The sequence below is a fragment of the Homo sapiens genome, chromosome 2 (genome assembly GCF_000001405.40).
Source record: "Homo sapiens chromosome 2, GRCh38.p14 Primary Assembly".
Lineage (NCBI taxonomy): Eukaryota > Metazoa > Chordata > Mammalia > Primates > Hominidae > Homo > Homo sapiens.
The window spans coordinates 45,158,743-45,302,921 of NC_000002.12; the positions used below are offsets into that span (position 1 = coordinate 45,158,743).

The following is a 144,179-nucleotide window of genomic DNA, read 5'->3' on the forward strand; positions in this document are numbered from 1 at the left end:
CGAGTTTGAGACCAGCCTGGCCAACGTGGCGAAACACTGTCTCTACAAAAAAATAGAAAAGTTAGCTGGCCATGGTGGCACATGCCTGTAATCCCAGCTATTTGGGAGGCTGAGTCAGGAGAATTGCTTGAATCCAGGAGGCAGAGGTTGCAGTGAGCCGAGATTGCACCACTGCACTCCAGCCTGGGCAACAGAACAAGACACTGTCACACACACACACACACACACACACACAAATTATATATATATATATATATATATATATATATAGTTACCATCCCATCAATTCTTCCTGGCATGCTTTTCCTCCCATCAAGATCTCTATTTGATCTGGGCTGGCCTTGTGACTTGATTTAACTATAGAATGCCGTGGAAATGACATTCTGGAACTCCCAAACACAGTTTCTTTCTTTTTTCTTATTCTTTTTTCTTCTTTCTCTTCTTTTTTTTTTTTTTTTTTTTTTTTTTTTGACAAAGTCTTCCTATATTGCCCAGGCTGGAGTGCAATAGCATGATCTCAGCTCACTGCAACCTCTGCCTTCTGGGTTCAAGAGATTCTCCCTCCTCAGCCTCCTAAGCAGCTGGGATTATAAGTGCACACCACCATAACCAGCTAATTTTTGTATTTTCAGTAGAGACAGGGGTTTCACCATGTTGGCCAGGCTGGTCTTGAACTCCTGACCTCAGGTGGTCTACCCGCCTCAGCCTCCCAAAGTGCTGGGATTACAAGCGTGAGCCGCCGCACTTGGCCACAGTTCTTTCTTAAGACAACTTTTGCTTCCTCTCTCTTGGACGTCAGCAGCCGAGTAAGAAGTCTGACCACCCTAATAGAGCCACCACGTGGGGAGAAAGCCCGACAGAAGGAAGGGCCACATGAAGAAGCACCAAGGCACCAGACATTGAAAGAAGCCTGCCTTGGCCTTCCAGCCCAGCCCATCTAGCAGCTGACTGTAGTCAAGGAGTGACCCCACTTATATTTAATACTAAGTGGAGCAGAACCACCTGACTGAACCCTGACACACCACTGCAGAATCATGAGAGATAACGAATCGTTGTCTTAAGCCCTTGTGTGTTGGGGGGCATTGCTTATGCCACAACAGAAAACTGCAACAGGAGGACAGGGGCTGGGTATGAAGAGGGAAAGGTGGCAGAGCCGTGGCACTCATAAAGCTCAGGGTCTGGTAGATAGCAGCCTTCCCCTCCAACTTCTGGCACAGAGAACATAGACTCAACACCCTTTTACGAAGGTATGTCTGGATTTAAAATTATATCTTTAAAGAAAATCTTATAAGCAATTGTCAAGTTGGAAGAATGTTAGGTAACAGATAATAGAGCTGCCAGGATAGACATGTCCAAGTTCAACTTCACTAAATGATCATACCCATCCTAGTGGTAATTGTACCCACTATGGTTCCTCTTGAATATTTTTACTTTGCAGGCCACTTTCATGGGGCCAACTAATTCCTGCTGCCAGGCCTTTGCTCCTGTTTCCCCCACTCTCTAGACTGTCTTTTCTTTTTTTCTCTTTCAATCTAATTCTACCCTTCTTCAAGATTCTGCTTGGCCCATGGTCTCCATCGCAGGGCTTTTCTAACTCCAGCTTGCACTGGTTACACCAACCCCTGAAGGTCCACATCCTCAGCATATGTGGTATGTGGCATACAATTTGCCACTGAGAATTCAAGCATCAGTGTCACAGATGGTTAGATGTGACCGGACTTCAGAGATGGTGTCTAAGACAGGAAACTGGAGCTTAGGGAAAGTGACTTGTCTAGGCAAGTCACTAACTACTTGACAACTAACTACTTGTCTTGTAGTTAGTTAGTGGAATACAGAACATCAACACCGCAACTCTATAGTTTTGGTAATCCAAATTTACCAAGTACCTGAATCAAAAATAGAATCAGGACAGGGCCCATTGGGAACCAGCAATTGCAAAATGGGCTTATACCTGCTGTAAAACAAAGAGAAGACACTCAGAGGGGGCAGTTACAAAGTTGACTTCTATCAGACTATATGTTTGGCAAGGGAAGATACTCAAAACAAGCATTATCTGGGGGAAAAGATTAAGATCAAAACCATAACAACATATCTGTTGGCCAGGTGCGGTAGCTCACACCTGTAATCCCAGCACTTTGGGAGGCCAAGGAGGGAGGATCACAGGAGTTCGAGACCGGCCTGGCCAACACAGTGAAAACCCATCTCTACTAAAAATACAAAAATTAGCCAGGCATGGTGGAGCATGCTAGTAATCCCAGCTACTTGGGAGGCTGAGGCAGGAAAATTGCTTGAACTCAGGAGGTGGAGGTTGCAGTGAGCCAAGATCGTGCCACTGAACTCCAACCTGGGCAACAGAGCAAGACTGCATCTCAAAATAAATAAATAAATACATCTGTTTGGCCAGAGCCTATGTTTTGAATAGTTCTGCTGCAATGAACAAAGTCTCTGCATCACAAGGTGCCCAGCCTGTGTGACACTGCCCTTGAGCCGCAGCATTTTGGAGAGTATACTCCACTCCCTTATCCCCTGTCCTGAATTAAGACCATCCACCTGTATTTGCAACATTAGCTCAGCTGAAAAGGTAATTATGGCTCATCAGGATAGTTGAGTAGAAATCATACGCAACTCGACAAAAAAAGACCTGAATAAAAACAAAGAAAAAGAATCACATTTAAGTGTGTGGTGTTAGCCCTTTTGTAACAGACTGTGTAAGTAAACTGATGAGTTTTGCAATCATCAAATTACTGTCGATTTATTTGTTAAGGCATTTAAAACAATTAGGGGAATTTGATATATTAGAATTGTGAAGACTTGAATTGCTTATGTGTGCACGAAATGTTTACTTGTTAGGGAGAATGTAGTTAAGTTGATGTTTTTGAGTAATTAATTACTCAGTAGTGTGTGAATATTTTCAAAATCTTGATTGCTTAAAGATTAGGAAATTGCACATCAAAGTAGGTAGGAGTTGTTGTGAACACTTCTTTCCATCTCCCAAAGTTGCTGGGACATAACAAGCTTTGGCTTCTCCCAGGGGAGTTCCCCACTTCAGGGCTGGTCACCCTAACACCTCCCTTGATCACATTCATTTTCCATTGTGGGAGCAGAGATTCAGCATCCTCTCTTTTTTATCCTTCACTTCTAAGAGCAAACCCAAGTTATCTTTACATTTTAAATTAATTGCATTTAACATAATTGAATGAGACTTTTAATCCAATGATAGCAAGAGGCCAGGTTCTATAAAGAACTGAATTAAGTGCAGCTCTTGTCAAGAAACATCCTTGAGGACATGACACAAAAGGGAAGGTGTTTCCATTGCCAGAGAAGGGAGAGTCTCAACACACTCACCTGGAAAGTACTGTGCTTTTGGATGGTGCTGGTGGGCAGGTGTCCCAGGAGAGATTCTGAGGGAGGTGGTTACCACAGGCTCCAGAACTGTTTTAATAGATCATTATAAGGAGGAAGTCAGGACGAACCAAGGGACGCCAGGAGTCATGGCTCCAGCCTATCCTTCCTCACTCCCTGAAGCCCCCCACCCCTTCACTCAGGACCAGACAAGTATACCTTTCCTCAGGTATGAAGAAAGCCTGAGAAGGGAGACAGAGCAAGGCCAAGGGTACAGTGAGCTTGGTTGGAGGAGAAAGCCTGAGGGAGAAACTTGGGAAAGGCTGGTTTTGAAAGAAGAGCTCCCAGGATGGCCAAGGCTTACAACCCTAAAGGTGACAACTAGGATTTTATTCGGAAGCCAGTTGGTTACAGAGGCTGGTGATGCAGGAAGGTGCATATCGCCAAGAGAGAAGGAAAGAGGAGTAGCTTGGACCATGGGGAGAAAGCTGCTGAGTCGGGGTGAGGGGGATGCACATTATCTTGAAGAGCAAAAGGCAGCCCCAGAAGACGTGGGGAAGAAAAGAGCCCCAGGAGAAGGCCGCATCCAAGGGGTAAGAAGGGAGAATCCTGGAGAAAAGTCATGGGGTCCTTTGGCCATCAGGCAGTTCAGAAGCAGGGATGACTAAGAGACTGTGGGACTAGATTGAGGTGAAAATCTGATGTGAGAAAAAGCATTTGAGTTGCATAAATAAGGCCAGTGAAAACTGCAAGAAATCACGTTTTCCAGAATAGTGACATTTGGGACCAAATGTCAGCCTTGGTGCCAAGAAGGGTTTCTACATCCATTGCAAGACCTTTGAAAGTTAATCCTATTGTGGTGGGGAAAGCTGTCCCTTTATTTGTACAGTCTGTTATTTTGCCCTTTGGGGAAAACACAGTGATGTGAATCACACTGTGACTTCCATCTCTGGTGAAGAAGGTTGTGTTTGGGGGAGCTGGTAGACATGAAAGCCATGAACATTCAAAAAACAGCTTATGGAAGCATTTCAGAACAAATTCATTTTCATCCAAATAAAATCAGCAGATATTGACCACAGCAGGACTGGCTGATGTGGGACGGATGGGCAACGGCAGAAATATGAACACTGATCATCACTGACTGCACCGAGCACCACGTACACGCTCGGTGTTGCTTTAAGCACTCTGCATACACTGTGTCACTTAATCCTCCTGACAGTCTGTTTTGTGAGACAGTTCTATCACTCACGAGTGAGGGACCTAGGGTGCAGAGTGGTGTGGTAACTTGCCCTACAGCCCAGCACTGTTGGGGGTGTAATGCAGGTTGGTCTGAACCCCAATACGCAGCTGAGGATGGGGTGATGGGGAAGCAATAGTGACAGGCAGCACTGAGATCTGAGAGGGGACCACATACAGAGACGGCTTAAACCAAGAGCCAGTGTTGTCTTAAACTGAAAACAAGTTTTGATGTGTTTCACATGGGGAAGGATGGACAATCTGCATGTTTGTAGCTGTACCACTTATTGGCTGCCTGAGACTTCTTGCTTTCCTGTCTGTATATTTTCAGGTATTCATGTTTTGTTCCCTCAACTAGACCAACAGCTCCTGAAGGCCGGGTCTGTGCTGTGGGTCTCTTGCCTCCTGCTCGGTACCTATGACTAAGCTCAAAAAACCCTTCAGTGGAAATGGAGCTGATTAATTTTTTCAGTCTCTTGTTCTACCCTCTTTGTAAATAAAGGACGGTCAAACCCCAAACGTTAAAAAAATGTGGCAAGCAAATTTTGTAAACAATGCGATTGGGGATTTTCTAAATGCTCTACCAATCGAATGAATTTAATGATGCCCCAAATTTTAATGAAACTTTTTTCATGCTGTCATAGGGCTGATGTTTAATTTAAAAGGTTACACTAGACTTTTTTTGTATTTGTCATTCTCTTTTGTATTTGTCATTCTACTGAAGTGTTTAAAAATTTATATTCTGCCTATAAAAATACAATCCTGGGGCTATCTGACTATCCTAAGAGTTATTTTTTGCTTTAAAGACAAAAAGGTTCTAGAGTTATCCTTTAGAATTTCTGTTGGAATAACATGTTGACCATAAAATGCTGAAAATATGGTCAAAAAAGAGAGAGAGAAAAGAACACACATACAGGATAATGCTAATCCCTCCCTGATGTGCACCTGGGAGCAGAGAACTGCCCCTACCAGGTCTGGAATGGTTGAAACACTGACAACATGTTGACAACTTTCTGATCAGATTCCATTTGGTACTCTTTCCCAGTCCCGAAATGGATCAAGGACAGCAAGTCGTCCTAGCTTTAGCAATAACTAGACAGAATATCTTTCTGGTTAATGGAAATTCTTCCCCCAGTGTGATGCCAGCTTGGGAGACGCAGAGCTGCAAATGCCCCTCCGCTCATTAGAGCAGGAGTTAGTCTCGGCATTGTACAGTCTCTGAGGGGGATTAAAAAAAAAAAAAAGGGTTTCCTGAGGGAGGCCTGGGCAGTAGTGGTCAATCAACTATTGTCGTAGCTGACTTCAGGGAAGTCCAGTATCAAGAAGGCCTCCGTTTTGTGCAAACTGATCAAATGCAGATGTTTCCAGGGAGTTGACCTTATTGACCGAGACTTCACTGGAGATTGAATGGCGGACAGCCGGTCAAGAGTGGGGTGAAGGCATGTTTTGGTGGGAGAGTGTAAATGTATACATACAGTAGACAGGATGTGGATGATGCTGGGCAAACATCTGTTTTATTGATAAATACATGCTTTACTTCCAAAAGTTTGATACCAGAGAGATGTAGTGAAAAATAAATTTAGTTTCAGGCTTTGTTAGGTGTCTCATGTGCACGTCAAACGCTGAAAGAGATGAAGGGCAAACAAATATTAAAAATGGGTTCAACCTTCCATCTCCCTGAAATATCAGATTTCATATAAAACTCATCAGCTGAACTAAGTATTAGGCTTGATCAATGGCAGGAAACTAGGGGATCAAATGCTAATAAATCAGAAACAGATATCCCCTCTCAAGAAGAAAATATATCACAAAACTGAAAATGAGAAAATCATCTGATGATTTTTTAATGCACATGCATGGAGAAAATAAGCTTTTTTTGTTTTTGATTTTTAGGATCAGGGAGTGCTGCATCTTAAACACAGACAAAGAATAAGATTCTTAAACACCTTAATCAGACTTTGACTTTAACACATGCAAAAGAAACAAGAAAGATCCCTATATTTGGTGAGGAATGAATACTGAGTAGTATTCTGTTTGTGGGTGGGTAGATATTAAAGTGGCAAAGTGAACACATTCAAACCTTGCTAATAATATTTTGCCAGATGTTTTCATGCGTTTCTTTTTCTCTTTAGGAATTATATCCTCAGCCCTCAGCTCCAACCTCTCTGCCTTTTAAAAATATATTGGCTCACAATTCCATGCCTTTACTTCTTAGTATTTTTTCCCTTATTCATTTTCATTTTGTAAAGTACGCGTTTTATTCAAATAAAACATATATACAGAAAAAATGCATGTCTTAAGTTCACAAATGTGTAAGCTCAATGAGTTTTCATAAGGCAAACACACCTATGTAACAGAACATTATCAGTGCCCCAGAAACTTGTCACTGACTACTCCTCTGAGGGTAACCACTACCCTCACTATAGTGGGGCTAGCGTAACACTAGGGATTAGTGCCTGTTTTTGAGCTTTATATAAATGGAAGCATAAAGTACATATTCTTGCGTGTGGCTTCTTTTGCTCAGTATTATGTGTATGCGATTCATCCATGGTGGTTAGTTCTGTATTTATTGATATTTAAATGGTATTCTTTTTAATAATACAGATATATTCATTTCTTTAATGCAGTCTTGTAGGTATAGAAACATGTCGATTTATTTCAGCATATTCACCAGTCTCGGCACTCAGAAGAGAGTTCAACAAAGTAAGCAACCACCAGCAGAAATCACAAAGAAACCACTGAGCTGTGACAAAATTCTCAAACTGACACGTCTGTAATCAAAGGCGCGTTATCAAGAACACCTTTGAAACCTTCATATTTGGTTTCCAAGACTTTTTCTCAAAAACACACATGCAAATAACTTTTTTTTTCTTTGACTCACCTTAAACAAGAACCCAGAGTGTGGTCCTGCTCTCTGAATGGAGACTGTTTGCTTCTGTGAAAACAGAGAGCTAAATTAAATTAGAAAATCCTGGTATTCAGTAGGACTGAATTTCCCTTCCTTCCTACTTTCCCATTCCACAATCTATCACCTAGAGTAATTAAGAACAGGGAGGTATCATCTTCACTGGATTAACCTTAACTAAATTGTGCTCATTCAACATGTGCCCTTTTGATTAGTCCGAGCAGGGCCTGCTGTCTCGGATACACCCACCTTGTAATTCTACACACTTAATTAATTTCAGATGAATAGAGAGGGGGGATAAGCTAAATTCTCCAATTAATAAACTATAAGTCCTTATAAGTGTCAGAGTAGCTCAAGATTTTCATTCTTCCTTTATTTCTTTACTCTGCAAAGGCTAAATGGAGATTGAAATGGAAAAAAAAAAAAACACAACACATACACACAGCTGCAATTGTTTGAGGCTGGTGAGGGGGTGCCTGGGCAGTTTCATCATCGTAAAGGGCAGACCTTAAGAACTGTTGGTAAAATAGATTATTTTTCTGCCAAGCATAATTTTTAATGTCCTTCTCCACCTGGACCTCGATATTTACTTTTTATTTGCACATATTTCCTGTTCTATGCACAGATTCTTGGTTATGAAAATTCAATATTAATGCCACTAATTTTATATTTTTAAATGCATTTCTCAGAAGTAAAATATTATTAATAGTCTGAGAACTTTTCTGAGAAGTGGTTTGGAGTTATTTGTTTAATCATCAAATTTAACAGCTCTCAATAATATAATAAAAATTTGCCCTCATGGGCATCCCTGACAGCAAAGAAAATAATTTCCTTATAATAAAACTGATCCCAAGGATGTTTATATGCTATAATTTATCTCATACTAAAAGATGGCTAGAAAATTATATAAGATAGATTTACAGTCGCTCCTTCAACTCAGAAAATTTATATGTCTAGTTTTTAGTGACTTAAAAACTTCTACTTATCTGCATAATTATATATAAAGAGATTCCCCAGTAGCTTTTATGTCCTATGATTCAACATAATGAGATCAATTATATTCAGGGAATTTAAATTACTGGTACTTAGGGAATAAAACCAACATCACTTTTAGTTTCTTATGATGGTATACAAGAAATTCTACTTACCTAAGACAAAATAACCATCTTAATGCAGCCCATTTTATGTGTTTTAGCAGAGATTTTAAAAGGCCACTAAGAGTTTTTGTCATTTAAGAAACCGTATACTCAGTTCCTTAATGTCTTCAGATGTTAATTTAAGTCTGTTCTGATCTTGTTTCCTACAGTTAGTCTTTTGTTCCAAAATGATTTTTTTAAAAAATGCTTGAGTAATTTTGTTAGTATTTGCCACTAGTCTAGAAAAATTAACTGAAATTCTTGCACTCCATTTTTAACCACTCCAATTCCCTATTAAATACACCTACAAATTAAATAAGGATACTGCTGCTCGATAATTTACCATTAAATGAGTGTAGAATATTTGACTGATTATTTTACTAATTTCTTATATGTGAAAATTCTTAAAATGGTGGAATCATTTGACTAATTGAATGCAAATATTAAATAATTTTTTTATTGATGACATGCATGCTGATAGGCACATCATTTGATGCATCAGCTAATGCCTTGTCAGGTTTGTATTCTCTTTTTTATCTGAGGCTGGGCACATGGGCATTTTAACTCAGGAAGTCTTACTTTCTCTGCCTTCCCTAAAATCAGTGCCTACATTTGACCCTGTGGAAAAACACAAAAGCGAGTAATTTAAATCAGCCCACACCTGCACCATCAGCCAGGCTATCCTTACAGAAACGCTTCGAACATCTTATTCCGGAGCACCTCAAGCGGCTGAAAAGAACAATTTATTCCCCGCTAAAGAACAAAATACTGACATTGAGTTTGTCTTCTTTGGGGTTGGAGGAAAGTTGAGATACTACTCATGAAAAGGCAGCTATGTTTGGCCCTGTGGTGATTTAGATTTACTATACAAACCAACAACTATTTTTGAATGATGGAATTAAGTATTTACACAAGGAGACTTAGCTCTTTAGCTTGGTTATGTCCTGCTGTTTATGTTACATGATCAGAAATCTTGTGAGTGCTGTTTTAGGTGATACATCACCAAGAATTCTTACATTAGGAAAGTAACCATATTATCTGAGATCGTTTGCTGTAGGGAAACCTGCAGCAAATTTTGCACTAGCTAAATTTGTTTAGCTAAATTTTGCACTTTACAAAATAATAGAAAAATTCATTCGACTCTCCCCTCAATGTATAGCATGGTCGTCTCATCACCTTGCAGTTTGTCTCATATGCTTGTGTTGAGCTCTTTTAACAGGACTTCCACCAATAAATTCAAGTTTTTATTCTTGTTTATAACCGGCATTTCCAGGTCCGGCCAGGTCCAAAAAAAAAAAAAAGGAATTGAGGGTTTGCATCGTTTTTCAATATAACTGGAAGCTGTTTTATCACTTTGTATTTTGAGAACCGCTCCCTTTCCCGCACACGCATTGCTGCCTCCTCTCGGGCTTGGTTAATGAGTCTGTGCGCCAAGCCAGGTCGCTCCGGGCAGTTCGCGCTTCCGCGCCTCGGCACTCGGATGACCGTGTCCTATTCGTCTCTCTCGTGAATGTCGCTGAAAAAAAATAAAAGTTTGTTCTAAGCCCGTGGCATTTCCGCGCGCAGATGGAAAGGCAAGTGGGAGAGGAGGGTGCAGGTGCGGGGCGGGCGCGGCGGCCCCTTCAGGCGCCGGGGGCTGGGCTGCCCCCGGCCGGGAGCAGCTCCGCTCCGCGCACGTGGCTGTGGGCGCTGCGGACGGGGGACGGCAGGCGGGGGACGGCAGGCGGGGAGTGGAGGGTGCAGTGCCCGCAGGTGCCGACGGCTTCCTCCCAGAGCCCTTCGCGCCGCGCCTTGCCTGGCTGGTGGCGCGGGGAAACCATGGCAGCATTGCGGCTCCGGCGGGCGGGCTCTGCGCGGGGCCCCACCGAGCTTTCCGGGAGCCTCTCCCGCAGCCGATGGGCATCTAGGGGCGCAGAACGAAGAGTGGGCGCCGAAACGGGTGTAGGCGCTGGAGGCCGACGGGGAGGCCCGGGGCGGTCAGGCTTCTCGGTAGAGAGGGCCGTGCACCTCGCGGCCTGCGGGCTAAGGCGGGGAGCCGCTCCTGCGGCGGCCGGGCGCGCGGACTGGAGGGAGGGAAGCGCCACGGACTGGGGAACCGGGGTGACGGGGAGACGGGGGGGCTGGTGGGGTGAGGTCGGCGGGCAGCAGCCAAGTGTTCTGCAGCTCCGAACCCCGCCACCCTCTGGGCGAACGGAATGGCACCCGCGGAGACGGGCGGGGACGGGCGAAAGCGGGTTTGCTCCGACCCGAAGCTGAGCCCGGGTTGGAGGGCGAGACCGTAGGCGAGAATGGCCGCGCGGGCTGGGAGACCCGGGCCGGTATGGAGTGAGTGGAGCCGCCCGAGGTAGGGTAGTTGGGGATGGTAGTTGTGAAGACAGTCGGAGTCTAGCTCCGGGCAGACGAAACACCGGGGCGCGCCAGGGTCCGTTTCCTCCTTCTCTCTGCTTTCCCACCAGCCCTGTAGATACGGAGCCAGCAGTCGGGCTAGAGCGGAGGCTGAGGGTCGCGGTTCCAAGGGCGGTCTCTCGCCCCGGGTCAGGCCCCACCCCGCGGTGGCGGTCGCGTGGCGCTGTCCTGGAGTTGAGCTGTCCCCGCGCCGCGGCCCGCACGCCCAGGACCGCACACCGCCGCCCGCAGGCAGAGACGCCTGCAACCTCGCCCTCTCGCCCGGCTCCCAGCTCGGGGCTGGGAACCGGAAAGGTGCATTTCCGTGTGGGGTGGGGGCGATTCCCGGCTGTCGGCGGTGGGGCTAGGCCTTGCGGCGGATGAGCCAGACCTTCCCGGCTTTCCAGCCAGCCGGGTTCGGGATTTCCCGACGGTCGGACGGGTGGAGGCGAGGATGGGCCGCTATCCCCCAGCCTCTTCAGGAAGAAGCCGTAGGGCCAAGGAAGGGATGGGTGACGGGGCTCACACCATTCCAGCGCTGCCCTCGAACTCGCGGGCCTCCGTTCCCTTTGCAGTCACTTGGTGTGCGCCCCAGTCCCGGGCAACATTACTGCCCGCGGGCGCCTTGTGTGCATGGCTGCTGCCTGCGGCGCACCGGCCTGAGCCTGGAGGGAGGTGCGGGGCGGGAGAGGCGGCCCTCCCTGGGTCTCCCCTGCCTGTCACATCTGCACTTATTTAAAGCTCGGCTGGTGGTCCGCGCTCTCTGGAATGCCAGTTGCGGGCCTGGCCTCCTACGGCATTTGCACTGATTAGCTAGCGGGTCATGGGGGAGATGAGGGGCTTAGGGGGGCAGACCGGAGGTTCACAGTATTCCGCCTGCCTCTGTCCCGCGTGCTAATCGGAGCCCAGTGATTCCCGCTGCACCAATGGCTGAGTGTGTTAGGGAGCAGAAAACCGAACTTGAAGGATGTTGGATGCGTCTGGGAACCGGCCATTGCCACTTAGTAGTATGTTGTGGGCCGGCGCGCACACATGACCCTAAATCTCTGCAGGCTCTAGCGCTGAAGCGGGCGGAGAAGGGGAACAAGTGCTGTGACCCCAAGTCCTAAAAGTTTGTACGCAGTGTCTGGGATATGCAGTATCCTTGATGCGAAACTCTTAAATGTTTGCTGGTGCAAGTCCATACAAAACGAGGTTGGCCTGCCTCGCTTAAAATACCGTACACAAAGCGTAAAAAAGGCACGGGCAATCCGCATCGAGGACGCCACCCCAAGCGCAAGAGGCCCGGTGCAAATTCATCGCTGAAAAACAAGCTGGGTTCTAATTTACTGTGACTCCCACGGGCGCAGGGGTTGGGAGGAGAAGCAAAGGGGGACATTTTTTTATTTTTGAAGCCTCAAAAAGTTCGATCTGATTTTGCATTTGCCTTTGGACTTGGTATAATTAAGGGTGAAAATAAGGCCCCTCTGTATTTCTATTCCCCTTTGCTTTTCTGCGGAGCTTTTACCTCAGAGGAAAGTTGTTTTAGTAATCTGGGAAAGAGAAACCATGTGCTGAGTCAGCAAAAACGCGGCACCAGGCCAGTTCAGCTCAATTATACTGCTGTGTGTAATGTACACACTCTATATGCCTTTGTGGAAATAATGAAAAATATATTAGAATTCTCATGGCATAGCAATGCCCACGAAGCCTGTTGGCAGTTGAGAGCCAGATTTCCGTGTCTTCTAATACAAGGAAACAGGTTCTGAACATGTCTTCTAACAAGCCTTAGATCCAAGGCCACTTAATGTGAGAGGACAAGAAAAATGCAGTTCTCAAAACAACACAAAATATTTTACTTTTTTTTCAAATGGTCGTGTTACAGAATGCTTAAATACTCCTTTCTGCTTGTGTTCTTCTGACAAGTGTTCAAGGTGGCTCCAACAGATGGAATCTTAATTTTTATTTTGCATCATTAAATGCATTTCTCAAAACTGATTCTTGAAAAGGTCTGAAAAGTCTCCTTGCAAGTCCCGTTAGAACCTTGACCATGCATTCTCATTTGTGTGGAAGGAATAAATGTTTTCAGAGTCACTTGGAATGAAACTCTCTTAAACTACTAAGCAATTATTTTTCGGAATAATTGCTTTTAACTGTCCAAGTGTTACCTGAATTTGCAGTATGTGAACATTTCAGCTGTTAAGCAACAGTCTAAATTGTGCTTTTTAATGACACACATTCAGTATTTCTGGGGATATTTCTTCATAGTTATTTTAATTCTAAGAGTTTAGTTGCAGAAAGTGACTTTTGAAAAACAAAAATAGCATATTACATAAAGAACTAACCAGAAGTTTGCCTCAGTTTCATTTGTCTTTTCTACCTCAAAATGTGAAATTAGTACATCTTTTATGCTTTTACTATTTAAAGTCTTAAAAATATATAGTTGTGTTTCAGTATAATGCAGAAATATCTGGATGTGAAAAATTCAGTCTGTCACCCAACTTCCAGATGTTTGGTACTACGCAGACAAAACATCAGAATGAATGACCAAATTTTTTTCTCTACAATCCAGATGGCTTAGTGCCTCTTGCTTCTATAAGGAAGCATATTTTCCTTTCTCTAAACATCACATCCTACTGTAGCCCACATAAGGCATGATTTACACTCCTTCAGCTACAAAATGTTAGGCCATTTGGAGTGCAGCAAAGCAATCAGTTAATGAAACTATATGTTTTGGTGAATGTAGTCCAAGTCCAAGTGTTAGTGTGTACTTAGGAGGGAGTGGTGGTGGTGGAGTCAGAAATGGGAAGGTAGGAGAGTGAGCGCCTTGTTCAATGGGAGAATAACTTGGCTAAAAGGACACAGCCTTCCAAAAATCCATCTGTGCCATCCATAATCGTAATAGGTGAAGTGGAACATTTAGCAGCTTCAACAGGGCTGCCTTTTGCCTGAGATGCAGCTGGACTGTGAAATGTCCATCGTGTACTGTGAAGCTTTCTTTCCCTACTGTTCCTTCTTGGAGCATTATAAAATGGAACAGATGAATGTAATGTAACATTATAACATTAGGACTCATGAACATTATACAGGTGGAAAAATTCTCTGTTTTAAAAGTAAAAAGGCAAGTAAGTGATTTAAATATTCATATTGTTATATGGTGAATATTTAAGTCACTCAAAAATGTAGTGATGATGAATGGATTTCTCTTCCTATGACATGTCACCGCATTTTACAGTTGTTGAACTTGGGGCTGAAGACAGCAACATTTTTTCCTTCCCCAAAGTCAAAGAGATTTAAGATCATGAACAGAGAGCCAGAGTTTCTCTGCTTAAACATGTTGAGAAAGAAGGAATAGATATAAAGAGACTTCCACTAGAATCAGCAGATGAAATCAAACCCAGAATGAATTCCATTCTATTTATTAACCTCACACTCCCTGGATTATAGAACAGTGTTTAGATAATGAATGGCAATGAATGTTAAAACATCATAAAACCTGACCACTTAACAATCGCTGCAAGAAAAACATACCATTTTAAATAGACCTTCTTACAACTCAGAATCTGGGCCTTGGATAATAAGACAGGATTTTATACTGGCCCAAGGTCAATTTTAAAGAATAGTTTATGGGAATCTAGTAGAACCTTGGGGTACATATACTGAGTAAAGAGACTCAAAAGTCAAGTGGGAATCTTTAACACCATATAAAACAGAATCACAGTTACTTTTCTTGATTGGATGTTTTCACGACTTTTTTGGTAATTCATTTATTAGAATAATAAACTGACAGAGCTGGAATGGACTTAGAGCTCATCCAGGTCTCTGTCTTTATAGATGAGGAAATGGAACCAAAATGAAAGGACCTATCTAAGGCCACACAGTCATTACAAGAAGGGTCAGAACTAGAATCACAGAGTTCTAATTGTGAGTCACAGAGTCCAGCCCTGTCTCCAGGACAGCTTGCCTTTGAATCACTATGACGTGGCTCAGCGTTACAGATTTCCTAGTGGTGTCCAAGAAACTGACACCCATCACTGCAGGCTGGAAATGGCTCAACATCATTCATTTGTATTACACATCTAAGAGCTATAAAACAAACCCAGTGTGAAGGCAAAGTTTCCCCATTTGTCTCCAGAATAAGACAGACTATTGCAAAAACAGAGCTAATAAAACTCTGTCAACTTCAACAACTTGGTTAGAGGTCCTGATAACAAGTGACAGCCTTAGCTTTTTACAGACAACTTATAGTGCCTTGGAAGCATGTCATGTGCAGAATCCGCTACAGTGTCTTTGAAAATAGCACAGTCAAACATTCAAAATTTAAGTGACGTTAATGGGGAAGAGAGGAGGAGGTGGTGGTTATAGCCATGTCTACACTACTCTTTACAGAAGACATAGATGTCAGTGGTCCTTCACTCGTCTCAGAAAACAACTCACGACTACAGCAGCTTGCATGATGAAATGGAAGGTTAGGATGCAAGGGGAAGGTGGAGGGTGGAAGATGGGGTTGGTGGGTCATATTAGATAGCAATATGAAGCATACTGTTCCCCAGTTTTGAGGAACTGGGGATCTCACTAGTTCTCATGGTGTGAGCCAAGGAAATAGACTCTTATGTGATGTTATCAAAGCTTTTCTGTTTAATGTTTTATTCAACATCAAATGAGAACATAGAAGCATTGCTTCTAGGAAGGGAAGACAACCCCTGACTCCTACACGAGTATTCTGCTCCAGGAATTGCAAGGAAGTTTAAGGATTAGGAGAGATGGGGGTAGAAGGAATGGGTGAAGTCAGGACTCAGTATGGTTGGCCCTCTATATCTGTGGGTTCCGTATCTGTGGATTCAACCAACCTCGGATGGAAACTATTCAGAAAAAAAAAAAAAGGATGGTTTCATCTGTACTGAACGCATCATAGGCTTTTCTTTCTTGTCATTATTCTCTAAGAAATACAGTATAACAACTATTTACAAAGCATTTACATTGTATTAGGTATTATAAGTAATCTAGAGATGACAAAGTACACTACATAAGAGGATATGCATAGGTTATATGCAAATACCATATAATTTTATATAAGGGACTTGAACATCTGTGGATTTTGGTATTCTTGGGAGGTTCTGGAACCCATCCCCAGTGGATACCAAGGGACTGTGTATTTGGAGTTATGAGAAAAGAATGGTCATGTTTTGATTATCTTGTAGAGAAAGGAGTTCTTGGTAAGGCCTTCCCTCCAAGCTAATTCAAAGTTAGTGCTCCCTGAGAAGCAGGATCTGGCCAGAATTTGAGAGAGCGGGATGCTGGGAGAAGAGGTCTATATTTTTAAAAAATGCTTAGGGGAGCAACTAAACCAGCAAAAGTTAAACCAAATAAAACCATCATGCCCACTTACCTCTTTAATTTACTCTCCCAAACAGATCATCATTTGAGCTATTCCACTGAAGTCAAGCATGAAATCTATTTAGCTGGATAGCTACCCATTTCCTGTGACCTGCAAAAGAGATGCCCTATTCTTTCAGGATCCTTGGAATGCCACATGCCCAGGCCCACTGGAAAACTGGGAAGGAAAACTGGAGCCACATGCCTGGGCCCACTGAGATTCATCACCCTTCCCCTACAACCCTGTGTCAAGGAAACACAAAGATAGAGTGGATTTCAGCACCACCCAATGCAGACGCATGGCTGCTAGTTTATCAGCATAGGTCAATGAATGGTTTTAAGTTGCTATGGGTTTAAGAGGATCTCTTAGTTGATGGGAATTTTTGAATCTTTTTTTTGCGTGGGACCCTTTGGCAGTTTTGTAAAATGTACAGACTATTTCTCAGAATGTTTCTAAACGTGTAAGTTATATTGAAATTGGCCAGGCACGGTGGTTCATGCCTGTAATCCCAGCATTTTGGGAGACCGAGGTGGGCGGATCACTTGAGGTCAGGAGTTTGAGACCAACCTGGCCAACATGGTGAAACCCCGTCTCTACTAAAAAAAATACAAAAGTTAGCCAGGCGTGGTGGTGTGTGCCTGTAATCCCAGCTACTTGGGAGGCTGAGGCAAGGAGAATCGCATAAACCTGGGATGTGGAGGTTGCAGTGAGCCAAGATTGTGCCATTGCACTCCAGCCTGGGTGACAAAGCGAGACTCTGTCTCAGAAAAAAAAACAAAAACAAAAATATATATATATAGAAATAAAATTATCAAGATTTTTTTAAGAAATAAGTTTGTGATATATTTCTTTGTTAGCACATCAAATGCAAGATCTAGTGGTGAGTCTAATAATTTCTGTGATATTGAAACAATGATAAGCGTTAATGATAAATTCAAAATATCCTCAACAACTATAATGTGATATGAAGGTATCTGTGATTTCTATTGGTGAGAAAGTCACAGGTATTGCTAATGCATCTGTAGCTTGTTGTCTACATTCATAATGAAAAGAAATGCTAATTTTTAAATAATGATTGGTAGAAATGAAAATGTAAGTTTTTCATCCAAGTTTATGGACTTCTGCTTTTCCTTGATTGCATTTGCAAATCTCCTTACTTCCTCTTGAAGAACCCCTTAGAGGGAGGAAGAGGGGGCAGTTCTAATAGTACCTTAGAGATATGAAATGAGATGGTCACAGCCATATGAGTAGATTTTGATTGGATTACACTGGGCCCAAGTTTGGAGTGTCAACATTAAACCTGTGATATAAGATCTTGTTCCTAAGATGAAAAGTAACTTTATATTGTAATCCTGTAGAGTTGAGATCTTGAGAAGCATTCCCTTGATAAGAGGACACTGGAGGAAGTGTCAAAATCACCTTCAAAGTAGGAGAGTGGTAACCAGAGCCAGGAAGGACTTGATAAGGATGAGTGAATCACCTCTGCTTGGTGAATGAGCCCAGGGTGGAGCTCAGCCTCCATCCAGGGAGCTTCAGTCTCCATCCAGGGAGTCTTTGTCAAGCAAACAGAGCAAATCCCCAGAGAGGAGGGGATCTGCAGTAAGGGTGGGAGAGGCACATGCAGATCAGGCAGAACAGCCTGTAGCCTGGCAGCAGAGAGCAGAGAGAGAGCCCAAGCAGGAGTGTCTTCCTGAAGAGTAGACAACGATTGATCATTTAAACTTCATTCAAATTAAGAACTTTCACTTATCAATAGACATTACTGAAGAAAATGGAAAGGCAAACCACATACTGGGAGGAAAATATTCAAGACATATATCTGACAGAAGATTCATATCCACCATATCCACAATATATAAAGAGCTCTTACAAGTCAAAAACAAATACAACCCAAAGATCATAAATGTACAAAAGACTCCACAGACACTTCACAAAGAGGATATCCAAATGGCCAGTAAGCATTTGAAAAGGTGCTCAATATCATTAGTCATCAGGACATGCAAATTAAGCCTTCACTCAAATACACAAATTGCAGAAGGACTGAAAAAGTAGAAATTCATGATGTCAAGTGTTGGAGAGGATATGGAGCAACTGAAACTCACACACTGTGGGTGGGAACGTACACTAGTATACCCACTTTGGAAAGCTTTTAGTATCTACTAAAACAAAGCACAAATTGATGCCCAAGACCCAGTAACTCCATTCTTAGTTATAGGCCCAAGATTGGATTTGTCTACCAAAAGACAGGTACAAGAATATAGCTTTATGTATTTTATATATTTATAAATATAAATATTCATTTATATAAATATTTATCAACTTTATTCACTATAGCATCAACCTGGAAAGAACCCAAATTGCAGTATATTTACACATAGGAATATCACGTAGCAATGAAAAAGAACAAACTATCACTATACACAAAGTGGGTGAACCGTATAGTCATAATGTAGAGCAAAAGGAGCCAGATGTAAAAGAGTATACACAGTATGATTCCATTTATGTGAAAGATGAGAACAGGCAAAACAAATCTATGGTGATAAAGGTCAGGATAGAATTTACTTTTGCAGGATGGGGAATTGATTGGGAGAGGACACAAGGGCACCTTCTGTGGTGCTGAGTTATAAATATTATTGACTTTCTGAAAAGTGATTTGGAAATGCAGTCAAGTAAAAGCAGACTGCCATACTGTAGATTCACTCCCTCTGACTCTGGTTTTATATTACAAAAGGATTTCACTTGGGCCATAGGAGCATGAAGAGAGTACAAGGGCAAGCTACAAACTGGCAAACGATTCTTGCAATAGACGTATCTGATGAATGGCGTGCATCCAGTTAAAAAATGTGCAAAAGATTCAAACTTTATAAAAGAAGATAACCAAATGGCTAATAAGTGTAGGGAAAGTTGCTCAATATCTTTATTCGTCAGGGAAATGCAGATTAAAACCACAATCCCACAAAATAATACACGCCCACGAAATGACTGAAATACCAAAGGTGGGCAAGCATTGAGCAATGGAACTCTCCCACACTGCTGATGGGAATGAAAAATGGCATAGTCATAGTGGAAACCAGCTGTATCTACGAACGCTAAGCATGTGCCTATAAGGCAAGAGCCCTTCGTGACTGGTCCAGGAGCCCAGTTAAATAAGAACAGGGAGAAGGACCAGAAATCTTGTCTAATGAAGTCTGCCAGGCTTAGGAAACTCTATTTTAAATGTTTGGGGTTTTTTTCCTTAGATTTCTAGCAAAGTTCTTTTTTTTTTTTTTTTTTTTTTTTTTTTTGCAAAATCCCAGCATTATCTTGGTTTAATTAAAGGAGAAGGGGAATTGTCTGCTTCGTTCAGAATAGTAAGGGAAATGAGAAGTCCAGTCTGCTGGTGGACATGGCTGGGTCAGCAAGAATACCTGGGAACACTGTGGAGCCCTGGAGTGAGTTGGCAAGTCAGGATAGTTCAAGGTTTCTCTTGTGGGGCCCCAGGGGAAAACACTGAGAAAGCTACTCACCTCCTTCTACCACTGTCCAGGAAATGGTCTATCCCTTCTTAGAGCTCTAGCTGCCCATGGGTGGCACAAACAACATGTGTGCCTTGCACAGAGGTGTTTCTGCAGCCCTCACTTCTGTACTGGTAAGCCAGTGCTGCAGGAACTGGCATGGGAGCCTGGCAACAGAATTGAGAATCCAGCTCGGGAGGGGAGGATGAAGGTGATGGGGACGAGGACTTGGGGTAAGGGGAGCAAAGTGGCCGAAGAATTAAGATGACCAGAGCCAACAGAAGGCCCCCCTTCCAGCTCTCCTCTTGTGAGCCCATCCATCAGCATGGCCTTCTGGCCCCACATTGATGCTTCCCATGAAAATTGGTGCCGGGATGGACAAGCTCCAGGGTGACTCAACAAACAGCAAACAGCACAAGGATGGCTGGGGATTTGACATCTGTTCCATGTCCCATAATGAAAACTTATTTCTCCTAAACACTGAGGATGGCAGCTACAAATACCAACCTTTGTGGCTCACTGTCAACATATTTTTTCCTAGTTTGAGAATTTTCTCAGGAGATGCAACCGATGATGCACCCCAGACTCCCCAAGTCACATGTCAAAGTTCCAACTTATGGCAACTCAGTCCTTGAACAAAATGTGAAGTATAAGATACTAGCCCTCTTGTGATAGAAAGGGGTTTTTTTGTTCATTTGTGTTTTTTTTTAGGTTTCTATTAAACTTAGACCCCTTTCACATGTGTTGTTCTGTTCATGTGTTGTTTGGAAGACTGACTTTTCAACCTCATATTCATTGTTGTCATCATCCACCTACATGTATTAGGCACTTACTGTACGTAGAATGCTGTGTTTATCACAGAAGCGTTGTATATAAACTCATACAAGGTATCCATAGGATGACCAAGGTCTTGTTATTAAATCCCAAGATACCATTCATTCATTCATGCACTCAGAGAATCATTTTGTCAGCCTCTACCATGTGCCCAGCACCATGTGGCTGTTGGTGACACAACAGAAAGCAGCAGAACAGAAGAAGTCTCTGCCCCAACAGTGCTAATGGTCCAGTAAGGGAGGAAGATTTTAACTTTTTTTAAAAAATTTTATTTATTATTTTTTTGAGATGGAGTCTCGCTCTATTGCCCAGACTGGAGTGAGTGCAGTGGTGTAATCTCGGCTCACTGCAACCTCCACCTTCCAGGTTCAAGCAATTCTCATGCCTCAGCCTCCCAGGTAGCTGGGACTACAGGCGTACACCACCATGCCCAGCTACTTTTTGTATTTTTAGTAGAGACGGGGTTTTGCCATGTTGGACAGGCTGGTCTTGAACTCCTGACCTCAAGTGATCCACCCGCCTCGGCCTCCCGAAGTGCTGGGATTACAGGTGTGAGTCACCATGCCCAGCCAGTATTTTGACTTTTAGAAATCACTCCTGTCTGCACATTTCACATTCCCCAACCCTAAACTACCAAAAGAAGGTAGTTGTTAAGTTTAGAATCATCAGGGGTACACAGTGGGATAGAAACTCACTGCACTTTGAGAGGGTGAGATTTATACAGACTGGCAGGGAGAAATAACCAAACAGGCTGAGGAGGCTGTGACTGGTAGTTGCATCATACATTGTAGGGGGTTTGGGGCTATTTGAAGGAAGGCAGCTGTGGCATCCTGCAAACTAAGAGACGCGGCCGTGGAGGAAGAACGGCAGGGCTGTTCTCATTTGGTTGTGTGAGGTCTGTTGCCCACCATGTGGTTGAGACTCCCTAAAGCTGATTTCAGAGAGTAGGTGGAATCTGGGGTGAGGGGGTAGGAGGTGGGGTTCAGGGCAGGTGGAGACCCAGACTGAAGGGAAGGAGAATGTTGTTGTAGGCATCCCTCTGACTGGGTCTCCACAGACAAAGAAGAATGAAGGAAGAGAATTCAACAATATTACTACCCACTCATAGGAAGGGAGAGGATGATGTATTTGCAGCTGCTGTTCACTTTACAAACACCTTCACACATATGGTCGCACTTGTTTCTCTAAATAGCTTTTGAAGTAGGCAAGGCGGGCCATTTCACAGAGGAGAGAACCAAGGCATCTTTCTAATTGAGATTAAGGGATTTGCTCAATACCACACCACTTATTAAGTGGCAGAGGGGGCACTTGAACCTGCTTCCTCTGTTAGTCCTGTCTTCTTTCCATAGGCATGAATATTATTATTTAAATTTGCAGAGACCCCCATCCAGGAGCCCAGAACCTCCCAAGATGAAGGTTTGCTCCTGAACTTGGCAAATAACATTGACAATTCTGCCAGGAAGGAATCTTGCATTTGTCAGAACACTTCCCAGAAGGGCTGCCTCTGTGTGCTGAAGAGAAAACAGATGTCAGGGACTAGTTCTCAGCCTGCAACATTCAGTCCACTTTATTTTCTTCCACAGGCAGATTGAGACAGAGGGATTCCTCCCTGCCTGACAAGGCCAGTATTATGCACATGGAATATAAATAGCTGTCTCTACCATATGATTCTAGGACTGGTGTCAGTAAACTTTCTATAAAGGTCCAGATAGTAAATGTTTTAGGGTTTTTAGGCCACATGCAATTTCTGTTACAACTACTTAACTCCGCCATTGAGGCGTGAAAGCCACCATAGACAATGTATAAATGATGGGGATGGCTGTGTTCCAGTAAAACTTTATGGACACTGAAATGTGCATTTCATATAATTTTCACATGTCACAAAATGGTATTCTTCCATTGACTTTTTTTCAACTATTTAAAAATACAAACACCATTCTTAGCTTGTGGATTATACAAAACAGGTGTTGGGCAAGGTTTGGCCCATAGGTTTAGAAGACCAAAGAGCTCTCTCTGTCCCAAATATTGTCCCCATAGAGACCTGGATTTCCAACTTCCACCATCAGCTTCACCATCAGTACTCCATTCCTCTTTCTTTCTCTCTTTTTTCTTTCCTTCTCTTTCTTTTTTTTTTTTTTTTTTTTTTTTTTTTTTTTTTAGACAGGTCTTGCTCTGTTGCCCTCTGTTGCCCTCTGTTGCCCTGGCTGGAGTGCAGTGGCACAATCATAGCTCACCATAGCCTTGAACACCTTGGCTCAAGTGATTCTCCTGCCTCAGCCTCCTGAGTAGCTGGGACTACAGGCACACTCCACCACACCTGGCTGGTACTCATCCCTTTTGGGTTTCACTGTACTTTTTCAGACTCTTCTTTTTAAGAAGCAGGCATCCAGGGAGGAGGATGATTAGAAAGAAGCCTCAGTTCTCGGCTGGGCATAGTGGCTCATGCCTGTAATCCCAGCACTTTGGGAGGCCGAGGTGGTGGATCACAAGGTCAGGAGTTCGAGACCAGCCTGGTCAACATGGTGAAACCCCATCTCTACTAAGAAAAATACCAAAAACAATTAGCCAGGCATGGTGGCATGCGCTTGTAATCCCAGCTACTCGGGAGGCTGAGGGGGAGCATTGCTTGAACCCAGGAGGTAGAAGCTGCAGTGAGCTGAGATCGCGCCACTGCACTCCAGCCTGGGTGACAGAGCAAGACTTCATCTCAAAAAAAAATAAATAAATAAAACCAAAAAAGAAAGAAAGAAAGAAAGAAGCCTCAGTTCTCTCCTCCGTGAAATGCCGTGCCTACTTCAAAGGCTATTAAGAGAAACAAGTGCAATCATACGTGTGAAGGTGAAAAATGAACACTAGCTGCAAATACATCACCCTAACTTCATTTTAGAGCTTTATTAGACGTGTTAGAATGTAAGTGCCGTGAGGGCAGGGCCTTTGTCTGTTTGGTTCACTGTTAAGTTCACTATTAAGTGCCTAAGACAAGGAACTGAGTTGCATAAATACTCTGTATAAATATTAGTTGAGTGGATGAATGACTTTCCCTTCTAATTTGAAGGATTGGAGCCACCAGAAGAGATGGTTGGGGCAGTGAAGGCAAGGGGTGGTGGGTGAGTGGGCAGAGGTGACAAAGATAAAGCAATCACTTAACTGATGTTCCTGCAAGCCCTGGCCTGGGAGGTGCTGAAGTCTGCTGATGCTCTCGGAAATCAGTGGGCTTGGAAGAGGCAGGGCACAGGGTATGCCAGTGCCCATGAAGCCTGGGAAGGGAGTCAGGAAAGACCCAGCAGTTGCACATGGCACCCGGAGAAGCGGCACCAGGGCCTGATGGACTCACCCGATCCATTTCCGTGGAGTGGTGCAGTCTCTGCCAAGAAAAACTTTAGGACTTGACAAGATTTGGCAAGTCCCTGAAACATGAATTTGTGCAGTGTAAAGTTACAAGGGCCTTTTGGCAGATGGGGCAAATCCAAAAGACGGTGGAAAAATGTGCATGGGATGTCAAAACTCACTATTTCTGCAGGAAAGTGCCAAGGAAAGGGAAGGCTAAAAGAGGGCAGAGAATGAAGACACACCGTCCCCATCCCCCTAAACTGGCCACACATTTTTCTGGGTCAGACACATCATAAAATGCTATAGGACTGAATGAATGCAATGAATGTGGCATATGTTATTAAAAATAACCAGGGTTCCTCACTGCAACCACAGTGAAAAATACCAACCAGGATGCTTACTGAATGGAAAAGTTCTTGCAAATAAACTGTCCCAGTAAAGGACTCCAGCCTTGATTTCTCACCCTGAGTGTTCCTTATGTCCTTATGCAGAACAAGAATCACAACCAGCCATCCCCCAGCTGCCCACAAATCTGATCCTCATCTCTTCATTTATTTATTTATATTTGAGATAAAGTCTGCCCAGGCTAGGGTGCAGTGGCATGATATCAGCTTACTGCAACCTCCACCTCCTGGACTCAAGCGATCCTCCCACCTGGACTCAAGCGATCCTCCTGGACTCAAGCGATCCTCCCAACGTGTTGGGATTATAGGCATGAGCTACCACACCTGGCCGCTTATTGATGTTGAAATCTGACTGGGTAATTTCCCAAATTTATACAAGGATAGACCAGACCAGCCACTCTTTTTCTGGTAGATAAGTCAAGCGGGGGCCCAGCAAGACCTTCCAGATGTTGCTAGGGGGGTGAGGTTTCCACACACCTGGTCCAGGATCCCCTGCATGGGGAGGAACCACTAGGGCAAACTGAGCTCTCCATATGACCTAGAGTCTGGACCTGCAACAGAAGAGGTCAACATTTGGGGCCAACATAAAAATAACAAAACTTTAGGGAATGCCTGTGACGCATTGTGGAGACATACGCTTCAGGTCTCTTCCTTGATATACCCACAGCAGCATGGCAGAGAAGCTAAGAGTCCATTAGACTCAGGATCATATCCTGGACCTTGATCTTACTAGCTGTTTGACTTGGGGACATTACATTGCCTCACCGTGGCTTGACTTCATCAGCTGTAGGGTGGGAGTAATATTTACCTCATTGACTTATGAGAGTTGATTGAAATAAAATGTGTAATGCAACTAGTACAGTACCTGGCATATAGGAGGTATGTGACAAATAGTATTTGCTGTTATTTTTAACTGCAATTTAATAAAACAATTTCCTTTTGCTCTCAATTAGCAAGGCTTCAACTCCCCATTGCCCAGCCTCCAGGAAGAGAAAGAGGCCCTCCTATGCCTCCTGACATCGCATTCCCTACTCCCCAAACTCATCTGCTAAAGTTCTCTCATGGAGAGGATAGCAAGCAGGTGCCCAGTTGAGTATGGCTCAAAGTGGCCCTCCAGTCTCATGAAATTGTTTTGAAGTCTCAGCTTTAATTTAAATACGCTTGTCAACTTTGCATTTTACTCCATAAAATCTTTTGATATATTAAATCTTATCAGTTTGTTCTCCCAGAATTTTTGAGTAACTTCAAGATTCTGTGAAGACAAATGTTCCCCTTAAACACATATCCCTGTTGGAGAATCTCACACTAACATCACCTCTGCCAGTGGAAGGTCAGCAGGTTCGAGGAGGGAGGCTTCAAGTTAGACCAGCAAGGATGACTTCATGGAAATGGTGAGGCCTGGGCTGGCCTAGTAGGATATGGACTCATGGGAAGAAGGAATAAATGTCTTGAGCAGAGGTCTGGAGGTGGAGAACACAAATGGAACTCCCAAAGAACCATGAAGAAACACGGTTCTGGAAACCAAGAACGAGGATTCCTTCTCAGCTGAAAGTCACTAATCTTTGTGTCTCATTCCAGTAAAACCCAATCCCACAGGAGTCAGAGTTGCATTCCAAGGCCATCAGTCACCTTCAGCAGCCACACACTCCCATCTCTCTCCTTACTCACTCCGTACATGTTTTTCACCTGGACAGGAGCCCCTGCACAAGCGTGGCTGGTGCCAGGCATTGCTCTCCAGCCTCCCTCAGGACTTATGGTCATTAAGACATTTCTCATAATGAACACATAAGCCCCAACACACCCAGCCCTCCCCGCCCATCTCAGCAGCCAGCCTTCAAGTTTTGCCCTCTGCCATCCCAGGCCAGGCACTCTGTCACTGTGGGAATTGTCCTTGCTTTCCTCCCTCTCCCCTTCCTTCCTCTGTGAAGCTTCCTTCCTGGAAGTTTTAAGGAGAGGCCAGAGCCACAGAGCCACATGGGAGGCTGGATTCTGATGCTCCATAAATTGAAGCTGAGTTCTCCTACATAAGACTGCCTCAGCACGCTCAGCAAACTTGCTTCTCTTCACCAGACCACTTCCGTTTTGCTCTTCCCATTTTAGCTGTCTTCCTCCAGGATCCAGTGGAGCCATACAGGAAGCACAGCAAGGGGCAGTCAGTTGGAGGACCTAACAGTGCCTTCTGCCCCTGGCACATTCACCAGAGAAGAAGACTACTCTGGGACTCACCAGTATGGGATGGTGCTATGGCAACAGTCTCCTTGGAGCTCACTGGATCCTTAGAATTATTTTGTGATGCTTGTTCTGCATCTTGAAATGACAACCTGTGCCTCTGGGACTCAGCTGCAAGGAAGACAAGTGGAAGGCAAGTGGACATGTTTTTCTGTGTATCCCAAAACAGGTAGCAGTGTCCTTGCAGGTGAGAGCCCTCTTTCCACTTGCTCCCTACAGTGCTGAGAACATTATAGGTCTTAATAATACTTGATGAAAGATATAGTGGTTTCCAGCCAACATGTTTAGATATCTATCCCTCTTCTCCACATACACCGACATGGAGTATCGATTCTTTAATTTGGAAAGACAGAAGTTGCAATAGGGCAACATATAATGGTATTACAGGCTAGGCAATCAGATGAAACATGGAGAACCAACTTAGGTGGTCCAGATATTACAGCGTAACTCTCCATCTGTAAAATGGAGATGAAACTACCTAAATAATAGGCATGTGGTGAAACAATTTAGCAAAAGTGAACATTTAGCAAAGGGTTTAGAACATCATAGATTCCTAGTAGTAGTCATTTACTTCTTTCTCTCTTTGGTTGGTCATCAAATTCGAGTTGGTAAAAGTAAAATGGCTCCGTTGGAAGCTAGGAGAGAAAGATATATCCACTTAAGACAGTAGGAGGTCAATTTATGAAATTAACTCTTCCTAGATGTGGCCCTGATGGAAAAATATGAAGAGCTCACAGGAGTATTTGGCTATACCGTGATAGCTGTTTCTCTGAATGTTCAGTCCATGCTCTGCCTTCTGGGGTTGTGGAGATGGCTCCTCACAGTCCCATCCCCAAGCCACACCTGAGTGTCTCAGCAGTCATGAATTCTAGGCTGGACAGACCCCGGGGCTGCTGACGCCACGGAGGCCTTTCTTGGGCTCTGGCCTTCTTTGCCCCACTCTGGCTGGCTAACAGCCAGCACCCAAGCCTTAAGTTAATAGGAGACAAAGAGTGGCTTCAAAAGTCTCCTTAGGGCTTTGGGGAGGAACTTGGAGATGCTTGAAAGGGGTACAGGAAGAACAGATCCCATGCATCACTGCTTCTCGTCAGTAAGGTGGGTCATGGTGGATGGCACCCATGGTACAGTCCTTTCTCCACTCTGGCAGAGGCTAAGATGCTGCCTCTTGATCAGAGAATAAGCACTTAAGGCAATCATAACCAATGCCAGCATTCTCCATCCGCGTGGAGTGTGCAGAACTGACCACGGCTGACAGCATTTAATTTCCCAAACTAAACTGGGTAGAATTTGTTTAATATCTGTTTAGCTTCAACAACCCCATTGAACATCAAGAACAAGTCAAAAGACCAGTGAGGTTTCGACTAAACTGGATTTGTTTGTTTTTGTTTTGTTTCACTGCTGTAAGGAGAGGGCAAACACTACAGAATTCTGTAGAATGAAACCACTTGCTTAGTGAAATTGCCTTAATTTAAACAGCGATTTCTTTCCAGAAAGTTAGTAAATCAGCAGAATGTGGCCCAGAGGCAGGCAGATAGGAGGAATAGGTAAAAAGTTTAAGTCATCTGCTTGGATCACACAGCACAGGAAAGCCAAAGGAAAGAAGAAAAACAACTTCTTCTACAACAGGAATTTGTTCTCATTCCTGGTTCACAATTCTTTCTGGGAGAGGTGTATATGTATATATACGTATGTATATATATTATATAATATGTATATACACATATATATTATATATTTATTTTAATTTTAATTTTTATTTTATTTTATTTTATTTTTGAGATGGAGTCTCGCTTTGTCACCCAGGCTGGAGTGCAGTGGCGCAATCTTGGCTCACTGCAAGCTCCGCCTCCCAGGTTCACACCATTCTCCTGCCTCAGCTTCCTGAGTAGCTGGGACTACAGGCACCTGCCACCACACCTAGCTAATTTTTTGTATTTTTAGTAGAGATGGGGTTTCACCGTATTAGTCAGGATGGTCTCGATCTCCTGAGCTCGTGATCTGCCTGCCTCAGCCTCCCAAAGTGCTGGGATTACAGGTGTGAGCCACCGTGCCTGGCCGGTATATATTTTTTATGTAAAACTTTTTCACATTTGGTCTCCAAATTTAACCCAAGACAAGGCTGTACCGGTCTTGGAGGTGAAGGTCACCCATATCAACAAAAAGGCTTCCTGCTGTAAAATTCTCTCCGATCATCCGCTAAGGTCCTGTGTCTCTGGCTGTCCACTGTGGCTGCAGTGCTGGCCATAGCTGGAGGATTCCCGCCACTGGGTTCTTTGCTTCTGCTTCTGCTTCCAGACTGCCCAGAAAGGCTGGAGCAAATGTCATGACTGTGCAGACGAGGATGTTGCAGAGCCGGGCTTCCATCTTCAGCTTCTCAATGCCCTATTATTCATTCCTGCCTGACTTTCTGTTCCGTGTCCTCCCTGCCTCAAATTTCCAAGCCACTTCTCTCTTCCCATCACCTTCATCCCCAGCCCTCACTCTCAGCATAGGATCTCATTGTTTCCTTCCCCGGCAGGCTGCCTGCACCCTCGCTCCCCCTTGTCTTTACCTTAACTGTTCTCTGGTCTATCGCACCTTCTTCCTGCTGCTTTGCAAGCCCACCTGCTCCACCCCTTCCTGCCCCTCCCATGATCCTGCTCCATCAGAGTCCCCTCTTGGGTGCCTTTCAATCTCTCCCTCCTTATTATTTATCCTTGAATATTGCTCAAGGGCCCATCACCCAAAAAAAACTTTCCATGCAGTCATCATGGTGAAACTTCTTTAAAGCCAGGTGCAAAATCTTTCTGCCTCTACTTCCCACACCCTGCTCAACTTCTTTATTGCCCAACCCAACTGCCTCACCATCTCCCCTTCTTGGGTCTCCTTGAAGCATCAGAAATACCTTCCAGCCTTTCTTCTTGGAACTTCCCTCCCTTTTCCTCATGGCCCGTCTCCTACTAACCCTGCCGTTCCATGTTGTCTGTTGCACTGGCTCCCCTAGATGTGGGCATTCCTCAGAGTTCTGCCTTCCTCCTGTTTTGTTCCATCTATCTGTTTACTCTTCCCTGGGTACTCCTTCATGACAGTCACCACCAACAACTCCAACTCCATGTATCCAATTGTAACTAGTGTTTTCTTTTCTCTTTCCCCAAATCCATTTCTCTCTCAGAGTTGCCAGTCTCTGTCCTGCCCATGGTCACCTTCTCAGGCACCCCGAAGAGAGCACTTCCCTTCCTCCCACCACACCTGACTGGCTGCCCCTGACCTCTGCAGGGTCCCCAGCATCTATCCCCTCCCTCCAGGAACACTGCCTCTGCCTTGCCAGTCCTCCTCCTCTCTGACCTGGGCTACTGAAGTAGCCTCTGGTCCTCCTGCCTCTAATATCATCCCTTCTCAGCTTGTCCTTTTTATGGCTTACAGGGTCAATTATGAATATATAGGTTGGGTTGCATCACCACTCACTCCATCCACAAGTCTCCAACACCTTTAAGGGTTATCTGCGGTTTGCAAAACAAAGCATCTCAAAACTCCTAATTCCACTTTCCACTCCCACCAACACACTCACACAAACACATACACACCCCACACACACCCCACAGGTGCTTAACTTTCTCCTCCATTCATTTGGGACCACTCATCATTCCCCAGATACAATTTTTACTTTTATTCCTCAGTGTTTTGCTGGTTCCTTGCCTCGGAACATTATCCTCCCCTTTTGAAATCCTACGTGGCTTGTAAGGCTCACCTCTTCCATGAAGCTTTCTCCTGTTCCCCCTGGCACAGCACACTTCTTCCTCCTGTGAAGTCAGGTAGAATTTTGCTTGTCTCTCCATCACAGGACTTATTTCATCCTTGTCTTTGTTACGCCTGTATCCTGAAAGAGCCCAGCAACATGGATCTTACTATTATTTGATAGTGGCAACTTATTATTTGCTGACTGACTGAATGAATGAATGTGAGAAGTGAAATTATTTGCTGAATGAATGAATGAATGTGAGAAGCGAGATTATTATTTTGCTGAATGAATGAATGAAGTACTCCACTGTTTCATGGGTGTAGTAACTATGACAACTTTCGTGGTATGCTGAGTGGTAGATCATAGCGCTTTCACATATTAATAGCTCAGTTTTATCAGGAGCACAGTCAAGACCCTGCCAAGGCCCACAGAGCAGCCCCCCGGCTTCCCTTCCCCACTGCTGTCCATGCTTCCTCCTGGGGCATAGACCTCTCTGCCCCTTTACTCTGGATAAGATTAAGTCTCGACTTTCATTAATCTGCAGCCGTTTAAAAGAGGAACTTTGCACCCTTCACAGGGCTGCTGTGAAGTTGTCTGTTACCCCTAACACTTGTTCCCCTACTTCTTCGCCCTCTGCCCTGGCCAAGATTTCCCCTCCTATCGTTCAGATACTAGCTGAAATGGTTTGGATCTGTGTCCCCACCAAATCTCATGTTGAATTGTAGTCCCTAGTGTTGGAGGTGGTGCCTGGCGGGAGGTGATGGATCATGGGGGTGGCTTCCTCACGATGGTTTAGCACCGTCCTCTTGATGCTGTTCTCAAGATAGTGAGTGAGTTCTCACAAGAGCTGGCTGTTTAAAAGTGTGCAGCACTTCCCCACTCACTCTCTCTTGCTCCTGCTTTCACCATGTAGAAGCCTCACTCCCCCTTCACCTTTTGCCATGATTGGAAGCTTCCTGAGGCCTCCCCAGAGGCAGAAGCTGCTCTGCTTCCTGTACAGCCTGTGGAACCATGAGTCAATTAAACCTCTTTTCTCTGTAAATTACCCAGTCTCAGGTTTTTCTTTATAGCAGTGCAAGAACAGCTAACCCAAGTTCTTTTTCTTTCTCCCTTTCATGATGGGCTTTGCCTTGCCCTTCACGTACACCTAAGTGGAGACCTCAGTCCCTATGTCTGCTTCCCAAGGACTTCTGCATCCAAGCTTCTTTTTGAATGATAAAATGAAAGGCGTCGTCCCCTAGGAAAGGCAACTCAGGACTTAGGAAATGGGCAGGGGAGTTCTGAGGGGCTGAGATCCTTCCTCCTGCTCCTTGAATGCCATAAGCAACTGTCTCTCTCCTCTATCTTGCCCTGCAATAAATTCAGGGTGGCCAGGACCACACAGAAGCCCTTCCCCCAAATACCATCCTAAAAGCAGCAAGAGGGAGCCATGCGGAGGGGAGGACAGCCTGTGATTCTGGCCTGTCCCAAGGGTGAGTCAGCACTCATGTGGTCAGCCCTCTGGCTCTTCTCCCCCAGCCTAGGGAGAAAATGCTGAGTCGCACACCTTGTGGGCAGCCACGGAACCAGGGGCTCCCCTGTTGCTCTCCATCTCCCCATGCCCCAGTCAGCTCCAGACCTCATACCCGCTTCTTGGCCTTTGATGAAGGGGCCTCGCAGGCTCCAGACAGCCGCCACCCTGGGAAGCCATCCCTCTAGCGGTCAGATGAAACGGAGGCTTCCAGGGAAGGGGCAGAGAAAGAGCCAAGAGTCTTGTGTCCCTCATCTGTACCTGTGCAGGCCTGAGCAGGAGACACAGGGCCCCCCTCCTGGGCTGCAGGCAGAAGTGGAGCGGCCAAGACCACAACCCATCCATCCAGGTTTCCATTCATGAACCTTCTACAGGCTCAAGGCTGGAAGGCCGCCTCCTTTGCTGTGGCTTGAAGTGGTTTGCGCAGACCGAGTCCAGATATGTAATAGCTGTTCGCTATTTTCTATGAGAAGATTTATTCAAAAATAAATTTAGCTAAGGGGGGAGGAAAGTTAAAAAAAAAAAAAAAAAAAAGGGAAAACAGAAGGACAGATTTTCTTACTGACTCACTGCCAGGGATTGAAACATGGAGGCAGGCCTTCCTTTTGGAGAAGAGAGACAGCTGCAACATTTCACGGTGTAAAGTCAGCGAATTTCCACAGGCCTGCCAGCCAGGGACCACAAAATGGTTTCAAACAACGGCTCGCTTCATGCTATTTGTGTGTGTGCGCGCGCATGTGTGCGTGAGTGTGTGTGTTTAGAAAAAGGCAAGGGTGGGGGGTGGGCAAAGGGGAAGCTAAAAAGTGTCCTTGCCCGGCCAGAGTGGGCAGGGGCGGAGTGAGCAGATTAATGAAAACGTTTCGCTGGCATGAGGGGTTTGATTGCCCCACTGCAAAATTGCTTGCAGATTCAAAAACAGCATGTTTCATTTCAAACTCATTCTCTTGCCATACATTAGCACTTGTCAATGTAACCATTAAGCACAGGCAGTGCAGAAATTTAATTACAAAACCATTTATTTTATTGAAAGAAAAATAAACCCAAGCTACCTCAAATGCATTAGGTAGGTTCAAAACATGTTCAGCTGATAACACCCAAGGGTAGGGAGGCTGCTGCAGGAATAAATGCGTCTTTCATGTGCGGTGGGGACTCGATATTAGAAACAGCTGCCTCTAGGTCCTCTTTATTTAAGTTCAATTAGGAATTAAAAAACAACCGAATTAATGAAGGGACTTTTTATATCTGCAGTCACTCGGCTGTATTCATTCTTCTCTTCCCAATTCGCCTCCCCTTTTAAGTATTTGGATTAAAAATGCTAATTACTCAAAGTGAACTTTTTATGGAATGGATCCCCCTCTCCACCCATTCTCCATCCCATCTCAGGCTTGTCTTTTGTTCTCCTAATGGGAGATTATGCAAGGCCTATCGTATTAAAGGAAATCACAAAAATGTGCTAAACACATCAAAAAGTCTCCAGTCTGTATCTTATTTATGCCTTCTTCCCTCTCCCCCACTTACGTCTTCCACACAGTTGGAAAGCCAGCAGCGTTAGGCTCTCTGGTGAAATACTAGATTTGGGTCGAGCCGCCGGCTGATGTCATGCTGGAGACCGCCTCTCCTGAGCACTAATGGGCTGCCAATAACAAGTCTGTTTTACTGTTCTTCTGGAAAGGAAAAAAAAAAAAGTTATAACCTTCGTGGTTTGGACTGATTTGTCAATTTAAAGTGCACTTTTTTTTTTTCTGTCTGAGGTATCTACCCACAATTTCTTACAGACATCTCCTCATGCAGTCCACTCGCAGGAGGAATCTGGAAAGGGAAGATTGGTTATTTTTTCTAATTTTCCTAGCAATAATACAAACCTCTAAAATTTCAGAGAGGCGTCTGTATTAGTTCGTTCTTATGCTGCTGATAAAGACTACCCAAGGCTGGGCAATTTAAGAGGTTTAATGAACTTACAGTTCCATGTGGCTGGGGCAGGTCTCACAATCATGGCAGAAGGTGAAAGAAAGTCATGCCTCACATGGTGGCAGACAAGAGAAGAGAGCTTGTGTAGGGAAACTTCCTTTTTAAAACCATCAGATCTTGTGAGACTTATTCACTATCACGAGAACAGCACAGGAAAGACCCGCCCCCATGATTCATTTATCTCCCATTGGGTCCCTCCCACAACACATGGGAATTATGGGAGCGACAAGATGGGATTTGAGAGGGGACACAGAGCCAAACCATATCAGCATCATTGGATCATTTGCCTGGTGGGAGGTGGGGAGTGGGAGGCAGATAGGCATGGAGGGGGCTCTTCTCCTGCAAGTTCATTTGTAGGTCTTGTAACTACACTGATGTGCAGTAGCAGACCTTTGTGACATTTATTCAGTGATGGTTCTGCCTCTGTCACTACTGTCCAGTGTGAGACCTAGGGAGGGCTTCCTGGCCTGTTTCAGAAGGGCCTCCAGAGCTCTGTTGCCCCTTGCAAGACCACGGCCAATGCTTTCTGGAGCTACCCACATTGTCATCTAAACTGCTCTGAGACCCACCAGGCACAAAGCCAGGCAGCTTGGAAATTGGCTGGACGGGCACAGCTGCCTCTGACCCAGCTGCCTTGATCTGCCCTTGACACGTACTCTTCATGCCAAAGACCCAGGGAACCCGAGGCAGGGAGAACACATTCAGAAAGAGAAATTCACCATTCCAGGGAGTAACCCTTTACCAATAGATTGTAGATAAGCACTTGCTTGGAGAAGAGAAAGGAAGGCAGAAGGAAGCAGGAGGGAGGAGTGGGTCATATTTTAATATTCTAAGAGACTTGGCATCTAACTTGAGCCCTGCAAACCAAGGAGGCACCAGGGTAGAGTGGGCCTCCGTGGTGTTACCATAAGTGCATCCAGCAGAGAAAATAGCAAAATACTGCAAACATTCCCTGAGGGGTTCAAAAAAGTGATACCCTACCCTGACCCAGCCCTGGAGAGATGCTCTTCTAAAACCATGTATATGAAAGAGCAAAGGGTCTGGGGGCGGGGGATGGGAGGGAGGTGGTAGGGTGGGGGTGTGTGGGAAGAGAGGGCTGGATTGTTTAATGCACTGTTACTGAAGGAATTTCCACTTGGGTACGTATGTGCTGTAGACTTTCTGAACATCACATCTCACTCAATAAAAGTGCACGCCAACACCACGTGCTCTGTTTATATCTCTCCCTATCCAGTGCACTGGATGGATGGATGAAGGCACTCTCCCAGGCTTCCAACTCTTGGTAAGTGTGCATTTTCTAATTACATTTCTCAGCCTGGGCTTCAGACAGGAGAGCTCAAAAAAATGTATTCCAGTTTTACAAATAACAATGGTTTTTTAAAGAAAGCAACTCAATGATTCAAGAATGACTTCCTTTCTCTTATTCTTGTCTTCAAGAGTAAGAAGTAAACTCCCAGGAAACAGAATTGGTTTCCTCTCCTAGGAGTTGGGTTGTAGATGGAGCATGCAAGTTCTTCAAAATGATCCCATGGCTTAGAAGCAAGAAGAGGGGAAGGGAGAATGAGCTTGCATCCAAGGGGCCTTCTAGAGAGTGTGGAATCCTGAATTGTGCATAACAGAGTGTGCCTGGGAAACAGGAGAGCTGGATGTCATACCCAAAGCATCATTTTCACAGGCAAAGCTACTCCTTCTCCCTAAGGAGCTACAAAACCCATAGCAAGATCATGTGGCAACTAGGGCCACCTGCTTCGAATAGGGTTTTCTCTCCCTGTTTTGATCCTTTACCCCCACTCATTTCCCTGCTCTGTGACACACAGAGTAGATAACACCACCTTAGCATTGAGTTTTAACCATTTATTCACATGTATTGTTGAGTACTATATTCTGGGCATTATACTAGGCATTGGGGATTTAATGAAGAACAAGACAGACAAAGTTCTTGCCATTGTCATTTAAATCCCAGTAAGGGAGGTAGACATGAATCAGGTAAACAAATAAATGAAAGGGCCACAAACTGTTAATGCTTTGAATGGAATAAATTGAGCATTAGAGTGGGCTTTAATGGGAAGGTTTGTCTGAGGAGGAGAGTTATGCTAGATCTAAAGGCAGAGAAGGAGCCAGCCCCATGGAGAGCTGGGAGGAAAGTGCCAACAGTGACAGATGAAACAGGCAACACAAAGCTCTAACGCCCATGAGAGTGTGGCCTGACTGGGATCAGCCAGAAAGCTGTTGTGACTAAGCGTGATGAGTGAGGTTGGGCAGTAGCGTGGACACAGAACATTCTACATGTAGTGAGAAGCCACTGAATGGATTTTTAACAATGGATGAGCATATTCTGATTTTTGTCTTAAGAAGGTGATTTTCTGCAAATATGGAAATGAACTGGAAGTGGGCAAAGGTAATAACAGGGAGACCCTTCGGAGGGTATTGCAGCTGAAGTGAGAGATGGTGGCCAGAATTGGAATGGTGGTGAGTGTTCTGCCTCGTTTTGTTTCATGTAGGTTGATTTGTTTTTTTAGGCAGTTTGAGAGTTCTTTGAGAGCAAAGAGCTTATTTTATTCTTCACAGGATAAAGGAGGAGCCCCACTCCTCACCACCAGTATGTTCATATGATGCAACAAGAACATACTCCTTCTCTGCTTGGTCTTCAGTGCAGGGCAGCCTGACACACGCTATTCTTCTGACCTCCTATGCCATCACTGCCCTTTTGGGGGGACATGATGCTCATGTCCCCCAAATACTTCCCTTTTTCCCCTCTTCCCAAACTATGACAGGACTTTCCCAGAGCCCTTCTACTTAGAATGTTCTTCTTTCTTTTTGGCAAAGCCTGGCTTTTCTTGCTATCTAAATTTTCTAATAAAATACCAACTCTCTGAAGGCTTTTCCTGATTCCTGGGGTAGTGGCAGCAATGTGCACCTCTGTGCTCCCATGGTGCTTTGTTCACGTCTGGAGTTTTGCACCTGCTCACACCATGTTGTACACTCTCTGCTTGAGTGTCTGTCTCCTAACCAGATCCCTAGCTCCTAGTTACAAACTCACTGCCAAATCTCAGCCTTTCCTTTAAAGAGAAGTCAAGGTGAGGATAGATTTTGAATCATGTTATATTTGAAATCATGGTATTACATGGTTAATAATAATAAATCTTATCATTATAAACTTCCATTGTATTTTACACTTCTATTAAACTCTTAAATAGTTTTAAAAGTTTAACTTCTATTAAACTCTTAGTTTTAAAAGTTTAACTTCTATTAAACTCTTAACTTGAAACTTTTAACTTCTATTAAACTCTTAAATCTTATCATGATAAACTCCTATTGTTTTTTAACACCTAAGCTGTGGCCTCAAATTTAAACAGAAAACAGGCCTGGTAGAATGTAAATCCACGCTCCTAATGAATGGCTGAGTGTGTGAGCTAGAAGATTGATCAATAGAAATTATCTAATCTAAAGACAAGAGGAAAAAAAAGGTTGAAAAAATGAACAAGCTTCAGGGACATGTGGGACAATATCCAAATGTTCCATATGCAGTTAATTACAGTCCCAGATGCAGACAACAAAGATAATGGGGCAGAAAATATATCTGAGAACATACTGGCTGAAAAACTTTGGAATTTGTTGAAAGACATAAATTATAGATCCAAAAGCACGGGGAACTCCAAACAGGATAATTTTGAATAAAATCCTATCTAGGCACATCATAATTAAATTCCTAAAAACCAAAGATAAGGAGAAAATCTTGCAAGTACCCAGAGAAAAATGACCGATCACTTACAGGGCCATGACTCAAATGACTATGGACTATCAGTGGTGGTGAGGGAGTGGAATATGGACTTACACTGTTTCAAGGTTTCTACATTTTATGTGAAGAAATGCAATATTAACTAAATATACTGTGAAAATAGAAGGATGTTTGTGTGATAATCAGATCAGCCATTTAAAAATGAATCCAATGTGATGTATCTAAAAATCTAACAAATAAAAAAGTTAAAACAAAATTATAAAATGTATTCAATTGAAAAAGGTAGGAAGGGAGAACAGAGGAACTAAAAACAAAGTGGACAACTAAAAAGAAATACAGTCTTAATACAATCATATTAATAACTACGTTAAATGGTAGTGGACAAAATATTCCAATTAAAAGGCAGAGATTACCAGAATAGACTGTTCTTTAAAAAGCAAGATCCAACTATATGCTGACTAGAGGAGATGAGCTTTAAAAACAAAGAGTCAATTAATAAGGAAGACATAATCATAAATGTATATGTGCCTAAGAATAGATCCTCAAGATACATAAAGCAAAACTTGACAGAATAAAAGAAGAAATAGAACATTTTACAATTATTGTGGGATATTTGAATACTCTCCCTGCAATTGGTAGGCTGCAGGACAAAAATTCAGTAAAGTCATAGAGAATCTGAGCAGCCATATCAACACCCTAGCCTAACTGATGTTTACAGAACACAATACCCAGCAACTGGAGAATAAACATTTTTTCCAGCTGTACATACTCACCAACAAGGACCATATCCCAGGCTATAAGACAAATCCTAAAATAAATTATAGGATTGAAATAATAGTAGGATAGATCCTCTGATCACAATGTAATTAAATTAGGAATCAATTAAAATAAGTTATCCAGAACAAATCCAAATAATCAATTAAAACAAGTTATCTAGGACAAATCCAAATAAATATATTGCACTTCTAAATAATCCATAGATGAAAGAAGAAACCACAGAGAAATGATAAAATATTTAAAACTTAATGATAGGGAAACTACAACATAAACTAAAACAGTGATTAGAGGGAGTTTTATGGCTTTGAATTCTTACATTAGAAAAGAAGAAAGGTTTAAATTCAGTGATTTAAAATTCCTCCTCAAATCCAAAGTAAACCAAAGTAAGTAAAACAAAGAAAATAATAAAGAGCAGAAGTCAGTGTAATAAGAAACAGATAAGTAATTTAAAAAACGAGTAAACCCTAAAGTTAGTTCTTTGTAAAGAATACGAAAACTGGTAAATTTTGTCAGACTTTGTAAGAAAAATGGAGAACAAAAATTACTAATATCAGGAATGAAAGAGGACTTATCACCACAGAAATCACAGACATTAAAATGTTAAAAAGAGAATATAAGAACAGTATAAGGAACTTTATACCAATAATTTCTGCAAAATAGTTGAAATGGACAAATTTATATAAATATAAATCATCAAAATTTACACAAGATGAAATAGAGAATCTGAATTATAGGCCCGGGTAATTTCACTGGTAAATTTTATGAAACATTTAAAGAAGAGATAACTTCAAACTTACACAAACTCTTAAAAATTAGAGGAGGACAGGGTACACGTCCCAATTTGGTTTATGGTACCAGCAAAACTCTAATACCAAAGCACGACAAAGACATTGCAAAAGGGAACACTGCAGGCCAACATCCCTCATGAACATAGATGCTAAAATTTATAACAAAATATCAGCAGATTAAATCCAACAATATATAAAAAGGAATAAAACATCATGACCAAGGGAGATTTATCCTGGGAATACAAGGTTGGTTTAATATTCAAAAAATTAATCAATATAATATACCACATTAAGAGAATAAAGTAGAAAAGCCATACAATCATTTCAATGGATGCAGAAAAAGTATTTGACCACATTTAATATATGTTCATAATAAAAACTCTCAGCAATCTAGCACAGAAAAGAACTTCTTCAACCTGATAAAGGGCATCTTTAATGATGAAATATGGAACAGTTTCCCAGCAAGTTTGGAAACAAGGCAAGGATGCCCACTCTTATGACTTCTATGCAACATTGTACCATCAGTCCTAGCCATTACACTAAGGCAAGAAAAAGAAATAAAGCTTTTAAAGATCAGAAAGATAGAAGTAAAATTGTGTCTATTTGCAGGTGATAATTTTTTGTATAAACAGTTCTAAAGAATCTACACAACTACAATTAGAACTAACAAATGAATTTAGCAAGGTCACATGTTACACGGTGAATATATAAAAATTGATTTTATATTTTATTAATTTGCAGCAAAAAATTAGAAAAAGAAATTGAAAACCATTAATTTACAAGAATGACAAAAATATTTAGGAATAAATTTAACAAAAGATGTGCAAGACCTATACACTAAAAAATGACAAAATATTGCTGAAATAAATCGAAGAAGACATAAATATATGGAGAAATATACTGTGTTCATGGATTACAAGACTCCATGTTGTCAAGATGTCAGTTCTCCCCAAATTTGTCTATAGATTCAATGCGAAATTTTAGTAGGCTCTCTTTGTACCAATTAAAAGTCCATTATAAAATGTATATGAAAGTACAAATGACCTAGGATTACCAATATATTTTTTATAAGGAAAGACAAAGTTGATAGTCTTCTTGACCGAAGAACAGATGTGTAGATCAGTAGAACAGAATAGAGGGTCCTAAAATAGATCCATAAATATACTATTGATGGGCTTTCCACAAAGGTGCAGGGACAATTCAATGAAGAAAGAATGTTCTTTTCAATAAATGGTACTGGAACAATTACATGTTCATATACTCAAAAAAAGAAAGAAAGAAAGATGAAAGGAAGGAAAAAGGCAAAAAGAGAGACGGAACCTCTCTCTACCCTCCTTACCTTGTAGCATATTCAAAACTAAAAATAGATCATAGACCTAAATATAAATCTTAGACTATACAATATCTAGAAGGAAATATAGGATAAATTGTTTGTGACCTTGTGTTATGGTTTTAATGTGTATTCTCTTCAAAACTCAGATTGAAATTTTATTGCCAATGTAATGGTATTGGGATGTGGGCCTTTAAGAGGTGATTGGGCCATGAGGGCTCCACCCTCATAGATGGGTTTAATGTCTCTGGAAAAGGGCCTTTGTGGGTAGGTTCTCTCCCTTTGCTTTTCCACTCTTCTGCCATGTGAGGAAAAATGTTCCTTTCTCTGGAGGATGCAGTGTTCAAGGCACCATCTTGGAAGTGGAAACCAGGCCTTCACCAGACACCAAACCTGTTGTTGCCTTGATCTTGGACTTAAGAACTATAAGAAGTAAATTTCTCTTCTTTATAAATTACTAAATCTCATGTATTCTGTTATAGCAACACAAATTGGACTAAGACATCTTGGGCCATATTTCTTGGGTACAAAACCAAAAACATAATTTACAAAAGAGAATAAGATAAATTGGACTTTATCCAAGTTAAGCAGGGAGCAAAGTATTACTTTATTAATAGCTTAAAAACAGGCTTGCCCAGATCCCATAGCCAGCAAATGGCAGAGTCTAGAAATGAACTCAGGGCAGTCTGACTCCAGCATCTACAGTTTTATGCACAGTATTCTCATACAACTCTACTTGTAAGTTACAGTGTAGGGAGCATAGACTTCAACAGCACAGCTGTGCCTCTGAGCTAATTAGCCAAGAACTGCCTGCTGCTCCCCACCCTAATCCTCCGCTTGGACCTGAGGGATGCCTGAGCGCTTAAGCGTTAGCAACACTGAATGAGCTTTCAACAAACCCAGTGATGCTTCATCACCAAAGAAAAATGTTATGACAGAAGTTAGGACCAGGCTGTCTTCCCTGAAGATTTGCTAGCTCAATCTTGATAACTCGTTCTTGCTGAAAACAAGGGTTGTCCATGTGACTGGTATCACTCCAGGGGCTATGCTACAGTGAATGCAGTTAGGCAAGAGCTTACACCTCAGTGAGAGCTTGCACAGGGAGGGATGAGCAGGGTGTAGGGCTGAAATCCACAGTGTGGGCCCTTTCCTGCCATTCCTGCCTCTGCTTTTTTCCTTCCTACAGTGCTTCCCTTGGGACTAGGCACATAGTGGGTTTCAATAAAGACTCATTGCAGGCCCTGAGGCCAGTATATGGAGCTGCCTGGAATCCATGCAGTGGCATTGCTCCAGAGAGGGATCTTCTGTTGGGTGAGTTCATATACCCCTAAGACCAAAGAGCTGCAGCACAACAACATTTTGAGAGCCCAGCCCCCATCAGACTGCATCCTGTCCTGGGGTCCAACAGCTCCTGTGTCTTCACATCCCTAGAGCCTCACTGACATCCTCCTTCATCCACCCAGAGGACTGCAGTGGCATGATTCCAGCTGGACCCAGCAATATGACAGGAGCACCAACACTCTAGCACACCCAGTGTCCTGCACGTTGCAGCACACTGGGGAGGCTACCCCAGGACAAAGGGAGCTGAATGTCATGCTCTCCAGCACATGACAGTCACCTGCCTGGGGGCACTGCCTCTGATAGCAACCCCAACCCCCAGCAGCAGGGCTGCAGCACACTTACACATACCCTGAGGACAGGCTCTCTCTACCCACTGCCACCATTGCTGCCACCATCCAGGCACTTTACCTGGGGATGGGGCATTTCCCCACCCTGCCCATCACAGCCTGCACCCATGCAGGCCTAGGGACAGGCCCATCCCACTTGGCACCACCCCTCTCAGTGCCCAAGCATGCTTCCTGGGGATCTGGGAATCACCTCGCCCCATCCACCACTGCAGGGATCTGTGCATTCCTCCTAGGGCCTGAGGATGGGCCCACCCAGCCTGCCACCACAGCTGGCACCAACTCACACATGCTACCTGGGGCCCTAGAGACTGGCCGACCCAGTCCATCACTGCCACTACTAACACCAGCACCTTCTACCTGGGAATGTCAGGATTGTTCCACCACTGTTATTGCCATCGCACGGTGCCCAGGGGACGGAGGACCTTCCCATCTGCCTGGCTCACCACTGCCACTAATGGCAACTGAATATGCTGTCTGAAAGCCCAAGAATCAGCCCACTTGGGCCCACTAACAGTGGTGTCCATGTATACCACCTGGGAGCTCAAGGACAGACACATTTGGCCCACTACTGTCACTACTGGGGCCTGAGAGCTGGCCTACCTGGCACCTCAGTCTCTGGCAAAGCCTCACCACGGCCTCTGCTAACAACCACAGCCGAAGCCACTGAGGAAATCACAGACATCACTGACACTGCTTACAGCCAAAGAAATCATACAGAGAATACACACCTGCATGCACCCAGAACCAAAGCTAATGTACTCTACCCAACCAACACCAGAGATACATCTATAAGAAAGAGTCTTCCCCATGAGAGCCAATTCAAAAAATTGGAAGAAATTATTATTACACCAGATGCACAGATATCAATGTAATGGCACAGGAAACAGAAACAGCAAGGAAATATGACACTTCCAAAGGAACACAATAATTCTCCAGCAACAGATTCCAGTGAAAAAGAAATATATAAAATGCCTAGAAAAGAATTCAAAATAATGATATTAGAGAAGCTCAGTGAGATACAAGAAACACAAATAGTACCAAGAAAGCAGAAAAACAACTCAAGATATGAATAAGAAATTCACCAAAGATATAGATATAAAAAAGAACCAAATAGAAATCCTAGAATTCAATGAATGAAATAAAAAATACGATCAAGAGCTTCAAAAATAGACTAGATCGAGTAGAAGAAAGAATTTCTGATCTTGAAGACAGGGCTTTTGAAATAATCCAATCAGACCCCTCCCCTGCCAAATAAAAAAGTCGGGGAAGAATAAAAGAGAATGAAGAAAGAGTATTGATATATGAAGCAACACTATAAAGTGACCAAATATTCATGTTTGGGGATTTTCTCAGGGAGAAGAGATGGACAAAGGCTCAGAAAACCTATTTAACAAAACAATACCTGAAAACTTTCTAAGTCTATCAAGAAATTTAGACATCCAGATACAGGAAGCTCATGGAATCCCAAATAGATACAACCCCAAAAGGTCTTCTCCAAAGCACATATAGTCAATTGTCAAAAGTCAAAGACAAAGGAAGAATTCTAAAAACAGCAAAAGAAGAGCATCTAGTCACATATAAGAGTGTATTGCTCAGTAAAAGCCTAGGAGAGAATGGGATGATATATTCAAAGTGCTGAAGGAAAACCATTAGTAGCTAAGAATACTATACTCAGCAAAGTTTCCCTTCAAAAATAAAGGAGAAATAACATATTTTCCAGATAAGCAAAACTGAGGGAAATCATAGACCAGCCCTACAAGAAATATTCAAGGGAGCCCATCACCTGGAAGCAGAAGAACAATACCTACCGTCATGAAAGCACACAGAAGTATAAAACTCACTGGTAGAGCAAACATACAAATGAGGAAGAGAAAGAATTCAAATGTTACCACTACAAAAAATACACCAAACCATATTGATAAACAATGAGGGAAAGGAACAATGTTTATACAAAACAGCCAGAAAACAACAAAATGACAGAAATCAGTCCTCAAATGTCAACCATAACCTTGAATGTAAAAGCATAAAACATTCTACCAAAAAGATACAGACTGGCCGAATGGATTAAAATTTTAAAAGGCATGACCCAACTATATGCTACAAGGAACTCACTTCACCTGTAAAGACACATATAGTCTGAAAGTGAAAGGAGAGAAAATGATATTTCATGCAAATAGAAACCAAAACCAGGCAGGTATAGCTATACCTACATCAGATAAAACAGACTTTAAGTCAAAAATAGTAAAAAGAAATAAAGAAGGTCATTTATATAATGATAAATAGATTAATTCAGCAAGAGGATTGAATAATCCTAAATATATATGCACCCAATACCAGAGCACCCAGATACAGAAAGCAAATCTTATCAGATCAAAAGGGGGAGATAGATTCTAATACAATAACAGTTGGGAACTTCAACACCCCACGCTCAGCATTAGACAGATGATCTCAACAGAAAATCAACCAAGAAACATTGGATTTAAACTGTACTTTAAACCAAATGGACCTAACAGACATCTACAGAACAATTTATTCAACAGTTGCAGAATACACATTCTTCTCATCAGCACATGGAACAGTCTCCAGGATAGACCATATGTTATGCCAGAAAATAAGTCTCAAAAATTCTCCTAAACATCAAAGTCATATCTAGTGTTTTTTCAGATGATAGTAGAACAAAACTAGAAATCAATAACAAAGTGGAACTTTGGAACCTGTACAAATACATGGAAATTAAACAACATGCTCCTGAACAACCAATGGGTCAAGGAAGAAATTATAAAGAAAATTTAAAAAATTCTTTAAATAAATGAAAATGGAAACATAACATATCAAAACCTGTGAGATACAGCAAGCAGTGCTAAGAAGGAGGTTTATAGCAATAAATACCTACATAAAAAAATAGAAAGATGTCAAATAAATAACCCAATGATGCATGTCAAAGAACTAGAAGAGCAAGAACAAACCAAACCCTAAATTTGTATGAAGAAAGAAATAATAAAGATTAGAGCAGAACTAAATGAAATAGAGACTAAAAAAAGGACCACCAAAACAAAAGTTGTTTTTTGAAAAGATGAACAAAATTAATAAACTGAACTATACTAACCAAGAAAAAAGAAGACTCAAAAAAATAAAATAAACCAGAAATGAATAAGGTGACATTACAACTGATACTGCAGAATACAAAAAAAAAAACCCTCAAAGACTATTATGAACAACTACAAGATAACAAACTGGAAAATCTAGAGCAAATGGAAAAATTCCTGGACACATGCAACTTACCAAGATGGAATCTGGAAGTAACAGAAAACCTGAATAAACCAATAGGAGTAATGAAAAAATCTCCCAACAAAGAAAAGTCCAGGACTGGATAGCTTCGTTGCTTTATTCTACCAAACTTATAAAGAGGAACTAACACCAATTCTCCTCAAACTATTCCAAAAAAATTGAAGAGGAATGAATTCTCCCTAATTCATTCTACAAGGCTAGCATTATCCTCATACCAAAACCAGACACAGACACAACAACAAAAAAAGAAAACTGCAGGCCAATATCCTGATGAACACAGATGCACAAGTTCTCAACAAAACACTTGCAAACCAAATCCAACAGCACATCAAAAAGATAATACATAATGATTAAGTGGAATTTATCCCAGGGATGCCAGGCTCATTCAACATTTACAAATCAATAAATGTGATACATCACATCCACAGAATTAAGGACAAAAACCACCATCTCAGTAGATGCAGAAAAATGATTTTCATAAAATTCAACATCCCTTCATGATAAAAACTAACAACAAATTAGGCATAGGAGGAACATACCTCAACATAATAAAGGCCATGTGTGACAAACACACAGCTAACATCATACTGAATGGGGAAAAGCCAAAAGCCTTTCCTCTAAGAACTAGAACAAGACAATGATGCCCACTTTCACCGCTCCTATTCGACATAACCATACACCAAATATGCTCATGCATTGATCTTGAACTTCCCAGCCTCCAGAACTGTAAGAAATAAATTTCTTCTGTTTATAAACTACCCAGTTTATGGTATTTTGTTATAGCAGCTAAAACAGACTAAAGACAATTCTCTTCAAACAAATCTGGGCACATGCATTTAAAGGTCATGCTGAGCTTTGCCTGGTGAAGGGAAAGAGTAGCTAAGTCTTCATTCTGTCTTCTTGACCAGTTTGGCTCTGGGCGAAACTTGCCAACCCCTCGGGAAAAAATGTGTTGCAACTATCTATCGGGAGTCCTTGAGCATCTCTCGCAGCCACACTTTGCTTCTCATGAGATAGATCAGAGTTTAATGCTTCCCCTTCACAGTCTCCGGGAAGAATCCAGTAAATATGTTTTCCATCGTGTGTGTGTGTGTGTGTGTGTGTGTGTGTGTGTGTGTGTGTATTAGATCAACATCCTGGGGAAAGGCCTTGGCTGACCCATCTTTTAATCAGTATAATTATATCTTATGCACCTACACTACATACTAGCCCAATGCTGACAAAACATGCTCTTTGCCTTCAGCAAGCTTTCCATCTTCATAAGGAAAGGAGTCTCACTGGTAAGCATCGAGAACGTTCAGCCAAGTCCTGGGTCATACTGTACATGGTCTGTCTCTTGTAGGAGCAGAGACAAGCCACTGTGGCCTGGAGGAGCTTGTGGAAGCCTTCACGGAAAGGGCTGGGAAGGTCTTGAGGGACAAGAACATAATGTGAAACCAGAAAGCATGAACTAAAGCCAGGGAGGAAAAATTGCTGTCTGGACAGATGCACACATGACCAAGCCCGCTGGTGGTTGGTAGCCAGTTCCTCTGGGTTTTTGGGGCCTCTCTAGCCACATGCTCCTCTTAGCAGGGCCAGGCCAAAATTTCCACAAACATTTCCATCCTGAATTCAGCCAGGTTGGGATATTTCATTCTACCAAAAAGAGGAGCCAGAAGCTTTGACCTGAATGCATAAAACTAAGGTAGAAAAACAATGTTTGAAATTTTTCTTCAGAAAAAGAAAGCCCCACCAATAATCCGGAAATTCTTCATAGGGCAGAAATTCAAACCAGCAGCTTAAACTCCTTGACAGAGGGGAAAAACTCTGTGAAGCGCCTTCCCGAACTTCGATCATGATCCTGTTGTTCCTGGGAGAAAGAGAGCCTGAGACATGGCCTTGCTGCCTTGGGTCTTTACGAATTTGGGTCTGCCTCCAGTATCTGATGCTACAGCCAAGCCCTGGCCCTTCTCTTCCAATGCACCCGCAGTAACACTGATCCCAGTGCATTCCTCCCATTCTTCTGCCTCACAGCAAGCTTCAGGTCAGAGCGGTTGTAAGATCAGATTTGTTTGTGGAATAAAATGCTTTAATAGTTCAGCAGAGGGTGGAGGGAAAGATGAAACCAAGATGGCTGAAGCACTTATACCCGATGGAATGCTGTTTGCAAGATCACGGAAGAATGGTTGGGCAGTAGGATAGAGGGAGGCCTAGGGCCCTTAGGGTCAGCCCTCAACTCTAGGCAGCTGCCCAAAACCTATAGTTGATAAGGTCCCCTTGGAAGGGCAACTGAGCAATAAGGAAGTCCCTAAGTTTACAGTAACTGCAGTGTCAGAGCCACAGTATAGGCGAGCTGCCTGTCGGGTGGCCAAGGATCCCAGACCCCTTCTGCTTGGAGCTCTGTCTGCTCCAGAGATCTTTGAGCACCTTGGCTGCCTGGGTGTTCAGATTAGCAGAAGGAGAGACAATGGCAGGGACAACATTGCAGTACCCTCCCATAGATTCCCATGGCTTATGGGACATATTACAAGCCCGTAATAATCAGGAAATCAAGGCCTTTAAATTTGGCCCTAATCCATCTGCCCAACCTAGGTGCACCCTTGCACATTCCCTGTGCTTCAGCGAAGCCAATGTTCTCAGTTCCTCCCTGTTCCTCCCTCTGAGCATAACCTTTCCTCATTTCTCCCCTTTCTTAATCCCACTGTCTTGGAGGTCCACGAAGCATTCTGACTTGATGGGTCCAGAGAAAGCTCTTCTTTCTTCAGGGCTGGATTACACTAACTGAAGATCACCCTAGAGTTTACACCAGCAAAGCATGAGCAACTACAAGTATTGTTTGGCAAGAATTTGTTCTCAGAAATTTTCCTTTAAAAGTACTGAAATAATCATAATGGGAAAGACATGAACTTTCTTGGACTTCTTTACTATAATTTTGTTGTTTATAGTATCACTTATTTTTAATGACGTGGAAGGGTGCCCTATAATTTTTTTCAGAGTTTCTAAGTCCCCTAGATCTGAACCCAGACTGTCTCTCTCTGACCACTTTGCCAAGTGGCAGCCTGTCTTGCACATAGGGGCGCTTAATCACACGTGCCTTGCATATGGTTATGTAACTGTTTCCGATCTCACTTCCCAATTAGATAAGAATCTCCTTCAAGGCCAGCAAGAAGTATTCTGCATAGTAAAGAGGTGTGCTGTGTGGATGGCTGCTAGTACAGTCCCTGGCACAGTCAAACCTCAACACATTAGATGTTTCTGTTATTATTATTTTACTTCTTTGTATCACCCCAGAGATTTTTATTTTCTTCAAAGATTGAACATGGCAACTGACAGGAGCTTAATGGATACTCGTTACATTTTATTGCAGTGATATTGTACCTACTAAATTAAATGGTGGACCAGAGAGCCAGTGTGGCATGATGAAAAGCAGAGTCTCCGGAGATGTGATACTTGGGTCCACATGCTGGCACCACCACTTGAGGCAGATGACCTGGCCTCGGGGGTCTCTGTTTCCTTGTCTGTAATGCCTACTTCATAGTTTTGTTATGAGAATGAAGTGGATTAATACTTCCGTGGTGCTTCACACTGTGCCTGGAACATAGTAAGCCTGACGTAGGTATCTTAAATAGAGATATCACCAAATAGAGTTGGGGAGAAGTTTACCTAGGGAAAAAGTTTTCAAAGTCGTACCAAGAAGACTGGTGCTATTTTACTGATTTGAGAGACCAGGTCCCCCTTTTTGGTAATACCATTTGCATATAAGCATCTAGTATGCTAATTCCATCGACTCTCATCTCTTTTTCAAAACAGACGCAGCAGGATCTCTGGCAGGATTTGACTAATGACTGACCTTAAAGTACATACCTTTAAGTAAAATACAAATATTTTTAATTCAAACCCTCCGCTCCTTTAGGGCTGTGGATGCTGTGATATAACACCCTGACCTCTCTTCAGGACTTTTGGGAGTCCTGCCACCTGTCAGCGCTCTCTGAAATCTGCCCTCAGCTGGAGAGAGCTCTTGGGGCAACCAAATCCAATGACTGGTTGACATGGAGAATGGAGGCCCATCTGCCTCACCCCAACTTGGGGCAGCTCTGCAGGTCATCCGGGCCCAGAGTTCCCCATGGGGTCAGCTAAGGCCTTTGATGAGACTGCAGGACATTCCAGCATCTCCTTTTGTCCAATCCTGTTTTTCTCCCTTCTCTTCCACAGATGTTGATCCTGGGTACACTCTCTAGTTAGTATCCTGCACACTCATCTCTATCTCAGAGTCCACTCCAGGGAGCTCTGCCTGCACCGCCAGTTGCAGCAACACCAGCAAATTCACTCGTTTTTACTAATTCTGATTTGACCTCTAATTTACAATTACCTGGATTGCATCCATAACTAAGATGACCATACAGACTGGTTTGCCTGGGACAATCCTCTTGTGACTTTCATTACCAAGAGATTTAATTATTATTAATAGCAATGCTTTTTACTTTTAAAATATCCACAGTTTGAACAATAAATTATATAGCCACCCTACCTATATAAACAGCCCTAATGTTCCCAGGCCTCACTGCCAGCATGAAAAAATAGTACATTGATGTAGTGTAAATTTCCTGAGCTTAGAGCTCCCACTAAATATAACTCCAGAACCTCAGCCCCCTTGCAAGAGCTCTCCACACTGACCCTACCCTGCTTTCTCCCCAGAACACCTGAGCGACCATCTGGAGCCCACACATCCTCAACAGATCACACTGCTGCTTGGCCACTGCTCTCCACCCTCTTCTGAGGCTGCTGCTTATACCACAGTGTTGATGGCCTCCTCTCTGCTCCCCAGAGCAGATGCTCCCACCAACACTGCTGCTCTTGGGCATCAGATAGGTTCTGCGAGCTTCACCATTGTCAGAAGGCCCAGATGGCTCCGGGAGGTCCCATGGATGCTCAGCCCAAACCAGGTTTTGAGTCTTTATTTCGGTTGTAGCTTGATATATCTATACACCCCACCTCCGTACAGTAAATGAAAAAATCATCCCTTTGCATAGACATTCTTCTCTCTGGATCCCACAGCAGAGTGGTGGGCTCTATATGGGTGCAGTTGGGCTCATTTTATCTACAAAGCTCTTTTCCACTGAGGGCCACACATAGGCCATCAAGGTGGCTGGATCAGGTTAGGGTTTAATAGCCTCCAAACTATACCTGGAATCCCTATTCCTGCCTAACCCTATGGTTCAAATTATTTTTTCCAGGAGTTTTCTCACACTCCATGCAAGTGAGTTGGCGCAGATAGACGTGCGGAAATTGGAATCTAACTCCACATAAACCAGTTATGTATACGGGAAGTCCTTATTTTGCATAGTAATGCAAGACCATAAAAATGACTGTGTAAGCTGAAACCCTGCAAAGCAATCTTAATCGAAGGGAATAATTACAGTTGTTCTGTGACCTTTAAACATTTTTGTCAAAACATTAAACATTCTCTTACTGTTGTTTATAAATGCATGGGGAAATGAAAAATTAACAAAACTAATATTTATTTATTACACTGTAATTTAAAACATTAGAAACATTGAGAATTAAGGTGTTTTATTTCTTTGTAAAGAACATATCAAAAGTAGTTTGCACAGTTCTTGCCTTTCTCCCCTTACTGTATAGCTTATGATACAGCTGGAGCAACTTTTCTATGCCTTGGTGAATTGTCGTACTTTGTTGTAAGTGTAGTCTAGTTCTAAGTCAGGTCCTAATGTTTTATCCTTTGCTCTTGCAATGTTACAAAATATCTATAAGAATTCCTTGAAGGTGAAGTTTTTTGCCAGTGCCACTTCCACTGGCACATCTTCATTTTCTTGGAATCTGGATGCAGATTTCCCAGCTGCATGCTTACATGTGCTAGCAGCTTCATCACTAGCTTGACATCAATCAATTCATGCTAAATTCTGGAATGAGGAAACAAGCCTTTACTGGCAGTAAAATATTCTTCTTCAGTATCCTTGTAATTACCATTTTCTTTCAATGTGGCAACTAAGATCAATGCTTTGGCCAGGATGCAAGCCAAACTACTTCGGATTTTGAAATATTACAGTCTTCAATCCAAAGTAGAAAACTCTCCAAGCATAAGCAGCTTTCTGGTCCTATTGCAATTTAAACTAAGAGATGAAGCAACGTTACCTTGCTTTTAATACACATTGGATTTTTCCAGTGCAGTTTGTTCCATAGCTCCATGCAGGCCATGGTGCATCCAGTCTTTGCTCTGCTCTTGCCAATTTCACATCTTCAATCTAATCACATCCAGTTTACTGCCGGCATTATCACTTTTTGTTTCTTTGTTGCATTTTTATTTTTGTTAGCTTACCCTCTATCCAGTGATCCATTTTTTGTAAAATTTTCATCACATGGATTTATCACTGGAAGACAAGGAGGCAACACAACTTCACATTTTGCTGTCTGGGCATGAACTGAGTAACAGATATGCAATGACTAATCAAGGACAGGCTTTGAAAGAAGTGATGTGATTGGTTCATCATGATGTGCATCTGTTGTTTATATCATGATTTGCGGACTGGCAAGCAGGCAGTGAAGTTTGTACTTTATGCAATTATAGTTAATATATACTGTGGTGACTGAAATTTGAACTAGTTTTTGGGAACGGGTATTATTTCGCTAAACTGAAACTTGTGCACATCAGTGCCATAAAAAGCAAGGACTGCTTATTAATGTGTACCAACCAAATACTTTTGGGCACATTCACAGCACAGCACTTCCTCCTCCTTGTGGTTGGACGGTTCCACGTGACCAGTCTAGCCAATGGATTGTGAGCAGAAGTTACATGTGTCAGTTCCGTGCCAAACCATTTGATGGACAGTCAGTCGTGTCCTAGCCCCTGAGGATATCGGAGGAGGTGGCTGCTCTGTTAGCCTAAGTCTCTGAGCAACAAAGGTGAGCAGAGGCCCCCTGCTGAGATATGATGGACATGTAGCATAAGCAAGAAGTAAACCTTTGTTTTAAGCCACTGAGATCTTGGGGTTATTTGTTTCTGTAGCATAGCAACTCGTTATGATTGATATAAAATATCATCAGGAGGTAATCTAGGAAAAGGAGGATAGGGAGCTGGGCAGAATTTAGAACTCAGAAATTGGCAGCTGATAGTAAAAGGGCTCCAAATTTGTAGGGGTAGGAGGAGAGGAAGAATCAGGGGCATGTACTTAAAAAATCTTTATATGATAAAAAAAAAATTAGCACAGACACAGAAAATAAATGTATAGCTTAATAAATTATTAAAAAATGAAGGTTATCCATTTATGGATTAATAGATTAATGGACTATCATGGGAGTGGGACTCGTGGTTTATAAGAAGAGGAAGAGAGACCTGAGCTAGCACTCAGCCCCCTTGCCATGCAATGCTCTGTACCAGTTTAGGACTCTGCAGAAAGTGCCTACCATCAAGAATGTCTCTCGCCAGACGTGGTAACTTGACCTTGAACTTCTCAGCCTCCATAACTGTAAGAAATAAATTCCTTTTCTTTGTAAATTACCCGGTTTCAGGTATTCTTTTATAAGCAATAGAAAATGAGACTGTTTCCTCACCCCTCCCTCTTTGCCCTCAAGAGGCGACCACTTACTTGCCTCTTATGGAAACACCCTCCTTCCTTTCCTCATGCCATTATCAGTCCACATGTGCATCCTTCAACATTGTGGTTTAGTTTTACTTTTTAAATATTTTAAAGTCTCTTTTAATGTACAGACTTCCCCTTTACCACACTCCTTTCCCCTTGTGAATGTATGTGTTACAAGAACTAGATCATTGGTAGAGTTTCCCACAGCATAGATTTTGCCACTTGTACCCCCACGGTGCCATTGATGTGTTCCTCTGGCCCCTGTATTTCCTGTAAATTGCTAGTTGGATCTATAGGCTTGATCCAATGTGGGTTTGATTATTTTTGGCAAGACAACGTCATAGGTGGTGGTGCCTTTGTTCTCCAGAAAGTGTAATCATCTTTAAAATAATTATTATTTTAATAATAACCATAGGTGTTCATTTATTTGGGGTTACAGAATGGCAAAATTCCAATTTGAAATGTCTCCTGTTCCACTCTGGTTACCAATGATGCAGTTCAAATGGGACCATCAGGGTAAATGCTTGATTTTTTTGTTTGTTTGTTTCTTCAGAATTCAAAGCTTTGTCACATACATGTACTAGTTGCTAAGATCTGAATGTGGCAAAACTGTTGTAAAGGTCAACCTGGCCTCGATTGGCCCAGCCTTCTCTCCCCAGGTCCTTTGACCTCCTGAGAGATCATTCCAGGCCCTGTGAATCTCAGTTTTTCTTCCCATCTCCCCACCCCGTCAGAGCCCACCTTCATGGAGGGAAGGTCCTCATGCTCACTCACCTTAGGAGGTAAATTGTGGGCATTGTCCACTCTAGGGAATGTGGATTTTAAGGCCTCTCTCTCAAATATTGTCTCACTTAGTCCCTGTGGAGTTCAAAACAGGTAGCTTCAAGCCCAAACTCACCTTGCAATGTTTTGTTTTGGCCATCACAGAGTGTTTTCACTTGTTGTTTGTTTTGCTTTTAAGTGGAGCAAGACTGCATTTAGGCAGGGGCATATTCTCTGCAGTTAGATCAGAGCCCACCGCCTCCCCTTGCATTGTACCCGCCCTGTGTTCTGAGTCCCTTTGTGTTGCAGAACCTTGTAGGTAGGTGTTATTAGCCCATTTTTCAGGTGAATGGACAAGAACTGGAGAATTGATGTGGGGGACCTAGGTGAGGCACAAATGGAAATGGAACAGCCACTGAGTGCTCTGGGAAGGAGACCACAAGCCAAAGGAGAGAGTCCACACTGGGAAGACCCAGCTACAGGGCCCTCTCCATCCAGCCTGGTGCAAACTAAAACCCACATTCTTTTTTCTTCCCTTTTACAGAGACAGCTCAAGGAAGCATGATAAAATGAGGCCTAAGATAATATTTGAGGGGAAAGTTTATTTTTTTATGGTCTGTTTGCATTACACCATCGGGTGAAGAGAGGAGGAGAAAGACTTGTCCCAAATGGCAGAGCTGGAGAAGCACAAATCCAATGTCAATAGTTGGAAATACAAGTGTGTGGTTTCATTAAACTTCTTTTTTTAAAAAAAACTTTGTTCTTCCTTTTCCTGAGGCAGTCCAAGGGAAGGGGACACAGAGGTGGAAACAGACAGGGAGAGAGGAGGGAGCAAGCCAGGGCCAGCGAAGGGGGCTTGTCTTAAGGAACCTGCTCCCGCTGTGAGTGTCCTCAGCCAGCCCAGGAGGCTGGCAGGCCTGATCAGAAGCAGCCAGCCAGAGCCTTCCGCTGATTCCAATGACGGCTGCTAAGCAGGGGCAGGCAAGTCAGAGTTTCAGCATTTGTCCAACAGCTTTTTTTGAAAGGATTTTTTTTTGTTTTTGAAAACCTGAGTGAAAATGAACAAATAATCAAATCCAGGTCACCCTGAGGAAAATGATTTGACTTCTGTGTTCTCCTGTGGCCCCATTTGGCCATAGCTGGCCCCTTCCCCTTCCCCCTACTACCACGCTGGCCCTTGGCTGCCCCAAGGCAGAGACCATGTCTGCAGAGCCAGGAGAGGTAGGTTAAGAATGCAGGCTCTAGTCAGACAGCCTGGGGGTTCAAGTTAAAATATTAGCTCTGGCACTTATTAAATAGGCCACCTTGGACATCTTCTTTGTGCCTCAGTTTCCCCATTTTAAAATGGAGATGTGATAATACCTCATGGTCTGCTGAAAGAATTCAATGGAAAAAGTGCTTACTACAGTGCCTAGCATGTAGTTTTCAGCAAGTATTTGCTGTTATTCTATTATTTTTAGAGCCTTTTCTGTCTCCCTTCCTTTGTCTTTCCATTACATGCCACTCCTTAGCAGTCCCACTGGATTTGTCCAAATAGATAAACTCACTCAAAGAAATAAAAATAGGTGTTATCTTGCAAGGTATTTTGCACACTGTCCACTCAGACCTTCTCTCTCAAGCAGTTTCTGCACAGCTCTGTGGATACCACATCCTTCCCTCATCAACATGCCCTAGTTCTTGTGGCACAATCTGCATGGATTGCCCTCTCTATTCATTTCCACCCACCCAAATCTAGTTCAAGGCCCACTTTGCAACAGAACGTTGGATCAATCTGGGAATGGCTTGATTCAGGGTCTTGCCTAAAGTCACTAGGATCTGGTTTCATCTCTTGGTTTTGCTTTCTCCATGTTGGCTCCACTCACAGACTCTACACACCTGGTGGCAAGAGGTTTGCAGGCAAAATGGGCTGCAGATTCAAGCCCAGTGAGAAAGATAACTTGCCTCTTTCCTAATAGCCCCAGCAGACATACCAGGTGTTCCTTGGCTATGATTGGGTCACAGACCCATCCCTGGACCAATCTTATGGCTCGGGGATAGGGAAGGAGTGTTGTGCTTCCACCTGCAGTTCATGGGCTGATGAGGAGGAAGGAGTGCTTCCTAGAAAGAAATCAGGATAGTTTCCAAAATAAGGGAGAAAGCGGAGCCCAATGGAAGCAAATGTTCACCATACACACAGCCTTTCCAATATCGATCTCCAACGATTCCAGCCTGTTCTCTTCTCTGGATTCCTGACCTGATACATCATGATGTCATTCATCTTGGCAATGTGTTTTCTACCCATTTGTTGAGAATAAGTCTCACTATATCCCCTACTTTGCGAACTGCTTTTATCTAAAGATTGTTCCTGTGTCCTTCACTTGGCAATGAAGCATGCCCTGCCTTCTTGAATGGCACTGTCATCTCTCTTACTGATATTGTATTTCCCATATATACATGTCTTACCTTTCTCACATATTGTAAATTCCTCCTGGGCAAGAAACAAGAATACTTCTTGCCTAGCACCTTGTATATAAGTGCTTGGTTATATTTTGTTGATTTACTGAGAATTTAATATTTCTTTTCTTATACCTTCCCTTGGTTAAATGCCTAGTAGGTACTAAATAACATTTTTGGAACCATAAAATCTAGAAGGAGCACTGAATTTGGACAGACTCTTATAATCTAATGCAGCTCCCTCTTTTATTGGGGTTAAAACAGCCTAGAGTAATGAAGTGAGTATATAAGCAAGTTAGAAAGACTAAAAACCAAGATCCTTTGGATCATAGTTATCACTTTGTATTTGTTGATTGACTGATTGTCAATTCAGTCCCTTTTCCACTGAACCTCTTTGTAAGATCAGGAACAAGGCAGGGATGCCTACTGCTGCCACTTCAATTCAACATAGTACTGGAAATCCTAGCCAGAGCATTAGGCAAGAAAAAGAAATAAAAAGCATCCAAATTGTAAAGAAGTAAAATTATCTTTGTTCACAGGTGTCATGGTCTTACATGTGGAAAACCCTAAAGATTCTGCACCAAAAAAACCTGTTAGGATTAATAAACAAATTCAGCAAAGTTGCAGGATATAAAATGAGTATACAAAAATTAGTTGCATTTTAATGCACTAACAACAAACAATCCAACAGTAAAATAAGAAAAAAATCTCATTTACAATTGCCTCAAAAAGAATAAAATACTTAGGGATAAGCTTAAAGATTTGTACAGTGAAAAGTATAAAATATTCCTGAAAGAAATTAAAGTGACACAAATAAATGCAAAGACATCTTTCATAGATTAAAAGAGTGGTCCCCAACCTTTTTGGCACAAGGGACCGGTTTTGTGGAGGACAGTTTTTCCAAGGACTGAGGTGGGGGTGTAGAGATGGTCTCAGGATGAAATGGTTCCACCTCAGATCATCAGGCATTAGATTCTTGTAAGGAGCATGCAACCTAGATCTCTCCCATGTACAGTTCACAATAGGGTTCACGCTGCTATAAGAATCTAATGCCACCGCTGATCTGACAAGAGGCGGAGCTCAGGCAGTAATATTTGCTCGCCTGCCGCTCACCTCCTACAGATCTCTAGATCTCACTCACTCTCTAGACCCACCCACCTCCTACAGATCTCTAGATCTGTGTGGCCAGGTTCCTAACAGACCAAGAACCAGTACTGGTCCACAGCCCAGGGATTGGGAACCCTTGAGTTAAAAGACTTAATATTGTTAACATGTGCATATAATCCAAAATGATCTACAGATTTAATATAATCCTTCTCAAAATCCAAATGCCATTTTTTGCAGATATAGCAAAAACAATCCTAAAATTTATGGAACTAAAAAGGACCCTGAATAGCTAAAACAATCTTGAGGAAGAAGAACAAACCTGGAAGCCTCACACTTCTTGACTTCAAAACATATTCCAAGCTACAGTAATTAAAACAGTATGGTAATGGCATAAGGTCAGACATGTATAGACCAATGGAACAGAAGAGAGAGCCTCAAAATATACCTATGCATAGACAGTCAAATGACCTTTACCTAAAGTACCAAGACTACACATTGGAGCAAGGATAGTCTTCTCAATAAATGGTGCTGGGAAAACTGGAAAACCACATGCAAAAGAATGAAATTGGACCTTTATCTTACACCATACACAAAAATTAACTCAAAATAGATTAAAGATCTAAACATAAGTTATGTGAAACTATAAAACTCCTAGAAGAAAACATAAGGGAAAACCTTCACGGCATTAGATTTGGCAATGATTTCTTGGCTATGACACCAAAAACAGACAACAAAAGCAAAAATAGACAAGTGGACCAACATCAAATGAAAAAGTTTCTGCACAGCAAAGGTAACAATCAATAGAGTGAAAAGGCAACCTATGGAATGAGAGAAAATATTTTCAAACCATATAACTGATAAGGGCTTAATAAGCAAAATATATTTTTTAAAAACTCCTACAACTCAATAACCACACAACAAAAGTAAAAATAACTTGATTAAAAAGCAGGCAAAGGACTTCAATAGAGTTTTCTCCAAAGAAGATATACAAATGGCCAATAAGTATATGAAAAGATGCCAACATCACTAATCACTGGGGAAATGCAAGTCAAAACCACAATGAGTATTGTACCTGTTAGGATGGCCATTGTCAAAAAAATAAATAAATAAATAACAAGTGCTGGTGAGAATATGGAGAAATTAGAACCCTTGTGCTCTGTTAGTGGGGATGTAAAATGGTGCAGTGGCTGTGGAAAATTGTATGAAGGTTCCTCAAAAAATTAACAACAGAATTATCACATGATGCAGCTGATATAGTTTGGCTCTGTGTCTTCACCCAAATCCCATGCTGAACTATGATCTTCCGTGTTGGAGGAGGGGTCTGGTGGGAGGTGAACGGATCGTGGGGTTGGTATCTAATGCTTTAGCAGCATTCCCCTCGTGCTGTCTTGTGGTAGACTTCTCATGAGACCTGGTTGTTTAAAGGTGTGTAGTGCTTCTCTCCCTTCACTCTCTTCCTCCTGTTGCCATGTGAAGATGTGCTTGCTCCTTCTTCGCCTTCTGCCATGATTGTAAGTTTGCTGAGGCTTCCCCAGCCATGCCTCCCGTACAGCCTGCAGAACTGCGAGTCCATTAAACCTCTTTTCTTTTCTTTCTTTCTTTTTTTTTTTTTGAGACAGAGTCTCGCTCTGTTGCCCAGGCTGGAATGCAGTGGCGTGATCTCGGCTCACTGTAACCTCCACCTCCAGGGTTCAAGCGATTCTCCTGCCTCAGCCTCCTGAGTAGCTGGGATTACAGGTGCACGCCACAATGCCCAGCAAATTTTTTGTATTTTTAGTAGAGACGGAGTTTCATCATGTTGGTCAGGCTGGTCTCAATCTCCTGACCTCGTGATCCGCCCACCTTGGCCTCCCAAAGTGCTGGGATTATAGGCATGAGCCACCATGCCTGGCCTAAACCTCTTTTCATTATTAACTACCCAGTCTCAGGTAGTTCTTTAGAGTAGTGTGACAATGAACTAATACAGCAGCAATCCTTGTTCTGGGTATTTATCCAAAAGAATTGAAATCATAATCTCAAAGAGATATTTGTACTCCCATGTTCATTGCAGCATTATTCACAGTAGCCAGAGATTCCTGCTCCCATGAGAACCTAATGCTGCTGCTGGTCTGACAGGAGGCAGAGCTCAAGCAGTAATGCTCGCTCACCTGCTGCTCACCTCCTACTGTGCAACCTGGTTCCTAACAGGCCACAGAGAGTACTGGTCTGCAGCCCAGGGACAACCGAAATGTCCATTAACAGATGAATGGATAAAGAAAATGTGGTCATACAAGCAGTGGAATAGTATTCTGTCTTAAAAAAGGAAGGAAATCCTGTCATATGCTACAACATGAATGAAGCTTGAGGACATTATGCTAAGTGAAATCAGCAAGTTGCAGAATGGCAAATACTTCATGATTCCACTTGTATGAGGAATCTGAAGTACTCAAACTCTTGGAAACAGAAAGTAGCTGTCAGGGGTTGGAGACGGGAAAAGCGGGGAGTCTCTGTTCAGTGGGTACAAAGTTTAAGTCATGCAGGATGAAAAAGTTCTAGAGATCTGTATTACTATATAACACTGTGCATTTGGTTAACAATAATGCACTTAAAAATTTAAGAAGGTAGATTTCATGTTATATATTTTTGTACCACAATAAACAAATAAGTTACTAATGGCCTAAAAAAAGTTGATTGAAGAAGGGACCTTACATCTACTGGTGTCATTTAGGGTCATCAGGCATGTGGAGTCAGGAATATTTTGGGTCAAGGAATTGATCCCAAGCTCCCCTAATCACACATGGACTAAAGAGTGGGCTTCATATTCTAACAGCTGAAATGATTTTGCATCTGGGTCCAAACATCACTAGAACTCCAGTCTGCCAGCCCGCAGCCTGTGGGCTGGGGGCCTAGAGTGCAGACCAGCTGAGCCCAGCACAGGAGGCAAGCACAGCCCTTAAACAAACAAAACAAACAAAGGAAACCCCTATCCAGACATTCATTCTTCAGGTAACAGAGATTAAGGCAGGGCAGGTTCTTAACAGGTGAATGAAATAAACCCACAAAATAAGAGGCATACCAAGAAGGTGTTAAACCAGTTTGGACACTTCATCCAGAGCCTTTGCCACTACCTGCGATGACAGCCCAGCAGGGCTCCTTTATCCACAGGTAGCTCCATGCCAGGCCAAACACTCCTCTTTGGGACCTGGCCAGGTGCTTGGTCCCACTCTAATCCACACTGAGCTCACAGAGAGCCCCAAGGTGAGACCTGCCTAAACGGGTTCCCGGGCCAGCCAGAGGGTCCTCAGGGACACTGCTCAGCCCTCACCCCAGGGAGATGGGGACCCAAACGTCTCTCCAGTTCTCCTCAGTCCTCTTTACAGTGAACCAGATGGAGGTAAAGACCAGATGGAGGGGAAACCAAGGAGCCAGAGCCAGGGCAGGGGCTGGCGATCAGTCAACACAGCCCCTCTCTCCCGGGAAATCTCCAACAGACACCTGCCACTCACCACCCCTGCCACTCACCACCCCTGCCTTCCACTGTGGGGCCTTTGGCTTGTGGGGGCCGGCAGGGACAAAAAAAATATATGGAACAGTTGACAGGATACTGTCAGGAGACCTCGGATCTGATCCTTGCTTTGCCATTTTCTAGCTGCATGACCCCAGGCAACCTCTGCAGGCCCAGCTGCCCTAACCTTAGCAGGGCGTCAGGTTCGACGAGATTCCCCCCCTGTTCCAAGTGAGTTGATGGTTGACTCTGATGCCATGCTATCACCTGTGCCAACTAAATATCCACAGATTACATCTCTAGGACATTCGGGTTCTTTGGCGCATGATGCAGGCCAAATCTCCACCCTGGCTTGTGCTATGGAGACACAGGGCAGTGCCTCCCAACAGTGAAGGGCACCGCTCTGGAGCCAAACTGCTATATTCTTATGCCAGTGCTGCCCCCTTTCCATGCCTCGGTCTCCCCATCTGAAAAATGGAGATAAACCCCATCTCATAGAGCTGTTATGAGGATTCAATGAGATGAGTTAGACAAAAACTCTCAACAGTGCTGGCACTTGGGAAGTGCACTGTAAGGGCGGGCTGTTAGTACCGTTAGTGTGGTGGCTCCTGACGACTTCACCTCCAGGAAAGTTGAGCCTCGCAGGGAAACTGGGGCTGGGAAAAGGTGGCCTTGGATGTTCTCCTTCACTCTGGCAGGAGAAAATTGGCCTTGTGGCCTGGAGATTGGACCTCCCTCCCACCCCCGGCTGCAGGGGGTGGTTGGGAACATGCTGTTGACACTGACCAGCCACACCCCATGTCTGCATGGTGCAGCCTGGCAGGCCGGATGTGGCCTCCTTTCCCAGAGGGCTCGAGCCAGATGCAGCTCGATTACCGTGGAGTGCATTTCAGGCATTGTCGCTATTATCAGCTTCTCACTTTCAGCTGCTGGATCAGGGGCAGGAGCCTTCCCTTCCTCCCTCTGCCCCATTGCTGGGTGTTTGTTTTCACTGCAGGTGCAGATGTGAACGTCTCCCGTCCTGGAGAAGAGCCTGCTCAGACCCACCCCAGACATTTCCCCACATCTTCTAAATTGGACTCCAACTCTCACCTCCCAGTTCCAATCCAGAATGAATTTGTCCTGAGTGAGAGCTGGGAGGTGAGGAAGGGGCTTGGTCACAACTGTCCAGTCCTTGCTACCAGCAGATTGAGGTCTCTGAAGAAAAGAGTCTTTGCTGTGGTGATGACTAACACACCAGGAAAGATAAAAGAGAGGGAGAGGAAAATGACAAAGAAGGACAAAACAAAGATTTCTGCTAAAGCTATAAACATTAGCTTTCCCAAATTTGCCATTGTCGTCCTACTCCTTTACTCATGCGGCACCCCCTGCCCTTTCCCCATCCTCCCCGAAGCACCCTCCCCTCCTCATGGCACCTCCCCTAATGGACTGTAAATTCTCTCCCTTCCACACCTAGGTTAGTAAAAATTACTTTTGTCAGATTAATTCCTTAGAGGATGTGGGGGTGGATGGGTGCATACAATTTTGGCTTTGAACAAACAAACAAACAAACAAACAATTCTTTCATCAAAGTGCTCCAAAGAGAAGTTCTTCCAGGAGAAGGGGACAGTTTGACAGATGGTCCCATATCTTCCCCAGGTTTCTGTCTCCATTGGCACTGCCCTGTTGTTCTCACTGCCACCAAGTCACCTTGTCTGCCTTGTTCTCTTGCCCAGGTGTGGGCTGTGCCCGCCAGCCCACTTTGTGGAGCTCAGACAGGCTGGAATTCTCCAAGAATAACCTCACAGGAAATCAACGAAATGAACAAAGAGAATACGAACAGCTGAACAACAGACGTGCTTACTGAATGCAGGTACCTAATCCTAAAACAACCAAAGTCTCGCCACCATGGCTGGCCAGGTCTGGGTTCCTCCCCGCCTACTCCTAGACCCCACCAGAAAAGACCCTCCCAAGTAAAGCTTTTTGATATCCCCCACCCCCTGCAGCCCCCAGCCCAGAAGTTGGTAAAAGAAAGGATAGGTGGTGTGCATAGCGCAACAAACAGCTGGCGTTGGGTCTGAGTCAAGGTCCAAGGGTGGGTGGGGAGCAGAACCCTGCTCCTGGGAATCCTCCCCCTGCCAAAACTTGGGAGTTTTACTAACCTGGGTACGGTAGCGGGGAAGCCACCCTCACCCCCCAACTTGGTGTGATTTTTGGAGAAGCGAACCCAGCGAGGGGATGGGGGTGGTGAAGCCAGGCTTGGAGCTGAAGCTGAGGTCTAAAGTTTGGGGGCAGGTGCCTGCCTCCAGTTCTGCCTCTGTCACTCTGGCCCCCTCTTCTCTGGGCCTCAGTTTCCCTGTTGGTAAAAGGAGGAAGTTTGAGTAGGTGATCTTTGAAGTCTTTTTCACCTCTAGCATTTTCCAGTTTTTCAATTCTGTCTCTTTGACCACCAGTTCCTACAAGTTAGAAAACTCCAGTCCACCCAGATAGGTCTCAGTAAAGATGTAAACTCCCAACACAAGAGTGACAGCTAACCTTCCTGCATGTTGACCAGGTGACAGAAACCACTATAGCTACTTTATCTGTGTTGGCTCATTTCCTCCTCACAGGAGCCCAAGCCTCGTATCCCCATTTCACAGATGAGAAACTGTAGCAGAAAGAGGTTAAGACATGTACCAACATCCCAGGTGGTAAGATAAAGGACGAGGCCTCAGGCAGTGTGCTCCAGAGGCTGTGCTCTGACCCCCCAACCCAGACTACACTTCTTCTTCATAGATGAGTGACTATAACGCCTCTAATAGACACAACAAGCCAAAGGTGCAAACAACCCAGATGTCCATCAACAGACAAATGGTTAAACAAAACTTTCAGTGGAATATTATTCAGCCTTAAAAAGGAATGAAGTTCTGATCCATGCTACAACATGGGTGAACCTTGAAAACATTATAACTTTATATGCTTTTAACATTATAAGCTTTAAAATATTATAAGGCTAAGTTAAACATGCCCAGCCACAAAGGACCAACACTGTATGATTCTACTTACATGAAATATCTAAAATGGACCAATTTATACAGACAGAGAATAGATTACAGGTTATCAGGTGCAGGGGAGAAGGAGGGATGGGGGAGTAATTGAAAGAGAGTTGCTGTTTGGGATGATGAAAAAGGTCTAGAAATGGATGGTGGTGATGGTTGTACAACAGTACGAATGTACTTAATGCCACTGAATTGTATACTCAAAAATGGTTGAAATGGTAAATGCTGTGCTACATTAAAAACAAATTTTGGCCGGGCACAGTGGCTCAAAAGTTGTAATCCCAACACTTTGGGAGGCCAAGGTGGGCGGATCACCTGAGGTCGGGAGTTGGAGACCAGCCTGACCAACATGGTGAAATCCCGTCTCTACTAAAAAAATACAAAATTAGCCTGGTGTGGTGGCACATGCCTGTAATCCCAGCTACTTGGGAGGCTGAGAGAGGAGAATAGCTTGAACCCGGGAGGCGGATGTTGCGGTGACCCAAGATTGAGCCATTGCCCTCCAACCTGGGCAACAAGAGCCAAACTCCATCTCAATAAATACATAAATATTAAAAATATCATAATAAAATAGATCTCACTTACTGAGCTGCTGTTAAGACCCTACTGTGCTCAGTGACTTACAGGCTCTGCCTCGTGTAACCTTTACAGCCACCCTGTGAAGGAAGCTCCCCTGTCATGCCACCCACTTCACAGGCAAGACGGCCAAGGCTCAGGGAACAGATTCCCTCAGGACCCATGGGTAGTGAGCGGCAGAGGGGACACATACACCCAGGTAATGCTGAGAGCAAACTCAGAGAGGAAGGTAGAGGACGATCTGAGAAGGCTACGAACAAGCTGAGACGAACCAGGGCGTGGGGCCCATACCCTACCTGTGCCTGCCAGGTGCCAAATTCCACATTTATCTTTTCTCACATTTCTCCCTGTATTCGTTTTGTGTTTTCTTCCCTGTTTTACATCCAAGCAACACCTTTCTGCCTCATTCCTCCACTGATATCACTGCCTCTGCCTTGTGTGCTCAAGACACCTCCCATTCGCCATCCCCCCAACCCCCCGCCGCCACAGCATGGCAGGACAGCCTGTTGGGTTTTGGGGGCGGGAGGGAGCATAGGCCTGTGAAGCCTCATTCTATGCTGAGGGGGAAAGAGGCCCAGATCTCCACTACAGGGGACGAGAAGCGAGCAGCTCCTCCCACACCCCCACTGAGGAGACTCCCAAGGCTAGGGGCAGCTGGCTGATGGTTGAGTGTCCCCAGGAGAACCTCAGGGAGACTGGCTGGGTGACTCCATGGGATGCCAGGCCCTGGTGCGTTACTAGTTTCGCCCAGTCTTGGCTGACCCCCTATGTGAGCAGTGTCAGGGCAGTGAGTTTCCTTTGCCCCTTAACTTTTTCTGTTTAGAAAAAAAAAGTGCAGCTCGCTGCAAGCCTCATTTAATTTTACATAAACATGCTCTTTGAGGCTGAAGCAAATAGACTGATTTTCAATGCGAAAATGAAATATAAAAACTGTTCTTGGAGTCATTTCTAAACACAACTAACCCTGGAATCATCTGTTTCAGAAAACTCAGATTCATCAAATGAATCTTTGGCCAAAAATTGTCCAAGAACGATATTAACATCACTCATAAGAATGCTACGTTTTCAAGGATTTGACATTTTCAGCAATCGAGAATTGCTATACATTGTGAATGGAAATACCACTACTAAAAACAGAATGCTACAAATAGAATGATGGCTTTTGTTGCCAAAGTCGACAACAATAATAACAGCGAGATATTCTGTGGCAAAGTTATCTTGGGGTAAACGTTGCAGCTGCAAGCGCTGCCGGCAAGTATTCTCAGGGCAAACAGGAAAAGGGTTAAATAACTGAGAAGTGCCTGTTCCCACCGAGGCACGTGACATTTTGCATGCAGGTCACCCAGAAAAGCCAAGCACATCTACACACAGACTGCCTCACTCATGTTCAGTTTGTAGCCCCCACCTAAGGCATTAGCCTGGCCCCGAAGGGCCTTAGAAACTCCTCACATGAAAAAGCTCAGGCAAAACTGTCAGATGACAAAGGCTGTGATTGTGGGGGCTGGAGGGGATTTTTGTATGTCTACGACTTGCTCTCCCCACCTGGCATCCCCCGAGACATTTCTGCGGCATTCTGTTCCCCCTGCACCCTGCAGCCTGTGACCCAGATGTCTGCGGATGAGCTGTGACTCCCCTCAGCTGGGATAAATGCCTAGTTTATCCCAAGAAGGGTGACCACTTCCAGATGATAGATTTCAAACGTAGGCTTCCATGCCCTCAGTAGAGTCACTATTGCCTAACAGAGAGGACTCTGGTGTCCAGCTTCTGGGGTCTGACTCCTGACTCTATCACTGAGCAGCCCATGGATCTTGAGCAAAGCTGTGGCTGAATTTTCCTCATTTATAAACTAGAGCTGATGATATTACCTACCTTGTATATTTAAGAGAATTAAATGGGATGAAGCATATAAAGTATTTAAACCAGTGCCTGGCACAAAGGTCCTATTTAATCTATATTGGCTATCATAATGGCAGACAGACATTGTTAGTCAGTCAGCCTCAGCCCCAGATTCCTTCTCAATATAAGTAGCAAAGTAAAGCATCCAGGCTAGAAGATGTCTAACTTTGCTTTCAGCTTGAGAATTTTCTGACTGGTAGTATCGTTCCCTTCTCCCTGAGCTGGGACTCCTCTATTCCACCCGTCTCCTATTATGCTAATGCAAGAACAACTACCCTGCATCCACCCCCAACACGCACTTTAGATCCAAAATTGGTCCCCGGTTTTCCCATGCATAATTTTAAACAACTTTATTAAGATAGAATTCGCATACTATAAAATTTATCCATTTAAACTGTAAAATTCAGTGCCTTTAGTATATTCAGAGATGTGCAGCAATCACCACAATCAACTTTAGAATATTCTCCTACCCACCCCCCAAAAACCTTATACCCCTTAGCCATCACCCATCAATCTCTCCATTTCCCCACTCCCACCCCACCCCCTGGAAAACATGAATCTACTTTTTGTCTACAGATTTGTCTCATCTGGGCATTTCATTTAAATGGAATTATATAATATGTGGTCCTTTGTGACTGGCTTATTCACTTGGCATTGTTTTCAAGGTCCATCCGTATTGTAGCATGTATCAGTACTTTGCTTCTTTTTATTGCTAACTTCAATTCCACCGTACAAATATAGCAATTTCATTTATCAGTTAATAGGTTGGTGGACATTTGGATTGTCTCCACTTTTTGACTATTATAAATAATGCTGCTATGGACATTAATGTAGAAGTTTTGTGTGGATGTATGTTTTCATTTCTCTTGGGTTGATGCCAAGGAGTGGAATTGTTGGGTCATGTGGTAGCTCTATGTTTAACCATTTGAGGAATTGGTAGAATGTTTTCCAAACCAGCTGTACCATTTTAAATTCCACTGGCAGCATATGAGGGCTTCATTTCTCTACATCTTTGCCGACACTTTTATTAGCTGGGTTTTTGATTATAGCTATTCTAGCAAGTATGAAATAGTATCTCATTTCCCTGATGGCTAATGATGTTGAACATCTTTTTATATGCTTATTGGTCATTTGTATATCCTCATCAGAGAAATGTCTATTCAAATCCTTTGCTTTTTTTTTTTTTCTTTTGAGACAGGGTCTTGCTCTGTCACCCAGGCTGGAGTGCAGTGGTGTGAACATGGCACACTGCAGCCTCAACCTCTGGGGCTCAAGTGATCCTCCTGCCTTAGCCTCCCAAGTAGCTTGAACCACAGGCACATGCCACCATGCCTGGCTAATTTTATTTTTTTTAACTTTTAGTAGAGATGAGGTCTCACCATGGTGCCCAGGCTGGTCTCAAATTCTTGAGTTCAAGTGATCCTCCTGCCTTGGCTTCCAAAGTGCTTGGATTACAGGTATGAGTCACCACACTGGGCCCTGTTCTCACTTTTTGATTGGGTTATTTGTGTTTTTATTATTGAGTTGTAAGAGTTCTTTGTATATTTTAGATACAAGTCCCTTATTAGGTAGATGATTTGCAAAAATTTTCTCCCATTCTGTGTGTTGTCTTTTTACTTTCTTGATTGTATCCTTTGAAGCATAAAACTTTTTAATTTTGATGGCATGCTGAATAACTTTTGTATTTGATATGAGAAGCAGAGGCAAAAATATCATGATTTGTAGATGACATGACTGTATATCCTGAAAACCCAAGAGAACCTATTGAAAAACTGTTGAAAACAAGAGAATTCGGTAATAAATCCGGTTATTAAATTAATATACAGTAAACAATAGCCTTTATAGAAATAAATATGTAACAGAAGATATAGTAGAAGAAAAGGCCCTATTTTCAATAGCAAAAATAGTATAAAATACATGAAAATAACTTAAAAATTTCAAGAAATATGTGAAGGAAACTTTAAAATACTCCTGGGGACGCAAAAGGAGCTTGAAAAGAATAAAAGGTATATTATATTGTTAGATATGGAGATTCCACATCATGAAAATTTCAATTTTCTATTCAGTTATTTTATAAATAATGTAAATCTAATATGATTGCAATAAAGACACCTATAGGACCTTTTTCATGGAACTAGAACAGCTGATTGTAAAGTTCATATTAAAAAATAAACAAACAAGTATAGCCATAAAAACCGGGGAAAAAAGGGTAGTGGGCAAGCTTTGGAGTGAAAATCAAGAAACCAGGGCTCTAGGCCCAGCTCCGCCCTAACAAATGGAAGGACGATTCATCATTTCTATTGGGACTGCAGTTTCCTCATCAGCAAAGTAAAATATCCATGTTAGACAATGTCAAACCTTGCCTTCAACTCTAGAATTTTCTGATTGATTCTGTTACAAGACTGCGAGTTCAAATACTCCAGACTTGGCCAGTGCCACGTCCACTCTAAATAAGTCAGGACAGCTTAGCTTGGCAAGGCAACTAAGAGAATGCTTGGCCGTGTAGATGAGCTTCTGGGACACCAGGGAGGCCCTTTGCCAATAAGCAGGCTTAGCCTTATTCCCATTCTGTTTCTGGCATTGCTCTATGGGGTTTAGATGGTTGATTTGACCTGGCCTCTCTCTCCATTTCCTGCCCACTGAAGAAGTAAGCAATGTATTTGGGTCTTGATGCAGTTCCTCTGAGATCCTTTCTTAGAAGCCAATATGAATAAGAGAGGGGAGAAGAACAGGGGAGCACAGAGACTCCACCAAGGGAGGGTGAGCCACCCAGGGGAAAAGAGAAAATGGAGGCACAGAAAACCAACACTGCAGATCTCTTAGTCCCAGAGAGACTGATATAGTTTGGCTGTGTCCCCACCCAAATCTCATCTTGAATTGTAGCTCCCATCATTCCCACATGTGGTGGGAGGGACCCCGTGGGAGATAACTGAATCACGGAGGCAGCTTCCCACAGACTGTTCTCATGGTAGTGAATAAGTCTCACAAGATCTGATGGTTTTATAGGGGGAAACCCCTTTTGCTTGGCTCTCATTCTCTCTTGTCTGCCGCCATGTAAGATGTGCCTTTCACCTTCTGCTGTGATCGTCAGGCCTCCCTAGCCACGTGAAACTGTGAGTCCATTAAACTTCTTTTTCTTTATAAATTACCCAGTTTAGGGTATGTCTTTATCAGCAGCATGAAAATGTACTAATACAGAGTCCATTCCAAGAGGATTACCCCCATTTAGCCTGATATTGGAAACATACACTTAAGCAGAGAACCCAGATAAAGGTCAAAACCTAAACTTAAAGTGAAATTAAATAAATTAATACCTTTATATAAAAAAGAACACATGCATCATCAACTAAGTATTTGTTGCTTTGAACACAGTAGAATAATTTGCACAAGAAGAAAAGGAAAACTATCTTCTCTACCCAGACAGGAAGGACTTTTTAGGGAAAGGAAGCTGTAAAAGAATTCCTTGAAGGAACAAGAAGATAATACTTGACAAAGCTTGCTAGGATTTGCTTTCTCCAAAATCCAGAGAAGACATAGGAGAGAGCGATGAGAGTGTGACAAGAGAGCAAATAAAAAGTTGAAGCTTCACTTGAAGATAGGGAGGAGCCGAGGAACTGGGGAAGAAATACTAGCCACCATGGCCAAGCACAGTGAAAGGTTCTGTAAGTGTACTGACATAAAGTAGGTTAGACAACTCTTTTTTTCCTCTGGGAGTGGGACAATTCCCTAATACCAGGGCCCTGCAGGGAGTTTTGGAGGTGACATTCTGGGGACTGGCATAATTCCCTATGATATCATTGCAGGACATCTAGGGAGCTGGGGGTCTGATCACCTCCCAGCATTCTTTACCTAACCTCGGAAATGTTCATGCTATTATACTGCTAGTGGCCGAGCAATGACTTGAATTTAGGTCAACTCAAGTAATTGCTAAACTTCTACCATGAGTCCAGGTTCATGCTAAGGACTCCCGTAAACAGAAAAGAAGCCAGAGTATGGTCCTTGCTGTTTAAGGAGTTTACAGCTGGAAAAAATTATAATTCCATATTGGAAAAATGATGATTTGTAAAATTCACCCAAGTCTAGCATTCAATGTAAAAATGGGTAGAATAGTGAGTGAAGCAGGAGTTCAAAGGGTCAGAGGACTGAGTGGCCAGGGCAGACTTTACAGAGAAGGTGGAACTTGACCCTGCTCCACGTCTCTGACAGGAAGGCCTGTCTTCCTTCCCGTCTGCCCCCAGGCATGCAAGGACCAAGCCAGGGTCAAGGAGTGGAAGAGCAGCTTATCCTCCAGAAGCCTAGAGGTGAGGCTCTAAGTGGGAACTTTCTCCTGGCCTATCTTTTTCAGTGCTGTTTGTTTGGCAAGGGAACAGATTTTCCTGTTACAACAGCCAAAAAACAGAAAATAAATCAAGGAAAGAGTGGCAAGGACCAGCCTGGAAATGAAGTTAAAATATCTAGGCTTGCTGAAGACAACCACAAAATGGTTTTCTCCTCAAAGTGGCTGCACAGCTTAGAGGGACGGCAGATCAGACTGCTCTAATGGATCTAGGGACATATTCTTCTCCCTGACAACTCCACCCACACCTCTTCCCACCCTATTTCCTCCAAAAGCCTTTTGCAGATGGTGCCTCTTAGTTCCCAGAACCAGTCTGGAGCAGTGATTAAAGGACCAAAATTCCAGGAACCATTTTTTTTTCTTGTTGTACAGTTTGGCAAATGCTTCAGCTATGCTAAGACACAGTGAACCATTTAAGAGTGACAATCAAGATGCTGGAGGGAAATTAAGGATTCCACTGAGCATGGGGCCAGTCTTCAAAAAAGTGGTTGTTAGTGAAAAGAAAGGATTCTGTGAACACTCTTTCTGGGCACCCTTCATCCCCATAGGCACTCAGGCCACACTTTTGCCTCCTTGGATCCCTCCTTCCTTTCCCTATTCCTATGGATAAGAATCATTTCCATTACTACCAGGTCTCTACATATTCCAGATTTATAATATAACCATGAAAAAATATATAATGAAAGTCTCAGAACCTTATAGGATCAGATAACCACAAATAGTTCTCTATACCAGGGGTTCCCAACCCCTGGGCTGCAGACCAGTACCAGTCCGTGGCCTGCTGGGAATCAGGCCACACAGCAGGAGGTGAGCAGCTGGCCAGGGAGCCTTACCACCTGAGCTCCGCCTCCTGTTAGATCAGCAGCAGGATTAGATTCTCATAGGAGCACAAACCCTATTGTGAACTGTGCAAGCGAGTGATCTAGGTTGCACACTCGTTAGGATAATCTAATGCCCAGTGATCTGAGGTGGAACAATTTCATCCCAAAACCACTCCTCCTTCACCTTCTGTGGAAAAATTGTCTTCCACAAACTGGTCCCTGGTACGTAAAAGTTGGGGACTGCTGCTCTATACAACATCCAACATTCCACTGAAAAGCCACCAGGTCATCTTTTGCCCATCTCAGTCTTTCACAATGTTTCCTGACATTGGAGAAGCTCTCTCAGAATGCAGAGCTAAAGAACAAACATATCAAAACAATTAGAGAGAATATAAAGGTAAAAGACAGAAAATAGAAATCATACCTGTGAATTCTACGTGATTTGAAGAAGAAATGAGGACAATAAAGTACTGACCTAAAAAGGTTTGTAAATTGAAGAGACTCCTTCATCCAGACTGAATTAGTCACCCAGGGCTGCTGTAACAAACTGAGTGGGTTAAAACAACCGAAATTTATTCTCTCATGGTTCTGGAGGCTGGAAGCCCCAAAGCAACATGTCAGCAGGGCCATGCTTTCTCCAAAGGCTCTAGGGAGGAATACTTCCTTGCCTCTTCCAGCTTCTGGAAGCTTCCTTGCCTCTTCCAGCTTCTTGGCTTGTGGCAGAATCACTCCAATCTCTGCCTCTGTCCTCACTTGGCCTCCCCTGTGTGTCTCTTGATGCATTCTCTCTTTAGAAGGACACAGTCATTGGATTTAGGGACCATCATGAAACCAGTATGATTTCTTCTTGAGATCTTCTAACTACTTCCATCTGCAAATAACTTATTTTCAAATAAGGTCATATTCTGAGGTTCTGGTGGACACGAATTTTGAGGGACATTACTCAACCTGCTATACAGAACAAATCAATTAAGACACCGATAGGTAGACATATCTTGGCAAGATTCTGGAAATAGAGGGATATTTCCTGTCCTGGCCCCATTGTTAGCTCTAGTCTTTTTCATGTTTTCATCTTCCCCGAGCCTATCGGGCTCCAATTGTGGTTTTGCTTGCCTTTGTGTCCAGCCTATGCACATTCTTGTTGGCAAAGGGAAGTGGAGAGAGGTGGAGGAGGCCAGGAGTATCAATAGATGCACAGCTTTTCTCTATACATTTTTGTCCTCTCCTGCCTCGGGGTCTAAACTGATGCCGCTGAGCAGGGATTGATGAGGATGGGTGTGTCAGGGGAGGTACAGGCTACCTGGATACTTCCCAGACTTTTAGGGCAATGTATGCTATTTCTAATTTTTTATTATCAACAACATAGCAGTGAACAATTTTACACATATTTTCTTTGAAACACTTATAATTTCTGTCACTGCATATAGAGTGAGACTTTTCTTCTTAACTCATAGAGCAACCAGGACACAAAACTGAGAACAAAGAAACTTCAAAATTTTTAAGATGGCTCCCAATGATCTCTGCCTCTCAGTATTCATGCCCTTATGTAATCTCCTCCTCTTAAGTGTGAGCAGGACCTGGTGACTTGCTTCCAACAAATAGACCCTTATAGGGGTGTGTTTTAGTCTGTTTAGGCTGCTGTAACAAAATGCCATAAGCTGGGTAACTCATAAACAACAGAAATGTATTTCTTACAGTTCTGGAGGATGGGAAGTCCAAGATCAAGGCACGGGTAGATTGCTGCATCTGGGGAGGGCACCTTCTCACTGCGTCCTCACATTGCGGAAGAGCAAGGCATCTGTCTGAGGCCTCTTTTAAAATGGCACTATTCTCATTCATGAGGGGTGTGCCCCCATGATCTAGCCACCTTCCAAAGACCCCACCTCCTAATATGATCACATTTATGCTTAGGTTTTCAACATCTGAATGTTGAGGGAACACAAACATTTAGACCATAGCAGGGAGGGAAGACCTTCTTCACTCTCCAACGTTCAATAACTGGGTCTATAAAATAAACTGATGACAGGCAGGTCAAAAGGACAAAGGTATACAAATTCATTAATTTGTAACACCACATGCAGGGGGTCATCACAGGGGAAAAAAGTGAATACCCAAAAAATGATGACATTTAAGAATTTATATATCATCAATAGGGGAAGGAGAGGGAGGACATAGGCCACTCTGGAGAGAGTAAATGATTTTTAAGAAAGATGCATGGGCCCTTAGAATAATGGATGGTAGATATGTTAGCTTAGGGCAGTTCATCTGGGTGTGGTGTTGACTTCTAGTCTCTGCTCCTGTGATAAGGGTAAATCTTCCTCAGTTGATGAAACCCCTGCAGAGGGATTTAGGACACTTGAGTTCCTTTTGGGGCATCTGTCTTCAGGCAGATTAAGGGAGTTCAGAGAAAGCATCTCCTTGTGTGTACGGCTTTTCAAGTGCCTTCAGCTCAAGATAAGCAATGGACATATTTTGAGCATATTACTGAACTCCTTCAACTCCTTGTAGGAAGTGATAGAGCATACTTTTCCCCAAAGGATCCAGCCTGTGCCTGGCTCTCAAACAATTTTTGGTGAGTGGCATTATATGTGGAAGGTGAGAGGCAATGTGGTCTTCTTACAGATCTGGCCATACTGTCACTCTTAGGGTTAGACCAATGGTCTTCAAACCAAGGCATGATGCCTGGCCAGGGGTAACCCAAGACTTCCCAAAAGATATATAAAGACAGGTCATTTTAAGGGAATCTAATTCTAGATATTCGACTTCTATGACTATCTTTCCTAAGAATGTCTCATGGTCAGGGCTTCTGTGGGTTTTCCTTTCCCACTTCCCTTTTGCAGTTCCACTTCACAAAAGAAAGGGATCCCCCTAAACTGTCCTGAGCCTTAATTAGTATAGTGCATTGTTCCCAGGAGATTAAAACCTCCAGAGTATCAAATGAAGGAACACAATAAGATATGCAAGAGGGCTTCAAAAAATTTGTGGAAAAAATAAAATTAAAGGCTAAAAATAAAAAATATAAGCTTTATTTCTCAAGACAAGCTCCGTCAAGTTCAAGACACTTTTGTAAGCAATGATACCAGCCATTGAGTCCATCCCTAAAGAACTGAGATCCCAGGAGTTTAACCATGCCAATGTAGTCTATTACTCTTGTAACTGAAGAAAAATGAATGCCCTTTAACTATTTGTTAAGATTAGGAAACAAAAAGAAGTCAGAGGAAGCCAAATCAGGAATGTAAGGTAGTTGCGTAATGATTTCCCATCAAAACTCTCAAAAAATTGCCTTCGTTTGCTGAGAAGAATGAGCAGGAGCATTGTTATAGTGGAGAAGGAGTCTCTGGTGAAGATTTCCCAGGCACTTTTTTGCTAAAGCTTTGGCTAACTTTCTCAAAACATGCTTATAATAAGCAGATATTGTCATTTTTTCGCCATCCAGAAAGTCAACAAGCAAAATGCCTTGAGCATCCCAAAAAACTGTTGCCATGACCTTTGCTCTTGACCAGTCTCTTTTGCTTTGATTAGGCCACTTCATCTTTTGGTAGTCATTGTTTTCTTTGTGCCATGTCTTCAGGATGGTACTGATAAAGCCATATTGCTCTGATAGGGGCTACAATTATTTAAAGAAATTCTTCAGGATCTGGATTGCACTTATTTAAATTTCCACTGAAGCTCTGCTCTTTTCTGCAGTTGATCTGGGTGCAATGGTTTTGGCACTCATCAAGTGGAAAGTTTGCTCAACTTTAATCTTTCAATCAGAATTGTGGAAGCTGAACCAATTGAGATATCTATGGTGTTGGCTATCTTTTCTGTTAATTGTTGGTCCTCTTCGATTAGGGCACAAACAAGATTAAGTTTTTCCTTGCAAATTGATGTGGATGGTCTGCTGCAGTGGGCTTCATCTTCAACATCATCTCATCTCTTCTTAAAATGAGTTAGCCATTTGTAAATAGCTAATTTCTTTGGGCCTTGTCCCTCTAAACATTTCATAAAGCATCAGTGATTTCACCATTCTTCCACCTAAGCTTTAGCATAAATGTGATGGTTTCTTTTGCTTCAATTTTATCAGAATTCATGTTTCTCTGATAGGGGCTCTTTTCAAACTGATGTTTTATCCCTCTTAGTGCCTCAAACTAGATCCTGTGTATCTATGTTATAACAAGTTAGCATGGGTTTATTTTGGTGCAAAAAAAAATCAGAAATCCATGCGTAGTTACCTTATATTACACATTTCCATGAACTTTTTGAAGACTCCTCGTATTTCATTTAACAACGGAAGAGTCCATTCCCTTACTAGTATTGTCAAAGAATGGTCCTTTCTGTGGGAGAGCAAAGCACACCAAAGAGAGAGTTGGAAGAAACACTAAAGGTGGCAGCACCTACTTCCTGCAGGTGACAAACTCATGGCAAGTCTCCGTACCTTATCTTTCACTCCACCAGAAAGAAAATTCATTAAGTGATGAATGTTGACTCCAGGATGCCTGTTGACATGTTTCATTGAATTTTAAAATGCAGCAAAAGTCAAGCTTTTTCTTACTGAAAGTCAGTTTGATTGACGGTGAGTTTGGCTTTACTAATTAAGTTAAATGGTGGACAAAATTTATAAGTGAATGAGCTAAATCTGCAGCTCCGTGTGTGTGTGTGTGTGTGTAAACTTATTTTTTAAAAATTATACTAGTAAGATATTTCAAAATTAATAATATCTTGATTATTCTAACCCTTTCAGAGTATATCAGATTAAATGAGGCACTTCTTGTGGAAAAGTGACACAATATAATTGCCATGGAAGAGATTTTTAAATATACTTTCTAGAAATTGAGAATATGAATGAGTGCAATGACCAAAAATAAATGTTCACAGTTAGTTGATTCTCCATTCTTCAAAGAAGTTCAAATTGATGGAACACCTAATTGAATTGTCAGCTGATAGATCATTAAAAATAATTTTTGATGATAGATGACCATGATTTGGGTATATAACTGGGAAGGAGTTAAAAGAATTGATTATCTTTGATATAACAAAGCTTTTTCTATTTCAATCATATTTTGTGAACATGTTTTCTCAGCAGGTACATATATAAGAAAGAAAAAATAGAAGTAGAATTGAAGCTAAGCACTGCCTCATTTTAACAATAAGTAATATTCATCCATGTATAGAGAAGAAGGCTGAAAAAAGAAAGCCCTCCTATGTCATTAACAGATGCATTTCCAATAACATTGCATTTTTGTTATTTATTAAAATTCATATTATATTGGCTGGGTGCGGTGGCTCACGCCTATAATCCCAGCACTTTGGGAGGCTGAGGCAGGCTGATCACGAGGTCAACAGATCGAGACCAACCTGGCCAACATGGTGAAACCCTGTCTCTACTAAAAATACACACATTAGCTGGGCCTGGTGGTGTGCGCCTGTAGTCCCACCTACTCGGGAGGTTGAGGCAGGAGAATCGCTTGAACCTGGGAGGCAGAGGTTGTAGTGAGCCAAGATCGTGCCACTGCACTCCAGCCTGGCAACACAGCAAGACTCTGTCTCAAAAAAAATTCATATTATGATATTTTGATCAATAAAATTGTTTTAATGAATAATATAGAAATTGTTTTTTAACACTTAGAGCTAATGATCACAGGAGGTTTTCAGTTAATTTCAATACCTACACAGTTTTATTACAGTGACTATAATAAGCATGAAGACATATTAGAATAAAATTCCATGGGGGAAGTGGGATGGAAATGCAGATCCAAAGAGAAATAAGAACAATATAAAAGTTCTGATGGCCAAAGAAGACCTGGTTGGCATAATTTTTAAACAAGTGATGGTGGCTAACACATTGTTATAGTATGTATGTTTCACTGGACACATTAAGGAGTATTATTACAATTTTATAACTGTCAAATTTTCAGTATGCCAGAGATTGTACTTTTTGTGATTACTGTTTAAATTCCTGATTTAAAAAAGTGTAGTTGTCAATGTGCTCACACTGCCTCAGCCTCGGCTTAGCCCTCCCCTCGCTGGAATACTCTTCCCCTCCTGGCCAGGACAGTGTGTGCATGGAGGCCCTGGAACTGGTGTGGCCCAGCCATGTACAGAACCCAGGATGGGGCATGTGGTAGGGGTAGGGGCACCCAGGACTTAATGTCTGCATCACAGCTTTGCCAGAGCTGTCCTGACCACACCATTCTCCAACAGCCAAGCAGAGGGAAGTTTCATACCTTCCTTCAGGGATTATGTCCTCCATGTGAGCTGAGGACAGCAACAGGTGGCATCCCTGTTGGGACAAAGAGTCTCCAGGACTTTCAGGCTACAGACCCTTGCAATGTCCTCTACCTTAACCGGTGATGCTTGGATTCCTACAAGAAAGTGTACTAAGGGGCCTGGGCTCACACACATACATGCATACACACACACACACACGTGTATACACACCCACATACCATTTACCCCATCCACTGCACAGCCTACCCTTCCCCCTAGCAAACTCTGGATATGCACTCCAGGGAGAAAGGGAGGGAAGACTTAAGCATACAGGCTAATGGAGAAGACAATCCCTACACAAAGGCTGAGAGAGGGCATCAGAATGCCTACCCCCTCTATCCCCAGTCAAAATGAGGGACAGAATTTGTTTTCTTAAAAAAAATGACGGTTTAAAGGGTCCAGAGCCTGAAATATTTACCATGCTTCTTTAGGACTAGCTGCAACAGAAGAGAACCACTTATATAAATAGCAAGGCCATCATAAAGAAAGCAACGTCTTAGGGAAGAGCAATCCATGAAGGACGCCTGGAGGAAAAGAGATATTTAAATGAGTTTTTGAAGGTGGTTTGAATCTCACAGAGGCTACTAAGCAACAATTCCGATTTTTATTGTCCCCTAGAATGTTCCCTCTGTGGTGAAGAGATAGTATTGAAAATACTAGAGATCGGCTGGAGACAGATAAGCGGAAATTTGGGGAAGGGAAGTGAGAGGGGTGGAGTGGGATGAGAGAAGAAAACTCCTGTCTCAAGTCTAGTAACACTGCCCTACTTCGTTTCATTATCAGAGAAGAACGGGCCTTATAAATGATGACGTTATAAGTCTAAACACCAGCCCCAGGGAAAAGCATCTCAGCTGCCTCGGTAATTATAGATCTGCTTCCTGCCTGCCTTCGAGAGTGATCTATGTGAGCACCGGGAACTGACAAGCAGGAGAACTTTCCTCCAAGACCAGTGAGGTTTTAGCTGTAAAAGCATAACCTGGCACAGTGCTGAGCCTTGTTGGGTTGTCCTGGCTTTGGGCCTCGGTCAGTGAACCCACAGGATGTGGGGCCAGCGGGTCCCTGGACCCAGTGGCACAGCCACGGGGGACCACCAGGCCCACTGCTCAGTCCTCTTCTCCTTGGGTGAAGTGAGCCACAGCAGTGGGTGGTCACCCACTTTCCAGCCCAGTTTGGTCCCTCTCTTCTAGGCACTCTTGGTTCTAGCCCAGCCAGGGGGCTTGCTCTAGCCCAGAACCTCCCTGCCCCTGTGTTGTCCTGCTAAAGCCACTTCCCTCCCAGAAATGCCCTTTGTCTGTACACCCCCATGTCTACCTTCTACCGTTCCGTCAAGCCTTCTCTCTAAAGTCCCCCACCTACCCCCCCGATAAAGCCTTCTCGGAGTCCTTATCCACCCACCCAGCCCTTGAGCTGAAGTCAGCTATCCTCTGAGCTGCAGCCCCTGAGTTCCTGACCTGTAATTCTCTCATGGTTATTTATGTGGTCTGATTGCCCCTCCTAGCCTGGGGCAGGGATTATCAGTTCCTCTTCACTTCAACTCCATGGACATGAGCTGAGCACCTTCAGGGCACCAGGAACTGTGCAGGGTACATTAGTGAGGGCGGGAGACCTGGCCTTACAGCCAGGAGCTAATATCTCCGTAGGAGAACTGAGGCTTAAACAGCCTGGCCAAGGTTGCCAAACAGCCCAGCGCACCACCCTCCATGGCCAAGCTCCACTCTCTCCCTACAGCTGTAGCCCAGAATGTGGTTTAGTACCAGAAGACTGATTTCTCTTTCGCTGTATGCAGACCAACTGTTGACGAGGTGATGGTCCAGGAAGCCGTGGTTGGAAGGAGGTACAGCAAATATTGCTCAGTGCTTAGTCACTGGGCATGGGCCTCCCAGGAATGACAGCTGCACCCTCTGTCATAACATTTTATCTATCTGGAGGCCCAGGAGGGACTCTGGGAGCCAAGATTCCTACTGGCCCCAGCAGAGTACAGGGAGAACATTCAGTTCACAACCAGCAGGTGGTTCCTAACTTTCTGAGAAGGTAATGAAAGTTCTGGATGTTCTCCCCAGAAATGCACAAAAACATATGCACATACTGTTTTGCACACAGCTTCAGGGAATCACCCACCCTCAGAAGCCTATCCATGGAGCCCTGCACTAGTACTTTGATCTAAACTATGGGTCCTTTAGTGTGGGTGCTGAGAAACAATGGGCAAAACATATGTATTCTGGGGAATGGGTGCTCAGAAAATGTTAATGAATGACCTTGACTTTGACCAGGCCAAGATCCTTAATTGTGGTCACTGATGGGTATTTCTTATACTCTCTGCTAGAGCCTGTGTGAGCCCTTAGCTGGAGCTCTCCCAGGGTTCAGGTAGAATAAGCAGCCCACTGCATGGGGGCATCTGTGGGGTTCAGGGAAGGCCCCGCTCCTCAAAAGCCCCTTCCTCGAACAATCTGCCTTTGGACTCACCATCCCTAGAACTCTGCCGTTAGCATAACATCCTTTTGAAGGATCCTTTTGAGTTTACGGAGCCCCTTTGCCCCTCCCAGAAAGAGCTCAGGGGTGAAGGACAGATGTGTACAGAAGAGAAAGGATCTCAGCAAATGAAGGTAGAGAGCAAAGAGACTTCCCAATCTGGACTCAGCCTTCCCTAAGGGTGATATTCAGACCAGGAGCCTGCAGTCTTTAGAAAGTTTGGATTTATCCAAGCTGGAAAGGCTTTCCCAAAAGGGGTGTAGAGGGATGAGGATGCAGATTTATTGGGTTTCTATTATGTGCCAGATGATTTCCACATATTATCTCATTTAATCCTCACAGTGTCAGGAAGAGCAAGTATCATTTTCCGCATTTACAAGTGAGGAAACTGAGGTAAATGTGCCCAAAGTCACACAGCTAGTATGTTGCAGAACCCATAAGCTTTCCTACCATATAATAAATTGAGGGAGTTTTGCTTTATTTTGTTTTAGGACAGAACACAGATTGAGCCTGTGGTCACTTCAGCTGAGAATCAGGGATAATTTGCGGAGACTAAAGTTGCCCTGAATTACCTCAACTTTAGAAACTGGCAAATAGGCAAAAACCCTGTTTCCCATGGAACCAGTACTAGTTTGCACAGTGATCTTGAGAACTAATCATTTTTATTTTTCAGTAGACATACCCTGCAGCTCTTAGGATGCTTATAAAAATCTGGCTGGACACAATGGCTGATGCCTGTAATCCCAGCACTTTGCGGGGCCAAGGCGGGTGGATCACTTGAGGTCAGGAGTTCGAGACCAGCCTGGCCAACATGGTGAAACCCCATCTCTACTAAAAATACAAAAACTAGCTGGGCATGGTGGCGGATGCCTGTAATCCCAGCTACTTGGGAGGCTGAGGCAGGAGAATCGCTTGAATCTGGGAGGAGGATATTGCAGTGAGCCAAGATTACGCCACTGCACTCCAGCCTGGGCAACGGAGTGAGACTCCATCACAAAATATATATATATATATACACATATATATGTGTGTATATATATATATACACACATATATATGTGTATATATATATATATGTGTGTGTGTGTATATATATATATATATATATATATATATATATATATATATATATGAGAAAGTGGAAAGATTTTCCCTAAAGACCTAGGGCCAGGTCTTCCAGAAGCTGGGGATGATGCTGTCACACACACCTCTGCTAGGATGCCGTGTTTGGGAGCCCAGGGGAACTCAGAAGCCAGGCCCCTGCGAATGTGACCAGGGACTTAACTGTCCATACGCTTTATAGTACAAGAAAATCACCAGCCTGGGAAAATATTCACTTCCAACACATTCGTTATTTCAATATTTTTTTTTTGGGAAGTATTTTTATTTACTTTGCCTCTTTGGCTTCTCCTGTTATTTTCAAAAACAAGCATACTCCCATAAATGTGATAGTCATCATGGACATAGCAGCTAACATCCAGGAATCTACTGCAGACTAAAAAGCACTTTCCTTTGAAAGAAAAATTATGATTATGGAACATCATCAAGGCTTTATAAGACAGTCAGTGTTCACATGGACACAGGGAGGGGAACATCACACACCAGGGCCTGTTGCGGGGTAGGGGGCAAGGGGAGGGAGAGCATTAGGACAAATACCTAATGCATGAGGGGCTTAAAACCTAGATGACGGGTTGATGGGTGCGGCAAACCACTATGGCACATATATACCTATGTAACAAACCTGCACATTCTGCACATGTATACCAGAACTTAAAGTAAAAAAAAAAAAAAAAAAAAAAAAAAAGAGTCAGTATTGAAATAAAGATTTTTTTTTTTGTAATAAGCAACTTTTAGTATGTATATTTCCTCCTGTTTCTCTTATGGATAAATTTATTTTTAACTAGATGTTTTAAAATAAATCACTCTCCTAGTGACCTCATTAGACAGGAAAATAGGGACCAACCAGGGCATCTACATGCAAATAAATATTTTTGCACACTAATATTTGCAAACTAATGACTTTTGAGGTCAGTTAGAGAGGTTTCTCAGGCAAAACCATCTGGATAACCTCTCCAAAAAACAAAACCTTTTCCTACTTAATAGAAGGTTCTGCAGTAAACATTCTTGGCACCTCAAGTTGTCTTGTTGCTAATCAGCTATTATTATAGGGGTTCACTGCAGAACAATGTCCTAAAAGCTCTTTATCTCAGTTACATAAGCAGAATGGCATTTCAAAATCTCATTTTTAAAAGGCATTAGTCACCAGTATAACAAAACACATGCTCTGTACCAATAAAATTTAATGTTCAATAAAAAATGCTTGTTTACGTGCATTTTTATATGCCTCTATATAAAAGAAACCATGTTTTCATGAGATGAAGTATTTTCCTTAGGTCAGTGGACACTCCCTCCCATTTCTCTGTCAAAACCCATCCCATCTCATTGTCATCTTCCCTGGAAAGAAGGCAGAAATTCAAGAGAGGAGGAGGAGCAGATTCGGGAGTTATAACTTTGTGATTTGAAGCTAAACGGTAGCTCTGCCTCCCTGCTCACCTGACCCAGTCTGATATGAGTAACTACTGCAGGCAGATAGTTAGAACAAGCTTCATCACATCTCTGCACCCAAACCCACCAGGTTGTGAACCTGCAAGAGGGTCCCCTTCCTCTACGCCAGCAGTAAAGAGAGAACCAGAGCATGCATGAGGACAAGAACAATGATAAAGGGTGGTTTACTTTATTTTTTTTACATTCCCTTTGTTATTCTTAAGTCCAGAGGAATCAATCAAAACAACTGCTTGTTAAATTAAACATTTGCTCCATCCAAAATACTTGACTTGTATGAAGTAGGGTAATAGTTCACTTTAAGCCACTATAGCTCTATTTGATATCTTTAGGCTAAAATTTCTCCTTCAGTCTAATTTAAACTTCCTAATTGAAGTTTATGGACTAGCAGTATCTAATTTTTGCCTGTGTTACTAGGTTTGATGTATTTCTTACACGCATTCAGAATTCACATAGCACAGCATTGTAAAGATAATACTAGGTCATTCACAGACTTGTCTTATGTGCTTAGCAACCATGGGAAAAGGTGGTCAGACTTAAGGGTAGGATCTTGTAGGTAATATTTTTCTTTTTGGTACTATAAACAAAAATGTGTTGTATTAAGTAGTATTTAATTCTAAGAGCTTAAAATTTTATTCAATAACAGGTTAAATGATTCATTAGATACCAAAACCCTAACAAATAAAAGCATTTTAAAATTAAGCTTCATAGTAACAGAGTGGAATCATGAGGACAGAGAAATATGTCCTGGCAACTATTTTTTGTGTTGGCAAACAAGTCCAGCTCCGACTAACTCTTCCTTTTCCTTGCCTGAAAGCCTTTTCAAATTCTAGACAAACTACTTCTCTGTCAGAGTTCAGAAAAAGAATGGAAAAACAAAGCTAAGCTGACACCATTTTTTGCCCATGATGTCATTTTCTGTCTTCCAAAGCCTGTGGGTCTGATTTTGATGTCAGGGTGCGTAACTCCACAGTGACAGCCCCAAATGTATTTGGAGGGGGAAATAGCCTTTCAGCTCCGTGGCATTTTCCCCACGAAGACAAATATAGCCCGGGCTGAAATCACTTAGTGTCAATCAAGGTAACCAGATCAGCTCAGCATTAGTAATGAATTTGGTCACGTGCCCCCACAGAGAGCAGAGTGTGAGATAGCTGAGCACTTGTTCCATGTGACACCCACTGGCTTCTATGTCAGGCCACAGCTCTCCCAGCCTAGCTAGGAAGCAACATGGTAATTTAATCTGCCACCCACTCTAATTACCAAACTCAGAGAATTATCAGGGCTGCCAGGAAAGGGTTTTCAGAGCACTGGGTCTAGGCTTGGTGGCTGGTATGCAAGTCATGCCTGGGGTTGTCATTAGGTTTTGTGGGGTCCAAGGTTTATACAACTTGAGGTCTCTTTTTAAGGAAAAGAATACAAAACTACAAATACAAAATTAGGAGCAGGGCCTGGGAAGGGGACAGTGGAAGTGAGAGGCCCAGAAGCTTGTTTCATTAGCATCATGGTAAAGCCACCTCTGGTTGTCATGGAAACCTAAAGATCATTAGCCTTTTGCCTGTGTCCTGGATTCTGAATTGACTCCATGTTGGTCCATCCTCTCTACTCTTCTGTAATCTTTTGTAGTTTCCCATGTTTCCTCACTTGAAGATGAACTGTACAATACTATCATGGATCAGCCCTCTTCAAATAAATATAGGATTATGTGTCTGACAGGCACCAATCACCAGTTGGTATGCTTTGGTTGTTCTCTATGATGTCAACTTTTAAAAGTCAAGGATATAAGGGGCTGGGCACGGTGGCTCACTCCTGTAATCCTAGCACTTCAAGAGGCCGAGGTGGGTGGATCACCTGAGGTCAGGGGTTTGAGACCAGCCTGGCTAACATGGTCTCTACTATGAGTAGAGACGGAAACCCTGCCTCTACTAAAAATACAAAAATTACCTGTGCGTGGTGGCAGGCGCCTGTAATCCCAGCTACTTGGGAGGCTGAGGCAGGAGAATCACTTGAACCCTGGAAGCGAAGGCTGCAGTGAGCCTAGATCGCACCATTGCACTCCAGCCTGGGTGACAAGAGCAAAACTCCGTCTCCAAAAAAAAAAGGTCAAGGATGTAAGGGAACAGGAGAGGCTGTTCAGTGGGTACAAAGTTACACTTGGAATGAATAAGTTCTGGTGTTCTGTTACACAGTAGGGTGACTGCAGCAAATAACAGTGTAGTGGATATTTCAAGATAGCTATAAGAGATTTGGAATGTTATCATTGCAAAGAAATGATAAGTGTTTAATGTGATGGATATGGTAATGACTCTGATTTGATCATTATGCAATCTATACATGCATTGAAACATGGCACTGGCCCCCATAAATATATAGTTATTACCATTATTGTGTCAATTATAAATAAAAAAATCAATTTTTTAAAAGTTAGGGATATGTTCCAAATATCTTTAGTTTCCCCTAAGTAATCTGCAATAAAATCCTTGGATAAGAATGACCACAGACTCAATTACCAGAAGCAAAAATAATAGAACAACAGAGTCAGGGAGGCCCTTAAAGAGTCAGTTTTCAAGGCAAAAGATTGCCTGTCCTATTTAAGTACCTATAAACAAATTAAAAGCATTATTACCACAAATGGGAAAAATCAAATAGAGTTTATTCTCTAAAATGCAATGTTGGTTCCACATTTCAAAATAGTGTTAAATTAATAGACTAAAAGAGAAAAAGTATATGATGATTTGAACAGAGGCAGAACAATTATCTCATGAACCATAACACCCATTTCCAGTAACTCTTAGCAAATGGAAATAGAAGAAAATTTTCTTTTCTTGATAAAGAATGTTGGCTAGAAACTTGAGCGAGTGTCATATATTAGAAGGAAATAAGAAAATTCTTCCTATTGATGTTAGGAATAAAATGAAGATCCTGTCATTATTATTCCACATTGACCTGAAAGTCTTAGATTTTTAACTGATAAGAAAAAGAAATAAGATATACAAATTTAAAAGGAAGAAACAACTGTCAGTATTGACAGACAACATCACTGTATACCTAGAAAATCTAAGAGAACTCTCTGAAGTAAATGATCAGAATTTACAGATTTCATTAAGTTAGGAGGCCAAGCACAATATTAACATATAAAAACTATGGCTTGCCTCCATTCTATAGTAACTATTACAAAATGTTATGAAAAATATCCTATTCGCAAAAGCCACAAAACTACAAAATACCTAAGAATAAACTAAAAATGTATAAGAGCTAAAGAAAGAAAAATGACAAAACTTTACTAAAGGACATACAAGAAAAACCAAATAGAGATAATGTTCATGTTATCTGGTTGAAAAATCCTGGCACTGTGAAGATGCTTATTCTCCCCCAGATTATTCTATAATTTCAGTGGAATCACAGTTAAGTTCCCAGTGAGATTTTTCAAATACGTTACACACTGATGATACAATCCTTCTAGAGGAGAAAATGTGAAAGAAAAATCCAAGAAAATTTTGAAAAACAAGTTCTAAAAGAGAGAACGTGCTGTTCTAAGTTTCTGAAGTAGCCCAGAAGAGCCTGGCTTGCAGATGAGTAAGAAGGAACTCTCAGACACATAGTGTATACAAGTCGCATGTCATTGATATGACCTTCAAGGATATGAGGTTGTAACAAGCAGGAGAGCTTGATGAGCACAGCTTCTTGGGTTTTCCCTAATTCCACTATGACAGACAGGCCTGAGTGCTGGCCATAGCCAGCCTGCCAGGAGAAACTGCCAGGTGGTAAGTTCTAAACACTGCTTTTTTTTTGGAGCTCAGAGATTCTCAGCCATAACATCTGAAAACTCCAGAAGGGTTTCACAAAACCACTCTTGGCAAGCCACATTTTCTAGATCTATTATCAGGTTCAGTTTCTTGCCATATTGTTATGTCATATTGCTGCATTAAACACAAATTAAATTATAATAACTAGGCATCATACATGTCTAGTTACGCTAAGACAATACAACAGGCCATCTGTAATGCCTGGTTATCATCACTATTCCTCCTCAAACCATCCTCTGATGGACTACATCAGAGTGTAGGAGAGCATATTTTCTCTTTTAGAACTCTCTTTTCAAAATTTTAGGCAGGTATGTCATTTATCTACTGGAAGGAGCTGACCAAGATAGGCCTGGCCATTGCCTTTTATGATATCAAAACATAATATAAAGCTATGAGAAATAAAACACTGTGCTATTGGTGTAAGGTTTAAAAAATAGCTCAATAGAACAGAAAAGGGAATCTAGAAGTAGAGTCATGGATATATGGTGAATATATTATATGACAAATGTGGCACTTCAAATAAATGGGGAAAAGATAAACTGTCCAGTCGGGAAAAATTAATTTACATCACTACTTTTAACTATTGAAAAATATAAGTTTCAGAAGGTTTAAAGACCTAAACAAAGTGCAACACTATAAAATATTAAAGAAAATATTAGAGATGCCACATAGGGTAAGCCTATGCAAAAACTATAGAAGAAAAAGGGGTTAAATTTCACTTTGTCAATAAAATTCTATCAATGAAAGTGACCATAAATATACTACAAGAAAAGTAACAAATTAGGAAAAGATATTTGCTCATATACAACAAAGGGTTGATATTCAAAACATATAAGGAACTCATTCAAGAAAAAGACAAATAGCTCAATAGAAAAATGGGTGAAAGATATGAATTGGTAATTCATATAAGACAAAGTACATATCCAGAATCTACAAGGAACTTAAAAAAATTTACTAGAAAAAAAATCCCCATCAAAAAGTAGGCAAAAGCTATGAACAGACACTTCTCAAAAAAAAAAAAAAAAGACATTTACGTGGCCAACAAACATGAGAAAAAGCTCATCACTGGTCATTAGAGAAATGCAAATCAAAACCCCAATGAGATACCATCTTACACCAGTTAGAATGTCGATTATTAAAAAGTCAGTAAACAACAGATGCTGGCAAGGCTATGGAAAAACAGGAACTCTTTTACACTATTGGTGGGAGTGTAAATTAGTTCACCCATTGTGAAAGACAGTATGGCAATTCCTCAAGGATCTAGAACCAGAAATACCATTTGACCCAGCAATTCCATTACTGGTTATATACCCAAAGGATTATAAATCATTCTACCATAAATATACATGCACACGTATGTTTATTGCAGCACTATTCACAATAGCAAAGACTTGTAACCAACCCAAATGCCCATCAATGATAGACTGAATAAAGAAAATGCAGCACATATACACCATGGAATACTATGCTGCCACAAAAAAGAATGAGTTCATGTCCTTTGCAGGGACACGGATGAAGCTGGAAGCCATCTTTCTCAGCAAACTAACACAGGAACAAAAAATGAAACACCGCATGCTCTCACTCATAAGTGGGAGTTGAACAATGACAACACATGGACACAGGGAGGGGAACGTCACACACCGGGGCCTGTCAGGTGGTGGGGAGCAAGGGGAGGGATAGCATTAGGAGAAATACCTAATGCATAGGGGTCTTAAAACCTAGATGATGGGTTGATAGGTGCAGTAAACCACATGGCACATGTATACCTATGTAACAAACGTTCTGCACATGTATCCCAGAACTTAAAGTAAAATTAAAAAAAAAAGACAAAGTTAATATTACACATTTAAAAAAATACCCTCACTGCCCACTAGTAATAGATTAAATGATAGTGAGTTTTTTTTTTTTTTACTGTGGTCAACAAGTCTATTGTTTGTCTGAGCAAGCCTTTAATTTTTCCTTATTACTGAAAAATATTTTCATGGGGTATAAAATTCTGGTTTGACAGTCTATTCTTTCCCCCTCCCCTCCCCCCCAGCACTTTAAAGATGTCACTCCATCATCTTCTGGATTACAGAGTTTCTGGCAAGAAGTCTGCTATAATCTTTGCTCCTCTGTATATAATGTCATTTTTTTTCCCCACTGCCTTCAGGCTTTTCTCTTTATCTTTGGTTTTCAACAGTTTGAATATGATAACCCTAGATTATTTTGTTTTGTTTTATTTCTGTATTTATTCTAATTGGTGTTCTCTAAGCTTCTTAGATCCATGGTAGAGTGTTTGGAGTTAACTTTAGAAAATTCTCAAGCACCATTTCCTTAACTATTCTGTCTTGTTCCTCTCATCTCCTTCTGGGGTTGTAATTTACATGTATATTAGACTATTTGATATTGTCTCATAGATTTTGCACTCTCTGTTCTGTTTTTCTTTCTTTTCACCACTCTTTTCTTTTTGTGCTTCAGTTTGGGTAATTTCTACTGATCAATCTTCATTTTCACTGATCCTTTCCTTGGCTGTACAAGTCTACTAATGAGCCTGCTGAAATCATTCTTCATCTCTGTTTCTGTGTCTTTCATTTCTAGCATTTCTATTTGATTCTTCACTATTATTTCATCTTTCTACTATAATAATCCACCAGCTACTACACATTGTCCATCTTTTCCATTGGCACCTTTAACACATAAACCATAGTTATTTTAAATTCTCAGTCTGATCATTCCATGTGTCATATCGGAGTCTTACTGTGTTGATTGCCCTGTCTCTTGAGAGTATATTTTTTTCCTTGTTTTTTGTATGTTTCATAATTTTTTGTTGAAAGCCAGAGACATATATAATAGAAATTAAGGAAAATAGTTTTTATGACTGGAAATGAACATACCTGTCCCTCTTCTAGGTCTTTGGGATGGGGTTTGAGTCAATCTTTTAGGAAATGCGTTGTGGCAGACACTGTTGGTTGTCTCCTTGGCAATCATCTCTCCTCTCTTCCTTGCTAAAAACTCCAGTTGTTCCAGTATGGGGTGATGATGCTTTTCCGAAAGATAGGGGCTTCTTCCAGTTTCAGAAGATGAATCATGTTTGGTTTAAGCTAATCACAGAAATCTGATTCCCCGTTTCAGTGTTTAGTTTAAAAGTCGGCATGTGACTTATTCACACTAATGATATGTAGAATGAAGACTGCAGGAGGGAGTCTGCAAAAGGTTCTCCCACATGATAAAAAAAAAAAAAAAGAGGTATATAAAAGAGACCTTCACCTGCTTCTACCCTCTCTACCTTCCTGCCATGTGAGGATATGATATTTGAAGCTGTGGAAGCCAAACTGTGACCATGAAGGAAAAACCAAAGGAACTTCGGAGAAGTTGACCCAAAGCCTTGACATGACTGAACTGCTAATTAAATCAACCCTGGAATCACCTATCTCTGGAGCTCATACATGAATCACCTATTTGGTATGAAATCTGGAGGTAGGTGGTTCCTGGGTTATTGGTCCTGTTTCTTAGAGGGGAAGCTATCCTAAAGAATATAATGCTTAAAAAGCATCCATTGACAAAATGAACACAAGCCTCAGGGCCCAGGCCTCTATTCACTTCCAACAGTGTTCTCATTGCTTCACCCCACCCACTCTGTGCCCAGGCATCCTGACCTTTGACTTCTTCTAGTGCTCCATGACTTACCCATGTGTTAAGTCCTCTCCAACATCTCTGCCTAGCTAATTCCCATCCATTCTTTATGGGGCACTTTTTTTGGAGGCCTCTCTGGCCACGAGCACAGTTAAGTGGTCCTCCTATGTTCTCCCATAGCACTCAGGACTGCCCCCTAAATAGTACTTGTCACATGGAATGGTTACTGTCCTTTGCTAGATTGTAAGCTCTATAGGGCAGGGACCATGTCTGTCACACTCACTACAATGTTCCTGCATACGGCTTAGGCCTTCATATGTACTTGCTCCACAATAAATATTTGCTGCTGAATAAATGAATGAAATCTCACCATCTAGAAGGAAAAAAAAAGGTACACACAAAAGGTAGAAATAAACATGTAAGTCAGTATATAGGCTAAGTATCAAATAACTCCCACTGAAGTTCAAGGGAGCTGGATGGAGTAACTGAGGAAAGTGTTCCAGAGGAGGCGGAAGTGAGATGGACCTTTCAGGAGTTGTGCTAGAGGGAGGAGGACATTTCTGGCAGGATGAACATCAATGTGCCAGAAATGGGAACAGGTGGGAATACAACATGAAGGCTGGATCCAAGGTTTCAAGTTAGGTGAGTGCGAGAGATAAAGTTGAACCAGTTTGTAGAGTCTTGAAGACCAGGGAAGGGGTTTGAGCTTCATTTGGTTAGAAAAGGAGAATCTCGGAATGACTCAGAGTGGGGCAGTGACATATGCAGATCCCTGCTATGACAATTAAATCTGAGACCACACAGGATGAATGGGAGCAAGTGGGATGGAGCCATGGTGACCAGTGAGGCAGCCACCGTGACACTCTAATGTCTGTGCGAGGAGATGGGAGCATTTGCTTGAGTAATGATCTCTCTACCATTGTAAGCCCATGATTGTGGAATAAAAACTGTGATTAGGCCTAGGCGTGGTGGCTCACACCTGTATTCCCAGCACTTTGGGAGGCCTAGGCAGGGGGATCACCTGAGGTCAGGAGTTCAAGACCAGACTGGCCAATATAGTGAAACTCCATCTCTATCAAAAAATACAAAAAAAATTAGCTGGGCATGGTGGCACATGCCTGTAGTCCTTACTACTTCGGAGGCCGAGGCAGGAGAATTGCTTGAACCCGGGAGGCGGAGGTTGCAGTGGGCTGAGATCGCACCACTGCACTCCAGCCTGGGTGACGAGAGTGAAACTCTGTCTCCAAAAAAAATAAAAATAAAAATACTGTGATTAGTATAAAAAGCAAATACAAAAGATAATTTTCTCAAGACCAGTGAAAGTCTAGAAAAATCAAAAGTTTTTAAGGTAGTTTTTAAAAGACCAATAGAACAAGTCAGGCAAAGATGACTTCCCACCATGACCTACAGACAGGATATCCAGACCAGGAAAAGGAAAGAAGATCCCCAGACAACTCCTTTGGCAACAAGACTGAGTTCTCTTTAGAAGTCATCTGTTTCTGCTGAGGCTGTGAAGAGAAACTTGGTTCATTTTTGCAAATTCCAGTGTCACTCACAGTTTGTAGTGTTTTCAACTGCAGGACAATTTTCCTGCTGTCACTAAATGTGAAACTTTTCTTAAAACTACAAAGTTAAGGTCAAAACAATACCAAAATGGATGAGGGTTGGTTTTCTCCAGAAATGCCTTTTAAAAGAGGGTGGGAGGAGAGATATTCAAGTAAGATTTTTTTTATCATCCCACAGTCCTTTAATTATGGTAACAGTTTGAACATTCCTCACACCTTTCATGTGAGGTGATCAAAAGCAATTTTATCGCACTCATGGTTTTATTTATATGCAGAAAATCTCTTTGGATTTCAGTAAAGAGGTGAGATTTATTACATATTTGCATCAAAGCTACCAACTCATATACCTGACAGCAAGTCATATTTTACCAAAAATTGAAGCCTTAAAATTTTACTGTCATGAGGTTTCCAGTCCCCTCATTGTGTTTTAGCATTCCTGCCAAACTTACCCAGAGAGAAGGCGCCTTGAACTCTCCTGACCCCGCTGTGTCAAACACGTCTCTCCTGCACGCCATACTCTGTCTCAGTGCTTCTTGACAGTCGGGTCTGAGGTTTAAGAAATTCTCCACAGGAAAAAGTCTCAAACCACAGAGCATACCTTCCCCTCACATCTGGAGCCGTATATCAAAAACTGCCCTCACAGATCAGCTGCCGGCTTTTCCTGACAGAAAGGAAAGGATGTCCATCTCCAGACTTAGGAGTTGGCTCTGCTGGGTGCCTGTCCTTATCTTCTTTCCCCCAGTCAGAATTCTCATTTTCCCTTTGGGAACACCCCTTTTCCTTCTGGTGTTCAGAGTCTTTGGATGGTCTGCCCGTGATATTCTAAGAACCCTCAAAATAATTCCTCAACCAAACTGGTCTCTGTAGCAAGGTTCAGCCACTTGTAATCTGTGCCTTCAGGCCCTAACCTGTGAGGTCAAATGTCTTCACTACTAAAGAATATATGTATTTTAAAATACTGAGGCCCAGTTGAGTCTGAATCTCTGGGGGTGAGGCCCAGGCGTCAGTTCAATTTTTAAAGCAGCCCAGGTAATTTTAATCTGCAGCCAGGATTCAGGCCATTGGGTGAGATGATCTCTGAAGTTCCACCATCTTTTACATTCCATGATTCTAGGGGGTGCTAATGTATAACTAGGGTATACCAACCTCCTTCTCCTTTCATTGATAGACACTCTGGGAACATGATGGTTAATCCTAGAATGGCAAGAACCTCCTTCAGCGGCTTAGCAGTGATTGTCTAGAGATCTGTGGTGAGGTTTAAGCCAGTATCGGGCTGAATGGGAAAGAGAGCTGTGATCAACTAGCAGTGACTGCCATGAACAACGGGGAGAGACAGGCACTCAAGAATGTCCCCAGCCCATCCTGATCCAAAGAGGAGACCACACAGGAAGAGATCTCAGACACTAGTGTAGATCAGTACTATCCCTTTTTCAGGTATGCCTTGCCGTGTGACAAAATGTTCCAAATCGTACTGGCTCAAAACAACAACCAGTTACTCATGGTGGTGAAATGTGAAAAGGGTATGTGAGAGACAGGTCATCTCTTTCCAAGTGTTATTAAGGAGGGATCATGATTGGTACTGGAGGATCCAAGACAGCTTCACACTCCCATGTCTGGTGCCTTGGCTAGGAAGGCTGGAATGGCAGGGGGTTGATCACGCCCCCTCTCCAGCAAGGTGGTCTGACTTCCTCACTTGGTGGCTCAAGGCTCTAAGAGAGTGAAAGTGGGAGCTGTCAGGCTTCTTAATGGTCTCTTACAAGCAGACTTCTCCTGGCCAAAGCAAATCACAAAGCCAGCCAGGTTCAAGGGGAGGAGAGATACACTCCACTTCTTAACGGAAGGCCCAACATGCACATCCGGAGAGGGGAGGAATTGTTGGCAATCATCTTTGCAGACAGTTTACCATACCATTTACTAGCCCATCAGATGGCTCCTATCATGTGTCTATTGGCCTGAAAATCATGTTATAAAATAGGGGAAGGGAGTGTGTTGACATGCTTGATTATCCATCCCTAATTTAAATTGTTTAAATATTAATATCACTTTATGCATATACAATATAATATGCATGTACGTATTATATTCATAAATACATATCTTTACATCATTGCCTTAGCCAATATCTAGATATCATCAAATGTGATCATTTGTTAGGTTATTATCTTCACCAGTGACTATTGGTAAAAGAGAATGTGGTTGAAATTGGCCCTACAATCCCTTGACGGAATTGTCTTTTCTTGTATTTCACAAAATAATTGGAAATAGAAAATTAAGAATATAATAGGAAAATAAAGAATATAATTATATATAAGAATATAATTCTTAACAGGAAAATTAAGAAAATAATAGTTGTTTACCCCATAGTACTCTCACCCTAAACCCAAATTGGCAGATGGGCAGTGTGCTAGGTGTCAGTTTCAGGATATTGTACCCAGCAATTAGGTTAAGAGCAGAAGTGGAACCAGTGGCTTAAAACCCACTTCTTCCAGGAAATTATAACCCCAACTCCACCGTGACCTCACCCCCACGCCGCATCTGCTTAGCTTGCCTGTCCCCTTCTGGGGGCCGTGTCCACTTGTCTAAGCCCTTTGTTGTACTGAATCACACCATATGATCCCAGCAACCTGGGGGGATCTTCTTTTTTAAAAATTACTCTTCAAACAGAACCCAGCCCTGACTCTGTTCTTGAAACCATGTCAAGAACAGTGTAACTGGGACCACTACTCCAAGTGGTAATTTATTGCCAAATGAGTTTCACTTGTTTTCATATTATAGTTCTACTGTTTAAAATTCCAGGACAACTTTCTTTTGTTATTTATTTAAACAAAATGCCTTGAGTGTTTTTTAAATCCCACAATGATTCATACAAAGCCACGGAGGTATAGACTGTTTGTCCCACGAAATTTACTGGGAAAAAGTTGACATGAATGATGTCACACACTTGACCATGTACACTGTACCCAATTATTTATCCAACAAACATTTATTGAGCACCTAATATGTTCCTGACATGATGTTAAGCACTAAGAAAACAGAAAAATAAGACTCTCGTCTGGCTCTATTAGTCTGAGTAGGGAAGGCAGATATGTGATCTATTATATTATATTGCATAAGATATATTAAGTACTCTAATAATAATAGCAGAAAATACTTAAATAGCACATGTCATGAATCAGGCATTGTTCTAAATGCTTTAACTTATACTGTTCACTCTTCAGAATAACCTTATGATATAGATTCTTTTATTATCCCCATTTTATCAGTGAGGAAGCTGAGGGACAGAGAGACTAAATGACCTGCCCAAGGCAAACCCCTAGTAAGTGGCAGAGCTGGGACTTCAACCCACATGGTCTAGCTCTAGAGTTCATTCTCTTCACCACCACACAGAGGAGATGGCAACTAATTTGTCCTGGGAAGTAGGAAATAGTCCTAGTGAAGAAGGAATGCTAACATGTTAAAGGAAAGGAGGAGTTCCCCCAAGAAAAGAAGAGAAATTTCCAGGTATAAGGATAAACTTGAAGGCGGGGAGTACCTGAGGACTGCTGAGAAAGCTGGCGAGGCTGTCAAGCTGGGGGTGTGATAGAGAGTGGGGAGTGAGCGGGAGAAGAAGCCCTGCGTAGATGACCATGAAGGCCAGGGTCCCATGTCGGGCCCATTTGAGGACAGCCGGCTTTCTCACATCCCCTGGTCCAAGACCTCACCTCTAATTAAGAGCCATGACCTCACAAACACCACGTTGGAATCTGGGAAAGAGAGATGGAAAATAATGGTCATAAAATCTGCATGTGTAGTTTCAGTTTTCAGAGTTCCTTAGCACACATTCTCTTAACTATACTTCATGTTTTACAGTTGAAAAAACAGACGAAAAAATAAACGTTACTCAGGAAATAAGTGCAGAGCCAGGCCTCGGACCCAGGTCTTCAGGTTCCTTAGCTAATGTCCTTTCCACTGTGACCAACAGAGTCCATCTCCATCACTGTACCCCCAAAAATCTCCAAGTGTCCATTCTGCTAGTTCTGGGCCCAGGAGACCATAGTCACACAGATAGGAAAGGACATTGAGAACACTGAGACTCCAGAGGAGGCAAATGTACCCATGGTGAAAATGACATTGGAGTGGGAACCAGGAAACTGAAACTTCAGTCTCATCATTATCACAAAATCACAATGTGACCCACAGGCCTTGGTGTCCTCACCTGTAAAAGAAGAATGCTCAGGATAATTTCCAAAGGGCCTGTCTCGGCCTATCTTTCCGCCTCCGTCACCGTCTACATGTAGCTTAATTAGTTTAGTCAACTGCTGTTTTTAGCCATCACTGAGTGTTCAGTTCCACTCAAAACAGAGCTGAGTTGACAGAACGTGCCATCAGAGCTGGAAGCTCAACATCCGGGACACAGCATCAGAGATGTCTGTATTCTAACCAAGTTCCTCTCTTCAGTTTAAGCTAACCTCGAAGGGCCCAGCATTTCCATGCCCCACTGTGGGGTCTGCTTTGTAGCCTGAAATGAGATATTTGTCTCCTTATTAATAACCTCACACTCTCTGAATGCATTTTAAAAGCTCACCCGGTTCAGCAACCTGTGGGCCTGTCTTTGTTATTGTTGGTTGGAGTCTTGCATACTTGACTTAAAAGTTAGCACCAAATGCAGCTTTATCTGATCAGGAAGGCATGAAATAGAAGGAATGGGTAAATTTCCTTTGCAAAGCAGACACCCCTGGATGTGTTTTTCATGCTAGAGATATGAATAAATGGCAGACGCTGGTTCTCACCAGGCAAAGTGAGTGCCAATGAGGTCACAGGGAGAGCAGTGAGCATGCAAAGATGACAACAAGGACTCCATCTACCTGACCCAAGGGAAGGGACAGAGGAGACCTAGGAGGTAACCAGGGCATAAGTAATTATCTCCAGTGACAGAAAGCCAGGGTTTGGTGAATGGTCAAGGTAAAGTGGAAAGGCAGGCCTTGAATTCAGGTCTCCTAACCCCTGGTCCTGTACCCCTTTCCTCTGCACATGCTGCTGCCAACACTTGGATCCAAACTTGCACTTCGTAAAGGCAGAGAATATTCTGCTCATTAATGTGAGCTCAGGGCTTGGCATACAAATTCAAGAAATTCTTGTTGAATTTCTTGAACTCTAGCTTGACTAAGGAGAGAGGCTGATCTTTATTAATTTGCTGAAGTAGGAACATAAAAAAGTTAAAACCCTTACAGTGCCTGCAGTGCCATATATGAATCTGGCCCCTGTGATCTCTCTGACCTCACCCCCCTCTACTTCCCTCATTGCTCACTTCCCTCTAGCCACTCCGGCTATCTTGTTGTTCCTTAAACATGCCAGACATACTCGTGCCTTGGGGTCTTTGCACTGGCTGTTCCCTCTCCCTGGAATGACGTTTCCTGGATACCCTCATGGCTAATTTCCTCTTTTCCCTCAAGTTTATGTTCAAACCTTACCTTCTGTATAAGGCCTGCTCCAAACACCCTCCTTGAACATGTAACCCACCCCCGACTTCAGTATTTTCCTTCACTCTTAGGCCGCTCTGTTTTTTCTATGGCATTTTTTTGCTTTCTGTATGCGGTTTTTATTTTTTATGATTGCTATTTATTATCTGTTCATACCTATTGGAATGCAAGTTCTATGATGGCAGGGATTTTTTAATTCATTGATGTACCCTACAGGCCTAGAATAGTGTCTGATATGTAGTAGACTCTCAATAAACGTTACTGAATGAATGGTCTGCAAAGTTACAACATAATTTTATTTCATATAGAAGTTTTCTTTCTGGTCTATCCAAGTGCGAATAAGCTAAACTGTGATAGAACCAAGACTGTCTTTGGTGCTATGGGGTTGTCAGGGAGCAGGGACTCTGTTGCCTTTGTCCAGGGCAGAAGGAACAGCTGTGGCCTGAGTCACTGATCTTTTCCCCCTGGGCCTGGGCCCTTTAACTCTAAATAAGGCTCCTGCAAACAGAAATAGAGAGGCAGATGGAAAAAAAAAAAAAAAAAGAATCACCCAACATGGTTAGATGTTCAGGGCGGCTCTCACATCTCAGGAGCAGTAAGGAATAGCACTGAGCATTCTATACACAGCAATTCCAGATGCTAAGGAAGGGACATGATGTAGCCCCAGGTCTACAAATGCAGCAGCGCAGGAGCCAGGACGGGGCCTCAGGAGCAGTCTGATGCAACAGATATTCAGTTCACTGGGCATGGCTTCTTCTAGTCCTCGGCCAAGTGGACTCTGAGCAGTGGGATAGGGATGTGGGGGGAGGTGGTGGGGGAAGAGAGGGTTGCCCAGAAGTTGTGGAATCTCAGCAAGGATGCCAAGCCAGAGGCTGGCTTCAAGCAGCCAGACGTCTGAATGGAGCAAGCTGGAGTCTTGGCCATTGTGGGGCTGAGGCCCTAGGCTGGCCAGTGGGGGCAGGACGCAGCAGGAACAGGAGCTGCAGCTCAGGAACCAGGCTAGCACTGTGCTCAGTTACCTGAAGAGTGGGACAGGCAGCTCAGGAGACCAAGTCTGGAGACCCTCAGCATCCCCAACTGCAGCTCAGGCCTAGGCTGGGAAATGGGGACAAGCGGAGCCATGGCAGGAGAGGAGCCTGGAGCAGCTCCCGCTGTGGAAGCGGGAGGAACATGGAGCAGGGCAGCTGGGCTGGGCCAGGCCGACCCAGGTGCTGAAAGGCTTCTTACCCAGAGGAATGTCTGGGTCTAGTCCCTCTCCGTTTACCAAGGCACTGTGGGGAGAGGCGGCACGGGCTTTCAGAGTCAGGATCAAACTCCAGCCTCACCACAGAGCTGGGCAAGTTCTTACTATGCCAGGGCTTCCTCACTCTTTCCTCGCAGGAGTGCTGAAATAACTGAAGGAGAGCAGCTCCCAAAGCCTCCCCGGTGTCCTGGGGCTCCTTCGCCAGCGCTCTCTGGATGACCAGGTCTCTGACCTCCTCCTGCCTGACCCAACCACAGCCCAGCCTAGGCAGCCTGGAGGACAGGGGACCGCAGCAGGCCTGGACCTGACAGCTGAGCTCCCTCCCCTCCCCCTTGCCTAGCCAGAGCTGGTTTATTTGAACTAAGAATTTAAATGTAAATATGCAACATCCCTTCCCCTCTGCCTCCGCTCAGCGGGAGGGAGCGTGTGTCCACCTCTGTCAGCTGCAGCAAGAGTGCCCTGTGTGCCCAGATCCTATCCACTTTGAAAAGAGCAGAAATATTAGACACAGCTAAATAAGAAAACACAGATTATTGCTGGAGACCCCTAAGGCCTACTTTGTCTGTGCAATAGTTTGTTTTACTTTTCACAGAATTTATTTTGGCTGCAGCCAGATTGATGGTGATTATATCTGAAATCCTCCCACATATCTGTCACATAAACACTTCGTTTAATTCAGGTTTGTAAAACTCTATGGGCCAACGGGGAGCCAGCTTTTGGATTAATTAGCAGACGCTAATGCTGGGCATCTTGTCACATGGTCCAGCGGCTCAAAGGCTGAGGGCACAAGAGGGGCCGAGCAAGCGGCCCTGGCCCATGTCTCAGGAGTTTGATCCTTTAGGCTGGTAAAGGAAAACCAAGGAAGATGTGGAAGGGGAAGAAGGCCGCTCACTGTCCAGCCTGGCTGGGGAAACAGATTCTGGCCTGCAGAGTGAGCCAAAGTCTCCCATCCGGACCTAGCTAGAGGGGAGATATTCATATGCGTTTTGAAGTCGATACAAAATAAACCCCCAGCTTCCTCAGAGTTTCTGTCGATAGCATCACTGGATCCGACACCTCCTGGGAAGGGGAAAAGCCTTAGGGGCTAGAGCTGGGGAGGGAAGCCCTGCTCAAGTCGCCGGGAGTGAATGCAGGGTCCAGAGCCTTGGCAGCGGTGGCTCTGATTCCCGAGACCCCCGGACCACCCACTCCCCAGTGGTTGCCCGGGCCCTGCCAGTGCTGGGCAGGACTTCCTTCTGTGTGATGGGAGCATGCCCCTAACAGGCTGCATATGCCCACCAGCTGTTGCTCTCTTTTGCCACTGCAGGCCAAGACAAGAAAAGCATTATTTCCTTCCTCCTTCTAATCTCCAGGCCTCACTAACTTCACAGGCCTGCTTTGGGCATTGTTCACTGGGAGTTTCTCTGGGGCGAGTTCCCCTTTGCGCAGAAAAGGCCCTTTTATTCCCCCCATTACATTTACCTTTCCCTTTAATATGGAGTTCTTCCACTAAGGGACTGTATGGAGAGTGTATAGGACTTCAACGGGGATGCTGGATTTGGCTTTCAGAGGTTAATTACATCCTTACTGCTCCAGAAGCTGCTGTTCCATCTGCAGGAATGCTCCCAAGCCTGGGAGAACTCCTGCTAGCCAGAGAATGAACATGTTGCTGAATGCCTAAGCCTCCAGTCTTTAGATGAACTGTCTCGTTTAATTAAAAAAAAAAAAAACCCAGCCTAAGAGGTATTTTTGAACCCATTTTCACGCATGAAGATTCTGAATGGAGAGGTACATTCAGAATGGATTTGCAGGGGGTAAGCCAGCCAAGAAGTGGCTGAAACAGCACTGAGTCTGTGGCTACCTGAGTCCATGTTCTAATACAACCCACAAGGACTGGAAGTGAGGCTTCCTCATGCTTGTCTTTACTATGCCACTAACCAGGATGGCCCAGATCAACTCCCCGGCCTTCACCAGACCTCGGTGTCCTTCTGTGTAAAGGAGGGGCGGGCAGCACCTCCCCAGGCCCTGGCTTCCAGGGCTTCCTGCCTTGATTCCACCTCCAAATAACCACAAGAACTGGACCATCCCCAGCTCCTCAACCTGCAGAGGGACCGGAGGCCAAAACCCAGCTCCAGCCAGATCCAGTTACTAACCAAACACTTGTCTTTCTTTCCGACTGAAACTGACTGAAACTGAACGTGCCTGTCTGTCGCTTAGGGCTCTCGACCAAGAGTGCTCGTTTTTAACCCTTTCACAGCAGCTATGTTTTCTGCAGTGCATAAAACACAAGGCACCGATTTGTCAGACATGACTCAGCTCAGACCTCACCTGGGGATACCCTTTGAAAAGAGAGACCTGCAGGAGCCCAAGAGGGGCACATCATTTTTGGCTTAGCTTGTCCTAATTTTTCACTCCTGTTCCCTTTTGTAAATGGCACTTTGGAAGTGTCGATATTTCACCCTCCTTTTTAAAATAAAGGGTGCCATTGTTTAGAGGGCAGGAAAGGAGAAGCTAGTTTGGAGAGGAGAAGCGGTCTGGGACAGGAATCGGGATCGGGGTCATGTCTTGATACAGGAATGTATGTTCCCCAAAGGGAAGGTGGGCAGGGCCAGGGCTCCCTGTCAAGACCGGGGTAAGAATTTTGTTCTTCTGTACTAATTTTTATAGGCTTCCAAGATTTTTAAAACTCCACCCCCAGCACCAAAAACAAACAAACAAAAAAGCAGCCTCTGGGGACAGTACTGTGGAAACAATGAGAATCCAAATTCCAAAACTCTTGAGTTCACCCCAGAATTAAGGACGTGATAGTCAAAGCCAGGAAGCAGTGGAGCCTGAGGGCTGGCCGCTGGGCTCAGAGGCCTAATTGTCAGACTGTGTTTCCAGATGCAAGCTTTCTGCCTTTGGCACGGACTTTTTCTATAACAAACTCACTTTGGGGTCATTCATCAGTGCATAAATGCACACCTGGGAGGTGGGGGGACAAGCTCCCATTTTTCTGGCTTTATAAATACGGAACTCACATTTCTCCAATTGACATTTGCAGAGGCATGATAGATTAGAGCGCCTTCCACCGCAGAGCAATTTCAAATAAACGCAAGTCTGCTGGTGCAGGCTGCAGCCATCCATACCCTGCAGAGGAAATAAGCCTTCCCTTCCAGCCTCTTCCTTTCAGGTAAGCAAAAGCAAAGAAACAAGCACGCAGAGGAGTTCCAGCTTCAAGCTTCCCACCCAACAAGGTCGGGGGAGGAAGGTGCAAACTCTCAGTTCCATTTGCTACTCAGCAAATGCGGTAAACTGAAGTCCAAAACACAGAACACTGAGGTCTCCAAGACCACCTGGGTACCAAAAAGGTAGAGTCCCCAGTGTCATTAGCAGTAGGAACCAAGGGCAACCTATATATGTTGGCCAAGTCGGTGGTTGTGCAAATGGAGGTTTAAAGCACTAGCAATGCTGCCTGACCCCAAATATTGTCTGCACCTGATACCCGGAATGACACCATTGGAGACGTATTTCTTTGTGTTAGCCATTCTCTTACTTAGGTTTCTCTTAGATTTCTCTTCCTTGAGCAAATGTGCCAAGTGGGAAAATACATTTGGCTCCCTAACTTCTCAGAGTGAATAAGTTCATCAAATCCCTTTTGAAAGAGGACCAGAAGGAGCCCTGACATTCCTTCATTCATTAAACAAAAATTGAGCATCTACTTTGCACCAGCGCTTTGCTAAATGCGCTAGGAAAACAAGGGTAAACAAAAGCAGACACAAGGGCCCAGTGCTGTGGTATGCACCTGTAGTCCCAACTACTTGGGTGGTCAAGGCAAGAGGATTGCTTGAGCCCAGGAGTTTGACGTTACAGTAAGCCAGGATCACACAACTGCACTCTAGCCTGGGCGACAGAGTGAGACTGTATCTTTAAGAAAAAAAAAAAGCAGACATGTCTTTTGCCTCTATGAGCCTACAGCCTACTTCGGAAGACAGTCACACAATCATCCAAAGAACAGGAAACTATGACTGTGACAGGACGAAGAAGATACCCTGAAAGCCCATGATGGGGGTCAGGAAAGCTGTCCTGCCCTGGCAGGGTGATGGATGAACTTCTGAAGGATAACTCCTGGCTCCTCAAGCTGACTCCTGAAGGGTGAACAAAGAGAGGGAAGGCACTCCTGGCAGAGAACAGCACAGGCAAAGGCCCGTGAGCATCCCAAAAACATTGAAAGGGATTGGGGTGGGGATGGGGCAGTGTTGACAGACGCCTGTCTGGGTGGGAAGGAGCACCCAAAACAGAGGGGAGAGACAGAGGCAAGCATTGCCTACTTCATCTCCCTCCTCTGGCTGCAAAAGCCCCTCCTGGCTGCACCATATTCAAGGGGCAAATGTGATGGTGACCTGCGGGCAACGCTCCTGCAAAGGGCTGAGACAGTGAAACAACGTAAGTGTTAACCACTATTAGCGACGAGGAGACTGAGCTTGGATGGAGCAGAGGCCAAGGCCAGCTGCTCTGTTCAGCTGAAGCTGCAGGGGCTGGCCTGTGCTGGTGGGTAGCTGGCATCCTCATCTGCTGAAGGCTCCCGGCTCGGAGCCTTTGCTTACTTCATTTATGATTCTCAGGAACTGACAGAGAAGCGCATACCTGGAATTTCTGTGCTGATAGCAGGCCTGATGCTCCCATCCCTACTCCCCCACCCACCACCTCGGGTGAGCCAGAAGCACACTTAGAATTTGACAGGCTGTCGTGGCCTCCCACTTAATTATATTGTCACAAAAGCTTTCAGGGATTCCAAGGAGAGAACCCTCTTCAGGGAACTTGATTCTCCTTCCGAAGCATGCACTGGCTCTGTATAGCCCTCCCCTTACCACCCTGGGCTTTCCCTCTGAAAGCTCCAGAGACAGTTCAGCAAGTGCTCAGCAAGTGCCAGATTGGTATTGGAAGGGTGTCACAGGAAGTGGGTGGTGAGAGGGAGGCTCCTTCAGCTGTGTTCCCTCACACTCTTCTCTCCCAGTCATTCAAAGCTCAAGTCTTCATTTTCTGGGGCCTGTCAATGATGGAGGTGGAGAAGCCACCATTACTGAAGTTCTAGAGAGAGCCCAAGAAGCGCTGGAGGTTCAGAGAGGTGAAGAGCCCCCTGCAGCTGGCCAGCAAGGCTTAGGTCTGTCCTATCCACTGACTGCAGCATCCTGCTGTTATTAATAATCAGGACCTAAAACTCTTCCATCCATATGGCTCCCTGCTGTTGGGAAGGTATTTTCACATATGGCATATTATGGAAACTGCTCAAGAAGGCTACAGTTCTCCCAAAAAGTCTTCTTAGTTAGCAGTAGGGTTCGTTTTCTCACCTTTTCTTAAATCTCAAATTGTGAAAAAAGAAGGCTCCGCATACGCTGTCTCCATTTCATGACTTGCACATCTCCTTCCACATTGAGTGGAGCTGCTTTCAGTACAATGACCACTAATGTTGCGGTTCTAATCCTGGGACCCTTCCTGAGTCCTCACTGGCTCTGCTGTATTTGTTCCTGTCACCCACCAGCTTCCAATTCACCTCCACCTCCTCCCAGGCCATCTTTTCCTAGTCCACCTCCTCCCAGTTTACCCCCTCCCAATCCACCATCTCCTCCTCCCTGTCCACCTCCACCTCCTCTCAGTTCACCTCTGCCTCCTCCCAGCTCACCTTCTCCTCCTCCCAGTCCACCCTCACCTCTTCCGAGTCCACCTTTTCCTCCTCCTAGTCTACCTCCTCCCAATTCACCTCCTCTCAATCCACCTTCTCCTCCCAATCCACCTCAACCTCCTCCCCGTCCATCTTCTCCTCCCAGTCCACCTCCCACTCTGCCTCATCTTCCTGATCCACCACACCATACAGCTGTTTCAGGGCTCCAACCTGAATCCACCTTCGATTTGAAAACATTGCTGAATAACTGCAGCGGCCCCTTAAACAAATGTCATTATCCAAAGACAACAGACAACAACATACCTATGTAGAGATAAACATATGTGTGTTCTGTCTCCAAATCATTTTCAATAAATGTTGCCACAACACAGCTCAGCTATGTAGACGGTTTTTCAATCAATATTGCCTCAGGCTAGCAAATAAAGAAGGAAATCACTGGGAAATGCATTATTCATGAGCTCACCAGAGCGCTGATGACTGGCAGTGATAAAGGTCCCCGTGTGAGCAAGCAGCAGTCTGATAGCTCTGTATCAAGTCAATCTACCCAGCCTGCTTCCTGTTTTCGGGAGCAGGAGAGGGGAGATCAGTCCTCAACACTTTTCTCTTCCCTTTCATTTAGGAGAGTGGGCCCGTGCACCTGTGGGAACTGAACTTGTCTTTTGCTGAGGTCATGACACGTGGGGAACAGGATGGAGCAGAGGAAGGAGAGAACTGAATTCCCTCAGGGGACACCCTGATGAGAATTAATTAGAGGTCTGTCCTTGGTAGCTCTTCACCTCATACCTTCTAGTGAGCAAGAAAGAATCTCTCTCCACTTTTGAGAATTCTAATCGGCAAAGGGAAGTAATCACAGGACATTCATCCATATAGAGCCTTTTTCTGGTGGAAAGCCTGAGCATAGAGCAAGTTCGGGATGCCCTGCACCCCTTATCAATTAGCTTTCCTAGCAGAGACATGAATGAGGAAGGGGAGAGGGAGGGCTTCTGGGGCAGGGAATCCTGGGCTTACCCATGGATCCTCCACCGGCTCATTAAGTTACCTCGGACAAGGTGCTCCCCTGTACCTGGGCTTCTGAGTGCTCCCCTCCCGTTTTAAGTAAAAAGTCAGGAGCCCACAGCATCCAGAAAAGCGACCCAAATTTCTTTTGAAGTGTTGCATGAGCTAGAGTGGGAGAGAAAGGGAAAACTGAGGGGTAAGAAAAAATTGTCATGTTCAAATTAAATTTCAAATCATTAACAATACACGCTCATGCATAACTCATATGCACCTGAGAAATGCATTATGTAAATGAACCCAAAGTTCCAAAGAGCACCAGTTCACACACTACCACACATGCAGGGGTTGTGAAACCCAGGGCTGTACCCGTAGAAGACACGAAGATTACAGAAAGAATGGTACCATGGGGTCACTTCCAGCCCTGCTAAAACAGCTATGGCCATAAGTTGTTGAGCTTCCAGAGGAAGGTAAGAGCCAGTTGTCTGATGTTATTTGTTGCAGGCCCCCACTCCACTGTCTGCTGGACTCCAGGCGGGTTGTGTGGCTGGTATATCTGGATAGCAGGGCCCATGTCAGAGATCAAGGGATGCAGTTCCAAAGGAAGGGGGTTGGGCAGAACAAGGTCCAAGGGTCCAGTCCCCCACTTCCCAGGTGGAAGGGAGCCAAGGTAATATCATCACCTCTCAGTCCTGGCCAGACAGGGGTCTGTGAAAAGGAAAATAAAATCTCGGGACCCTAAACTCACTATGCCAAAGGGAAGAGTTAAACTTGGGAACTGGGTCATGCAAAAACTGCCTTCCTTGTGTTCCCAAACAGATAGCTGTAATCTCACATGCTACTTTATCGCATGTAAAGCGTAGATTCACTGAGCCAGCGAGGAATGCATAATCGACTTTCCCCCACTCCCTTCTTTTCAGGTGTAAAATGTAGATTCACTGAGCTGATCAGCACCTCACAGGAATGTAACCACTTGCCTCATTGCCTACTCACTCTCCTTTTTTGTTGTCTTTTTTCTTCCCCTTCCACTTGCTCTGTCCCCTTTATATATTGAGGTTCACAAAACCCTCTTTGGAAAAAGCACAGGACACAGACACCAACTACTGTGACTTGTGTTTCTTTTTCTCAGGCGTGTCCCTAACCTTGGCAAAATAAACCTCTAAATCCACTGAGATCTGCCTCCATCACTTTGTGGTTGACAGGTCACAGATGAGCGTGCAGGGTGAGTCAGAAGGTTCATGAGACAGAGCATGGGACAGCAATGCTCGGTCGTCATTCGGCCAAGAGACAGTGAATCTGCACAACCAACAAGGCCCCTCTTCCATAAGTCACACCACTTCTGTGAAAAGTCTGAGTTACAGATGTCTTTCTTTTTCATATTGCTTTGATATTTTCATATACACATAGGGCTTTGAATGAGGTTAACAAAGATTGACAAGTGGAAATCTTGTGGTTCCACTTCCCAAATAGAAAAAGATCATTGCTTATCATTGGCATAGTGGATACATTCAAGCATGTGTTCCTCAAGTGTGTGACAATTGTTCTTTTAATTGAGCTACCTTTCCTCCTGCAATCTTATTCATATGATGGCAGTTGCCTGAAGGAAAGGCTTGCAGCAATCTCAAGCACACAGAACTATGTTAATACCCATTGGGCAGCGACAAGAACAGCTGGGGATGAATACAATCGGCCCTCTGTATCTGGGATTCCACAACCATGGATTCAACCAACCTTGGATGGAAAATGTTTGAAACACAAAAAGGATGCTTGTGTCTGTACTAAACACGGACAGGCTTTTTCTCTTACAATTATTCTCTAAACACCACAGTATAACAACTAGTCACATGGCATTCACATTGTATTAGGTATTGTAAGTAACCTAGAGATGATTTAAAGTATACAGGAAGATGCGTGCAGGTTACATGCAAATATTACCCCATATTATATCAGGAACTTCAGCATCTGTGGATTTTGGTATCTGAAGGGGGTCTTGGAAGCAATCACCCACGGATACTAAGGGACAACTGTAACTTTCTTTTTTTTTTTTTGAGATGGAATCTCACTCTGTCACCCAGGCTGCAGTGCAGTGGTGTGATCTTAGCTCACTGCAACCTCCATCTCCCAGGTTCAAGAGATTCTCCTGCCTCCGCCTCCAAAGTAGCTGGGATTACAGGTGCCCACCATCACTTCCTGCTGATTTTTGTGTTTTTAGTGGAGACGGGGTTTCACCATGTAGGCCGGGCCAGTCTCTAACTCCTGACCTCAAGTGATCCACCGGCTTCGGCCTCCCAAAGTGTTGGGATTACAGGCGTGAGCCACTGCAGACAACTGTAACGTTCACAAAGCTTGTACACTGTACTCTTTGGAAGCCCTTTAGCTTCCTGCACAGATGCCACATCTAAAAGCCAGAGCCAGGCAGCGAGAAGGACTGGCAGCAGTAATACATTGCCAGCCGGCCAAGAAAGTGCTACGGAAGCAGTTCTGCTATCTGTTTTCTTTCTGGGTCATGAATTTGGGTCCATTTAGCATGGGGTGGAAAACAACAATAACACAACAACAATAAAAACCCTCTCCTTCCCTGAATCGTCCCAGGGTGTGTCCTATGTCACAAAAGAGCACCTTAAAAATCATCTGGTCTAGTGCTTCCCAAACTGGGGTTTCCCAGAACACTTTTTCTAAGAGAGGTTAATAGGTAGGCTGTTCTCACGGTTAAATTAGTTTGGGAAACATGCAGTCTACCTCCCATATATTCATAATGCTTATTGTAATATTGAAGATACTGAGAGGTATTGCAGTCAATTAACCTTCACTTTGATTTTTTCAGCATCTAACAAATTTATCCATTTTCTCCTTTTAGCACAGTCAATAAAATACTGTAGAATGAAGTTATTTTGGTTAAATCCATATCTGCTCCCGCCCATCCTCCCTCTTCCCCTAACTTTGTTGTTCCCACCCACACATAACTTTACCAAAATTTTTTTTTTTTTTGAGACAGAGTCTCACTCTGTCACCCAGGCTGGAGTGCAGTGGTGCAATCTCAGTTCACTGCAACCTCCGCCTCCCAGGTTCAAGCGATTCTCGTGGCTCAAAGTTGTGTGCGGTCATGCCCGGCTATTTTTTGTATTTTTAGTTGAGACAGGTTTTCTCCATGTTGGCCAGGCTGGTCTGGAACTCCTGGCCTCAAGTGATCCACCTGCCTCGGCCTCCCAAAGTGCTGGGATTACAGGCATGAGCTACCGCGCCTGGCCACTTTACCAAGATCTTAAAAAGTTTAGGCGAATGTCCAGATGAAGCTCTCAGAACACCTGCTTGAAGAAGGCAGCTTGTTGGATGTGGCTGATGGCTTTACTGACCCTAATCCTTCTCTCTTCCCCATGTCCACGCCCTTTACTGTATACTTTTGCAGTTCCTTTTCCCACACCTTTGACACTGAGTTTGGTCATGTGACTTGGTTTGACCAATAGAAATGACAGTGCACCAGTTCCCAGTCAGGTTCTCAAGGGGCCTCTGTGATTCCTCCTGCTGTCCTCCGCCTGTGCTATTGCTGTGAGAACATGCCCAGTTAGCCTGCTGAAGGATGAGAGACATGTGGAGCAGATCCGAGCCACGCCCATCACCCCAGACAAGGCCAGCCCAGATCAGCCATGGCCAGCCAACCACCAGACGCGTTGAGTGAGTCCAGCCAAGCCAAAGTGCCTAGCCAACTCCCCACTGACCCCAGAGGCGTGAGCAGTAAACCTTGATTGTTGCATGCCCTTCAGGTTTTGTGTTTGCTTTTCATGCATCATGCGGCATTATTGAGGCAGTAGATCACTGGGTAAGAGAAAGAACATGGGCTTTGCAGCTGGTTATGTTAGATTCAAATCCTAGCTCCACTCTCTGTCAGCTGTGTGTACCTGAGCAAGTGATGCAACTTCTCTTAGCTTTAGCTTCCTCATCTTGAACAAAGATAACCTTAGAGCATGATTATCAGGATTAACGGAGATCATGTAGGAAAGCTCCTAAAATAGTGCCTGGCACGTGGTAGGTAATCAGTGAATGTTACTTCTTTTGTGTGGAATCCTTTAACTGAGTGCACAGAATTTTTACCTAAGGCTAAGTACTTTGGCATCTTCATTCATAGATTTGAATGGTCTGGAGTCAGAGCTCACCAAGATTTCCCAGGCATAGGGGCCATCCTGATGTACACACTATTTAGCAGCCTGCTTATATCACTTAGTGATACCGCACAAACTTCTTTCCACAGTTCCAATTTCTGTATCAACAGTCTCCTACCTCATTTTCAAAGGCCACAAAGTAGCCCTTGGCGGAAACATGCTATCATTTATTTTACCATTTGGGATGTTTCCATCAATTTTTTTCCCAGCCAAATAAGGAGTAAATATATATGAAACACCAAGATAGATAAAACAATGTAACTGTAAAATAGCACGTAATGAACAAAAGAAGAGCAGAGAAAGACATTCAAAAGAATGTGTAATCAGTGAACATTTGTCTCTGCAACAATTCTCTTAAAGAGGCACAAGTAATTTATTTTTTTCAAACTGTCTATCCTGAATGAATAAAATAAAAGCTTTGTTGTCTAAAGGAAAAAGCATCAGTGTTCTGAGAAATTTTACTTCTGAGGTGCATCAAAGCCATATAATTCAAATTTGCCTGCAATCTCTTAAAAAAGAGAGGACAAAGATAAAGCCCAACATTTCCAGACGTCAAGGATTCGAATTCGCGAGATTGATGGTCATAATCCCCACCCCTCTGAACCTAGTTCTATTTCTGGTCCTCTCGATGTATAAGACAAACAACTGGGAACTTTCCACGCTGGGCTCCAGAGAAAAGTATCTGCCTTTCTCCAAAGCCCTATGTGAGCTCACAGTCCCCTCAAAATGCCATTTTCCCCATTTCAGGTCCTTCCAGTGGAAAAAGTGGGTAAGTCTGACACAGCCACTGCCAGCTAGTCCTCGGGGCAGCCATACACCATTAGCAGATCCCTCGCTCCTAAAGGAAGTCATGCCGGCCTACAGTGGAACTCCATTTCCAGTTATTACTGCTAGACAAATGGCTTTTAAATTACATCCTAAAAGGCTCACAGGCCATTTGTCTTTGTAAGTAATGGCACAGAAATGCTGCATTACTGCCATCCTCACCCTGCAAAGGGGGTCTGCCTTACTAGGGGGATTGTAGGAAGGTGGATAAGAAAGAGACCCAGGAGGCAGAAATACCCAAGGTAGGGGCAGAAACACCCAAGATTTGATGCAGAAAAGTTGCCAGCTTTTCTGGAGCTGATGGGAGCACGCACACTGGCAAGACCTCTGAGAAGAAAATAGAGGTGGCTTTTCCTGGAAGCTGCCTACATCAACAGAGAGAACTGGGGTGGAACTTCCTGGGTGGGAAAGGGGAGCAGGTATAGAGCAGCACCAGAGTGTTATCCAGAGATAAAGCTGGATGGTGGCCATGACCCAGCCTTGACCACCAGGCTAGAGAGTCTGGATTTCACCCTAAAAGATGGAAACTTATGAGCAATTGGACTTCCCAAGGAAGTGGCCAGATGCCTGGCCCATGGCCAGAGACTGGCTGTGACTCTGAGCTCAGCCCCTGGAGCTCCAGGACTCTCTCCTCACCTTCCTTGGGAGATCTTAAAAGCCAGGAGCTGCTACTTCTACGGGGCTAGGCGTTAGCTCTGTGACATGTTATGAATAGAAAGACATTAAAGGAAAAATTCCAGCATTCCTCCTCCATGCTCTAAAGCCTTTGTTTACCTTATTATTAGAGGCCTGTCAGTACTCCTGAGAGCTGACAGGTCTGGAGGGTGAAGGAAGCTGTCACCGCATGGTTTCCACGCTGACAGTCTGTCTGGACTCCGTTTCACCACACAGCCAGCCTCGAGGCACCAAGTCACGCTACATCTTTCAGATCTGTGGCCTCCCTAAGGCATAGTGGGACCAGAGCCCCCAGTCTGGAGCCCAGAGAGTCATAGAGAGGGGCCTCTAAGTCTGCCAAAAACAAAAAGCTGCCAACATTCAGGGATGAAGTTATCATCATCTTGCATTGCTGGCCGTGTCTCGCTCCCAGAAGGAGGTGCTGCTTGTGTGTAACCTTCCCCTTCTGCTTCCTGTAAGAGATCTGAAGTCCTGTCCTTCATGGAAACAGTCCTCAGCCTGGCTATTTAAGATACTCCATACACTAACTTCACATCCCTCAAACCAGAGTTGCTCACAGACATGCACATCATGGAGTGCGCAGCCATCGTTTACGTCCAGGAGAGTTGATTTTATAAAGATAAAGGGCTTGAAGAGAAACCACTATTTTGATATTAGAACAAACACAGATCTATTGAAAAATAGAATGCAAAAAGGTCATGCATTTTTTAAGATAACACAAATGCCCAAGGTGTCTGTCATGATGTGGAACTAAGCCCCTAGATTCCTTGGGTTTATGTTTCTGCTCTTCTCTGATATTAGAAATACTCTGGTGAAAAGTTTAAGAATCACTTTACTAACATGACAAGTTACAAAATAGTTCCCAGTATCCAGTTTCCAGCAAATCTACAGAATAGGGTCGGTGTTTCAAGTTCTTCATTTATAGCAATAATAAAAAGATATTTATTCACCAGGTCCATCCTAAGCACTTTATATGCATCACATTCTTTAAACATGGCTTCTGTCCAATGAAACAAGGATGTTTATTATCACTGTGCAAAGAGTATAAGTGACAAGCCCAAGGTCACGCAGCTACAAAGCAGTGGCACCAAGATTTAAACCCAGTAAATATGGCGCCAGACCCTTCTTTCTTAGCCGTCCATCTACACTGACTGTAAAATGAAAGGGGCTGGATCAAATGACTTCAAAACTCTCGAGCCATGTACTCCCTGGGCAAAGGCACATGGAATGTGATCAGATAAACAGAACTCCTTTCTTATAAAGACAAATCAGAGATGGTCAGGTCATCCTTAGTTCATTCTCCTCCAGTTTTTGGTAGATAAGAATTTTGAGCTGGGTTTCTGATTAGTGTCAAGTTGAGCAAAATTGAATCCAGGAAGGATTCCTGGAGAAAAACCCTTGGAGTGGGCTCAGAGAACATGGATCCCAGGGGCTTTCCAAAGCTTCCAGAGTGCTGTGGTAGGATGGGAGTGGCTTCTCAATAGCCACAACCACCTGGAAAGTGAATAGAGAAGATGACAATCAGGAGACAAACGTGATTTGAAAAAAGGCAGCACAACTAAGTAGTGGACCCAAGAGGAATGCCTGTCTCCCTGTCGGCTCCTTAGGGGCTCTTGGCAAAGTGGCTCCAAAGGACAGGGGCATCTGATACAGGGCATTTGATACCTGGAATAGACCCTGGCTAGTGAGGTTGTGCCAAAATTCTTGCCTGAACATATTGGATTATAAAATATGTGGATATGACAAGCATATCTGTTTCCCCTTCCAAAAGCTACTTCTTGGTCTAGGATGCTGGCCCCAAGACCCAGCCCTCTGGGACTATTTTTATACAAAGCACAATCAAGGCAGGTTTGAGCCACAGAATCAAGGCAGGGAGCAGACAACCATGCAGGGAATCCAGGGGAAGAGAGCAAAGGGGAGGGGGTGTGACACAAGATCACTTGGCCTCAGTAAAGAGACATGTGCACAGGAGGAGAGACCCCACAGATCCCACGGTCCCTCAGCTGCTGTTGCTGGTGGCAGGAGGGGAACGGAGCCACAGGCTGAGAACATGGGCCCTTTAAAAAAAATCATTGACTTGAAGCCTTTCTCCAGCCACTTCTACCAGAAGTCACCGAGCTTTAGCCACCTCCTCCCTGCAGAAGCACAGGATTCCCCAAAATGCACAACTCAAGATAATGCCCCCAAAGTACATGGCACCACTTGGCCAAGGATGTGATGCTGGGAAGATCTTTAAAATATTTAACAATTGGTATGACGTGGGCACCAACCCATAAGAACAGCATTCTCACCAAAGGCATCTTCATGTTGGGTCCCTTCTGCCTTTTCATTTTAACCTTCAGTGATGTCCTCCCATGCAGAGCAGGCAGTCACTCTTACGCCTATCTGCTGAGAATTTTCTCTGTCGGCAGCATCAGCCTCTCTGTCCCAAATCCCTCCTCGTATCTAACACACTTCCCCCAGTGCCTAAGCTTTCTCCTTCAAAGGCCACCAAAGCATGTGACCCAGGCATCCCTCATTCCAACCTCCCGTTGTCACTCGAGCTTTTTCCTTGAAGTGCCTGCTCCTTTCCTTTGCTGGCCACATCTCCCCATCCTGAGCTCTGCCTTTGACTTCCTGACTCCAGTAATACTTCCCATGTTGTTGGCATCTCTTCCAGGACACTGTAGTCTGGATTTGGCACTTGATGTTATGAAACTCAGCCCCTGACTAGACAGTGCCCTGTGGTGTTCTTTTGACTGCTTCATCCATCAGTTCTGCCACCCCACCGAGGCTGTGCACGCCTGAGGGCAGGGAGCAAGCTTCAGGTTCTTCTTGTAATCCCCATTGTGTCCCAGGCAGGACTGGGCACTCTGCAGGTGTTCAATGACCATGAAGCAACCAAGTTGACTCGTGCCTGGATACGATTCCTGGTATAGACACTGATACTCACCTCCATCTTGGGGCTTCGGTTTCCTCATCTGTAAAATTAAAGGTTGTACTGTGGTCCTCAACCCTAGCATCACATTAGAATCACCTGGAAACTTAGAAGCAGTCTCACTAGCCAGGGCCTATTCCAGGGATTCTTTTTGACAAGTGTTGGGTAGGACTGGACATCAGTTTTTGTCCTTTTTTTAAGTACTGCAGGTGATTCCAATGCACAGCCAAGACTGAGCACACCTGAATTAAATCATCAAACAGTCCCATGCAACTCTGTGATTCCATGAGCTGAACTGAATGGGATGGTGTTCCAAGTGAGCTCATTTGTAACAGAGGGTTTGGTTTCAAGGTCATCCTGATGCACAGGTTGGGGAGAGGCCACAGGTGGGGGCTGTGGCAATAGCCACTGTCAGAGCTCAAGCCTTGTCATCATCTGTGCCTGTGACAGGTCCTCCCCTGGGTGCTGCTCTTAGGCGATGCATATTTCCAAAGGACTCCCAGATGCTGAATGAAAGGGTTAAGGACTCCCCAAAACCCACCTCCCCCCAACATATTATGTGCTCTTTAAAATGTCAGGAAAAGTTCAGAATTGCTGTTGGCAGGTCGTGCCAAAATTCTTGCCTGAACATATTGGATTATAAAATATGTGGATATGACAAGCCTATCTGACAGATCAGTTTACCTTATACTAAGATGATGTTTAAAAGAAAGACATGGTTTTTTTCCCTGTTGTGGTTTAAGGGTTTTGTGGTTGTTTTGTGTGTTTCCTCAGTGTTTTCTTTCTTTTCTCCTTCTTAAAATATTGTCCTGACTTTGAGTTTTGACATCAATTAAAAACTCAGCTAATGAAAAAGCTAAACCCTTGGGAACACATTAAAGACCACTTAGGAAAGTTGATTCCGGCTCCTTTTTCAAAGCCAAATCTTAGACACCAAACTAAGTTCAATTACAGACGTTCATTATTCCTTGGGTATAAAAGTCTTTTTATAACCCTCCCTCATTGTAGGGCTGCATAAATGGAGCATATTCATATTTTCCCTCTCTCTCTTTCTCTTTCTTCCCTTTCCTTCTCTCTCTCCCTCCCTCCCTCTCTCTCTCACTTGTTGAAACAAGCACAGTAATTGCATTACCAGATTTCTAGGATTAACTTTTGGTTCAAGGAAAAGTGCTGAGTTTGAGCGTGTATCTGTAATTAGAGGTGGTAGGGTAATTAGCTGCACACAGCTAGACGGTCTGCAAGGGGCCTAGAAGACAGGTCTATTTGTTCTGTTTCATCACATGATTTAATCAAACAGTGAGTGCCTTGCTCACAGGCCTCACAAAACAAATATTTGCTGATTGATTGGTTCATCAAACAACTGGTCAATTCAGTTAAACCAGCTCTTTGCTGTCCAGTAAGCCAAGGAAAGAAAAATAATTGACCTAAGTCTTTCACTTTCCAAATGGCTGCTTTGCTGCCTTACAGAAACAACTGCAGAACAGCACATGGTGGAGGTGTTGAAATCCACTCCTTTCTTTCCCTTTAATGGCTTTCCAAAATAAATAGCATTAAAAATCAATAGGCTACAAAATGAAGCCCAAAATGAAAATCTACAAAAGATATTCATCACTTTGTCTACATGAAGGCCTGCTCTCAAGCAGCCTGCCTCCTTGGGTTCAAGGTATGTCACATCACTGAGAGATGTTTAAGTCAGTGTATCCCAGGAGCAGAGCTATGTTATCCTAGGGAGGCACCCTCTCCACCACCAGCTCTCCAGAAGCAAATGCGAAGATGCAGTCAAATCTCTGGGTATTTTGATGTGGACCTGATCACATCTAGATGCAAAGGAGACATGAAGGCCAGATGCTGGTGTCCTGCCAGCTTCCCAGAGAAACCTTTGCTTTCTGTGCCACCTGTTCATTAGCAGGCTGCAAAAAACTGGCTGGAAGCCCCACTCTGCCCATTGGTAGAAATCCCCAGTGGGGAGTGCCTATGAGCAAGGCATTCACTTTATTTTCCATTCTGGAGCCGCTGTTCAGAGGATATTTGTCTCTGTTGGGCCCAGAAGAAAGAAGTTCGCCCCATAGTAAGGCAGGGTTCCAGCTGTGCACAGAAATGCCTGCCCGGAGGCTCTCTGCTGAGGCTGAAGAATGGCAGGGAGGCAGCTTTCCATGAAAAGCAATTTAAAGTGACATGATGTTAAAGGCCGGCAGTCCAAAAAAAAAGGCAAACATCCCATCACCTGTGAGTGATCCCCTGAGCCCGGGGAACATTTTTTAAAAATCTGTCTCACAATCACCCAGTGTTTAACTTGAAGTCCATTTGTTAATTTAGTAAACACAGACATGATATTGACAATATGCCTCTAATCCAGGCAGGAAGGAAGTATCCGGTGTCAGGCAACTCCAGGCCCTCTCTAGTGCCCCTCACCTGAAGGGCTGCATGAGGCGAGACAGCTCAGACAGCAGGTGGAAGGGCAATGGGGTCAGGGGTTCCTTAACCCTCTGAGGGCCAGGACACTCTCTCTTGGGAGTCGGGGAGGAATCTGTAAAGATCCTCTCTTCCCATCACCCTTAGCAGTACAAAGTGGTTTACAATTTACAAAACACCCTTCATATTTTCTGACTAAAGCTTTCAGGCCTGTCCTATGAGACAAGTTGTGATAGTTAATTTCTTACGTCAATTTGGCTGTGCTATAGTGCCCAGATATTTGGTCAAACATCATTCTATATGTTTCTGTGAAAGTATTTTTTAGATGAGATTAACATTTAAATCAAGTTAAACGGGCTTTGAGGAAAGCAGATTACACTCCATAATGTGGGTGGGCTTCATCTAAACAGCTGAAGGCCTTAACAGAACAAAGAGTTGCCTCCCAGAGCAAGAAGCAATGCTGCCGGCAACCTGCCTTTGGACTCAGCCCATGACTTGCCCCTGAGTCTTCAGCCTCATGGTCTACCCTGCAGATTTTGGACTTGAACCTCTACAATCATGTGAGCCAATTATTTAAATCTTTTTCTCTGTCTTCCCTCTCTTGCTCTCTGTCTACTATCTCTCTCTCTCTCACACACACACACACACACACACACAAACACACCCCTTGTTGGTTCTGTTTCTCTGGAGAACTCTGAATAATACACTGAAAGTGTTTTCAGTCCTGTTTTATGACGAGGAAATGGGCTTAGTGAGACTAGGAACTAACATTGGGCTACTGTGGTATAAACTGGTCACTCAGAATCAGTGCACTGGGGCAGGTTCACACACGATGACTTCATCATTCAGAAATGTAAAAGTCCAGGGCTGGTAAAGAACCCAAGAGGACAGGGCTGTGGCCCCTGATGTCAGACAAATATATGTCTTGATCATGTCACTTCTGTTCTTGAAGATTTCTGGGGCTTGTGCCCCCACCTCCTACCCCCTTCACCCATTGCTTCTTTCCACGCTGCTGATTAAATCTACCTTCTTTCTTAATTTAACCCCATTTTTTTTGGTGGTGTCATCCACACAAGGAAACATGCCTGATTGTAAAGTTTCTGGCAGGAGGCTTCTCCTTTAAATGACAATTTTAAATAGCATATACACAATGCTCAGAGCACAGGAGATACACTGCATGAGCAGTCATGTTAGTGGCATCCTACGAATGTAACCTGGGCTTTGTAAACCATAAGGCATTCAACATTCAACAAAGGTAAGGAGTCAACATTATTGTTCTAGGTTGCAGGACTGAGTGAGGTTGAGAGAACACACAATTCTTAGGTATGAGAAGCAGCTCATAAAATCTTCAAGTCCAAGGTTGAGGCTACTCCATGCTGAAATTTTGTTTAAGTAAGATGGTATGAGACAAAAGACCCTGAACTTAAGTAAGTAAATTCTGAACCCCTGGTTCAATCACCTTTCTTTTCCAAACCCTCTCACTTCTTTATGGTAAAATAAATAGGGTCCCCTTCTTTATTAAGGAGAATTGTTTTGATTGCAAGAAACAGAAACCAACTCAAGCCAACTTCAACATGCAAGTGCAGTTCTCACAGAACCCAAGGGCCAGAACAGCTGAGCCTAAGGCAGGCTCTGGAATCAGAAAATGGAAGGCCATGGGGGAACCCAGGAGACTCTTTTTCTTCCCCCTCCAATGACTTCTTTCTTGTCTCTCTGTAAACTCAGTCCACAAAGTAGAAAGAAGCCTACTCACTGGTCCTAAATTTGTATTTTTCCTTTGTTCAAAAGTTTAGTCAAGAATGGAATCTTGGCTGGACGCAGGGGCTCATGCCTCTAATCCTAGCACTCTGGGAGGTTAAGGTGGGAGGATCACTTGAGTCCAGGAGTTTGAGACCAGCCTGGGCAACATCACACCAGGCTAATTTTTAAATTTATTGTAGAGATAGGGGTCTCTACAAAAAAATTAAAAATTAGCCTGGTGTGATGGCACATTTCTGTTGTCCCAGCTACTAGGGAGGCTGAGGTGGGAGGATCACTCAAGCCTGGGAGGTAGAGGTAAGTGTTATCAGTCCTGTTTTATGGATGAGGACACTTTTTTAAAAAGAGAAAAAAGAGGAGGAGGAAGAGGAGGAGGAGGAGAACACGAAATATAATCTCTTGTTCCTTATTCCAGATTTTAGGCTAAGAAATTCTGATGGCCAACGTTTAAGCTAGATGTCCACTCCTCGTCCAGTTAGCTGGTGGGGGATGGTATCAGTTCCACCACCATGGCTGGCAGACGCCTATTCTCATGACTCATGGCTGTAGAATGTGGACCATGGCCCCCAAATTGGCAACCATACCAGCATTTCTCAGACCTGTCTCTGCATCAGAATCATCTGGAAAACTTGGGGAAAAAAATACAGATTCCCTAAGCCTATCTGGCACAGAGACCTTGGACTAGTGGCTGCAAGCAGTCTTGTCTACTTTTCCTAGAACATTCCAGGAATAGAAGAGAATAATCAGTACATTTAGCAGTACTGATTAGTACAGTCCTCCCTACTCTTCCATCCCTACTTCCTCTTACCCCATCCAAATGATTCTATGCAACTGTTTGAAGACCTGTTTTGGGGAACCACTGTAAAATATCATCAGACAATGCAGAATAAGAGATGCAGAATAATAAGCTAATGACCTTGTACACACTTTTCACTGTGTATCAAGAGCTTTCCCACTTACCAAGTTCTTCCTGCCCAGCTGGGCATTGTGCTAGGCTGTTTAATACGTATCACCTCATTGCATCCTCACAACCCCATAAGGTACATGCTTTTCATTTTCATTTGACAGACAAAGAAAACAAAGCTCAGAGACGTTAAGTGACTTGCGCAAGCCTTCTTAGTAAGCGACAAAACCACTTACTTATATATCTGTCTCCTTTGGTTGACCCTTTAGTGCCATGAGGTCATGGGTCAGAGGTGCCTGCTTTTGCCCATCCCAGGATCCCCAACACTAAGCGTGATGCCTGACATAGGAGAGGTGCTCAATAATGTCTGTGGGTGAATGTCAAGTAAATGAATGGCAGCCTGATGGTCTTTAGGCTGAGCCACTCCGCGTATCCCAGGGAGAGAGCTTCCCAACCAGCTGGCTGTGACACCTTCCCAAGTCCTGTGGGCTTCTCGGCGGACTGAGCTCCATATCCTTTCAGCGGCTGGGGCAGCCAGAGCCCTCAGACCTGGAACGTCCTCTGGCTGTTAGCACCTCATCTACTTTCCCTAGAATGTCAAACTATTATGTTCTGCGTGTGTTATGTTTTGTGAAAGTGGGAAGTATAGCACAATCTCATTTAAAGAGTAAAGATTCGTCCTGCTCATCAAAGATTTGTAAGGTGGGCTGTACCCCCAACACAGCTCTTTTTGGTTATCCAAAAGCCATTCTGAGATCTTCAGAAAATTGTTCTGCATTCCCCATGACGGGAGAGTAACTGAATGACAGTCCTTCTGAGCCAGCAGCCACCTCCCTTGCAGCTAGAGCACCCCAAGGCTTCCTTCACCTGGTCCAGACTTAAACTCAGACCCTAGTGGCAGGGTGCGGACAGGGACAGAGATGTTGACCGAGGCCAAGGTTGACAGTATCTGGCATTCCTCATATGAAACCCAGAATCTCTAAGGCCGATGCCAGGACGCCAAAATGCCTTTCCTGCCAGGGGATTATGTTCATTTGCACAGGATCTGAGATAGAAATTCCAAAGAGATGATACTGGAAACCAAAGGCCTATATCATATTAATAATACAGACAGGAAGGCTCCCCCAGCAGCTGGTAGCAAACATCTATTAAATAAAGAAAGGGACCTGGCCCCAGCCCAAAGCCCAGCAATCCAGCCAGGTCATTTCAGATTACAAATAGAAACAATTAAACCATATTATAGACCTTGTCTCTTGTTGGCTATTAGGTTTCTGCACTTACATGCTAATTTCTGAGTCAAGGAATCAGAGATCTCCCCAGATTAGGTATCTACCACCGCTCAGCAGGCTACAAAAGTCAAGCTGTATTTGCACTTCACTTGGATCCTCTGTGTCCACGACGGCTGCAGAGAGAGCTGGAAGCCAAAGTCAGCTGAGAGCTGCGTTACAAGGCATCAGCTCTGCCTTCAGAGGGCTTGGACCAGAGGCCTGGCTTGGCCACTCACCAGCTGAGTGACTGTGGGAGAGGCAGAACCCACATTTGAACACTTCTAACTTCAGTCTGCGCAAGCACCCGAGCCCTCACCTTCTCAAAACCCCAATTCTAGTTCCTACCACTTCTTCAGCCGGAGAGCAGCTAGCTGGCTAAGCTGATGTCAAGAGTGGACAATGACATCTTTAAATAGTATGGGTTCAAATGTAGATGAATAAAACTTCAGCCTTCTTATCTATGAAACGAAAATATAATAACCCCTGCCTGGATTCTGGACTATCTGGGTTCATATTCTTGCTCAGGTCACTAGTTGTATAACTTTAATTACTTAAATTCTTGTGGTCTCAATTTCCTCATCCATAAAATGGGAACTGCCTTCTAGAAAAAGGTAATGAGATTGTTGTATTTCTTCTTCTGCAAACCTCTAATTCTTGTCCTTTGTCCATTTTTCTTTTGGGACATACCTTTTATTGATTTTTAAAGCTCTTTCTATGTGATAAACTTTAACCTTCATAGATGCCATATTTTTTTCTTAGTTTGTCATTTGTTTATGGTATATAAAATGCTTAGCATGGTGACTAACACATTGGCAGTAATTTTGTTATTGAGAAGTGGTTTTTAAGTGGGAAAGTTCCATACAAAAAATGAGCCATCATTATTTTAATATTACCAACAAGAATACGGCCGGACCCAAAGAAAAGGAGCTCCACCTTCCTGGAAAACTGAAAGAAATGAGAACTGTCTGGAAGGAGACAGTGGTGTGAAGACAGACAAGGCTGGCTGTGGCTTTTCCAGAGAGACCTTGAAAATGAAGGACTCTCCTTGAACAAGAATATATCCCACCCCATCTATGTCGCCGTCCCTCCCTCCCTTCCTCTCTTCCACACACACACACACACACTCTCGAGAGAGCAATAGAAAGGCTCACATTCAAGACTATTCTATATCACACTGTTGGAGAAAACCTAACAGAACAGCTTCCCTAAAGAGTCGGCACCGGCTATCATAGAAACCAGTCTACGAAAGGGCAGATACATTTGTGTGAACAAAGGTCATGACTGGTTATTAAAAGGAGGCCTCTGAAAACAAGAGGAATATGTTAACATGAGCGCCTATACTTTTACATCCACTCTCTCACTTGATCCTCAAAGCAGACCCTCAGAGGTGTCCAGGACAGATTTCCCAGGCCATTTCACAGAAGCTGAAACTGAGGCTCAGGAGTTCCACATTTAGTTGGTAAATGACAGAACCAGGACTAGGATCTGATTCTCTTGATTCCTATTCAAAGTTATTCATTCAACAAATATTTATTGAGACCCTACCTTGCTCCTGGCTCTGCATTGTGGGTTTGTTCTAACTCCTGGTTACAGATGTTTCCAGGATTGCTGAAGCCACTCCATGCTGGCCGCGTGCACTCTGGGATTCCCACAATCAGAGTCTCAGGCTGGACGGACTTTTCGAAAGGACCCTGGCTAGATAGCACGTCTCAAGGTTTCGCAAATGTTCCTCCATCATAGGCCTAAGAAAACAGAACTTGTTCTGTGGGCAACTCTTTGCCAAACAGCTGGACGATGGCACCTCTAATAACGATGGAGCTTGTGCACCAAGCAGAATCTTCCAGTTTATTTGATAGCATAAGAGGTTTACGAGCCTAGGAAATACCTTTGGTTTCACTGCCCCAGTTGAAATCCCTTTTACGTTTTAGTTCCTGCTAAATCAGCAAGACGAACATGGCTTGGGTTAGGGCTGACGGGGAAGAAGATACCTCTGGTCCCTAAACCCAGTTCACTGCCAAGCCCAAACAGCCCCCAGTGGGCTCCATCTCATTTCACTCCTACAGTACACAACCTGCCCCCGCCTCCCCCGACAACCACCACCACCACCACCAGGAGGGATCTGCACAGTGGTGAAGCCACGGAGACCCAAAGCACGCCCAGAACCCAGCCTCCACACGAGGCTTACAGCTCTCTCGCCCCGCTCCCTCCTCCCCGGCATCCTCTCCCTGGAGAACCTCTCTCCTTTCAGGAAAGGCGAATCAGCCAGCGGCCAGAGCCGTGGTAATGGAGCTCAGACACGGGATCGGGTGTCTGGAGGGCCCCACTATAAACTGCGGGTCACATCCTTCAACTTGATTCCTCGCTCCATCTTACACTTTGTGTGTTTCTGGGGGACGCGGCGGCTGATGGTGAGAGAGACAAGTCCCTGGCATGGGGCTGTGGAATGAGGGATTGTTCTAAAATGGAAAAATTACTTCAGGTCCAAAGTGGAGCGACTGATTTCAGACCGTGGAGGAGAGGTGAGGGAGTGCCACCCTGGGGGGCTCTATCACAAGTCTCCATTTCCCCCTGTGAGCCCCAGGAAGAGGACCCAGCCCTTCTCTCTGCTCGTGCTCCAGGAAGCCTCCTCAGAACTGTGTCTGGAGGTTCTGGGCTCCCTGTTTTCTCAAGTATAACATGGAAATCTCTGAGAAAATGAGATAACATATCAGTGCACGTCAGTCTTGGGAGGAAGAATCCTTGAAATGTGCAGGAAGGTTATTTTCCATTCTGGTGACCACGTAACTGCAGAGAAAATGCTGCCTTTCCTTCCCTAGCAGTGACGATGTTGAATGGGAATGATGGTGGCACCTGAGGACTTTTCACCAACGACGCATATGGTGGGTATCTAAGGAGACAAAGTCCCCCACAGAGCTGCCATAAACCTCACTCCTGTTTTCGTGGGAGGAGTTGGAGGGGCCTCTCACCCTAACCCAGGGCCCCTGGTCCCTGGACACCAGGAAAAAAGGGGCAAGCCTGCCCAGGCCCACCCACCTCCATCTGCTCACACCCTCAGGAATCAGAGAGGAGGCCCATTCTCCTAGCAGAGGCCTCCCCTCTAGGGCTGCTCTGTGCCCCAACGCACCATTTGTGGGTCACACTTGAGTCTGGGCTTTTCGGTTGAACAAATCTCTCTCCCCCACAACAGTCGTGGCCTGACAGGCTGATGGTGGGACTGCTGCACGACAATATTTAGACACACTGCTAACTATTTCCAGCTGCCTGGAGGACCCCGGTACTAGATGAGGTGAGACTCTTCAAGGTTTCACTGCAGAGGCGAGGACAGCCAGAGGGCATTCCCTAAACTTTTTTCTACTGTCCTCCATTTGATGAAAGACTTGTGGTTAAACCTTTATCTTCCATAAACATTTAAAATGTGGTTACCTTGATTTCCATGTCTCATTTTCGTTTTATTAAAAAAATGGGTTCCTTGCAGTAAAACATCTGATACTGTGGATGTTCTGCAGAAAACAGATGTTTCTCCATGTAATAGACGTCGGCAGGCCTCTGTGCGCCCACCAGGCCTCACTAGCACTCACACACACGCATGCACACGTGTGTCTCATGAAAGGCCAGGGCAGGGCTGGCCCTGTGAGGAACGCTGAGGCTGAACAGCCACTAGGCCATAGGGCTTGAGTCCCTGTGGACTCAAGCCATGAGACCTTTGGGCCAAGAGGCCAGAGACCACGCAAATGCACCACCGAGAGAGGTAACGAGGCCTGGAACCGTAATTGGGGGGTTTCATCACTTCTGAGGTCTCACTATAAACACTTCCCTCCATAGTTCCCTGTTTTCACTCTCTAGGGCCTCCTCACACTCTGCCCGCAGCGGGGCTAAGGGCAGAGTTAAAACCCAGCAGGTACAATCTTTCTCGAGGGTGCACAGAAACACCTGAGGACCCTGCCAGGTCAGCCTTTGGCAAAGCTATAGGTAGTCCTTTTTTCCATCTTCCTTCTCCTCTTTCCACATCCCAGTCCTAGGCTGAAGGGAGGCCCATAGGGGCCCAGGGCCTTAGGAAAAGCCACTGTTTTTGCCTCCTCCACCCAGGACACACACGCACCTTTGCCAACCTTATGACTCAACCACTGGGACAGCCTGGCTCACTCATTTTCCCAGGAAGTTTGCTTCCCATCCCTCCTGGGGATTCCGCTGGAGCTACCTGAGACACCTGAGGCCTGCTCCCTGCCCAGAGACATTTGGATTTTTGTGGAGACCCTGAAAAATGAAGAGTTATCAAGACCCAAAAGAATTAATCCCTGGCTGTTGAATGCCTCCAGTGCTAAGGAAGCTGTTTCTGGGCAGGAGGGGACTCTGCCATGCTGAAGATGGCCCCTGGCCACTCACACTGCCCAGCCCAGAGGGCAGCATCACAAAACACACCCTGCCTCAGGATAGCCAGGTACCCTCTCAGCCTGCCTCCCTCTGTTCCGGGAACCCAGAAGCACCATTTCCCCTGTCGATACTTCAGGATCACTTGAGGAGGGCTGGCTTTTGCTCAAAGTCCTGTAGTTCCTACAAGCTGAAACTTAGAGGCAGCAATTTTGTGAAATTATTTCCCTAGAATTATCTTTATTCATGTCCATTTCACCTCATTCCAAAAAGGATTTGTGAAGCTTTTAGAAATACAAATAACGTTTTTTGTAAAAGGTGGTATTATAGCAAATGACTGAAAAACGAGGGGAGAAACATAAGATGAATTTCAGTGGCTGCAGAACATTTTTGCTAGGAGGAACTGCAAATTTGGCTCTGGGCTTCCCAGTTGCTACAGCAGAGAGGATATATGATTAGTTACAAGAATCACAGTGTCACTAAGGTAAAAGCAAACCGTCACTCACAAGAATCACAGATATTCCTGGGAGTGAGACTTAAAGCAAATTCTCACATGGGCTCACAAAGGGAGTGTTCAGGTATGTAGTAAACCATTTGTTTTCATCTTGAAAAACAAAATAAACTTTAAAAACTGGATAAATCTTTTCCAAATTTAATTTCATAAAAAATGTAAAGAAATTTCAATAGACAGAAAAATTGTTCTGGCTGCAGGGGACAAGGGCTCCATGCTATGTTCAGGATGCCAAAGTATCCCATAACCTCACTCCCGAAACAGCTCAGTCAGACTGACTTGGTACTGCATGAGTCACTGTTTCCAAACCTGCGAGAGGGTGTAAGTCCCCTGGAGGGCTTGTTAAGCACAGGGAGCCCAAGGCCCCACGGCAAACTGACTGCATCAGAATCTTGGAGAGGGGGAACGGGCATGGTCTGTAGCCCCAGGTGACCCAAGGCCAGCTTTGGCAAACCTGCCACAGACAAACATCTCAATCGTCTGGCTGAACTAGATGGTAAAAACCCATTGAAATTACCAAACTCTGTCCTGGGTGTGTGGCATTCATCATAAGGTAGGGCCCCTGAGGAGGTCTCTGCCAAGAGAAACACTCTGGGAAAGACAGCATTGAGTAAGCTCTGAGGGCCATGGGCGGGCTGCAGTGATTCGGGAGAGGGGTAGAGAATTTTCCTGCCCCCTCCCTGGCAGCATCTCCCCCGCCTCCACACCAGCTACCCCTTCCCCTCCTGCCCTCCCTGTTCCCAAGGCGAAGCAGCTCTTGCTGTCCTTTCCTCTGAAACATGCAAATACCACCAGGCAGGGTGAGTAACAGGTCTGCCCCTCCATGTGGCAGATGTGGGAGAAAGACAACACCTTGGGTGAACTGACTGCTCTGGGCGTTGCTCTGTCTCCTTAGTCTAGCTCACCCCTCACACACAAGCCAGGGCAGGCTTCTGCAAACCCTATGGTCATCAGGTTACTTCCAGTTTGAAAAGTCCTTCAATGACTTCCCAGTGGCCATGACTTTTGTCTAATCATATCATGGTTAAGAGCTTGGGCTCTGGAACCACACGTGGGTTCAGACCCTGGTGTTCCCACTTAGGCTCTGTGTGCCCTTGGCAAGTTTTTAACCTATTCAGAGCCCTAATTTCCTCATCTATAAAATAATGATTCTGCCTATCCACTAGGCAGAATATGCTAGGTTTTGCTGCAATAACAAACAACCCTGAAATCTCAGTGGATTACAACAACAAAGTTGCATTTCTTATTCAAGTAAAGTTGGCTGGAGGTTGAGGGATCTCCCCAAGGCTATTGTCCTCTACATGGAAGCTCAGAGATCCAGGCTGTCTCAACTATGTGTCACCCCTGTCTACCATGTGCTTCCAGGATACTGGAGGGCCTCGTGGAGACTATTAAGTGCTTCAGCCTAAAAAAGATGTCCATCACTCCCATTCACCAGTCACTGGTCAAGTTTCTCAAATGGTCTTGCCTCCAACAAGGATGTGGGAAAGAGAAATTATCCTGTGTCTAGAAGAGTCCCAGATATAAGGGAGCACTGAACACAGGTGATAATGTTTAATGTTTAATGGGGTGCTGGTGGTAATGAAAGGAAATAATCCATGTAAGCCTTCAGCACGGTTTCTGCCATATAGGAAAGGTTTAAAAAATTTTCATCTTTTGCCTCCTCTGCCATTCTGGTTCTGAACAGTGTTCTGAAAAGCAGTTGCCCATTTCCTAGCTTGTGATTTGACCCTCCAGGCTCGGGTCTTTGTAGCCTCTCATTTCCCTTGAGCCCAGTGTTCATCATGAGATTTGCATCAGCCATTGTGAGAACCCTTGATGCTACAGTGGCAAGAGGCCAAGGTTGATTTCTCATCTAATATTCAATCACGCACACTACACACACTTACATGTGTTAAAGAGTGCGTATTCCAGAGGTCATGAATTAATGTTTCATCAGCGCTGTCATCATCAGTGAATAAGCTGATCCAAGGTCCAGGAACAGGAGGGGCCACTAAATAGAGGAGAGAGCATTCCTGGGAAAGGAGTGAAGACTCGCCAGAGTCCACATCTGTAAAATGGGGCTGATGCTCCTGCCAAGCTCACTGAGTTGTTGGTAAGACTTGACAAGAGCAGGAAGCCTGGTCCCCTATGACATGCCATCAAATGCAGAGCAGTATTTCTCTGGCAGGTGCCAAATATTATGGAATTTTTCCTGGAGAAAATGCATCAGCAGAATCCTTTGAAGATCTCCAGTGCTTCTCTTCTGTCCCTAGGGGTTTCTCTCCTCAGAGGTCTCTGCTTCCACCCTCACAATCTAATTCTTCTCCCCTGATAACTGACTCACCATACAATTGCATAGCTCAGTATCTCTTCTTTGCAGCCTCACTGGGAGGGGGCGGTCAGATTGCACTGGAGAGAGTGTGCAGCTTTTCCAGAGCTTTGCCCAGTACAGCCCCAAGCTCTGGGGAACAGCTTACTGCTACCCTAATAATAACAAGGCTCACACCACCATTACACAACTTTAATACCAGCTTTTATGCGGGCATCTGGGGATGTGTGTGCTTATGAGCAATTTGTAATGAGAAAAAGACCGACCTGCAGCAGGCTGGGAGGGGAGGGACCCAGAGCACCAGGAAAGACAGGCTCCATCACAGGGGCCGCCCCAGGCTCTGGGGACAGGACTGCTGCCCTGGGATGTTTAAGGCACTATTTGATCTCTTGTTAAGTCCCACATGGCTTCAATTTCCATGTGCTCTGAAAGAGAATGGAATTAGAGTCAACAGATCCATCATGCCTCTCATAAAGATGTGCTCTTACTCAAGAAGAAGAAAAAGAAGAAATGAAAACTCACGTTCACGGAAGACCTACTATGTGCCAGGACCATGTCAAGAGCTTTATTTTCATGCATTATTTTATATGAGCCTCACAATAACCCACTGGGGTAGATTTGTTGCTGTTTTTTGTGGTAGACTAAAAAAAAATAGCCACAATATTTTGCACCTCATCCCATCGAGAAGTAGAGTCTGTTCCCCCATCCGCTCAATTCTGTATTGACCATCCTGCTTTGGCCAGTGGGGCATTAGCAAACACAATGTAAGGGGCTTGAAAAGTGCTTTTGCATCAAGGCTTTCCCTCTCTCAGCTTTGAACCCTTTTGCCACTCTGTGAACAAGCACAGGCTAGCTTCCCGGGGATGAGAGACCATGTGGAGCAAGGCGCCCACCTCTCCAGCCATCCCAGCTGAGGCCACAGGCATAGGAGTGAGGCTGTTCTTGACCATCCAGCCCCAGCTGAGGTTACCCACACCTGAAGAACTTCCCAGCCAACTTACATAATCATGAGAAATATTCAGTGCTTGTTATCTTAAGCCACTATGTTTTCAGAAATTTGTTATTCAGCAAAAGCTATCTGATACATCCCTTTTTTATAGATGAAGAGCCCAAGGCTCCGAAAGCTCAAGTCATTTTGCCAAGAATCCTCAAATAAAATTGGCAGAGCAAGGATTTGATCCCCAGGCTTATATTTAGTGCCCTGAATTACCTGCTTTCCCCTGCAACTTGCTAGCACGTAGAGAGAGATGCCTGAGAGAAAATTTCCTTAAGAAACGCTAACTCCCCCATAGAGCCGTCATCACCCATTCCATTTTGAGGAAAGCTGGAAACTCTCCAGTCCTCTAGAGAATTTCTGCTTGGATAGGCACAGCACAGACCTGAAAGTGTTTCTCTAGATGGCATTTTCGTAAGTGGAAGCTCACTTTTCCATTGCCTCTTGTTAATGAACTGCTGCATCCTTACCTCTGAAGATTCTTCTAAGGGCACAGGCAACTGCTGCTGGGGTCTTGGTCCCTCTGGCTAAGAGACCCTCAGCACTGGTCAGGTGATCAATGTACCTTCAAGTACAACTGGAAATCTCCTTGGTCAGCAATTGTACTAAGAAGAATCACTTTGGATGTGTGAATTTAAACTACCTTTTTTTTTTTTTCACCCGGGCTGGAGTGCAGTGGCATGATAGCTTACTGTAACCTTGAATTCCTGGGCTCAGGCGATCCTCCCCTCCCTCCTCAGTCTCCCAAGTAGCTGGGAATACAGGCACTTGCCACCACACCAGGTTAATTTTAAATTTTTTGTAGAGATGGCATCTCACTATGTTGCCCAGGAAGCAACCCTCCTGCCTCAGCCTCCCAAAGGGCTGGAATTACAAGCATGAGCTACCAAACCCGGCTGAAACTACCTTCTTATCCTGACATTATATTTCAAGAAGGGCCTGCCTGAATATTGTCATACCCGCCTCAGGGAGGCCTAGTGACAGTTTCATGTCCCAGCAATCAGTTCATGAGAACAAATCTCCCTGGCAAAGCCCTGTGGTGCTTGCTGGTATACTCTCAGGCCAGTCTATTCCCATGACATAGGCAAAAGGGAGCTTATGAGTTCTGGGTCCTGGACACAGGGTAGCCCTCTGTCTTGATGCAGGATTGGCTTTAAGCGGACTTTTGAAATAATCACTGTTATATTCTAGCACTTCTGCGCTCTTTTTCAGGCCCCTGGCTTCTCTGCTTCTCCATTTTGGAATGAACCCTATCCTTCCACTCACCTCCCCTGCCACCAAAGCACTCCATGCTTTAGAATTATTTCTCCTCTCCCTTCTATCTCCCTTGACTCTTCTGCTCTCCTTACCACCTAGATGGGCTGGACCTACATAGTGGCTTTCCTTTCGCTGTCCTCAGTTTGTTTCTTTTTTTTCTTTTTCTTTTGTTTTTGTTTTTGTTTTTGTTTTAGACAGAGTCTTGTGCTATCACCCAGGCTAGAATGCAGTGGCACGATCTCAGCTCACTGCAACCTCCACTTCCTGGGTTCAAGCAAGTCTCATGTTTCAGCCTCCCAAGTAGCTGGGATTACAGGTGTGCACAACCACACCTGGCTAATTTTTTTTTATTTTTAGTGAAGGCAGGGTTTCACCATGTTGGCCAGGCTGGTCTTGAACTCCTGGCTTCAAGTGATCTGCCCACCTCATCCTCCCAAGGTTCTGGGATTACAGGCATGAGCCACTGCACTTGGCCAGTTTGTTTCATTTTAACTACTTTTCATCCTCCATTTAGAATCGATGCATTACTTAGAAGCACCAAATATTTTTCACCTCTCTGTCACCCGGAAATGACAGCAGTGAGTCTGCTGGTAGCAGCCCTGACTCATCCATCAAAAATATTAAATTGGATTTTAATCACATCTGGAATTTCAGATATAAACTTTCACACATATGGTGAGGAGGGAGTTTGTACTTCAGTATCCTTCCGTTCTTAAAGGTAAAAATCTGAGTCTGTTTAAGAATAAAATACCTAAGAAGAAAGAAATCTTCTGATATGATTTATGGGATACCATATGGAACCTGGAATTTATTCTTGAAAGCAATTGTGTGCAAAGAAATTAGCAGATACTAATTGCTTTTGGGAGAAAATTGCCTCTCATTACAAACTATTGGATTTTTAAAAATGAGCTCCTTCCCAGCAGTGTGAACATCTGGATTCCCAGGGGCTATGGGCAATGCCAGAGCCCCCTTTCAAGCCCAAGACAGAAGAGAGGTATTGCAGACTGCTGAGGAGATTTGCATGAGGAAGGTGGCAGGATGTGGACGTGTCAAATGCTGCTTTTTGGCTCACAAGGTCAATCAGTATGGGGCCATCAGAAGCACTCGACTGTTTAAAATCTCAGCTTCAATGTTGAACTCAGCTTGGCATTCACGGCTCTCTAAAATCTGGGCCTTGCCAGCTCCTTTTCCCTCTACCTTTTCTCTCCCTCTATCCCCCAAAACCTATGCCCAGTCCACAAAGACCTCCTCCACCCTGGAACAATGGTCTCCCCTTTCTTCATGAATCCAAACCCCTAGCCTTCAAGGCCCATCGCAAAGCAACTTCCTCCCCACTGGAGGCCCTGGAGCAGGCCAGGCCTCTCCCCAGTACCACCGTGGAAAAGCTGTGCTCCAGCCTGCCTCCTGCCGACTCAACTTCTAACAGAGGGGAGAAGGCAAGGCTGGAAGTCTCCTACCCACAAGGTCCTTCTCAGGGCTCATGCGCCAGATCCTTACAGTTCAGACCCCTTTCCTCCCACACAGTGCCATGTTTTGGGGTGAACAGTCAGGCAACTTTGTGCCCCAATCTATAATGATCAATAAACTGAGCAATACTGTATCAAGATGAGAAAACTGCATTCCCAGAACTGCCCCCAGGGCTCTTTGGCTGGAAGGAATACTTTGATAGTAGAAGGGAGTGAGGCAGGACCCTCCAGGGGTCATTCTCAAGTAACAGTAGAGGGTCTCTAAACTGCACTTAAGGGCCCAGTTAACTCCATGGCCTGGGGCTCACTGACCAGCTTTCTGGTTCATAGATGATGCCTTCCCATTATTTCCTCCCATGGTGGAAGGCCTGAACAAGCTCCCTTGGGCCTTTCCAGTGGGTTCTTTTTAACTGTATGCTCCCTTTTTATGTTGAGGAAAGGTGGAGTGCTGCATGGGGAGGGCACACAGAAGGAGGACCTTCCATTGTAGCTGCAGCTTCTCCTCTGGTCTTGAGCAATTAATTCTGCTCTGGCTCCAGCTTATGTTCCCTTCTCAGTGAGCCTTGGAAATCCCCAGTTTATGTGTGATTTGACACACACTTTTGTTTTTAGTTGGCTGTTTCACTGAAGATGGAAGGCCACTTACTGTGTATATTGTGGGGAGCAATGGTTTTCCCAAACTGTTTTAGCCATGGAACTCTTTCTTCAAATTGAAATCTCATGTGGAAGCCAAATACTTAAAACCTCAGGCCCACGGAATAGGCCCCTTCCTTTTTGATCCCTTAGGGTTTTCTCTTTAGCTCCATCTCGGAATGAAAGTGATGAGCTCTGTCTTACTGTTTCTGCAAACAGACACTCCACATGACCTGCTAGATGAGAGAGGGTCCTCCACACACATGCCATGGAAAAATGAGCTGCCGCCAACCCATGCTGGAACGCCCTCACCTACTTTCCGCTGGCTGACTCCACACTGACTCTTTTGAAAATTTAAAGCTGTTCTTTTTCCTGATGAAATCAGGTAATTGTTCCAAAATTCTAAAACAATAGGTAATGCAGCAGGTGTTGGGGTGGCAATTCGCACAATTTTGAGCACCATGTTTTGTACTTGGCTTCTCTGCATTGCACAAGGGACTATACCTCTCTGCCTAGGCCTTCAGAAAAAGAGTGAAAAGAATGCTTTCTTGGCCAAGCATGGTCGCTCACACCTGTAATCCTAGCACTTTGGGAGGCCAAGGCAGGTAGATCACTTGAGCCAGGAGCTCAAGACCAGTCTGGGCAACATAGCAAAACCCCATCTCTATAAAAATAAATAAACAAGTAAATACATAAATAAAGTTAAAAAACGCATTCTCATTTGCTAACTCTCCCCTTCTCCCCTCACTTCCCTTTAACCCTTTCATCCCTGGTGGGGTGGGGACCCTAACCATCTCCACACTTTCCCCTGGAGGCTCTCCCTCTCTTCACTGAAGTATCAATTCCTAACTCCTGAGGTCCCTTTCCATCCCTGGCAAATGGGATAGACTCCAGCAGCCTCCTGTGAACATCCTGGGGCCTCTTTCCAGCCTGGCATCTGATGCTTTAGGAAGTGAGGGAGGGTACACCCTGGTCTCAAGGTCTTTGGACATCTTGAGGGCAGGGAGAGAGAGAAGTGTCCCTTTCTGAATGCAGTTGTCTTTTTCTCAACCTTAACTCACCATCATGAGAATCTATCCCTTAAAACAACAATAACAGAATTCCTTGGCTGGTCATCAGAAGAGATTTATATTCTTCCCTTAACATGGCTTTGACCTATCTGATACTGGGGGAAATGAGTAACCCTTGTTCATGAATGGTACTATGTCCAAATCTCTTCTCTATAATACTGTCTAGGATTCTTCCTTGGTCAGTGATACGGTTTGGCTGTATCTCCACCCAAATCTCAACTTGAATTGTATCTCCCAAATTCCCACGTGCTGTGGGAGGGACCCAGGGGAGGTAATTGAATCATGGGGGCTGGTCTTTCCTGTGCTATTCTCGTAATAGTGAATAAATTTCATGAGACCTGATGGGTTTATCAAGCGTTTCCAGTTTTGCTTCTCCCTAATTTTTCTTTTGTCGCTGCCAAGTAAGAAGTGCCTTTCACCTCCTCCCATAATTCTGAGGCCTCCCCAGCCATGTGGAACTGTTAAGTCCAAATAAATCTCTTTTTCTTCCCAGTTTCAGGTATGTCTTTATCAGCAGCACAAAAATGGACTAACACAGTAAATTGATACCAGTAGAGTGGGGCATTGCTGAAAAGATACCCAAAAATATGGGGGCACTGCTGAAAAGATACCCAAAAATGTGGAAGCGACTTTGGAACTGGGTAACAGGCAGAGATTGGAACAGTTTGGAGGGCTCAGAAGAAGACAGACCTACCCTTAACCTGGTGGGCACAATCTAATCAGCTGCCAGTTAATATAAAGCAGGCAAAAAAATGTGAAAAGCTGAGATGGGCCTAGGCTCCCAGCCTACATCTTTCTCCTATGATAGTTGCCTCCTTCCCTCAAACATCGGACTCCAAGTTCTTCAGTTTTGAGACTCGGGCTGGCTCTCCTTGCTCCTCAAGCTTGCAGACAGCCTATTGTGGGACCTTGAGTTCATGTAAGTTAATACTTAATAAACTCCCCTTTATATATATATATACGTTCTATTAGTTCTGTCCCTCTAGGGAACCCTGACTGATACAATCAGAGACCATGAAAGGGGAGGGATTTGTTTTGTTTGTTAGTTTTAACTACCACTGTCAGATAAAAGTAGAGCTGGTCTCATTAAAATGGTGGGTGGGTAGTGGAATTCCCCGCCCTCTGAGCCCTCTACTCCGCTCCTGGCAAACTCCCTGAATAGAGTTGCTACATTTTGCAAGTAAAAACACAGGACAACCAATTAAATTGGAATTTTAGATAAACAATGAATAATATTTTAGTATACAGTAATTATGTCCCAAATATTGCGTGAGACACCCCTACCCCTGAGACACCCCTGGGAACACCAGGACTCCACAAAGCACTAATTGAACCCACTGTTGCAGGCAATATTGGTATCAATGAAGTAGGGGCTCGGGGTAGCTGATGTCTAAGGTTCCTTCATCTCAAGGACTCTGTGATGCCTTATGTACCAATGCACTGAGGGAGGACACAGAACATGGGTCAAATCATGGTCCCTTCTGGAAAGGGGCCCCCTCCTTCTCAAACCTCAGCTCCTGACTAAGCCCCTGACTGTGGCTCTGAGTGTGCTATTGTCTACTTTGGCTCAGGAGCCTCAAACCCTGACCCTTGCTCCTTCCTCATTCCCATCATGGCCTCCTGGCAGCACTTCCAGGTGACCACCAATACTTGATAGTGGGCTCTGCCTCCAGCATCTCCGTTACCTGCCCTCCAGTCTGGGGCCCCTCCCTAGTTTTCAAGAGCCACCACCTGGCACCTCTAGTGAGTAGTGTGTAGCTAGGGCTTGGTGAGGACATCAGGCTCCCCTCAGAGCAACACAGACCAACCCTGCCTTGCAACAGGAAGCCTCTGGCTCCCAGAATTAAAGTCCATGTCAGGAAAGTAAATGAGGTTTCCCTTCCTAAAAACAATCAGCCAAGATCGCCACATGAGAGAGAGAACAGTTTAGTTTGGCCAAAGTCAGGTCTAACAGAAAGTGTATGTGATAAGCATCTCCTGGCTCAGTGAGGGATACAGGCCAAGGAGGAAGGAGGAGCCGGGTAGGGAACTCATGTAACCAGAAGACAACGAATGAGAGGAAATACAGCCTGAAACACAGGAATGTTTTCTAGCCTTGGTTCACCGGATGTGTTGAAGCAGGCTTGCAGTTAAAAAGATAAAGATGCTGACAAGAATGCTAGAGTCATCCTCCGACCTCATCTTTCTCTCAAACCTAAACACACAAAAAACAAGAAAAGAAATAGAAACATCAAAATTAACCTCTCCATTTCTGCCTCCTCTTAAAATACAAAAGGATCACATCTGGTTAATATCAGCACCAGGCACAGAGCATGGACCTAGGTTAAGTAACAAGCAAATCACAGAGTAAATGGACAAATAAATGAAGGTAGCTGCCCTGTTAGAACTCCTTCTACACTTAGAACCAGAATATCTGAGTTCAAATCCCAGCTCAGCTTCTATTGATGCTATGCCCTCAAGCAAGCGTTTGATCTCCCCAAATCCTCAGGTTCCTTATCTATAAAATGGTGTTCACAACTGTATCAGCTTCGCCAGACAGCAGTAAGGACAGAATGACATGATATAGCAGAAAGGGCATTTAAACTCTAAAGCTCTTTCCAAGTATTAAATATCACAAAATTCAACCCCTACCTTTAAGCAGCTTGCAATCTGGATCTGTGCTGTCCACTATGGGAGCCACTAGCCACATGTGGCTATTGAGCACTTGAAATACGGCTGATGCAAATTGACACACACTGTAAGTATAAAATGCACACTAGGGAGTGTGTGTATTTTAACATTAAAAACTGTAAAACTATATTGTTAATATGTTTTATAGGGAACACATGGTGAAATGATAATATTTTGATATATTGGGTCAAATAAAATACACTATTAAAATGTCTCCTGTTTCTTTTTACTTTTTTAGTGTGGCTACTAGAAAATTTAAAATTGCATTTGTGGCTCATATTGTATTTCTATTGGACAGTGTTGGTCTAGATGGACCACAAGACATGGGCACACATGAAGTCAATGATAATACAGCAACCAAACAATAAGATGTCGAGAAGCACAGGTCAAGAGAGGTTCTCAACACTATCAGTGCTCAATGATTGGCTGACGATGGCAGTAATTTATTGATACGCAAATACTGGCCAATCAGTGTGCCTTGAAATGCAAACTGATTATGTGTATGTGTCTTTCAGTCTCCACAGGTCGGAAGAGCAAATATAAACATTCTGAACTTAAGCAGGCTTCAGGATCATCCAATCCAACATCTCATTTTTTTTAAATGAGTAACCTCAGGTCCAGAGAAGACTGGGACTTAACCAAGATCACACAGCCCACAAATGACCCAGAGTATTTTCCATTAGACCACAGTGGGGTTTTTAGAGCTTTTCAAAGCTTTTTTATGAAGACTGCCAAAATAATATCTCATGATAATTCTGAGACATGACAACCGTGTCCATGTTTGGCAGGTGAGAAAACTGAGGCCCTCAATGAGTAACCACATACAATTAGTTGCCTCTTTGAGGCCAGAGCCTTAACCCTTTGCCCCATGCTCTGCCTCCCACCCTAGGCTTCCTCTCCAGATCCACAGGATGGTCCAGTAACACATAGCATCCCCCTTCCCTGATACCCCCACCTCCTCTTGCTCAGTACACGCCTCTGAGCATTCTTCAGCCTAATTAAATAATGGAACCACACTGATCCTTCCCTCCAAGGTCTGGGGGCACTGTTTCCTCTCCACTCCAGTTCTGCTTGGGAATGTTGACTTTGGAAAACGGCACTAAAAAAACTCCGGCTGCAATTTCCAAATCAGAAACAGCCTCTAAATCCTTATTCAGCAAAGGGTCAGAGACATTGGCAGGGCTGAGCCCATTTAGGCCATAGGAGCCTAGAACCTCTTCTCCCTACAAAGCCTCCAGAGACAAAAGAGTTATCAAAAGTCAGCTCAAATCTGGAAATAGGAATCCACTGGGTGTCCCAGGATTTGGAAATGAATCAAATAAAAGTCTCACCTCCTAGTCATTCCTGGTCCAATAGAGGAGATTTCCACAAGCAGCTGATGGGAACATGAAACAGAAGGACATAGGTATCACACTACGGGGGCCCAGAATAAGGAGCCTCAAATCCAGATGGGCTTCCTGGAGAAGTGGGGTCTGTCCAAGGTCTTACAGGATAGGAAGAACATCGTAGGCAGAGAAAGGAGGGTTAGACCCTCCAGGCAGAGAGAACAGAGATCCAAGGAAACCTCAGTCTTTGTGGACATGTGACACTGGCTTAGCTGCTCCTTTCTGGTGCAAGGTCTTGCCCCAGACCTTTCAAGGTCTTGCTGGGCCAAGTTTTTCAGCAGCAACATTAATTACTATTACTTTTTTTTTTTTTTTTTGAGACAGAGTCTCACTCCATCACCCAGACTGGAGTGCAGTGGCTCACTGCAACCTCTGCCTCCCGGGTTCAAGCAATTCTCCTCTCTCAGCCCCCCGAGTAGCTGGGACTACAAGAGCCTGCCACCACGCCCAGCTAATTTTTGTATTTTTAGTAGAGACAGGGTTTTACCTTGTTGGTCAGGCTGGTCTCAAATGCCTGACCTCAGGTGATCCACTCATCTCAGCCTCCCAAAGTGCTGGGATTACAGGCGTGGGCCACCACGCCCAGCCTACTGTTACTATTAATTACTCCTTACCTCTCGGTGAGACTTCATTCCCATGCCCAATCTCACTGGATCCTCACAGGCACCCTGGGAGAAAGGCTGGGCAAATGTCATTCTCTGGATCAGGAAAAAGAAACTGAGGCAAGCTAGTGCCGTGACTGGCATCACACAGCCATATTAAGAAGCAGAGCCCAGGCATCACCAAGGGTTTTCTGGCCCTTCCACCTCTGCCCTTTCCTTTCCATACAGTTCAGCAGCTGGGAATTCCAAGGCTCCACGGCTTTCCCTCTCCTCTCTTGTCTTGATGGAAACTCAGTCACTGCCAAGTACTGCCTATGGGGCATTTGCACATGGGGCTTTTCCCTATGGCTGTTTTCTCAAAGTCTCTATCTTATCTCTTAAGGTGCTTCTTTTATCTCTCACAACACCTAAAACAGTGCTGGGCACACAGTAGGTATCAGTGGGCTTGTGGGCTCATTGATGGGTAGACCAGTGCAGAAGCAGTGTCACTAGGGAAAGGATAGGCTAGAAAAGGATTTTGGGTATGATCATCACTACCTCAATTCATAGACACTTGCTTTGGAAGTCTTTAAGAAACAGGACTAGCTCCTGTCATCTCCTCACTTATGTCCTTACCCTGCCTACAGACATCTTCCTACTGTCTATCCATGTCTTTTATTCCACTCAACCCACTTACCTCCCAGATATTTTTCTTTTTCTTTCTTTTTTCTTTGAGATGGAGTCTTACTCTGTTGCCCAGGCTGGAGTGCAGTGGCATGATCTTGGCTCACTGCAACCTCCACCTCTTAGGTTCAAGCTATTCTCCTGCCTCAGCCTCCTGAGTAGCTGGGGATACAACTGCCGGCCACCACACTGGCTATCTTTTGTATTTTAAGTAGAGACAGGGTTTCACCATGTTGGCCAGGCTGGTCTCAAACTCCTGACCTCAAGTGATCTGCCCGCCTCGGCCTCCCAAACTGCTGGGATTACAGGCGTGAGCCACCATGCTGGCCCCAGATATTTTGACTTTTGGGCTGGTGCAAAAACACCAGTCCACTTGGGCACTGGGGCACAGGAGATGTGTGTGTATGGAAGCTGTGAGTGTGTTGTGACAGGGACATGCACTGTCCACTAAGGCACAGGTGGCTAGTGAACACTTGGACCATAGTAGTCTGAATTGAGATGTGAGGTAAGGGTAAAATACACACTGGATTTCAAAGACTTCGTTCAGAGAAAACAAAAAGAATGTAAAATAGCTGGTTAAAATTGAAGGCATGTTGAAATGATAATGTTTTAGACATACTGTGTAAAATAAAACATTATTAAAATTAATTGCACCTGTTTCTTTTTACTTTTGTTAATGTGGCTACTAGAAAACATGAATACACACATGTGGCTCATTATATTTCTATTAGACAGTGCTGACCCATAGAGGGGTCTAACCTGGAAAGCAGACAGACTTGGGGACAACCCATTCAAGTGGACCTGGAGTGGCAGGGGTGGTATCTCCCTCTAAGCCTTAGTCTCATGTGTCTTTCTCCATTGTCTGTACATTTGGTCCTTTAATCTGTCCAACCCAATAATGAACTATTTCTATCTCTCCTCTGCCAACCAATCCAAATCCAGTCACTTCAGAATGCAACTCAAGGGCACCCTTCCCCACACCTTCCTGTCCATGCATGCCTCTGAGTCTCTCTTCTGCTCACTGCTTATTTTGCTCAATTTCTGCCTTATTAGCCACAGCACAAAGCACCTGCCATAGGTCCCTCAACAATGACATGAGTAAATTGGTTGCAAAAAAGTGGGCAAATGAATGAGTAAAAAGTGTATGATGCAGATACAACCCCCCACCCGAGAGAGAGAGAGAGAGAGAGAGAGAGAGAGAGAGAGAGAGAGAGAGAGAGAGAGAGAGAGAGAGAGAGTCCTGTTTGCCTATTTTGTGTTTCTTTTTCATAGATACATGTCTTGTGTGTTTAACCAGCTATAAGACTTCTGCCTTACTACTTTAGTTAAGACCTGGCCACATGGTTTTTATGTCAAATACACAATACATTCTTGCAAGCTGATTAATTCCCTCTTTTTTCAAGGTTAAGCCAGAGTCTCAACTTCTTCATAAAGTCTTTGATGTCTCATTCCACACAGCTCTTCCTCCTGACTCCCATGGCCAGCAAGTTCTATGCTGTGTGACAAGTATGTCTTTGGTTTTCTTTTTAGTTGTTTCATGGGTGCGAATCCTGCGTTTCCTTTGACCCTGCTCCCACCCACATCCCTCGTGGACTGTAAACTTCTTTGAGGCCTGAAACTATCTTCACTTCAAGCTCTAGCACAGAGCCTAGCACACAGTCATTGTTCACTAAAGACCTGCTGGTTGGTTGCCTGGAGGACAGAGGGATCTACCCATAAGGGTCTTCAAAAGAGATGTTTTGGGGAAGTTTGGTGCCTGGATTTCTGGCCCCTTCTTTCCACCTTCAACATTCAACTACGTCTCGTTAAACATAAAAATCAGCCAAATAAAAATAACTTCAAAGGGTGGCCCACTGGGGCTCCATGCACTGCCTGGCAATGGATTTCTCCCCAAGAATAAATCAATTGGTCTGCACAGTGAGGCCCTTCAGTCTGGGGCTTCAGAAAGGAGGCTCTGGCCAGGAATTTCAGCAGAAGCAGGCACTGATTTAGACCTCCCTAATCTATATCAGCTCTTACACTAATAAGAATGGCTGTGAGAGCAGCTGTGAGAGGGCCCAGCAAGGGCTGGGGAGCCAGGCGGATCTCAGGTGGTACACTCCCAAACTCAGGCAAAACAAGACAAAGAGGTTAGGAAACTTCAGAACAATCACAACACCTCTCTCTCTACCTACACAGAGCTCCACTAGGAAAAGCCCATAAGTGCTGAAGGTTTGGTCCTTCTTGTCCACCAAGCCATCAGGCCAAAGCATAAACTCACAGGACTCTACCTCTTGGGCCCTGCCCTCTGGCTTCCCGGAGGAGCCTCCTAGAGCTGGAGAGCCTCGGTGGCAGTCAACACCAAGAACAGTGGGTGTGGGCTGCTTGGAAGGGGAGAAGAGATTGTTTCTTTTGCAGTTGTGTCTGGTTTATTCACCCTCTTTACCACAAGACCATCCTGTTGAACATTCTTGAGGCAGAAACAAGAGAACACCTTGATATTTTGACTCTCTTGAATTTCCATGAGTACGCTATGGGTACTTTGCCCACAGCGTCACAGCCCCAGGCATTGACAACAATGTATATTTCATATATTCAAATCCTAGGTGAGAGACCTAGGATTTGACCCACAGGTGCTCCCTGCACCTTCAGTGACCATTGTTGGAAACTGTTCAGTGAAGCCTAGGATCCTCTGACCTTCCTTGAGGGAGCATTAGGTCCCCTGCCCCTGGTCACAGATCCTACAGGGCCTGGCCTGGACCCCAAGGACCCTATAGAGTAGTTCTTATTCCAAGCTAAGCACCCCTTGTCTCTAGGACACCTCTCTCTTCGCCCAAGTAATCTCTTCCAGCCAGAACCTAAATAACCAGTTTGTTTCACCAAATGTCACTGGGATAAGCCTTAGCAGCTGTCTCTAAGAGTTCTCTGTAGTGCAGCCTCTGAAGCAATTTTTGAGGGCTCATCCCTGACTCATTTTTCATTTTACCCAGGCCCTTAGAAGACTGCACAGCGTTAAGTACCCACCTCCTCACCAGTTTGGAAACTCAAAGGCCGTGGCAGCCTCCAGACTTTGCCAGCGTGTGGAGGTGGTGCTCTGGCTGTCCTAGCAGCCACCATAGCAGCCAGGTACCTGCAACTGACACATTCTGCCTGACAGTCCGCTCACCATTCTCACTCCCCTCCCCTCCGTGCCATCAGGGATCTGAGTCCTTGAGATTCCCAAGGAAGGCCAAGGTCCCAAAGCTGCTGGGACGTTGGGATCCTTAGCCTTTCCTAGGGGCCATCTCTCTTCACTGTTGCCAGGGTCTTAGAAAGCCCTGGCGTGTGAGAGAAGGCTCTGCACTCAGAGAAAGGAACCTGGGGCTTTCACCTTGAACTGAGCCCCATTCCTAGGAGCTAAGCAGAGGAAAGGGAGAGAACGAGCATCTCCCAAGCTCCAGGAACCCTGCTTGGTGACTACACCTGTTATACTCTTGGCAGCACACAAGAGCTATCTGTCCTCTCTGTAAAGCCCTTGCTTCCAGATGCCCCACTGACTTTCTGGCAACATCTGTGGGTGTGCTGTGTACACAGTGTGTAAGCTGTAGTGGAAGAGGCGGGTTTGAGCTTACAGCCTCCATTCAAAGGGCTGCCCGCCTTCCCAGTTTGGCAAGACTCCAAATGGACTTCTGAATGGTTTCTGGGGCAACTAAGGTTGAGGAATTATTCATGTACCCTGAAAACTTGATTGACCTGGAAAGTTTCTGACTTCACTTGACCTTGCTCAGGCCTTTGCTCAGTGTCTAGGCACTATGGAGCTTCAGAGTTTCTTACCAAGAGCTCTGTGCTTTAGTTCCTCTTGGAGCTAAAGTGAGGCTTAGATCCCAGGAACGGCACATGACTGGTGGGTACATGCATCTGCTATGAACATCATCTGCCACATGCAAAAGCTGAGCATCATTAGGCTTGACTGCACATCCTGCTTTAGAGCAGGAGTGTGTCTGCAAGTCTTGTATCCACCATCCTTCATAGGGCCAGGGATACTGTAAGTGCTTACAAAGGACCTGCTGATTGACAATATATCAGCCTCTAAATGAATTTAGAGGTACAAGGGCACCCACATACAGCCTCTGTTGGCCATGAGATGTGCTGCACTGGGGCCCCCAGATGCTCATGGGGGCCAAACCAATAGGCAGCGTGGGCAACAAGGCTTCCCATGTAGGTGTCAGGAGAGCAAGAATGGGGGCTGTCAGGAGGTCCAGATGCAGGCATCCAGCACGATCTGGAAGGCGCTGAGCCCCGGAGCAGATCCAGGCAGCTATGGATCCAGCATCAGAAAGGCCTGTCTGACAAAACAGGCATGTAAACTCACCCAAGAGTGCTGCTCTGATCCCAGGGACCACTACATAGGGAGTCCGAGGCTCCAGATGAATCAGGTCCTCCATGAGGGGAGCAGGGCAGAGACTGAAGCTCAGCAGATCATCCAGGCCCAAGTCCTGAGCAGAATCTCAGAAGAGATGGCCTGATGATGAAGGGCTCGTCCAGAGCCTCTGAGCTGCAGCAGCTGAGTCCAAGCATCCAGGTACAGCTGAGCTCAAGGCATCGTTCATGGCCACAACAGGAAGGTGACAGGAACATGGTGTCAGGGCCTCAGCTTATCACTGCAACAGCAAAGTAGAAGCCACAGAATAATGTCTAACTCTAAGGGAGGCAAGAAACTAAATGCATCACCCATGATGTGCCTTCATTGATAACCCCGAGAAAGACAAGCCCAGGCCAGCCATCCCACTAACAGCCTTACTTTCTAATGCATGCAAAAGCCCTGCGTGCCTACAGCCTGATCCTCCTCAAGCCCAATTTCTTGAATGCCCAAACCACTTCAGCTCATGCTATTTGCCTGTGTGTGCTCACCTACTTCAAGCATTAGGAGGCGTGTGTTTATGTTCCCTATTGTCCTCATAGGCATTTCCATTGAAGTTATATTTTTCTAAAATTTTATTGCCGGTGAAAGAAAGGCATAAATGTGCAGAGTGGAATTACTGACACATTCAGGATATACGAGGGACATTAAAGGCACTGTTAGGATTTGATGACAGCTGCCAAGAATCTTTTCTATAATCATAAATGAGATAAGCACGAAGCAATGAAGACAACATAAAAAAACCTGGCAGCAGCCAGGGGCAGGTGTTTCCCCTGCTGCAGTTAATGACTCTGTGGGAGCCTGCTGCAGACTGGAAACACGTGCAGGAGCCCCCGAGGCCCAGGGTTCAGGGGGCTGGGGAACCGAGGGGTAGCTCACTCATTCTCCATGTCCATTCTTACCTACACACATTTTCCCGGCTGACCCCCCGGCATGGAGAGCATCCCCTCCTGTGCTTTCATCTCCCGGAATCCCTGCCAGCCTTCCCAGCATCAGCTGGAGCCCTCTTGCTCCCAAGCGACTGACTTAACTTCTCCACTCCAAGTCTGCACTTGGCTCACCTTGCCTCCGGCTGCGCTCACAGTCTCGGTGGGTCTTGAGTGCTTGGATAGCTGGGGCATTCCGTGGCCCTGAGGCGGGGCGTACTCTGCTCATTCAGGAAAATATTTTACTAGGCTCTTATGAGCTGCACATGGGAGATCACTCAGTGAGCAAGACAGGCCACACTACCTGTACTGTGGTCTATCTTCCAACTACCTGTCCTTTCCTTCCAAAAGTATTCAATTTCAAAACCTTCAAGCAAATTCTTATTAATGACACACCCCGCTCTGTTATTCTCTCAGTGGAGACACTCAAGGGAGCAGCCTGGGGCTAAGACATCTTCATCTTCCTCTCCAGACAGCTTGCAGCTCTGCAGAGGGAACTCTAGCTTCATGGCACTCATGAACATGCAGATCAATCCAAGAGTCAGGGGAAATGACACCCCAAGTTATAAGCCTCTTGTTTTACCGTGGATTCATGAGCTGGAGTTTTCCCCCAAGCTCCGAAATAAACATGGTGGAGATCCACAGGCACAAATATTTGGGAGGGAGGGGCTTAATGTGGAAGTCCTTGGGCAACCTAATACCCAGGGGCATTCTGGGAAATCAGTGGGAAGCAGGAAAACCTCCCTGGGGTTTTCCATCAGCTAATGTTACCTGCACTCACCCCAGGACTGCTCTCCTGCTGCCATCATACCCGGCTCAACCCTTCCCACCTGCCCGGATGATTCCTGGTTAACCTCAACCCAACACAACCGTATCTACACCACTCATTTGCTGCCTCCTCTCTAAAAGCTGTAGCCTCTCTATGCCTCCATTTCCTCAACTCTGAAATGGAGATAACAGCAGT

The 144,179-nt window shown here is 44.1% G+C and overlaps 2 long non-coding RNA genes across 2 annotated transcripts, besides 7 other annotated features; one reads left to right on the forward strand and one right to left on the reverse strand.

Moving 5' to 3' along the window:
* Positions 10,350-10,850: an enhancer, noted in NCBI's record as "H3K4me1 hESC enhancer chr2:45396231-45396731 (GRCh37/hg19 assembly coordinates)". NCBI's record gives its function as "activates a minimal SCP1, AML or CMV promoter by ChIP-STARR-seq in naive H9 embryonic stem cells {active_cell/tissue: H9 hESC(naive)}" and the evidence as "EXISTENCE:reporter gene assay evidence [ECO:0000049][PMID:30033119]".
* Positions 11,716-12,345: an enhancer, noted in NCBI's record as "H3K4me1 hESC enhancer chr2:45397597-45398226 (GRCh37/hg19 assembly coordinates)". NCBI's record gives its function as "activates a minimal SCP1, AML or CMV promoter by ChIP-STARR-seq in primed H9 embryonic stem cells {active_cell/tissue: H9 hESC(primed)}" and the evidence as "EXISTENCE:reporter gene assay evidence [ECO:0000049][PMID:30033119]".
* LINC01121 (long intergenic non-protein coding RNA 1121) lies at positions 15,599-96,199 on the reverse strand. Its single transcript, NR_033831.1, has 6 exons — positions 95,925-96,199; positions 33,398-33,543; positions 32,141-32,342; positions 30,379-30,507; positions 16,373-16,471; positions 15,599-15,845 (listed from the first exon to the last, which is right to left on the reverse strand). It is a non-coding gene; the product is annotated as a long intergenic non-protein coding RNA 1121 (long non-coding RNA).
* Positions 31,763-32,267: an enhancer, noted in NCBI's record as "H3K4me1 hESC enhancer chr2:45417644-45418148 (GRCh37/hg19 assembly coordinates)". NCBI's record gives its function as "activates a minimal SCP1, AML or CMV promoter by ChIP-STARR-seq in primed H9 embryonic stem cells {active_cell/tissue: H9 hESC(primed)}" and the evidence as "EXISTENCE:reporter gene assay evidence [ECO:0000049][PMID:30033119]".
* Positions 48,680-52,931, forward strand: LOC105374576 (uncharacterized). The gene is made up of 3 exons (XR_940041.2): positions 48,680-49,048; positions 50,132-50,379; positions 50,671-52,931. It is a non-coding gene; the product is annotated as an uncharacterized LOC105374576 (long non-coding RNA).
* Positions 60,243-61,171: an enhancer, noted in NCBI's record as "H3K4me1 hESC enhancer chr2:45446124-45447052 (GRCh37/hg19 assembly coordinates)". NCBI's record gives its function as "activates a minimal SCP1, AML or CMV promoter by ChIP-STARR-seq in naive H9 embryonic stem cells {active_cell/tissue: H9 hESC(naive)}" and the evidence as "EXISTENCE:reporter gene assay evidence [ECO:0000049][PMID:30033119]".
* Positions 61,172-62,098: an enhancer, noted in NCBI's record as "H3K4me1 hESC enhancer chr2:45447053-45447979 (GRCh37/hg19 assembly coordinates)". NCBI's record gives its function as "activates a minimal SCP1, AML or CMV promoter by ChIP-STARR-seq in naive H9 embryonic stem cells {active_cell/tissue: H9 hESC(naive)}" and the evidence as "EXISTENCE:reporter gene assay evidence [ECO:0000049][PMID:30033119]".
* Positions 97,837-98,410: an enhancer, noted in NCBI's record as "H3K27ac-H3K4me1 hESC enhancer chr2:45483718-45484291 (GRCh37/hg19 assembly coordinates)". NCBI's record gives its function as "activates a minimal SCP1, AML or CMV promoter by ChIP-STARR-seq in naive H9 embryonic stem cells {active_cell/tissue: H9 hESC(naive)}" and the evidence as "EXISTENCE:reporter gene assay evidence [ECO:0000049][PMID:30033119]".
* Positions 98,411-98,983: an enhancer, noted in NCBI's record as "H3K27ac-H3K4me1 hESC enhancer chr2:45484292-45484864 (GRCh37/hg19 assembly coordinates)". NCBI's record gives its function as "activates a minimal SCP1, AML or CMV promoter by ChIP-STARR-seq in naive and primed H9 embryonic stem cells {active_cell/tissue: H9 hESC(naive and primed)}" and the evidence as "EXISTENCE:reporter gene assay evidence [ECO:0000049][PMID:30033119]".